Source organism: Cryptomeria japonica, chromosome 9, assembly GCF_030272615.1.
Source record: "Cryptomeria japonica chromosome 9, Sugi_1.0, whole genome shotgun sequence".
Lineage (NCBI taxonomy): Eukaryota > Viridiplantae > Streptophyta > Pinopsida > Cupressales > Cupressaceae > Cryptomeria > Cryptomeria japonica.
In genome coordinates, this window is record NC_081413.1 from 524,145,887 (window position 1) to 524,290,065 (window position 144,179).

The 144,179-nt window shown below is 35.5% G+C and overlaps 2 long non-coding RNA genes across 2 annotated transcripts; both read right to left on the bottom strand.

The window, feature by feature from the left end:
• Positions 1–38,856: 38,856 nt before the first annotated feature.
• On the bottom strand, positions 38,857–86,358 carry LOC131077039 (uncharacterized). Its single transcript, XR_009113520.2, has 2 exons — positions 85,627–86,358; positions 38,857–39,308 (listed from the first exon to the last, which is right to left on the bottom strand). It is a non-coding gene; the product is annotated as an uncharacterized LOC131077039 (long non-coding RNA).
• Positions 86,359–109,848: 23,490 nt separating this feature from the next.
• On the bottom strand, positions 109,849–119,074 carry LOC131077040 (uncharacterized). The gene is made up of 2 exons (XR_009113521.2): positions 118,248–119,074; positions 109,849–110,226 (listed from the first exon to the last, which is right to left on the bottom strand). It is a non-coding gene; the product is annotated as an uncharacterized LOC131077040 (long non-coding RNA).
• Positions 119,075–144,179: the final 25,105 nt, after the last annotated feature.

Consider the following 144,179-nt stretch of genomic DNA (forward strand, 5'->3'; position numbering starts at 1 on the left):
CCCTTTACATAGCCAAAAGGCTATAAAAAATTAAACAAAATCCCAAAGGCAACAAACAAACCAAGAAAGGGTACAAACCCCAAACAAACAAAGTTAGACAAGCCAAACAATATGTCAAACCTACAACAACCCAACCCATATCAAGAGGGGGGAGAAATTCCCAAAACTTGATGAAGGGGGGGTTGGGAAAGGGGGGCATATTTTCCCTTCCGCCTGCAACAAACAACCGTCTAGGCAACACTGTCAAAAGGAACATTCAAAGAAAAATCAGTCAGGGAGGACCCTACAGAGTTACTACCAGGCTGCTGTAGAACAATAATAGATTGTTGTTGTAGAACAACAAGAAGAGCAAAATCGCTAGGAGAAGAGCGAAGCTGTGGAACATGAGAAATAGATGTAAGAGCCAAAGGGGTAGAAGAGTCCACGATAGCAGTAACATCAGAAAAGGATTCATTAGCAGTAAGCGACACCTCATCTTGGGAGGATACATCATCCTTGAAAGAAGAGTCAAAAGAAACATACTTAGAAGCATTAATTGTCAAGTGATCTTCAGTAGCATTCTTCCACCAAGTAGCAACACCTCTACCGTGGGAGAGAGAACAATTCGAAGCTAAGTGACTTGTTGAGAAGCATCTTCGGTAGTGAAAGGGGAGGCCCTCATAATCCAACGATTGAGTCCATGGCTTATCCCCAACCATCAGAACCACATCCCTAGGGAGGGGCAGAGATGTGCTAATATCAATTAGCTGATGGGCAAAGGTTGAAAGACCCATGGAAGTCATGGCATCATCAACCTTCAAGAAGATGCCAATGGAGTTATCGATGGCCTCAAAATAAGAAGGCTCCCATAAATGGAGGAGAAGATTAGGAAGGTGGACCTAGAACGGACGAACAATAAGAGGTTCAATAAGGGGGTTGAAGGACGCTGTCCATGGCTTAATAGAAAGAGAATGATCTCCCCAAGCCCACAACTTACCCAAAACCAAATTGTGATCAAGAGTAGAAGTAAAGGAAGCAATGAAAAAGCCTCTAGCACAAGGAAAAATATCAATGCCATGAGCAACTAAAGGTTTCCAGGAATCACTCACCCAACAATGAAGGTCCAGAAGAGAAGACCATAACCCAGTAAATCTGCAAACCAAAGCGCAACGTTGGTAAACCTCAAAAATTTTCCACAACCTCCTGGCCACCGACCACAACATGGGAAGTCTTGGCACAAGGAAGATGACGAATTCCCTTGTGGAGATTAGTAGCAACTCTGGCCATGCGGGCAAAGCTATGTCTAGGAGCAAAAGGAGGAGGTTTGGGAGAAACAACAACAGAGGAAGGAGCTTCACCAATAATAGAAGGACGACCCCCCAGACCATCAACATCACCAACAAGAGCTGCAAGTATGAGGAGTTGAAGTAGCTGTAGCTCCAACGGGAAGGGTTTCCATGGAGGAGGGGGAACTGTCTATAGAATGGGGAGTGGCAAAAACCACCCAACCCACAACAGGAGCATCACTCCCATAATGCAGAACACACACGAAGCCAGGCGCCAAAGGCAAGGAGGGGTTTGCAACGGTCAACACACAGTGACCGGGAGAAGGCATTTCGAAAATCCTTTTACTCTAGGGTCAAAATTATACTTTATTGCTACTCTTTGGGACAATTTTCTTAAAAATAGAAAAACATAAACATGAGATATATGTGATGCCATCTTCTTATAGAAAAACATTTTAACTTGCACCTTCATTTCATCTATTTTGCATGGAACCATTAATCTCCAAGTGATTTTTTCTTGTCATTAATTTACTTCACCTATTTCAAGTACAACTTAGGTTTTGGGCCTATAAAAGATAAAATATTTGAATATATATAATTAAAAAAAAATGATAATATTAATATATTTATTTATATTAGCTTACTGTTTACAATAATTTAATTTTTATTGACATTTCTATTTATAGTGATTTAATATGATAAGAGAATATTTTTGTAAAGAATTACTCGCAAAATTAAATATAAATACAAATCTAAAAGTACCACTTAAGCTCATACTATTATAGGTAATACAAGTCTAAATTAATAATAACCATTCTAGCTTTTTAGGAATATGTACTCTTTTTTCATATATATTTCAAGCATAGTATTAGTCTAAAAAAGGGTTATACATCCATTTTTGTTCTAAATAATATATGAAAATGAATATTAAGATTCTAATCTACATATACGATTAGTGTCTAGAGCATCTCTAGACAAGGTATGTAGATCTCGTTGTCTTCAAATGGCAATCATTCTTTTGATTACAAAACCAAAGAATCTCACTCTTCATTTGTTTCTTGTAATACAACTTTAATTCTTATTTCATATCTTGTCATCCAATTTATTCCACTTTGTCTACTCAACTTTTTACACTTAATTCTTAGACTAATTTATATTTAATTATGTTTATTTACTTATTAACCTAAGAAAGATTCATTTTTACTTTTCAATAAGAAATAATGTATAAATAAATTTACATAGTGAAAAATAATTAATATTTTAGTAAAATAGTAATTTGTTAAAATTCAATTATATCAAACAGTCTTTATATAAAATTAAGAGATTTAAAACATAAATTACATTTACTTTTTTATTTATTTTTGTGTTATAAAAGATTTGAACTCAAGATCATCTACATGACTACAACATACACTTTTCCATTAAACCAAATATCATCTGACAAAAAATACATATATTTGTTTAAAATTCTATAAAATTAATACTTTAAAACTTTATAAAATTAATAATTTCATGTTAATAAATCCCTTGCATTTTTTCTCAAACTGATTTAATTATAAAGCAGTTCAATATTCATCCTTATAGTTAAAATTATACCACTCAGAATTGCTTTGTTAACTTTCACCTCCACACAAGAGAGACAACCTCCATCAAAATAAAATCAAATAATCTTCCTGATAAACTAATTCACAATATCAGGATTGAAATTATATAAATTACCCCCCCCAAAAAAATTCAAAACTACCTGGTTGATAAAACAAAATAAATGAAAGAATCTGTAAAAGACACAACTTAAACAAAGTAGTAGTAAGATCATTTGACAATGAATCGAATTCAATTATTTATATTATCCTGAACTAATTGAGAACAATGCTCTGATACATACCATTTTATCAGAGATGTCACTGAAACTCACAAATTAGAAAACCCAATAACAACAACAACAACAACAACAACAACAACAACAACAACAACAACAACAACAACAACAACAACAACAACAACAACAACAACAACAACAACAACAACAACAACAACAACAACAACAACAACAACAACAACAACAACAACAACAACAACAACAACAACAACAACAACAACAACAACAACAACAACAACAACAGACGAGGATGGTGTATCGAAGTAGTGTGGCCAAAACTGATACGCCTTGTTAGAGAGAGTAATTTAGCAGAGACGCAAAATTTGGTCCTCACTATTGAATTCTTCAGACATATCATAAAAAGCACAGAATTCACAGCCTTCTTGAATAGACAATTCCCCACACTTTTGAATATCTTCTTCTTTATCTGCCCACGCTATGGTGTAAGTCTCACCACCTTGTTATTGCTATTGCTTGGGGTGTTGGGCACCATCACCATCTCATTCATTGTCCTCATCTTTCTCACCTTACATTAACCAATCAATAAGCCAACATGTATACAAATACAAATAGAAGGTTTTGTGAATGAATTATCTTCACTCACAAGGTTGGCATTTGGGCATACAAAATTTTCTTGGTTATTTCCACACAAGGGATCATATGCTCCCTGAAAAAAAAAGATAGAGAAATAAGCATTGCATTTGTCATCAACTTTTTCTCTGGTCCACAACTGGGTATTCACTGTGATTCATTGAATTAGGAGGCATCTTAGATGTAAATTTGATTTGATTGGTTTAGCACATCAGGATGGCAAGATTAGTGCTATTGTCAGAATAATACTTTTGGGGTTAATATTTAATGCTATTGATAGAATAGCATCATGGATGACATAGATTAGCAGTATTGTGCTAATAGTGCTTTTAGAGTTAGGATTTAGCGTTGCTAATGGAGTAACACATTTGGATGCTTAGATCAGTGCTATCAATGTGGTAGTACTTTTGAGATTAGGGATTGACACTTTTACACAAATAAAATATTGATGATTAGGGTTTTTAGAAGCATTGATGATAATACTATGACATGTAGGTGGTTTTGTTGATACTTCAGCCACAAGAGAGGTGGCCACCTATGATGACATTACATGCATGACTATCAGATGTGGATGAGATGGTGTCAACTGTAGTGGGCTTGGATGAAGTTGGTCAATGACAAAGGATTCATGCCCATCAAACTATGATGGCAACTCTAGTTGAGCGATGGGATTCTAATAGTAGTACTTTAGCTACCAATGAATGAGATGATTATCACCTTGTAGGAGGTGTCGAGGATTTTATACATCCCTATTAGAGGTGAGTTGGCTGAGTAGGACATTGGGATCAGATAGGGATACTTAGAGTAGGTGTTTATGACTACTAACCTACCTATTCAATGAGTATAGATGGATTTTGCAATTGGGATGGATAAATTGTACCTATATTACCTTGGTACTTTGTAGGACTTATTGTTGGTATTTTAGGACTTATTGATCCGAGAAATTTTTGATTAGATGGGGTTGAGTGATCTACCAGATGGTTTAAGAGGGGACTATATATGGATGGGGTTGTTGCATCATGGCTCACCTATATCAGGAGATGCATCACATGGTGTAAAGGAAGAGACAAAGCATTGGATGCCTATCAGATGGCTTCAAGGGGGATTGCATATGGATGGGGTTGTTGTGTCATGGCTCATCTGTATTACAAGATATATCACGTGGTGTGCAAAAAGAGACAAAGAATTGGATGCAGTGTGACTCCGCTACACATTTGGGCATGGGAGCATATTGCAATATTCAAATCAATATTGACAGGGAAATTTTTAGTAGGGAGACTATATTTTTTTGTATGTTGATTCCATCCATCAGATGCATGTAGGTGATTTAAGATACTGGCACCATGTGTTGATAATATTTTTTAGGTCTCTTAGTGACCATGGTGACTATGTGAGACATGGGAGGATGATGCAGATCTTTTCATTTGTGCGACTAACCTATTACCTCATTGGTTGGACTATTATCAAGCAATTATCTCATTTACATTTTTGCAATAGTTTGGTTTATAATAGAAATGGTAGCTAGATGAGGTATGTTTTTCCAAAGTCACTTGGGAGATTTGAGAGGAGCGTGCATTTTTAGATCTAGCTTATGAGAGGTATACTTGGTTGCAGATGTGACCAAATGACTAGGTATCACTTGATGTTGAGGATGTAGGGTGTACTAATGATTACATTATATGGCGGTCTCACTATCAGCTTCTACTATTGATATTGAGGGTTGTGAGAGTAGGATGAACATGTGGAGTAGCATGTTCCCAATAGGTGGTGGTTGAGAGAAAGTGGTAGAGGAGGAGGGGGAAAGGATTGATGTAGATGAACTGACTAAGAGGGGCCAAAAATTTGAGGGGATGATAATATGGGGGATGATGGAGACAAGGACGAGGATGACATTTGGGTGCACCTAGCTACTCTTATGTTAGAGCTAGATGGGTGTTAACATTAGAGGGATCAACTATAGATGGAATTAGTACCAAGACTATGGAGTAAGGTATCCTCTAGGATTAAGTTATGAGGATGATGACATAATAAGGACTAAGGATGGATGTAGGGAAGCTGGAACAAGTGAGGGTAGAGAAAGACCAAGTTGTGATAGCCCAAGATATGGCACACACATAGAGAGAGATACCTATAGAGTGGAGAAGGATATTACCTTAGAAAAGAGGAACACAAGTATATATAAGAGAGATGCAACTAGGATCCTACAATAGATGAGTTCAATGCAAAGGTGGTATGCTTGCATCAAGAGAGGGATGTTGCTAGAGGATATGATATAATTTGACTTTAAGATAATAAGTCTTAATGGATTATACTAGTATTGCACATGAAGAAATACCAAGCACATAAGCAACATAAGAAAAATCCTACATTATGTAGGAAGGTGTTTTATTCCTCATGGACTCACAAGGTTAACAGTCATCTCCTCTCTAAGTGAAAGGAAACATTTTTCCTCTTAGTTCCATATTACCACATGAAATGGATAGCTGAACAATGCAATGTTAGGTACCACCTTACACTGCTTACCTTGGAGAACTAGATTTGTCCAAATTAGATTCTATCTCACCACATGGAGACATAATGTGAGCAATTCCTCCCTAGTAGTGGTGAACCGCTTGGAATAATGGTCAATGGGATTAAAGGATTCTCATAACAAGATTTATAGTGGTATTTGTGAATAGTGAACACATTTGTAAAATTTAGACATTAGGGGGATCTCCCCATTCTTTTCACCAAACAAGTCTTAGCAGACTAAGGGTCTTGCAACTCAAATTTGAACAACACTAGGCACACTTTGAGGTACATCTTTCACTCCCCCCCTTTATATTCCCTACTAGAAAACATGGTTAAGGTTGACCTTAAGGTTCAATGAAATCTACGAGAAAGCCTCCTAATAAGGAAAGACTACAATAGGTGTTTTTGATCACCCCAAATCACATGAAGCACAAAGGGAGAACACACACACAAACTAGTATGCTTTGGGTAACACAAATATACTCTAAACAAATGAGATGCAATTTTTTTGTCATCCAAGATTGAACTAGATGTAAGGAGAGATCATACATCTAGACAAGCTCCATGATGAATACTAAGAGGGGGGGGTGAATTAGTATGCCAAAAATCTTTGCACTTAAACACTTTGCAAGACTAATAGTAAACTGGTAAAACAATTTAGCAGACAAAACAGTTAACACACATGCAAACCAAATAGCTAATAATGCATTCACCCACAGAAGCAAAAACACCATAACACAAGAGATTTTGACGTGGAAAACCAAATGGGAAAAACCACGATGAGATGGAACTCACAAGTAACTATCTGCAGAATAGGAACCAGACCGGTTAAGGTTAGACTGGTTAAGGTCTTACAATGTTCTTTACTAGAACAGATCCTGTTAGGAATCTCAATCTCTGTTAGGAGATAAGTCCAATTAAAGACTACCTTGCTAGAGGATTTTAGATCCATAGATGTGAATCACCTTGTTAGAGGATTTACAAATGGATTTTGGGCCTACTCGGTTAAGGGCTACAAACTTGTCAAAGATGTGAGTAATCAACAAGTGTTTGATCTAGCTAATAACACAGATTGCTCGGTTAGATCCTTGATAGCTCATTCCTAATGCACTCTAGCATTACTTTAGTCTTCTACACATTCATATTCTTTCCAACTCCTTAACCACCTTAAACCCTATCAACAACATAAACTTTCGCTACAACCACATCAACAACCTAAAACCCTAGACATGATGTCCTTATAAAGGAATCTGATTTCATGTCGGTCCAATAGGATTACATAACAATTTCCTAGGTTCAATGAACCTGGACATACTTGGTAACACGACACAAAAAGCACCATTAATGTGTCGGCACCGTCAAACAATCTGTGGATGGTAACTCATCACAAAATGTCGGTTGGTAACTCATCACAGAGTATTACCGGTTCATACAAAATGCCGGTTGCCGGTTTGACAAAAATGAAGACTGGTAAAAATGTGTTATGCCACTTTAATCCCTCGTATCGCTTGGGATCCACGAACTGCTTGGGGTCAACATGCCGCTTCAGACCGGGAAACACATTCTGCAAAACATCAATAGTCTAAAGACTATAATACAACATACTGGTTGGAACAAATACCGGTTGTGCTTTAACTCATACATATAAAGAGGATCTCAATGCAAGTGTGTGTCCATCAATGACAATCACAACATAAACATAAAAAATGCCAACACTCCAAAACATCAAAAACAAGTTCATTAACTAGCTAAACTAAATTTAGTGCCTAGGTTAGTCAGAAAAATATTTCTCGAACCAATGAAACTTGCATCAAACCATTTGTATTTGAAAGATATTGATATTTGATAGGCATAAACAACTATACCACTTCATTAGTCAACTAAACAACCATGTTAGCTCAAAAAGTCCCTATAAAAGTGGAATCTAAAATATAAGTGCCTTAATACACGATAGAGGCTCAATTACATGTAGCAAAAGCGCCACTTTTGAGAACACAAGCACAACTATGTGAAACAAAGGTGAAATTCTATTAAAAAAGGGTCTTGAAAATGCAACGGAAAACATAAGCGTATCCTATTAAAGTAAGGACACCTTTAATTGAAACAAAGTTGCCTCATATTGAAAAAGAGGCATCTTTATATGCTACAAAGATAGTTTCAAGGAAAACCTTGAAAATGACTATTATACCTTGAAAAATAGTGCTTTGGAGACCCAAAAATATTGTTCATATTAGAGGAGCTTCTGATATAGTTAGGGAAAATTCAAATCCTTCAAAATAAAGTCACTATACATACCCAAGAGGCTACAAGATAGCTAAAAATATCAATTTGTTAGAAAAGACAAAAACGTAATTTTTGTAATAAACAAGTAAAGGGACCTACAAAATAAATGTTAGGAGGGCCTATGATCAATTAACAAGCTAAAAAGGTCACCATACAATTGTAAATCTAACCCTATTTAAGAAACCTACAAAGAAAGCCTAGTTTAAAGAAGACCCGAAAACCCTAAGAAAGTCTTTTTTACTCAATAACTCAAATAGCCTACAAAACCAAAATGTTAGAGAGATGATGATTTTGATCCTAGTTGCAACATCATCTCAAAAAGGGGGAAAAATGTAGACACCTAAAACTGTTCTTTGTCTAACAACACTTAATTTTAGCCTACCTAGCCCATTAATTAGTTAAATATTTATTATTAATTTAATTAATCTCTTTTTCACTCTAATAAGTTCTAATACTCTAATACTCTAATACCATAAGAGGGTTTTTAGTATGTTGTCTATAGATGGTTCATTCCCATTTGCAGAGGTCTTCATGATGATTTGATTGAGTTATGAGATCTGGTTTTGAGGATGTTATGCAGTTGTTCGTGTTATTCAATATTCTGGTTTGTGCTCCGTATTGATTTAGAATTGGTATATCTTTGGTTGTGGATGTTTGGGATGTGTTCTGGATGTTGATGTGTGTTCTCAATTCATTTCGTTCATGATTTGGAGGTCCGCAAGCAAATCTTTTAGTTTGACAGTCAGTCATGTTGATGTTCTTGTGCTCCGGTAGAGAAATGATGATGATTCTGGCAATCCGAGTTGTTGCGGTTGTTGTGATGCAATTCACATTGCTTGTGAATGTCTCTAGATCATGTTATATGCATACTGGTGGTCCACATTGATTATTATGTGAGTTATTGAAGATTTTCCTTGTCTGGTGATGTTCTTCGTGTTATGCGACATTCTTGGTGATTGTATTGTGTTGTGGATGATCGAGGCATAATTCTTGGAGGTGTTTCATATTTGCAGTATTGTTTTGGGTCGAGACTATGTCTTAGCTGACATTGTTTTGGTTTGCATTTATTGTTGTAGCGTGTGAGGATATTATTTTGTAATTTGTATTGAGTGTTTGGCTGACCTTGAAATATGGATTGAGGGTTTGTATAAATATATGTAATAATCATGTAAGATGCATGTTTGCAAGTGTTTGTGTTGTATATGCGAGTGTATGATCGAGTTGGATGTGTGAAAAAGTGATTTGATCTTTTCTGAAGTGTGAAAGAGAAGAGAAGTGTTGTAGAGCAGACTGTGTACTTAACCGGAACCGTGCTCGAGCATATGGAGATGCTATTTTCATAGTTCATGTAATCTAGATTGTAAGTCAGTGAGATTTCTTGTAAGGCAGCGAGCCTTCCCTTAAGGTTGTAGCCTTTCTGGGTTTCTTATTTTGAGTAGTGAGCTTTAGGCAGTGTGCTTGCATGTGCATTTCCATTGTAATATTCACATTTACTCCTAACATGGTATTATCTCATTGTGGGTAGGTTCCCACCGTGGTTTTTTCCTTAATTGGGTTTTCCACATAAAAAATATTGGTGTTATGTGTGTTATTGATGTGGCGTTGTTTCATGCTTTAACTGTTAATTATCTGATCTGTTTTGTGTTTAAGTTTTTAGAGCAAACTAATTCACCCTCCCCTCTCAGTTTGCTTCATTGTTGCCAACATATTCTACCTTACTCTTGTTTATTGATTATTTGATTACTGAGGCTCTTGATTTATATTATGTTGGCATTATGACACTGGGCTATTGTTTCATATCTACATGCCTATGTGTATTTTATGTGAACGATATTTGTGAATTATATATTGGTATGAGTCTCCTTGTTGTTGTTATTGTTATGTGCTTGCCCTAAGGTATTGGAGCATGGTTAGGGGGAGTGGGCTTCCATGTGATGACTGAGGTCATGAGAGAACAGGTTGTCAAGAGGTTCCTTGTAAGAATGCTTGAAGTCTAGACCACCTCTGACACATTGGAAGATTTCCTTGATTAAATAAGTGATAACCATAATAATTTAATTAGTTGGGCTGGGTAATTAGGTCTCACCTAAATAAGATAATTAAATGATTTTGGTGCCTCGCCTCATAGCCATTGAGTGGAGACTTGGGATGAGCTTGGGAAGACCATGGCGATGATAAACCAAACTCCCTTGATTCTCTCATAGGTTGAGACGGTTCCACATGTCAATCAAGGGGATGAGTGGAGATCCCATAGTGTCAGGTGGAGATCCTGATGTATTTATTATTATTCCCTTCTTTGTGAGGATAACATGTGATGACAATCTTCCCTACATGTATCCTTATTCCTTATGCCATGGTTGTTGATATGCCTCTGGGAGTTTTATGTTGTTTTAGCCTCGTGATATGGTAATGATTATTGTTCATGTGGATGTTTTCAGTTATGGTTGTTGTTGAATTTCCTTTGGTTGTTAGGTGTTAGCCTTGGTCTAGAGTGTGTGTGGGACCTCGTGTCATCTCCTAGCATGGGGGGTGGTTCCTTAATGGTTCCACATGGTCATGTGGTTTGATGCCTTCTTCCATTGGGATGTTCTTTTTTGGATGCTTTTGCGTGAGGATGTGGATTCTTTATCTCTTCAGCCTATGGATGGATTCTAGTAGCACATTGTTGCATACATTTATCTAATGTAAACCAATGTTATAATAGTGATTGATGTGGCATTTATATTAGTAGGATAGGAAATATTGTATCATGAGATTGTTGTATCCATAAATGGAGACTATGTATCTTGATGTTAAAGGATCTTGTACTCTTATGTAATGGAAATTGATGCAGTAGTTTGTGCATAATGTTCTTGTAGTAGTATATATTGTTGTGTAATCCTTGATGTATTCTATGATGTATCTTGGATATTCATTACTCATGTAATTAGGGTTTAGATTCATGGTTAAATTAAAGGGTTTCTATTGGCTTGGTGATATGGATGCTTTATGATGTAGTTTAAGGATATTGGATTAGTCTTGAATAGTTTAGAGTATGTCCTTAGTTGTAAATGAAGTTACTCCTTAATGCCCTTGTCTCTTGAATGTGGTTGTGTATGAGTATTATGTTGGATATATATGATTATTCTTAATAATGGAAATGAACTAGACATGTTGTAGGAGATGGTTTAGTAATAGGTAATGCTGGCATATTGAATGATTAAGATAATGGAATATGAGATGTTATCAGGTAGTATTCATGTATTTGTATGAAATTGAAATAAGGATTATATCCTAGTCATGTGCGATGCATTAAGATATGGAGATAATAATGATTAGGCTTGAAAAGGGATATTTAGGGAATGTTAATTGATGAGTTGATATTTATTCTGCTTGCATATTGTATTCATATGATTATGATAATGTTGATCATGTGTATGTTTAGTAGATGTTTGATCAATTGAATATGTGTATTTGAGTTATAAGTGTTGCATTACTTAATTATTTAAAAGAAAATGATTATCTCTATTTGGTTAAGTTCTCTAGGGTATTTTGGCAGGCATTACATTACCTCTTATAAAGACGGTCCTTGAATACAAAGAAAGTCAAATGATCAACAAAGAAAATTCTAAATAGCCACCAAAGAAGACAAATGAGGAAAAATTGACAAGTTATGTTGATGCCCTCAAAAATCCCATCAAAGGTGAAAGCAATAAGAAAAGAGTCAAGTTACATACACGAGGGCTTCACTAGATAGGCAATATTATATCACATAATATCCCAGAAATGAGGGTGCAATATATCGCCTATCGATGAAAATACGAGGGATTTTAATTCCGGCTATGAAAAAATACAATATTTGGTTAAAATAGGGGGGCTTTTAATTCAGGCTATATATTGGGAGGGGGTGACAAAAATAGAATTTAGGACAATATTTTTTGAAAATAGGGGGATTCTTTAGTATTCCATGAACGCATGTGCTATAACCTAGGTTCACTAAGTGAAGCCCCCGTGGCTACATAGAAAACAAGCACTCCTCCAAAATTTAATAAGAACAAGTTCAAAAAGTTTTGTTCTCCAAGGAAAACACACATGACTTGGTTTCAACATTCCTTTTATGGTTATTGTTTTTTTGTGTAATCACTTTGGTCATAAAGAAATAAATTGTAGGACATGAGAAAGAAATTTTGGTTGGAACAAGAGTAGAAGTCCTTATGGGTTCACAAGTAAGAACTATAATTCCATTTCTCTTTTAGTGAGTTATAATTTTATATGCTCTGTGCAACAATTATGGATGTATATACCATGCTTTTGTAGAAATATTTTTGTGAAACCATCTAGACAAAAACAAAGGGATACCATGACCAAACAAAAGGAGGAAAATTAACAAAAGTATGGAAAAAGAACAAAGAGAAAGAGAAAGATAAATCTATGCTTGTGTAACATGCATTTTATACACAAGACGTATTACTCAGTTCATAAGGAGAAAAACAAATTCAGGGGGAGATAATTAGAGAAGACGATTTAGAGACAGATCAAATGATGCATTCTCTATATGAGGATAATGAGCATTTCATTTTCATTGATTTCAGAGAAGGGTAGAGTTATTAGAAAAGCCCAAAAATGATGTCATTGATGTCAAGAGGAAGTATTACAAATAGGGAGAAGATTTCTTTGTGAAAGTACTAAATTTTCATTTGTCATTAATGTCAATGGGGAGAGATAAAGTAAGAGAGAGCAGTATAGAAAGAGATTCAAATTATGTTCATACTATATTCACAAATGGTTTAATTGCAAGATTGACATCAACGACAAATGGGGAGATCGTTGGAATTATTGTAGTCATATTGTTATCGTTGATACCAAGAAGGAATGACACATTGTTGTCATTGATGTTAGGTGGAAACTGTTGGTCCAAGAAAGAAATTGTTAATCTAAGAACCAAATCACATAAAGGCCAAAGGGCACTAATTGATCTCTCCATTACAGTGCTCAAACTTATGTTATTTTCTTATATATATAATCCAAGTTTAACATGCCATACATATCATTTTATAAAGAGCATATTATGAAAAAATATGAAGAGAATATTATAAAGAGTAGCAATTATATTATGTTACAATGATTCTATTGTGAAGAGAAGCAATTAAATCATTAAAAGACATTGATTCATTAATATGCAATTATCCTTAAAGAAAGAGTAGTTTAAGGCAATGATCATATCTTAACAAAAGGTCATATCTTTTAGAAAAAAATATCACTCTACAAAAGGATGTGTCTCTTCATAAAGACAACCCAAGTATAAATGGAATGAGAACATGTGGAGAGAGTGTGGAATGAATAAGCCATATCATATATACACAAGAAAATTTGTGAAGAAAATATGTGTTTTATGTAAAGATCCATTCTTGAAATACAAGGAAATTGATGAGGAGGGAAAAATAATTATTCAAGGTAGATTTAGTAACTAATTTTATATGAGTATCATTCATTAAAGGATAAGTATTCAAGAAGGCACATAAGATTAAGATAAAGGATATTGAATTGTCCATCATTCATTGAAGGAGAAAATACAAGAAGGCAAAATACTTTATTTTAGAGATTAGTGCCTCTCCATAGAAGAGTTTGGTGTCTCTTACTAAGTGCCAACTTAGTAATGGGGTTTGGTGTCTCCAATAGGTTGGTGCCTACAAATTGAAGAGATTTGTGTCTCTTGTTGAGTTGGTTCTCAATAGTTGGGATTGGTTTCTCCAAGGTGCCTACAAATTTTGTAAGAAGTTTAATATAAGCAATATTTACATCATGGTTTTCTCTTGAAAGGGTTTCACATAATTCTTATTTTTTTAGTTCTTTTTATTGTTGATTTTGTGCAATTGATATTATTGTGGTTGTTAATTTAAAAAAGTTAATTTTTTTTCTTATATTGATTCACCCCCCTCTGAGTAGAAGCGTGTGCTCATCATAATCCATATAATAGATAATATCAAGGATTAGATTATTTAAAAGAATTTTGATTCTTTCACATAGCCAAAAAATAATGATGTTAGTGATGATGGGACTCTTAAGAATACAAAATATAGTTGGAACTTGGCTTTGAAAGAATCACTTATTAGTAGAGTCATAATTCAAAATCAAGCCAGGAATATAACCACTTTTCATTGTTTTAGCATCCCATATTAATTATTTTAGGAATAATTAATTCGTGATTGAGAAAAATCTTCAAGACAAAGGATATCATCACACTACATGCAATCGAAGTGGGTTGGGTGAATATTCTTGGTGGTAGATCATAGATACAGGGTCAATACTAATGAACTACCTCTGCACATGTTAGGTTTGTCTTGAATGTAGTTGAGCTAAATGAAGCAATTATAACTTGATCACCATTGTCTTGGTCAAATATCAATGGTGTTAAAATTTAAAGAAATTATTGCTAGTAGTAGTTCTCTCTAAAGATCAAAACCTAGATAATCAATCATGAGTTCAATCTTGGTAATTGGATCCCCTTTCTCATGTTTATTGATGGAATCAATGAGGCTATGCATAAATAAAAGTATAAACCATGTAGTTCAATTTATTGAAACATAGAATAGGTGTCACCATTTTCTACCATTGATTATTATCTTACAACAATAGAGGAGAATGGTGAAGATGGTTTTAATGTAATCTAGGGTGGCAATAAAGGTTACTATAGGGTCAAAATACTTTATTGCTATCCTTTGTGACAATCTTCTTAAAATAGAAAAACATAAACACAAGATATATGTGGTGTCATCTTCTTAATAGAAAAATATTTTAATTTGCATCTTCATTTCATCTATTTTGCATGGAACCATTAATCCCCAAGAAATGTTTTCTTGTCATTAATTTACTTCACTAGTTTCAAGTACAACTTAGGTGTTGGGCCTATAAGAGATAAAATATTTGAATATATATATTTTTTTAAATGATAATATTTTAATATATTAGCTTTTTTCTTTTTTGCTTTTTGCTCAGTAAAAAGGCCTAAGCCCTATTTTATTAATAAAAAGTGTTACAATCTCCGCTCAGTGCGGGCGCCGGTAGGAAAGAGCGGAGAGGAGAAAACCTCTGGCCTTGCCTGGTACCATAGGTCCAGTCAGTCTAATAATATTTAATTTACATATGACCTTTTACATGTTCTGCATTCTCGCTTATCAAAAATCCTTTCATAGGTAGCCTCTTTGATTTATATGGGATATTGTATTTCTGCCAAACTTTCCAAGTTCACTGTTTCCATATTTGTCACCTTCTGCTTATCTTGCAAAACATATTTTCAAGACATTCTTCTGCAAAACCACTTTGTTAACTGTTAGTGCCAAGAGAAGAATAAAAGCCAATATTATTTCTGTATACTCACCCTTGTTGTTATTATAGACTAGGTTTCATTCAAATTAAGTCAACATAAAAAATCATTGGCTATATTTTGAAAGATTACCCAGTCTACAATAATATCGGAAGTGTAAACACTGGCCAACAAAGGATTGATACTAACACAACCTATCTAGCCTGTACTTTTAGACTCTTACTATGATATTCAAAATTTATATCTATTTAAGTATAAATGCTGAAGTAAACCAATATGCTAGAACCTTTAAAGTACTCCCTATTATTGTACTTTAGTTTATGGCTACTTCATAAAACATCCTCATTCTAAACTTCACTTAATTAGTATAACTATATATTTTGATATTTTCATACAGTGAATATCTTGTCCTTGCCTATGTATGCTATATCAAAGGAAATTAACAGTTCACTATGTACCATGTTCTAACTGCAGTTCCTATATCTCTATGCATAAGATTCGTTATAATAGTAATAGCAAACAAAAATTATGTAATTGAAGCTTAAAACTTCTTCCTTGTCATCTGCAGCTTCCATATCAGAGGCCTGTGATTCAGTGGGGTTATCAGCCTAAAACGGGGTCCATTCCTCTTCTACCATATAACTCACCCACCATTCCACTTTTGGTTCTTTTACCACTCTAAGCCATTGCTTAAGAAATACAGTGCTTCTTACAATCTCTGTTTGTCTTTGATGACATAGTTTATGATCTTTATTACTTAGAATGAGCATTTTGAACTCTACATTGAGCACCTCATCCTTATCTATAGCTTCCACCACTTTGGAGTAGTCTTCCAGGTAGGGAATTTGGAGATTATCATCCACACATTTTATCGCCATTTCTAGGTTGCCCAAGTATTCTTCTTTGAAGATCAACCTGCATAATGTGACTGTGGCTACTTTCCCTTCTCCCATGGTGAGTAATATTACTGCAAACCCTGCTGGGATGTTGCTATTAACTCTCTTCCTATGTTCTGAGAGGATAATCTCATCATTGGTCGCATGTATGACCAAATCATCTTCCATTTTCAGGATAACCGACCATCGTTTGTTAGAGATTTCTCCGATGAAGGACATTTCACTCTTCTCGGGGTAGAGACAAATGCTGAAATCCATTTTTAGGCAGAGCGAAGTGGTGTATGTGTATGCGAAGATATACTAGTAATGTCAACTGGTAGTGTCGGTTCTACAAATTGTGACCCCGGTTGTGCCAGGCTAGTCTCATGATGTTAACCTATCTGCCTTTCAGTATGCAATATGATTGCTTGCTGATAATTCTGACACATTTGCCTTCCCAAAATGCCCTGCTGTATGACTGTGGGAGTGATGACTACTTTTTTCATGATTGTTGGTTCGCCTGAATCTCTTGCCTTATCCGTGCATGATTACTCAAGCAATCGTGCAATATCTTCATGATGATTTCTGGTTGATGATGTTTAATCATTGTTATATACTATATTGACACACACACACACACACACACACACACACACACACACACACACACACACACACACACACACACACACACACACACACACACACACACACACACACACACACACACATATGTGGGCATTTATACCTATATTTCTATGTAGGTATATATTTGCTCTATTAAATTCTGTCCAAGTACGTGTCTGCATATATGTATATGTCTTTATGCATATATGTATATATGTAGATTTATGTATACATATATGCACTAATATGCATATATCAATAAATATACATATATGGATATCAAAGATTTTTTTAGTGGCGAATTGTCGCCAATTGGCGAATTTCGCGTGAATAGTCGGGGGCAAAATCGTGGTCAAATCGCCTGGAATTTCGAGGTTAATGTACACTATAGAATCTGGCTTCGCCATTGACCACACACCATCAACGTGCATGCCCGTAATATTCGCTTGGAATCACTTGGACGTGGGTATTAGATCACCTCCATTATTCGCCAGCAATAGTAAAACGACCACGTACCTAGGACCTAATTCGCCAATGGTAAATTACATGTTCATTGCACGCGTCAGCCAAATTCGCCAATATCAATTAAAACATTATAAGCATTCGAGGACCCATTTTGCCCCGCTTAAATTAAATGTTAATTGCACGCCCGTGCAATTCGCCAAAAATGCAATTAAATTAAATGTTTATTGGCAATTGCGACGCCCGGGCCCCGCACAATTCGCCAAAAATGCAATCATGGATTGCTATAAATACACTCTTTCTTACAATTTGTTCATGTCTGATTAGTAAATTGGGAGCTCTCAAGTCTCGATTCGCATTCCGCAAATTGAGTTGGAAAGTTGAAGTTCATTCACATTGTAGGGCGGAGGGCCAAAGTTACAATCCTGCAACACAGGCCCAAACATTCCTGATTCCTGATTCAGATAATTGAGAAGGCATAAAGGTGAGTAATCATTTCTTTATACTTGATAGTATTAGTTTTAACTTTTAATTCGTAGTGAGAGGTCAAGACTCAAGATGTCACAGTCAGACATGGGTGAGACTCCTCAGGGTGGTGAAGGGATTGAGATGTCACACAAGGGTGAGACTAAGACTCCTTAGGGTGGTGAAGGGATTGGGATGTCAGACAAGGGTAAGAATCCTCAGGGTGGTGAAACTGAAGGGATTGAGAGGCCATCAAAACATCCAAAACTTACACTTAAAGATACTACCATAAAGTCTTTCTTTGGAATTGGCAAAATTTCTGGTCCATCAACTTCTGCAGTTGTAGAAGCCATTCAAAGTAGCTCACCACCACCACAAGGTGGGATTTTCATTGAGTTAAATGCATCAAATGAGAATGACAATACCGACATGACATAAGATGTTGTAAGAGATACACACAATGAGATAATTCACTCGGATGCAAATGCTAGTACTGAAGATGATGTTGGTAGGAAGAAAAGAAAAAGGAAAGTAAAACTGGGGTGAGAGTGGGAGATGACAAGGAATTTTAAGATTGATTGGGTGGAAAAGTACCCATTCTTTGAACTGGTCCCAAACAATGATGAACAACCAACAAAATGCAGGTGTAAGATTTGTAGCTGGAAAACTAAAAGAGAGAAGAAGATGCAACTAAAGCTTGACACCATAGAAAAGCATATTGGTAAGGTTTATGAAAAAATGATCATAGACGGAAAGGAAACATGAGTAGTAAGATGGAAATCAAAGGAAGAATGTCTTCATGTTAAGTATGCCGTGGAATATGAAGAGCATAACCACAAAATGACACTGATTGGTAATAGTGGATTTAGAAATACAATCAAGGTTGGGCTTGAACATGTAGCGAAAGATGCAAACTTGGCAAAGACTGTTAAGATGAGTGTTGTTTTTCATATTATGTTGAGAGGGCGTCCTATGAAAGATTTCCCAGAATTTAGTAATTTATTATCTTTTTTGAATGTTCCTCACTATCCTATGTCACATTGGTCAATAAACGTTAGATGGGAAATGGCAAACTATCTCACTGAGGTGGAAAAACAAAATTTACAAGAGAGTGTAAAAGAGTCAAATTTCATTTCATTATCCATAGATGAAGTTACTGTGGTAGATAACACTGCTTGGGTTTGTATGCATGTGTATACCGTAAAAGAACACGTCCGCTGAGCTCATCTACTCTATGTTCGTAAAATGAGGAGCAATTCATCAACATAAAAATTATATTTGGAAGCTAAGAAAGATTTGAGTGAAATTGCTGGTATGGATGACTTGACAATTGCCAAGAAGTTGGTGTGTGTTGGAGCTGATGGAGCTACAATAATGCAAGGTCAAAGGACCAGTCTTTGCGCAAGATTACAAACTAGTATTGCACCATACATGGTTGGCATTCACTGCATGACCCATCAAATGAATTTAGCATATAGAATTGTAAGAAATTTCCCTACAGTGTCAAAAGTTGAAGATCTGGTCCATGAGCTCCACTCATACTTCTGCCAAAGTCCTAAACGTTTTGCAGAATTTCAGATTTTTGCTAAGGGAGTAACAGGAGGAAACAAGCTTCTTAGGGACGTTGAGACCGGATGGATCTCCTTGCATGCACTAGCGGAATGAGTTCTAATAGAATATCAATCCTTGATCAAACTAATGTATGAGCAACACCTCATAGTAGACAAATCTCCCGATCTATTACATAATTTAAGTGATATAGAGACTTTGTTAACTTTAGCTAGTCTTCTCCCCATGCTGGATTCAATGAAAAAACTTGTTAAGAAAGCCCAAGACAGAACTATGTATATCAATGAGTATAACACTCTACGTAAAATGACATGCTTGAGCCTGGATGGTCTATATTTAGATCTAACAGGGCGAAGCCCAAATTTTTTTAGGTGGCAGATAATTACAGATTTGAATAATGTTGAATTTTTTTTACATTTTAATACAAAAAATGAGTTATGTGTCTTTGTAAAATGATTTCAGATACTAATGCACCAATCTAAGATGGGCAAGCGAGGCAGAGCACTACTAGTTAAAAATGAAGATTTTGATAGGATTGTTAAATCTTTTAGTGATAATTTGAAGTCTATTGCATATGAACTTTCAACTGAGATTCGTGAAAGATTCCCTCGAGAAGAAATACTTGAAGCCATGGGCTGTGTGTATCCTCAATTTTGGCATTCAATTGGAGATAATCCAAATGATGTAAAGATGTATCATAAAAAACTAGAGGAATTAATATTGACTTTTTCAAAAGATGCATATTGGAATGGACAACTAATAGAAGGAATTTTAAATTCAGATCATCTTAGAAAACAATGTAAACAATTTACATTGGTTATGAAACAACAGTTGGTTAACTTGGAGAATCCATTTGAACCTGGATCAATCACAAGGCTTTGGAAAAGGATAGATCAAAGTGAAGTATTGCGTATTGCAATACCAGAATATTTGAAACTTGTTGATTTATGTCAAACAATGATATTGGGGTCAGTGGAAGATGAGAGAGTTTTCAGTGCATTAGGGCTTTTGAAATCAAAGATCAGAAACAAATTAGACAAGAATTTGGAAACTTGCTTGAGGTTGATTGTAACCCAATATAATGTTAGAGATTTTCCATATGATAGGGCACTGGCAATCTGGAATTCCATGCGTGAAAGACAAGGGGTGTGCAACACTTTAAAAGCTGGTGGTGCTACTGCTAGTGCTAGTGCTGAGATAAATGAATATGATGGATCACAGAATCAGAGTCAGTATGAAGACGAAGACATTTTTGAATACCTGACTCAGAATGAAGATGCACCTGTTAGTACTAGTCAGTTTTCGGATCTTGAGTCCATTTGGGATATAGAAGCCTCGGAGTCACTGAAGTGAATTAGCAGTCAGTTTATAGGTATTTATAATTATACTACAGTTCTTGAGTCATATTACAATTTCAATTTGCAAAATTGCAATACTATAGTTGTCATTGATGATTTTTGATATTGTATTTCAATCAGAACAGATACTTATTTCATATTTTTAATTGTGAATTTGAATTATTAGTAAACAATTGAATTATTAGTAAATTGGTATTTGGTTCTAGTTTCCACATTATGTTGAACATGAAATGCAACAATTTGTGTCACAAGATCCATAAAATTATTCATATTGCATAACTGTTACTGCTAGAACCTTTCTACTGTTCTATATTAAATGCTTAACATGATGTTCATGGCGATTAGGGTTTTGTGTTTTTTTTTTTTTTTTTTTGTCTTAGTTGGCTAGTAAACTGAAGTTGTCGTGCATTGAAAATCTGAGTTGTCCTCTCTTTATTTGTCCATGTCAATGTCAAGTGTGGTCAAACGGCTGGTCAGACATGTCTAATGTTTCATCTCTAACTCGCAGATAAATTTCATGTTTAACAATTTAATTGGTGACTTAGCGAGTGTTGGTTTGGGTTTGAATCATGAGGTCTCTAGTTTTTTGAGTGTTAGCATTTTATGTTAGCGAGCTGAAGATTGTTAATGAAATTTCTTTGGTCGTGAGGTCTCGAATTGGTTTGATGCCATGCATTATAGCCACGAGAGTTAGCGAGTAAGTACTAAGTCATTAATGGTTTGTGTGCCACTACTCGCGCCTGTTTATGATGGTAAATTAACATAAAACATCATTTTTTGTTGGTACTCGCTGGGTCGCTGTGGTCAAGAGATAAAAAGTTTTGAGATTTTATGGTTATCGCTAGCTTGTAGGTCCTTTATCATCAAGTCAGTTTAAGTCGCGAGCTTGCGAGTACTTATGAGATTTTAGTTGTCGCTACCTCGCAAGATGTTTTGCACTTGACCATTTTATGTTGCGAGGTTGCGACTGGGTGTGATTTTATGTTGTCATAAGGTCGTGAGGTGTTTGTGGTTAAGTCATTTTAATTTGCGATCATGCGATATGGTTGGTATTGCAGCTTAGTTGGTTTCGTCGCTTGCTCGCAGGTTTTGAAGTTGTTTAGCATTTTAAGTTGCGATCTAGCGACAAGGAATTTTTGGTCTGATTTTGTGGTCATTGCATCCTTGCGGGTTTGTAAGTCTTAAGTCAAAAAGTGTTGCGAGCATGTGACGACAGTTAAGTGCCTTGTTGTCGTGGGATCACAAGGGTTTAAGTCAAGTTAAGTTTCTAGTTGCGAGCTTGCGATGAAATAAGTTATTTTGTTAGATTTGTAGTGGTCGCCAGCTCGCAGGTAAAGAAAGAATATTACAAAAGTTGCGACTGAAGGGCTTGATGAAGATCAACAGCTGTCACTCACTCGCCAACTTCTTTGAGGATTTGTAAAAGGGGTTGCGAGCTTGCGATGAAGAGGATTTGGTAGCATTGTCGCTAACTCGCCGGTTCCTTTCCAAATTGTTATAACCGGTTGCGAGTGTGAGATTAAAGATGGGGATTGACACGTGGACTTGTTTGCCGGGTTCTGTAAAAGTTTTGAATGGCAATCACCAATCAAATGCCACAGTAGCTACTGCTAGTTCATGTAGGTGTGGCAATTAATATTAATGAGACTTGAGAGAAGTGACGATGCCCAAATACCATAAATTGCATGATCGAGCTGAGATTTTGACATTTGTATAATTGCATTAATGCCACACTAGCTAGTTCATGCAAGACTCAGGTGTGGTAAATGGAAATTAATGAGACTTGAGAGAAGTGACACTGATGGCGCCCAAATAGCACCATTTTATGTTGCGAGGTTGCGACTGGGTGTGATTTTATGTTATCACAAGGTCATGAGGTGTTCGCGGTTAAGTCATTTTAATTTGTGATCATGCGATGTGGTTGGTATCACAACTTAGTTGGTTTCATCGCTTGCTCGCAGGTTTTGAAGTTATTAAGCATTTTAAGTTGCGATCTGGCGACATGTAAGTTTTGGTCTGATTTTGTGGTCATCACATGCTCGTGGGTTTGTAAGTCTTAAGTCAAAAAGTGTTGCAAGCCTGCGACAACGGTTAAGTGTCTTGTTGTTGCGGGATCGCAAGGGTTTAAGTCAAATTAAGTTTCTAGTTGCAAGCTTGCGATGAAATAAGTTGTTTTGTTAGATTTGCAGTGGTCGCCAACTTGTAGGTAAAGAAAGAATATTACAAATGTTGTTGCGAGGTTGCGACTGAAGGGCTTGATGAAGATCAACGGCTGTCGCTCACTCACGAGATTTCTTGAGGATTCGTAAAAGGGGTTGTGAGCTTGTGATTAAGAGGATTTGTTAGCATTATCGCTAACTCGCTAACACATGGACTTGTTTGTCGGGTTCTGTAAAATTTTTGAATGACAATCGCCAATCAAATAGAAGGGCATGAATTCAAATTTCACTCGAGTACTTCAGCTATGAAGTTTGAAATTTGAATTAATGCCACAATAGCTAGTTCATGCAAGTGTGGCAATTAATGAGACTTGAGACTTGAGAGAAGTGACGACACCCAAATACCATAAATTGCATGATCGAGCCAAGATTTTTTATAATTGCATTAATGCACTCTATCTTCGAGGTAATCCAGTGAATTGAGCTCTGCAACAACGTTGGAGAATTCTAAGTGTTGGGTGTGGGAAAATTTTAGAAAATTGGTTAAGTTTTTCTCCTGTAGTTAAAATGAGCCAGGCGACGAGTGGAACTGGAGCTTCCAAGCCCAAGCCCAAGCCCAAGCCCAGGGCCACGACAAGTGGAGCAGGAGGACCTGGAGGTTCCAAGGCTAGTGCTACTGAGGAAAAGATGGTTAAGAAATACAAAGAAGAATTTGTAGATTTGATGCCAGGGACTTTCGTTGCTTTGAGTACAAATGATTTGGCATGGAGAGATTTATGGAGCCAATGAAGAAACCCTACCACACTTAATATGATTGGTTTTTCTCTATTTCATTATTTCTGGAATAATAGGGTTAAGGGTGTCCCGATGTCAAAACCTTGGGATTTAAATATGGCAAAGTTAATTGTGCCAGATGTGTATGTTGATGTGGATTTGATCAAAGAGTTGGCCAATATCTATTGCCTAGTATCTAGGGTAATCAGAAGAAAGAACCAGTCTGCCCTAGTTTCAATTAACAGAGCTAGCTTTGTTGAAGCATTCCAGATCACTTGTGTTGCATGTACAGATATAGATTTGGAGTGGATTTCAGAGGATTATAACAAATACAGAGGTGTTATCAAGAAGAATGCAATGCCCAGATACATGCCTAGGGTGAATAGGAAGCCGATTATTATTATAGAGATTATCGAACCACCATTTGACATCACACCTTTCTACCATTATATGCATTGTACAATCTATGGATTATGCAGAGTGTTGGGTTTTGATGGAGATTCAACAGTGTCAGCTGAATTATTGACGATGGCTATGGACATTCAACACCCAGATGTTAACAAAGATTACAATTATGTGGGCTATGTGGTTGAACACATTCATAATGCTCTAGTTGAAATTCAGAGTGGTGCACCCAACCCTACATTCAAGCATTATTCATTGCTGATGCATTTAATCTTGTTCTATAATGTTGAGTTCATGGATAAAGAATTGGAGCTTTTCAAAGAAGAATTGGGTGTCTTAATGCCAATACAAAGATGGACCCAGGTTTGGGACAGTAGTTCTCCCCATTCTTCTTTCCTTTTCTTTGAAAATTGGATTGTTTCGCCAATTATGGAAATGCTAGGAATAAATAGGGAACGATTGTCAATTAATGTTAGGAGAGTTTTGAGACCTTACCAGTATGTTCCAAACTAGTCTATTTCACATAACTGGGGGGACTTTTATTTTTTTGATAACTTTACTGTGATGAGAGTCTATGGGTGTCCTCAGCCTCCCCATATTTTACCAAAATTTGTTCCAATGAGGATTGCTTTTATGGAGTTTATTTGGCAATTGACCCTAGTTGAAAAAGAATACCTTGAAAAACACAAGAAGGGTTCTCTTCTTCCTAGGCTTTGGGTTGCATCTGATTTTACCATTGGTAGGAGTTCCTTTGATGAAGTAAACAATTTACTTAAACAATATAGGTTGGTTAATGCTGTGTCTAGATTCTGTGATCCTGAACAATTTATTAAAGTTGCATTGCCAAAAATGACACCTTGGGCCACAATAAAGGACCATGAACCATTGGATGATGAAGATGTGGTTAGAAATTTGCTAAGAAAAGATGAAGTACAAGAAAGGAGAAGAAAATGGACAAAAATGATGAGAGTTGAAGCAAAATTGAAGGTTGCTGACCCTAGTTTCTCAGGTTTTTGCCTTGATAGCCCCATACTTGGAGAGGATTAACAAAACGCTGAGTTTATATGAAACTCTGATGGAACAAATGCCTCAAATTCCATAAGTGGCTTCTCAGCAGCAAGACCCCCAAGATGGACATTCTTCACATGGCAAGAGGCCACTTATTGTGTATGCTAAAGATGTAGAGAGTGGGGATGAAGTTCAATCTACCCGAGTGCCAGCTACAAAGAAACAAAAAACCTAAGAGGTCAGTACAATTGTGAGGAGAGACCCTGCTAGAGCAATTGTTACAGAACAAGGACAATACTTTCATCAAATAAGGACACATATCAGAGAAGCAGGGCAGAATGAAGAACATGGAGAAACAAACGAAGCCCTTACTCAAGGCTTTGATGAGCATGTGATGTTGTCAGATGAGTTCATGAAAGAGGATGCCTATATTAAGTCAGAAGAATTTAAGTTTTTTGACAAGGTTAAAACAAAGACAATTAAGACAAAATATGATCATAGAGGAAGCAAATGAAGAAAAGAAATAGGAGATCATCAACACACTGTAGGAATATGATCCTACCAGGGAGCAAATATCTATGGAAAAGGCAAGACAATTGATTAAGAGTACTAGTATGATTATGATGCCTGACTGGGATATCCAGTCTACTTTTATTATTGATCAGATTAGGAAGCAAGAGGACCCAATGTTAAAACTGAATTTGAAATTGGAGATGTAATAAGAGGATCGGGATTTAATCCTAAGTCAAAGACACTTGCTACTTGGTCTTTGGCCCCTTCCACTCAAAAGACCCACCTTCTAAATATCCAAGTAGAAAAGAAAGCTGATAGAATGATTTGGAACTTGCAGAACACAACTGACACGAAGATTGCCTCATTTTTGACTCAAGTTTCTTTCATGAATTTATCAAAAATAGAGGATTTTTCAAGAAGATACATAGAAACATCTACCCAATTGATTGCATTGTCTAAAAAATATGAAGAGACACTGATGAAGAAGGGTGCTCTGGAGGAAGAGTTAGTGGAGTTGAAAGAAAAAATTGCAAATGAGCCCCCTCCAATATAGATTACAGAACAAGTACAAGAAATACCAGTTGATGTGACAACAAAAATGGAGGAATACACAGGGAAAATTGAAAAGATTGAAAAGGAACAAAATGTCAAGGCTATCTCTATTGTGTCAAGAATTATGAAACACAGGATTAATGTATTGAAAGGAAAATTGATGGTAGTGCATGATTTGCACATTTCTTTGAAAGAGGCAAGTAAAACATCCTCTGAGGTTGTCGCTTTTCTTGGACCTTTGTTCAATGTTTGGTCAGGAAGAAGCAGATTAATGGATAAGCTAGATACTTCAATGATGTATGTGACGAGTTCCCTCCCAAGATCAGTGACACTAAAGACATGGTGGAGGTAATGAATGCAACTTATGCATTTTTCACAGGGAAGGATGTGCTTATAAGTGAAAAATTGCAGACATTTGGGGAAGGTTATAGTAAATTGGTGCCTTCAATTTAAGGTAGTAATGGAGATTTGAAATCAGTTTCTGATTGGACCAGCAAATTTGATTTGATTCTGGAGCAAGAAGAAATAATCAAGCATGTAAATGAACATGTTGATGCTAATTTCCTTAACGATATGCTTGATTCACTGTTCAAGGTTGAGGTTGACCATGGAAATTTTACTGTTGAGTCTAGGGCAGTTACAAATGCCAGATGGACATATTCAGTTGCAAAGTTGGAAGAGGTAAAGGCATTCAGTTGGCCAATAGACAAAGAGGTAGACAGGTGGCAAGCCAAAGAAGAAATCTCAGGTTGAGGTTGCTACCCAATTTTCCTCACAGTAATCCTAAGCTTGTTGAATCCTCATCTTATAAAAGGATTCCAAGATTAATTTTAGAGGGATGACCACTTTTTCTTTTTGATCGGTAGAGAGGGATGGCCAGTTGGCCACTTTTATTGATGTTGAACTTGAAAGACTCTTATATAGTTATAATAGCTCAACTGTTCAAGAATTTGATGTGCATAGTTGAATCACATTGTGAATTTACTTTGTGATATCATTATGAATATAATATCAATATCATTTGCAGTTTGAGATCTTGACATAATTGTCTGTGTTGAATTTATGTTTGCACTCTTAATTGAATGGTCAAGGATTTTTCAGTTTACATATGAGTATGGGTTGTGTATGTAATTGCATTATTCATAATTTCATTCCTATTTATCTGCAAATGAATCTTATTGAAGTTTATTATCAGGTTGTCTTTGAATTGTAAGTGACTCTATGCCCTAGGATAAGGCACTGGTTTGTTGTCTTGATGTTTTACTAATTATGTTGTATTCCTATCTATTGTGGTGTTTAATACTTTCATTCTTAATACTCTTATGATTTTATATGCTATGGATGTTTATGTAATATATATGGAGGTGTTCTAACTTCTATGACTATGTCTATAATCCACCCACCGATTACAATGAGGTGAACCCTTAATATGATTCCAGACTAACAAAAATTTTGCATTCCTGGGCATAATAGGATTAGGAAGCATTAAATGAAAAATTACATACACCATAACAATGCAACAAATGAAAAAAGTTAAATCTCATGATTCTGATCATTTGACAGAGATAGAATTATACACAAAATAAATTTATATATAGCTCCTTCAAGAACTTGCAGAAAGCTTGACACTAAATGTTTTTCATTTGCTCTGTAAATGACTATATAGTATACAACTTGCTCCCTTCTCCTAGAGTCTAGAATCACTACTGGAACTAGAAAAGAAACCCCAATGACTATACAACTTGCAAAACTACTCGAGCCATGCCATTATCACCCTGATGTCTTCAGATGGAATGTGAGATGTTACGTTCTATCCAACAGATCATTTCCAAATAGAGGAGGAAGCCTTCATGCCCAGGAACAGAGACAATGGAAAGAGGAGCCTGAGCCTTCATGCCCACAATCAGGGAAAGTGGAAACAAGAGCTTTAGGGTAAATGTAATATGTTGGGGAGGGGTTGCAGCTTCCATGTCATCACAAAGATGACTGGCTACCACTCCCCACCCGAACACATCCTTCTTTCATTCCTCTGCGGGTTCCTTCTTCAAACCCCTTGCCATCCTATGACAAAGTAGAAGCAGAAGATGTGCCATGCTTGGCCTTTCTTGACAAGAAAAGATTTTCACACCCCCTCTGGCAATCCTTCTCACTTTCGCAACCCCTCTGACAATAAACAATCTCACACAGAAGAAAACAAAAAAATACCCATTTGGTATCACAGAGCACACAACAACTCTATGCAATCCTGCTCAAACATCATCTTCCTTTCTGAGGAAAAAGCCACTCTCAGAAAATGAAAAAGGTTTCTTTTATGAGTTTCTCTTCTACCAATTAAGTCACCACTCCATTGTATTTATAACATTTTCACACTTCATTTGGTGATGCTCATTCACATGAAAAATCATCATTTTGGTGTTTTTCAACATGACTGTAGACTCTAGAAGTCATGCCTATCAAATCCACTGCATCTTGCTAAGGCTCATCTATTATGAATGATTTTGTTCTGATTTTATTCCTCCTTGATTTGACAAATTCTGCTTCAGAATCCCTGACAACAAGCAACCCGAGCTCTTATTTCTCAGAGAAATACATGATCTCCCATCTCTAACTTAGAAGCTATCAAATCCTTTTATGCCTCTGAAACCGTCGTCCTTGCTTGTCTAATCAACTTTGACTCAAGAGAAACCTTCAAACTAGTCCCTCAGGAATGAGTCAGCATCCAAGCCTTAAAAATTTGAGGTTGTGAGCTAGCGACCAGATAGTTTGTGGTTAAGTTTTATGGTTATCGCCAGCTTGCGAGGTAAAATATCTGAAGACGTGATCAAGCCGCGATCTGGCGACAAGTTGGTTTGGGTTTACATCGCGAGGTCTCTAGCTTTTTGGGTGTTAGCGTTTTATGTTACCGAGTTGGAGATTGTTAGTGAAATTGCTTTGGTCGCAAGGTCTTAAGTTGGTCTGATGTCATACATTATAGCCGCGAGAGTTAGCGAGTAACTCATTTCATACAGTTTTTGCTAGCTCTCATGTTTGTTTAATGTTATCATTTTTTAGGTCATGAGCTAGCAACTAGACAGTTTGTGGTTAGGTTTAATGGTTATTGCCGTCTAGCGAAGTTAAATGTCTGAAGACCTGATCAAGCCGCGAGCTTGTGAGTGAAGTGCTAGTGGTTAAGAGATAAATAGTTTTATGTTGGCAAGTACGCGACAAGGGTTAAAGTTACCACTATCTCCAAGTCGTTGCGGTGACGAAGGCTTACCATTTGTGGTTGAGAATTGGCGAATGCCAGTTCAGTTTCTCTCAGTCGCTAGATCTCGAGGTTATGAAGGCTTAGCATTTTCAGCTTGCGAGTTGGAGATAGAGAGAGTTGTAAGGGCTTGTCGCTAGGTCGCGAGATTTCTAATGGGCAGTCTTCCAGGCAGAGAGTTGACGACTGTGTGCCACGTGTTTTAATTACTTAAAGTTAATATCTTGAAATCGCCAATATTTTTTTTTATGGTTTGAAAATAGCTTGAAATCGCCAATATTTTATTTTTGTGGTTTGAAAATAGGTTGAAATCGCCAATATTTTTTTTTAATGGTTTGAAAATAGGTTGAAATCGCTAATGCAAATATTTTTTTGGTTTTAAAAACATTACAATTCGCCCATGCAATTATTTTTTGGGTTTTAAAAACAGTACAATTCACCAGGATTTTTCACAAACTTTGAGCGATCACGACTAATTCACCAATGGAGATTATTATTTTTCTTCATAAACCGCAAAAATTTGCCAATAAAATTAAAATTTTCTTTGGAATTATACAACTTTCGCCAGGTTTTTACACCTTGTCCAAGGGAGGGGTTTCTTAAAGTTTTCCCTGATGGATATACATATATGTGCTTATATGCATATATATCTATATACATACTTATATATCTATATATATATGCATATATATGTAAGTAAATATAGCTTTGGATATTTAAACCTGTTATATGTGTCCAAATGAGCATGTGTGTATCTGTCACATCTGCGGAGGTGTCATCCCAATTCTGTCACGTCGTATCAATTCGAGATTGTTGATCGCTCTGTCATTTATTCTCTATTTGTCTTATATCCTAGTGTCTCCAATTTGCTAAGAGTTCAAGCCGTGTTTTGCATATTTCAGCTTCTGAGTCTATATATGTCTATATATATAGGAATTTATGTATATCTCTATCTGAGTGTGGATGTGTATCTGTCTGTGTATGTATTGTATATAGTTTTTGTCATATTCTTGTCTATAATTAACCTTGTCTATATCTGTCTGTGTATGTATTGTATTCATTTGCATCTATAGAAGGGAGTAGTCTCTGCTCTCAGGATATTATTGATAAGTATATATGTGATTACATGCGCTTATAACTATATATATGTTTGTATATACCTGTATATATAGTTATATATGTATATGTGCATCTATATATGTCTCTTCTATCATATATATGCATGTGTACACATATAATAATATAAATACAACTGTATACATACATATATATCTCTATCTACACATGTACATATGTATACCTTCCAATATACATGTGAATGTGCTGTGAATATACTGTTTCTAGGATTATGTTTCAATTTCTATCTACGTATGAGTATCCAGTTTTCAATGCCTGTGTGTTGATGATGTAGTTCTATTTGTTCCATCTGCCCCTAAATTGGTTAGCTTATCTGCCAATGTGTTAGCTTCCCTATAGATGTGATTGATGATGTATTTTGAGGAGCTTCCCATTAGCAAGAGGGCTCTATCCAATAAACTTTTGAGCTCCCAGTTCGACATTGTTTTGGTCCTTATTGCATTAATAATAATGGCCGAGCCCCCTTCTATTTCTAATTTGGATCTTTTTAATTGTTTGCATAGGTTTAAACCTTCTATTAGGCTCAACAGTTCTACCTTATTGTTAGTGCAATGCCCTAGATATCGTTAACTCGATCCAATACATAACCCTTCATGTGAGTGAATTATACATCCTGCCCCTGCCTCCCCTGGATTGCCTCTAGATGCTCCATCAAAATTGAGTTTTCACCATCTAGTCTGAGGGCACCCATTTGCATGCTTTTCTATCCTCGATCTTATCTTTGTTCCCCTTCCCAAAGAAAGGAGGGATTTTAATCCCCTTCCACTGTTTTTTGATATAGTTATCCCACTATGTAAATGTCTTATCATGTTGTGGAATGGTCATATTCCTATTATTGGAGGTTTCTGTGATGGAGGCTTTTATTTTTGCTATCAAGTTTTCTACCTTCATTTCTGTTTCCTGAAAGATTCTCTTGTTCCTCTCCTTCCAAACCTCCCAAATTACTATTGCTAGACTGCATATCCATAGATTGTGGAAGATGCTATTCCTTTTGATGATTGGCCAATTTCTGAGCCAATCCTTTAGGTAAGGGATGATGGTACCTAACCATCCTAATTATGCCATTAGCCAATACTAGCATCTCTGTGTATAGTTACAGGTTGTGAATATGTGGTCATTTGTTTCCTCATCTTTCTTGCATAAGACACAAATTGAGGGTCATTCGAAACCTCTAAGTTTAAATTTCTCCACAATTAGGACCTTCCCATGAAATGCCGCCCAAGCAAAGAAGCCAACTTTTGGGAGACCGAATTTGTCCCAATAAATTGTGTTAGGGGTGTAGTCTTTGATAATGTTTGCCTCATCATATATGGTTCTAAAACCATCTTTGTAGTTGTATTGACCATCCTTTGACTTTGACCATATAAGCTCATCTGGCCCAGGTCTGAGTGTTATTATTCTACCCTCAAGAATTTGCAGCAATTCTTGGTCTTTGTTGTGCACTAAGAATGGGAGCATGTTTTTCCATTTCCATCACATTGTTGATTCGAGTGCCAATGTCATATAATCCTTTACATGGCTCCCCCGTAAAGATTTCATTTGGTTTTTAATGCCTACTGTGTTCATTAGACTGTCTATTGAGGGGTAACCACCCTAGGAATCGTCCCAGGACAAGGTTGTTCTACCATCGTGAATATCTTAGGATAGGTGGTTCACTAGGAGTGATCGACTTTCTCTTATAAAGTTCCAGATTCTAGATCCATTGGGTGGGTTTGATTCCCTAAATATTGCCTCTCTCTGGTTTTGTGTTATGTATTTTCTCCTAAGGATTCTGACCCATTTTGCTTATGAGGATGTATATATTCTCCATGCCAATTTTGCCCCTAAAGCCATATTTTGCCACAATAATTTTCTTATTCCCATGCCTCTATCACTCTTTTCTCGACATATCTTTTCCCATGATATCAGTTTCATTTTGTTTTTATCTTCTGCACCATTCCAATAGAAGTCCCTCATTATTTGAGATGGTTTTTTATAGGTCCCTTTTGGAAGTGGTATACAAGATAGAAGATAGACAGACATTGTTGCTAATACTATTTTTATGAGGGTTAATCTTCCTGCCCCTGTCAGCCATAAGGCTTTCCAGGATGACAACTTCTTCCTCACTTTTTCAATCAAGGGATCTCAAAGTTTATTCATTTTGATACCTTTGTCTAGAGGCATCCCTAAATACGTGATTGGTAGATGCCCTATTTTGTAGCCTAGATACAAAGCTATCCTGTATTCCTCATGTGCTTCCATTTTAAAGAAGAATATTTATGATTTCTCTTTGTTTACCATCTCTCCTGAGGCCAGCCCATAAGACTGTAATATGTTCTTAATTTCCTTAGCTTCCTTTAACTATCCTTTTCCCAAAATTATTGTGTCGTGAACAAACTATTGATGGGTGCATGGTTCTACTCCACCCGTGATCTGAATTCCTGTCAGTCTGCTGGACCTCTGTGATGCATCCAGGCTTCTACCTAAGGCTTCAGACATATTTATAAATAAGAATGGGGATAAAGGATCCCCCTATCTGAGTCCTCTGGAAACTTCAAAGAAGTCTTCCGGTTTCTGATTTAGTAAGATAAAGAACCTAAGGTTTGATATGCAGAAGTAAACCCAATTTCTCCATTGTTTGTTAAAGCCAAATGCCTTCATGCAGCTGCAGAGGAAGTACCAATCCACTTTGTCATAAGCCTTTTTTATGTCTAATTTTAGCAGCATGTTAGGTTGTCCTTGGATCTGACAGGAGTGGATGGCTTCCTAGACAATAATGATTCCATCTAAAATTGATCTATTGGGTATAAAGCCTGTTTGTTCTTCTGATATTATGGCAGGCAGTAATTTTTTTAATCTATTAGCCATGACTTTAGCTAGTAGCTTATAGATCATGTTACATAGAGAACTGGGTCTGAACTCATCCCATTTTGAGGGGTTCTCCTTCTTTGGAATTAAGGCCAAAAATGTGTTATTAATTTCTTTTAGGAATCTCGCTGCATTGAGGGCGGATTTCAAGGCATTAGAAACCTCATCCCCTAAGATGTGCCAACATTTCTGAGAAAAATAGTAGGGAAGCCATCCAGTCCAGGGGCTTTGTCTTCGTGAAATTGTGCCAGAGCTGTTTTAACTTCTTCATGAGTGATTTTAGAGTTACATTTTATTATCATCCTCTGTTATCAGTCTGAGTATGTTATTTGTTAAGCTTCTATTGTTAGGGAGGTCTGAGTGTTCCCAGTTGTTAAGGATATTTTCAAAATACTTAATTGCATCTTTTACAATCAGATCTTGATCCATTATGATCTGATCACTGTCATTGGTGATTTGGGTAATTTTGTTTGTTGCCCTTTTAATTTTGACACTGTTGTGAAAAAAATTGATGTTTCGATCACCATCTTCTAACCATGTCTCTTGAGATTTCTGTTTCTAGTATATCTCTCGTCTGGCCAAAATGCCTTCATATTCACATAAAAGCATTTTCTCAGCTTCATATGTTTCAGAGGTCATCCCGTTTTACATCACATCAGTTTTTATTGTCTCCATCTCATTCTCAATTCTTGACTTTTCCTCAAAGATGTTTTTAAATTTCTCTTTGTTCCAATTTAATAGCCTGTGCTTGATCTCTTTCATCTTAGAGACCAGACAGTACATTTTTGATCCTACAAAGATATTATCCTTCCACCATTTTTGTATGTTGGGGAGGAAGTCTTCATGTGTAAACCACATTCTTTCGAACTTGAAGGGATACCCTATTTTATTTGTTTCCACCACAAGTTCTAAGTGTACCGAGTAGTGATCAGAGCCTGACCAAGGTAATACTGTAGTTTTTAGTTTTGTATGGAGTTCGGTTAGATCTCCTTTAAAGAAGAATCTATTGAGTGTTTCTGCAATGTTGTAAAAATATTTTCTTTTGTTATTCCATGTGTGAAAACCTGTCTCTGTTTTGATTTCGAGTAAGCTATTGTTATTTATCCAGTCTACGAAGTCTCTTTGTGATTGTTTAATGGTTGTTATACCACTTCTTTTATCAGATGAGTATAAGATGGTGTTGAAGTCACCACCTATGATGATGTGTTTTTCATCCCGAGTATTTAAGTAGTGTTCTATTTCCTGCCACACTAATTTCTTTTTGTCTATTGGAATTGGGCCATAAACATTAATGATTATAAACTCAAGATTTAGATTAAGGGCTCTAACTCTGCCAACCATCCAATTTTGCATTTTGGTTTGACATGTGAATGCAACTGCATTTTTTCTCCACATTATACCTAGTCCCCCCTATGCCCTTGTAGACTCCACAGCTTCCATCTGCCATTGGGTGAATTTTCTGCTAAAATTATTTATATCAGTCTTGCCTAGTTCTGTTTCTTGTATCATAACTATATCCATAGCATATTTAAGTATGCTTCTTTTAATCAGTCTCTGTTTGTTAGGTGCTCCCAAACCCCTAACATTCCAAGTAAGTATGTTTATGTCTCTTTGAGGGGATGGGGATATTTTCCTTGCCCCGACAGTGTTGTAATTTTGGCCCACCCCTTCGCATCCCCATCCATCTTCCTTTTGTCTAAAAAAGACTTCCTACCTCTTTTGTTGCTCATAGATTTACCATAGTCAGGAGTTGATTTCTCACCTCTCGTTTGGACAATACCTTTGTTTTGTGGATTGGTAGATCTGTTGTCTAATATTGTGTTATTTTTCGTTACCTGCATATTGATTAGTTCCTTGATAATGAAATCTCTTTCCTCATTTGCATTCAACCCTTCCACAATAGGGGATTCCTCCAGAGTGGTATAGGTTGTGATTGTATCTTGTTGGGCCACCTTAGTCAGGCTGATGATTAGTAGGGGTGTTTTGGGGGGGATTGAACCTGTTCTATAATGGGGATGTTAACATTCTCTGCCCAATTTGTCGGAGTATCAATGAGTATTTGTTCGACAATTTCTTTAGCTATTTTCCCCATTAGGTTATCTATAACATTGTTCAATTATGCTTGGATCTGTTCCTCATTATTATTAACCTTAGTTTATAAGGTTCTGTCAGGACTGTTACCCAAGAGTGAGATAGGAGGTGGAGTTGGGGTAGTATCAATCTCTTGCTGACCAATGTTTATAATAAAGCCACCCCTATCATCATTAAATTGTATGTTTATTTTCTCATTTGAAGCTTCATTTTTATCCAATACTATCACTTGGGGCTTTTGCAAATTAGGACTTGACCTCTTGTAGAAAGCTAAATCTTCTGCTATTGGTCCATTATACCATACCGGTTTTCGACTATATATGCCATCTATTGTTTCTAAGATTATATTTTTTAGGACTCCCTTGCTTTTGTTTATTTCTATTAGCATTTTTATATCTGAGTGATCCGGCCAATTTTTTTCTACAACTATGAATTTGCCCAGACTATCCCCAATTTTTATAAGGATTTTAGCATGCATTAATTCTATAGGAACATTGTGGATTTCTATCCATTTTGATTTCATTTCAAATTCATATCCATTAGCATCAAATTTCAGTTGCCAATCAATGAAATTAAAATTTGTGCCTTTGTAAAAAAATATAATCTTCATGCAATAGTTTAACCTTTAGAGATTTATCATGGCATTCAATGTATAGAAAGTTATTTGCTAGGTTTGTTATACTTACTTGGTCGTGGAATTTTGTTTTCCATCATTCCACAATTTCGTCGAGTGGCTAGTTGTTCCCTCCTCATTTTGCAAAGAGTCCGTGCCTTCTACAATAATTACTTAAATCCTTTACTTCTCTAGGGTTCGTGATTTTGATGGGCTTTGGGTCGGTTTTTGTCACTGCTAGGGAATCCTCTTTTCTTGTGACATGATGTGTTGGGTTTCCCATCTTCAAGACCGGAAATGGTTTTGCGAATTTAGGGCCATGAAATGACAGTGCCCTTCCTCCATCCTTAGCAGTCTAACATAACCCTCCCCTTTGTTGGTAAGTGGGTGTGTATTCTGTTGTGGCTTTCGGAGGGGTTGTCCAAGGCCTAAGTAATTTGCTCGAAAACCTAGCAATATCTTGTTTGCTTTGGTGGTGTAGTTGGGGATTTAAGAGGTGATGGGAATCAACCACATTTTTGTTTGTTCTGGCACCCTAACTTCCCTCTTCTCTGCCCTAGCTTCTTTCTTGCCCACTACCACTTGCCACGAGTGGTTATGTGATGAGAATTCCCTGCCATATGGAGGTTTTCCAGCCATTTCAAAGTTCCTACCCTGGTATGGGCGATGGTCGCCGGGATAGCAATATGCAGAGTCTACGACCACCCTAGCAGCCCATCTCCTCTCTACCCTAATGGTGCGCTTTCTCTTCACAATATCCCAAGGTTGCTCTTGCAGAGGGGGAACCCTACCGGATGTTGAAGCAACCCCAGCGCATCTCCGCCCACCATCGACAACGCAGTCGTTCGCATGATCAAAAAATTGCAGAGCCATTCTCTGGCTATTGTTTTTTTTTTTTAGCTTTTGCGTCTTTAGAATTTTCAATTGTTTATATTAGCTTATTATTTACAATAATCTAATTTTTATTGACATTTCTATTTATGGTGATTTTATATGATAAAATAATCTTTTTGTAAAGAATTACTCACAAAGTTAAATAAAAATACAAATTTGGAAGTACCACTTAAGCTCATACTATTATAGGTAATACAAGTCTAAATTAATAATAACCAATCTAGCTTTTTAGGAATATGTACTTTTTTTAATATATATTTCAAGCATAGTATTAGTGTAGATTATTTGGAATTATGTAAAGAAATGGTTCTTGTTTATTTAGAATGAAACTCTCTTTAGTCTCAAAAAGGGTCATACATTGATATTATTCTAAATAATATATGAATATGAGTACTGTGATTCTAATCTATGTATACAATTAGTGTCTAGAGCATTTCTAGACAAGGCATGTAAATGTCATTGTCTTCAAATGACAATCATTCTTTGATTACAAAGCCAAGGAATCCCACCCTTCATTTATTACTTGTAATACAACTTTAATTCTTATTTTATATCTTGTCATCTAATTTATTCCATTCCTCTAATCAACACTTTACACTTAATTCTTAGACTAATTTATCTTTAATAATGTTTATTTACTTATTAACCTAAGAAAAGTTCATTTTTATTTTTCAATAAGGAATAATGTATAAATTATTTACACTAAATAAAATAAAATATTTTATTAATATATTAACTTATGTATAACTTATTTTGTTGGGTTCTAGATCCTGGTAAAATCTTTTGGGTTTCGGGTCCCTTCAAAACCCGTTGTATGGGGTTTTTGGTTCCCTTAAAACCCGTTTTCCCTTATTCAAAAACTTATTAAAATTCAATTATATAATTCCTAATTAATCATTTTCAATTACATCAAATCGTCTTTATCTAAAATTAAAAAAATTAAAACATAAACTATAGGCAACTTTTACTTTTTTTGATGTATTATAGAAGATTTGAACTTAGCACCATCTAGATGCATATAACATAGACTTTGTCATTAAACCAAATATCCTTTGACATAAATTACAAATACTTATACATTTTTTCTCAACCTGATTTAATTGTAAAATAGTTCAATTGTCATCCTTATGATTAGAACTATACTAGTCAGAATTGCTTTGTTAACTTTCACCTCCACACTGGCGAGACAACCTTCATCAAAGTAAAATAAGCTAATTCACAATATCAGGATTGAAATTATATAAGTTACCCAACAAAATAAATTCAAAACTACCTCGCTGATAAAACAGAATAAATGAAAGAATCTGTAAAAGACAACTTAAACAAAGTTGTTTTAAGATCAGTTGAGAATGAACTGAATTCCATTATTTATATTGTTCTGAACTCATGGAGAACAATGCTCTGATACATACTATTCTATCAGAGATGCCATTGAAACTAATAAAAAACTAAATATATATTTTAAATTCAAAAGCGTTGTTATAACGCTGATAATCTTCAATCTATTTTCAATTCAAAAGCGTTGTTATTACGCTGACAATCTTCCTTAACATACATAACAATAACAAAAATAAACCATATTTATCAAAGTAGATGAGAAGGGTGTGTAGAAGTAGTGTGGCCAAAACTGAAACGCCTTGTTAAAGATTGGAGTAATTTGGCAGAGATGCAGAATTTGTTCTTCACCATTGAATTCTTCAGACGTATCATAAAACGCACAGAATTCACAGCCTTCTTGAATAGACAATGCCCCACACTTTTGAATATCTTCTTCTTTATCTGCCCTCGCTGTGGTGGAAGTTTCACCACCTTGTTATTGCTATTGCTTGGGGTGTGGGGCACCATCACCATCTCATTCATTGTCCTCATCTTTCTCACCTTACCTTAACCAATCAATAAGCCAACATATATATAAATAATCTTCATTCACAAGGTTGGCATTTGGGCATACAGAATTTTCTTGGTTATTTCCACACAAGGGATCATATGCTCCCTGAAAAAAAAGATAAAGAAATAAGCATTGCATTTGTCATCGACTTTTTCTGTGGTCCACAACTGGGTATTCATGGTGATTCATTGAAATAGGAGGCATCTTAGATGTAAATTTGATTTGATTGTACTTAAAAGCTTTGAATTTTGGCAAATGACATAATCAGGGAAATGTTATTATCGTCAGCTTTGGATGATGATCGCTCACTTTTAGAAGAAGAAGAATAATAAATGGAATTGTGTGTAAACAGAGATAAGACAATACCCATTAATTTCTCATCGAATTATTCTTATTGACCAACCAGCGTGGGTTAAATAATTTTCCAGTTGGCATAGCATCTAACCTTTTGACTTAATCAGCATCGTTAATATTATTGGAGTCTCTTTCTCAGATGTCATTCCTTATGGACTCACAAGGTTAACATTCATCTCCTCTCTACGTGATTGGAAACATTTTTTCTCTTAGTTCCATATTGCCACATGAAATGGATAGCTGAACAACGCAATGTCAGGTACCACCTTACACGGCTTACCTTGGAGAACTAGCTTTGTCCAAATTAGATTCTATCTCACCACATGGAGACACACTTCACTTCCTCCCTAGCAGTGGTGAACCACTTGGAATAACAACCAATGGTCTCAAAGGCTTCTAATCACAAGGTTTATAGTGGTATTTGTGAATAGTGAAACCATTTGTAAAAGTTAGAGATTAGGGGTCTCCCACATTCTTCTCCTTCTCACCAAACAAGTCTTAGTAGACTAAGGTCTTGTAACTTAAATTTGAACAACACTGGATACACTTTGAGGTACATCTTTCACTCGCCTCGTTTATATACCCTACTAGAAAATATAGTTAAGGTTGACTTTGAGGTGATGAAATCTCCAAGAAAACCTCCTAATAAGGAAAGACTATAATAGGTGTTTTTGATCACCCCAAATCACATGAAGCACGAGAGGAGATCATACAGACAAACTAATATGCTTTGGGTAACACTAATCTACTATAAACAAATTAATTATGTAAATTTTTTGTCATCCAAGATTGCACTAGACATAAGGAGAGATCATACATCTACACAAGCTCCCAAACATGGAAAACAAGTTCATTAACTAGCTAAACTATTTTAGTGCCTAGGTTAGTTCATCAAACCATTTGTAGTTGAAAGATATTGATCTTTGATAGGCATAAACAACTATACCATTTCATTAGTCAACTAAACAACCAAGTTAGGGCAAAAATCCCCTAGAAAAATGGAATCTAAAACATAAGTGCCTTAATACAAGAAAGAGGCTCAATTACATGTAGCAAAAGCACTACTTTTAAGAACACAAGCACAACTTTGTGAAACAAAGGTGCAATTCTATAAAAAAGGGTCTTGAAAATGCAAAGGAAAACAAAAGTGTATCTTATTAAAGTAAAGGCACCTTTAATTGAACAAAGTCATCTCATATTGAAAAAGAGGTGCCTTTCTATGCTACAGAGACAGTTTCACAAAAAACCTTTAAATTGACTATTATACCTTCAAAAATAGTGTTTTGGGGACCCATAATTGTTGTTAATCTTAGAGGAGCTTTAGATATAGTTATGGAAAATTCAAATCCTTCAAAATAAAGTCACTAAGCATATCCAAGAGGCTCCACGATAGCTAAAAAGATTAATTTGTTGGAAAAGACAAAAACATTTTTTGTAATAAACAAGTTAAGGGACCTACAAAATAAATGTTAGGAGGGTCTATGATCAATTAACAAGCTCAAAAGGTCACTCATGTAATGATATTTTAAAAAATGTAAAAATTTCAATAACTCACAAAATATTAATGATAAAAAACCTTATTTTTAGATTGTAGCTTCAGTATTTGATCATCGTTTACTTTGGTAAAAAAAAATTATGTAAAAAACACAGCCATTTGGAAGTTCTAGGTGAATCTTCAAAATCTAAGGTTATGTCCACTTTTTCCCAATTAAGATCCACACGTATGATAAGATATCACTTGATAAGATCCATGCATATGATAATGGAATTAATATAATGTAAAAGATAGATCTAACTTAGCACAAGAGATGTTTTTGGGCCAATATGCCATAATATCTGATAAATATAGAAATATAGTAAATCATTGAGATAAGGTAACAACACACAATACTCATTATGGAAGAAGCCACTGCAGGCCATATCTCCAAGAGATTTCAAACACAATATCATACTTAACACACATCTTTTATAATGATAATAACATTACTTATATAGACCTCCTTTTTATAATACAACCAGCTTAAAGGATGTGTGTCACATCAACATCTCCATCTACCCAAATACATTACAATATCATGTCCCTAGGTATGCAACAAGTTAAGACAAAAAGTGACGTCCTATTAAAATAGTTGTGTTTTCATTAGACACATTTTTTAAGATTTATTTAAAAATATATCAAAATGGGAAAAAACCTAATCCATATATTAAATTTTTTTAAAGTTTAATACTAGATATGAGCAAGATTTTTCACATAGACTCATTTTCTACCATTTTATCAACTAAATTATATTGTCAATGTTCTAATAATAATGATAACAACAACAACAACACAAAACATAAAATATGCTATAAAATATGCATTTTATTAGTTTATATCATTTCACAATTTGAAAGATGTCACTTTTTAGATATTCAAGTTAAAAAGGTTAGATTAGTGTTGGTTGTTTGCTTTATAGAAGTGTGACACGTCTTTGAACCTTCATACACACAATCCTCTAGGCAACTCAGATTCCCCTCACATTAATATATGAGTCTACCTCGTGACAAAATGTTCAATGCAATAATCCTTCGAATAACCCCAACCAACCTTTCACATCATTTGGTTAATTCACATCCAATTCCAGTGAAACTTGAGTAGGAACTCAAATGCATTCATATTTCATATCCAACACCTTGAATCTCTCATCACAACGTCTTTTAAAGAAATAGGAACTTAGACATGTAGCATCAAAAGCACTCCCCCTGATATCCTCCCCTTGACATGGAACATTGGGTGAATCTTTATGTGAGAGGTACACTTCAACCTTTAAGAAAACTTTGCAACTCAAGTAACAATCTCAAAGGGTCCATTGAATTACCTTGAAAATATAGGACTAACAAATGTTCAATGGTTTGGGTTAGATTAGATCTACCGAATTCTCACCAAGATACCCATGCAATATTGGATGTGGAGTCAACAATTATTGCCTGTTTAATAACTAGAATAAAAAACACTAACTCAATCAAGGTATTTTACACATTATAACAAAACCAGATGATATCCAACAAATGTGGCCAATTGGATTGGTCTATTTGGAGAAAGTTCCTCAAGTAGTCTTTTAAAACTGCATTAATCTACTGAGTATTTTCATCTACTATCTCTAGATGACTCATCAACATTGATAGCTTTGTGCCCATGAAATTAAAAATCTCGATCCAAAAGTTACTTGCATATTAAAGGTCCCTAATACTTTGCAACATTCTAGAAAAAAGTATTCTATTACATCCTCTACTTTGCAAGTTACAAAAATACTATACTTGTAGAATCATTCAACCACTACCATTATGTTATTCCTACTATCCACATTTGAGAAAAAGGTTATGAAATCTATACTCACACAAGATTATGAATTCACATGGATGGGAAATGACTGCATTGGTGCTCGGATGACTACCTTGTCTTATTAGAAGGTAAGATGATTCTTAGCATAAAATCGCTCACCATTGGCCAATTGAGCCATTTTTCTATTAGTTAAGAAGTTTGCTTCTATCTCATATGCTCAACCCAAATTGAATCAAGACATTAATATAGAATCTTGTATCGTATATTTTTCTACGTGATGCACACCTTATAGTTAACATCAAGTACCCATCCTTCATGATAAACTTCCAAGTTCTTCCTACACTGACACACTTGACCAACTTGAATAAATCTTAGTAAAACACTCCGCAAGGAACCACTTCATTCTCCACACATTTTACAAATGCAAGAATAGAATTGTAAAATTTATTCATTATGCTGAAAAAATAATTATTTGATGCTAATTTATTAAGATAATACAAGATTGGTTTAAAAAAAAATGAGATATTAATATGACATTAAGAGTAAGTTATACACGAGTTTGCATGAAAATCAAGGAAGTGAACCACCATCCTATAGATTAAACATGTGATGGAAAAATAAATATAAATAAGATGGGGCATCGATTTATTTTTTTACCTTCTTGTTATTTGTAATTCCTTTTTGTCTCTTTTGATTTCTTGGAGGGAATCAGAGGAGACATTGTTCACCAAGCAGGGGAGATTATAGGAAAAGAAGAAATAATTGAGGCTTGCAACGAATAATTTATGGAAGATAGAATTTCAAATATGTATAGTGCACTTAACATGAATCACAACTTTTTAAACATGTTGACTCTTGAATCACTCATATTTTGATTTTTACACTTAGTTGATTACTTCCACTTGTTATGTAAATGTATGTGTAGACACCTATTTCTGTCCACCTGATTAAATAAATTTTATATTTATTTAATTATCCTCCATCTAGATATTAATTAAATTTATATTTAATTAATCTATCATCCATTTTCTAATTATTAATTAAATTAATATTTAATTAATTCACCATTTTCTTCTATTAATTAAATAAATTATTCAAATTATTTGATTTAATTCATCTAGCCAAATTCAGACTATTAATTAAATAAATCATATTTATTTGATTAAATTTTCTTTCCACGTTTAATTAAATTCACATTTAATTAAATCCCTCTCACATTTAAATAAATCAATATTTATTTAATATCTATTCAAAAGGCAAGTTGCACCATTATTTTAAATAAATGAATCATTTATTTAAAAAAATCCCCCCCCCCCCAACTTGCACTTTTTAGAAAATACAAGTTGCAAGTTAACCCTTAAAGTTTTTAAGCCTTTAATGGCTTCCTATAGAGACTTCCCAAGCTTTTAATGGTTTCCCTTAAAGTCTTTTAAGCCTTTAATGGCTTACTTCTGGAGTCTTATTAAGCCTTTAATGGTTTCCCTCAAAATCTTCAAACAATTAATTCTTTATCCTCCTTTTTCTCATTTAAATAAATTAAGATTTATTTAAATAAAATCCAAAATTCACATTTAAATAAATCAATATTTATTTAAATATATCAAATGCAAGTTGTAACCAATAATTGAAATAAATTAATTTTATTTTAATTAAATCCTAAAAATCCTCCCACTTGCATTCTCCTACGAAATCCACTTGCATGCCTAAACCCCTTCTAGATTCTTCTAATCACTTCCAATTTAGCATTATCCCCCTCATAATCATTTGCACATTCCTTAAGAAAAATGTCACTTCTCAAAAACTCCCAAAGTCTTCAATAACCATTAAAGGTTTTATGTCTTCAAATGGTTAACCTCTAAAGTCTACCCACCAACTTAGGAATATTTTATGCCACTTGTCAATCATTTGAATTTTAGAGAGAAAATTAAATTTATTTACTTGCTCAAGATCATAAATCCGTCAAAACGGAATCTACTTTTTTAAGCTTATGATTATTGTTGTAGTTGAGAAGAGCTAAATTAATGATATCAAGTTTCCATGATCCATAAAGAACTTCTGGATTAGATTGTGTAAATATTTTTTTGCATCAATGTTTTGGATCACACTCTATGATCCGTCATCAAGATGTAAATTAACAAATATTGTTGTGTGCATACAAAGTTGCATGCACATTGATTTCAATTTTTCAATTCAAATGGACACTAAACTTTAAATGAAAAAAAAAACTACTTATTTAAGTGTATTTGAATAGTTGCTAACATACAATTGCATTTATTTGCATGTAAATTAGCAAACTTATAATTATAGGTAAACAAAAGCAGATATACAATTATATGTGAATAAATTTTTCAGACATACGCTTCCATATGTACATTAAAAACTTAGAAATATTATTCATAAACTACAAACACATTCAATATGTAATTGTATACAACTGTGACAAAAATCTTAAAATACTGATTGTAAAAACACATAAAGAAATCACAAGTCCCAATATTAAAATACTGATTGTTACTGATTGTAAAGACATAAATCACGACTGAAGCTCTAGGGAGGGCTATCAAATCTAAGCAATCTAACAAACTCTTGGAAGGAGGGAAAATAACTAAAAAATTTGTAGTCACACATCAACAATTTGCAGATAATAACCTCTTGCTGGGTGCAACAAAGATCAAGGAAGCAACCCAGCTAAAAATGCTTCTGGAATCTTTTGGGAAGGCCTCAAGTCAAATAAACTGATGGTTTAACCTCCTCGAAACCTATATCCTCGAAACCTCCTCGAAACCTATACCCTCATCGATATCTTTTATTGATGTAGCTTCTTTTTGTCTGATCGATATTATTCTTTCGATGAAAATGCTCCTTTCGGTGGGTCCTTTTTATGTTGCACCGATAGTATTATTTCCTCTAAAACTTTTCTCGTCGATGAAGACCCTCTCTGCTTTCTTCAATATCTTTTGTCGATGAAGTTATTATCTTCGGTGAGTCCTTTCGGCGTTTCCTTCCTTCGATGGCTCTTTTATATCGATGATAATTATTATTTTTTTAAATAAAAATGATCATCGTCGGAATTACGACGAATACCAAGCTTTCGACCGACGACTTCTTTGATCGTCGGCAGAGTCCATTGGATTGTCGAATTTTCGACGGGCATGGCATCGTCGACCAATCCGACGCCGAGTTTTCGACAGTGGATTTTGTCGACACTCCATGAAAATTTGTCGAAAATCCGACAAACGGTCGTACAACATCTCCTTCTACCCAAATACATTACAATATCATGTCCCTAGGTATGCAACAAGTTAAGACAAAAAGTGATGTCCTGTTAAAATAGTTGTATTTTCATTAGACACATTTTTAAAGATTTATTTAAAAATATATCAAAATGGGAAAAAAGCTAATCCATATATTAAAGTTTATTTAAGTTCAATATTAGCTATGAGCACGATTTTTCACTTAAACTCATTTTCTACCATTTTATCAACTAAATTATATTTTCAATGTTCTAATAATAATGACAACAACAACAACAACAACAACACAAAACATAAAATATGCATTTTATTAGTTTATATCATTTCACAATTTGAAAGATGTCACTTTTTAGATATTCAAGTTAAAAAGGTTATATTAGTGTTTGTTGTTTCCTTTATAGAAGTGTGACACGTCTTTGAACCTTCATACACATATACACTTCACACAATCCTCTAGGCAACTCATATTCCCCTCACATTAATATATGGGTCTACCTCATGACAAAATTTTCAATGCAATAATCCTTCGAATAACCCCAACCAACCTTTCACATCATTTGGTTAATTCACATCCAATTCTAGTGAAACTTGAGTAGGAACTCAAATGAATTCATATTTCATATCCAACACCTTGAATCTCTCATCACAATATCTTTTAAAGAAATAGGAACTTAGACATGTAGCATCAAAAGCACTCCCCCTGATATCCTCCCCTTCACATGGAACACTGGGTGAATCTTTATGTGAGAGGTACACTTCAACCTTTAAGAAAACTTTGCAACTCAAGTAACAATCTCAAAGGGTCCATTGAATTACCTTGAAAATATAGGACTAAAAAATGTTCAATGGTTTGGGTTAGATTAGATCTACCAAATTCTCAACAAGATACCCATGCAATATTGGATGTGGAGTCAATAATTATTGCCTGTTTAATAACTAGAATAAAAAATACTAACTCAATCAAGGTATTCTACACATTATTAAAAAACCGGATGATATCCAACAAATGTGGCCAATTGGATTGGTCCATTTGGAGAAAGTTCCTCAAGTAGTCTTTTAAAACTGCATTAATCTACTGAGTATTTTCATTTACTGTCTCTAGACGACTCATCAAAATTGATAGCTTTGTGCCCATGAAATTAAAAATATCGATCCAAAAGTTACTTGCATATTAAAGGTCCCTAATACTTTGCAATATTCTAGAAAAAAAGTATTCTATTACATCCTCTACTTTGCAAGTTACAAAAATACTATACTTGTAGAATAATTCAACCACCACCATAATGTTATTCCTACCATCCACATTTGAGAAAAAGGTTATGAAATCTATACTCACACAAGATTATGAATTCACATGGATGGGAAATGACTACATTGGTGCTCAAATGACTACCTTGTCTTATTAGAAGGTAAGATGATTCTTAGCATAAAATCGCTCACCATTGGCCAATTGAGCTGCCTTTCTATTAGTTAAGAAGTTTGCTTCTATCTCATATGCTCAACCCAAATTGAATCAAGATATTACTATAGAATCTTGTATCTTATATTTTTCTACGTGATGCACACCTTATAGTTAACATCAAGTACCCATCCTTCATGATAAACTTCTAAGTTCTTCCTACACTAACGCATGATGAATATTAAGGAGGGGGGGGAGGGGGTGAATTAATATACCAAAAAATACTGTAAACAAACTCTTAAACAATTTAGCAGATAACCGATAAAACGGATTCACTAATAAACCGGTTAAGATAAATGCAAACCAAATAGAAAACAAAGCATTCACCCACAAGAGCACAATCACCATAACACAAAATATTTGACATGGAAACCCAAATGGGAAAAAACACGGTGAGCAGAAACTCACAAGTAACTATCTACAAAATAGAAACCAGACCGGTTAAGGTCAGACCGATTAAGGTCATACAATGTTCTTCACCAGAACAAATCCTGTTAGGAATCTAGATCTCTGTTAGGAGATAAGTCCTGTTAAATACTACCTTGTTAAAGGATTTCAGATCCACAGTTGTGAACCACCTTGTTAGAGGATTTACAAAGGCTTTGTTGGGCCTACCTGGTTAAGGGTTTCAGACTTGTCGAAGATATTAGTAATCAACAATTGAATGATCTAGGCAATAGCACAATATGCTTAATTAGATCCTTGACAACTCATTGTTAATGCATTTCAGCATTACTTCAGTCTTCAATATCTCCACACTTTGTTTCTTCACGCAGACCTAATCTTCTCTTCAATGATCACACATAACCTTGTCTATCACACATCTCTCTCTCTCTCTATCTCATATATGCAAACCCTAGACATGATGTCCTTATAAAGGAAACTGATTTCATGTCGGTCCAATAGGAATAGACTACAAGTTCCTAGGTTCAGTGCATCTAGACACATTTGGTAACATGGCACAAACACACCGCCAAAGTGTTAGTGGATGATAACTCATCACACATTACAGAAATATCGGTTGGTAACTCATCACAGAGTAATACCGGTTAATACAATATACCATTATTGGTTGTCAAAAATGAAGACTGGTAGATCATAGTGTTTCGAACAAAAGTTAACTACTGCTTGGGTCCTTCGTATCGCTTGTGATCCTCGAACTGCTTGAGGTCTTCATACCGCTTGAGGTCTTCAGTCAATATGTGACCGGTAAACATCTTCTGCAAAATACTGATAGTCTAAAGATTATACATTCAATAATACACAATATCGGTTGGAACAATTACCGGTTGAGCATAACTCATACATCAAGAAAGTGTGTGTCCATCATCAAGAAAGTGTGTGTCCATCAATGACAATCAAAACATCATCAAAATGCCAACAATGCACTTGACCAACTTTGTTGCTTAAGGGTCCATGTACAAAATATTCTCATATGTAATCTAATAATTTCTCTAAGACCTCAACATTGTTTTCCCCTAGGTCGAGAGCATGGAGCTTTTCAATGACCGTAAGTTCAACCTTTCTAATTAGATCTTGGTTGCAATATTCCTCTATTTGCACATCAAATTCTTATACTATGTCTGAGTTGGGCTTCATCAACAATGTTTGAATAAATCTTAGTAAAACACTCCGCAAGGAACCACTTCATTCTCCACATTTTTTACAAATGCAAGAATAGAACTGTAAAATTTATTCATTATGCTGAAAAAATAATTATTTGATGCTAATTTATTAAGATAATAGAAGATTGGTTTTTTTTTTTTAATGAGATATTAATATGACATTAAGAGTAAGTTATAAACAAGTTTGTATGAAAATCAAGGAAGTGAACCACCATCCTATAGATTCAACATGTGATGGAAAAATAAATATAAATAAGATGGGGCATCAATTTTTTTTTTACCTTCTTGTTATTTGTAATTCCTTTTTGTCTCTTTTGATTTCTTGGAGGGAATCAAAGGAGACATTGTTCACCAAGCAAGGGAGATTATAGGAAAAGAAGCAATGGAGAATTTATGGAAGATAGAATTTCAAATATGTATTGTGCACTTAAAAGGATTCACAACTTTTTAAACATGTTGACTCTTGAATCACTCAAATTTTATTGTTTACACTTAGTTGATTACTTCCACTTGTTATGTAAATTTATGTGTAGACACCTATTTCTGTCCACCTGATTAAATGAATTTTATATTTATTTAATTATCCTCCACCTAGATATTATTAAAATTTACATTTAATTAATCTATCATCCATTTTCCAATTATTAATTAAATTAATATTTAATTAATTAACCATTTTCTTCTATTAATTAAAAAAATTATTCAAATTATTTGATTTAATTCATCTAACCAAATTCAAACTATTAATTAAATAAATCATATTTATTTGATTAAATTCCCTTTCCACGTTTAATTAAATTCACATTTATTTAAATACCTCTCACATTTAAATAAATCAATATTTATTTAATATCTATTCAAAAGGCAAGTTGCACCATTATTTTAAATAAATGAATTATTTATTTAAACCCCCCACCTCCCCAACCCCCCTCCCTTGCACTTTCTAGAAAATACAAGTTGCAAGTTAACCCTTAAAGTTTTTAAGCCTTTAATGGCTTCCTATAGAGACTTCCCAAGCCTTTAATGGTTTCCCTTAAAGTCTTTTAAGCCTTTAATGGCTTACTTCTGGAGTCTTATTAAGCTTTTAATGGTTTCCCTCAAAATCTCCAAACAATTAATTTTTTATCCTCCTTTTTCTCATTTAAATAAATTAAGATTTATTTAAATAAAATCCAAAATTCACATTTAAATAAATCAATATTTATTTAAATCTATCGAATGCAAGTTACAACCAATAATTGAAATAAATTAATTTTATTTTAATTAAATCCTAAAAATCCTCCCACTTGCATTCTCCTACAAAATCCACTTGCATGCCTAAACCTCTTCTAGATTCTTCTAATCACTTCCAATTTAGCATAATCCCCCTCATAATCATTTGCACATTCCTTAAGAAAAATGACACTTCTCAAAAACTCCCAAAGTCTTCAATAACCATTAAAGGTTTTATGTCTTCAAATGGTTAACATCTAAAGTCTACCCACCAACTTAGGAATATTTTATGCCACTTGTCAATCATTTGAATTTTAGAGAGAAAATTAAATTTATTTACTTGCTCAAGATCATAAATCCGTCAAAATGGAATCTACTATTTTAAACTTATGATTATTCTTGTAGTTGAGAAGAGCTAAATTAATGATATCAAGTTTCCACAATCTATAAATAACTTCTGGATTAGATTGTGTAAAGATTTTTTGCATCAATGTTTTGGATCACACTCCGTGATCCGTCATCAAGATGTAAATTTAACAAATATTGTTGTGTGCATACAAAGCTGCATGCACATTGATTTCAATTTTTCAATTCAAATGGATACTAAACTTTAAATGAAAAAAAAACTACTTATTTAAGTGTATTTGAATAGTTGCTAACATACAATTGCATTTATTTGCATGTAAATTAGCAAACTTATAATTATAGATAAACAAAAGCAGATATATACAATTATATGTGAATAAATTTTTCAAACATAAGCTTCCATATGTTCATTAAAAACTTAGAAATATTATTCATAAACTGCAAACACATTCAATATGTAATTGCATACAATTGTGACACAAATCTTAAAATACTGATTGTAAAAACACATAAAGAAATCATAAGTCCCAATATTAAAATACTGATTGTTACTGATTGTAAAGACATAAATCATGGCCGAAGCTCTAGGGAGGGCTATCAAATCTAAACAATCTAACAACTTCTTGGAAGGAGTGAAAATAACTAAAAAATTTGTAGTCACACATCAACAATTTGCAGATGATAACCTCTTGCTGGGTGCAACAAAGATCAAGGAAGCAACCTAGCTGAAAATGCTTCTGGAATCTTTTGGGAAGGCCTCAGGTCAAATTATCAACAAAGAAAAATAATTTTTTTTCTTCTTCTCCACCCCTGCTCCCTTGGAGGTAAAGATCCAAAGAATCTTGAACTGCAAAATAGGCAATATTCCATGTATTCACTTGGGCATTCTTATCGATAGAGGATTGAGGAACTCAAAACTTTGGGATCCTCTAAAGATAAATATGGATCAAAATATCAACTCTTGGAAAGGGCAATCGCTTTCATAGGCAGGTAGACTGGTAATGCTCCAAGTAGTAATTTCTTCTCTCCCCATCTACCTTTTATCCTATTTATCCCTCACTGCTAGTGCAAATTCCTTCAACATCAAAAATATGAGAAACTTCTTCTAGCAAAACACTGAAGAAGAATAGAAAATTGCTCTAATTGCTTGGGATAAAATCATCAAACCCAAGTCCATGGGGGGTCTAGGAATCAAAAACCTTCATTTGTAGAACAAAGCCTTGGGAGCTAAACTAGTATGGAAGATCATTAAAAACCCTAAAGCAACATGGGTAAGGATGATGGAAACAAAATATCTTACAGATGGAGAACCCCAGAACCTCCTAAGATGTAATTCTCATCCAAAGGGATCTAGGACCTGGAATTTCATTGTCACATGCAAAAATTTAATTGCAAACTTCACGTCTTAGGACATCCACGATGGATCTTCTAGCCTCTTTCACAAAGACTCATGGGGAGGATATCCAATCATTGACAACTCTCTCAATATTCCAACAGCCAAGCAATAGCTTCAACATTATTGGCACTAATACATTTGGTCTAGAATTCCGACATAGAAGGTATATTGTGACCAAATTTGATTTTTTTTTGAGAAAATGCTTGAATTCGTTGGAATTCCGACGGTAATTTCGCATTTGGTTTCAACGGAGAAGGAATTAGCAATTAATTTTATTTTTTTTCAAAAAAGTGCTTGCGTTCATCGAAATTTCGACGACAACGGGCATTACTTAAAAAAAGAAAGAAAGAGGGCAAGTCATTTGTGCATTCAATCCTGCGCAGGCTTTCGCGTCGACCTCGACCCCTGGCAAGATCAAATGACACACTCACCATTCGAGGTACTTTCGCACACTCACTATTCGAGGTAGAATCTTCACCTTCATTTTGGATTTGCATAATATGAGGAATTGTTGAATCTTCACCTTCATTCATTGAATCTTTAAATTTGCATAATATTTGCATCAGGAATTTCAGATTTGCATAATATGAGGAATTGCTTTTGTAGAATCTTCACCATTTGAGGTAGCTAAATCTTCACCTTCATTCATTGATTTGCATATATGAGGAATTGCTTGCATCCCACCCATTGCTTGAGCTATCCACTGCATTTTACAACTACCCATGCTTTGTCGTTCCTAGGTCAACATCATCAGAAGTCTTTTAATGTTGCCCCCATGCCTCGGTTGTCGATGTTCAATCTTCCCCTTTCACCACCATGAATTCTATATGGCCCAGAGGGCAAATGACCTCTCTTTCTCTTTTCTCTCTCTCCCACCCTACCCCTACCATGGCACTAGGATGTATACACAACGAAGAACGAGCTAGCCGGTTAAAGGATCAACCTTTCGCGGGTAGCATTGATGAGTTTCCAGTTCTCATTAGAAGATAGAGTAGGAGAGGCCATTGTCAAACTATTTTTGTAGTTATCAACCACACCCCCTCTAACAGTGAGGTAGTTCCAGATAGTTACTTAAATCTTTCATGTTTTATGTTAAGGTTTTTAGCTGGAAAACCATCTTCCTTTTCTACTATTTTTTTTTGTCTATTGTGTTTCCTTGCACATTTACAAATGTGCGTGAGAGTCATCTTGAACCAGTTCTAGGGAGGTATCTAGCAGAGGAAGCTTCATAACATTAGAGTTTGTGTTAATATGTTCTAAACATAAATGTAAATATACCTCAATTTTGAAATGTTTGGCATGAAGTTCTACACAAGCCTTAATGTTTCTAGAACATGTTATTGTATGCTTTCATCATGGAAAAACATAATGTAGTTGATCATAACTGATGTAACAAAGTTGTATCTTTGAATGCCTTGTTCCTTGATTATAGATCTATGCTCAATTGGTTTGAATTGCTTGATTGAAAAATTGGTAGACGTGGGTTGGAGTTGATAGAGGTTTGAAATGAGAAATAGACTTGTATCTATATGCAACTTGCACCTTTTCAAATTGAACTTTTGGAAAATTCCAAATTTGGAGAGTAAATTCCTACTATTTGTGAATCCAACATTCATCTTTCAAATTTTAGGTCCAATTTCCATGAATAAGGGTTCCCAAGACCCTAGTCCTATAAAATTGAGCCATGAGGAATGTCATGAATAAGGGAATGAACCAAATTTATGGAAACATTCTCAAGCCTACGTACAATTAGGCATAAATGAGGAACAACCACTAAAGTGAGTCCAAACCTAGTGTATATTTATAAAGAGACACAACTTATGATGCAATATTTAGCCCCCTCTTAGCAAGAGTATGAAATTATGCTCATGTACTCTTGGGAAAATATGGAGAAACCAAGTATTCTTTCACCAAGATATTGAAGAGTCAAGATGACTACAAGTTTGGAAAGGTGGTAGCTCCCAAGGCTTATGATATTGTCAATCTACAATATTGAGATAAAAGGGAAGTACAAAGTGAGTAATATGAGTAACATCGGTAACACACATGGAGCATGAAAAACACAAAGTTATGATATTTAGAACTAGTAAGATTCATATATTCTCACTAGGAACCATATCAAAAAGACAAGGCATAGATATAAGACTAGTAAGATCCTTATATAGTTACTAGGAGTCAGGTCAGAGACACATAAAAGCATGATATCGAAGTTAGTAAGATCCTCTAATACTTAGTCATATATCGCATTCTAACAACAAATAGAAGGTCATTCTTGGTAACCTAACTCGTCCATGAGTAGTAGCTCAAAATGTTATCAAAGCTAGGTTAGGTTAGGAGTCCCAAGAACCTATAATGTGTCTTATAATAGGTGTTGAAAATAATCTACACTCAAGCCAACAATGGAATGATAAGAAAGGGGGTAGTAGCTCAATGGTAGAGAAATTTATTAACAAATAGAAGGCCTTAAGTTGGATTCCTAGCTATTTTATGAGTATTAGCTTAACATTTTCATGCGTAAATAACATCTACTCCCACCTCTACCATAGATCCAACTTCCACCATTTCTCTTTACACAACCTCTAGTCACCTTCATGTACCAAAGCCACTAGTGCCACACCTTTAGTACTTGCATCCTCCACTTATCATCCACCATATGGCCTATTTATCAAATTTTTTTCTTCTACATGTAAAAGCCATATGCACAAGGTGGAATGACAATTGGTAGATGTAAAATCCATATCCCACAACCTTTGCTAATATCCTTTCTGCCAGTGCCAAAATGTGAGTTTTGTAACAAGATGCAACATCCATCAAAGCATAATAGAGAGGAGATTTCTAACAAGATGGCAGATCAAACAATGTAGGAAAGCATCGATTAAAAATAAATACAAGATTGCAGTTTATAGAGTTTAGTAAAAGGGGCAATGAACAAACATAACACTACTTTGGAAGGCTGGAGAGATGGTGTGTGGCACTATATAGAGACAGGCTATGCAAGAAACAAGAATATAAAAGATGCAAGGTTGAGCCATAGAGTAGGGTATGATATCCATCAAAGCGTAAAGGATTTTGAAACTCTACCATAATTATAATTGCCATGTGTTTGATCAAATCAATAACTATCTGAAAAATTGAAACGCTACGGAGAGACATTAAATGTGAAGAGGATTGATGTGCATGGAGATTGTTAATTGCATATTTGAATAAATATTTTATTGTAATATTTATGTCAGTTCAATTTGTGTGCAAGCTTTACCCTCTTTGGAAGCTGCCATACCATTCAAATATTCATGTATTGGGACCTAATTGTGAAAGTTTGAGGTCCATTGGGAAAAAAATTATCATTTTGCCCACCATGACAACTTTTGCATTTCTTGTAGCAACTTCTTAAAAATATGGTTGGAAAGTTAGTTTATGGTGGTTTGAGGTTGTAACCCACTTGGATGGGAATAAATAGGCCTTTGGCATGCCATCCAAGAGTTTTGCTTAATGAAATTGGGGTTTTCTGTGCATTTTTTGATGTTTTGATCTGATTCTCTTCTTTTTTTATTGTGAAAATCATCATAATTTGATGGGAAGTAAATTGGATGTGGTAGAGAAGTGAGTTATCTTCATTTTATATTTTTGTGGCATTGAATTTCATTGTGTTTTAAAGAAGATATCACAGTTTTTCCAAAAAATGTCAAAACCTTGCCTAGTGTTTACCGAGAGGAGTAAATAATCTATAGTTTGGTCTCCCATGCATATAAATCCACCCAAATGTGTGGGAAGATCCGTGTTCATTCTATGTATCATATTATGTTGTGTGCAGGGCTCCAAATTAGATTTGGTACGTGCTTGGGCATGAGGACAGTCTGATATCTCTATGTATTAGACAATAAAAGGCAGTAAGAATGAAGAATTTGGTGGGAAGACCAAGCGATTGGTATTTTGAAGTGATTGATGACAGAGAGAGGAATGAGGGGACCCTATGCAACCTTAGAAAGGGTTTGTGGATCAAAACCAAATGAAATAGATTAAATTTCTATGACTGTCCTAAGGGTATTAATTGTCACAGTCATAGTTTTACTAGTGATATTGTTTTTGTTTTGACAGAGTTGTGTTTGTAAACCCAAGTGTGGACATGTAATGGAGTCATGAGATGTCTTAAGACTAAATCAATACTTAACAACAACATAGTGTTTAGGGACCTAAAATATGAAAGGACTACATATTGGAAGGAGACAATCATCCATACTTTCACAAGCTTCTTTAGCTCATGTAGACTCAAGGTGAGTTGCAAAATGACCATCAATGAGTGTGAACCCCGTCTTCACAAATTATGATCAGTTTCCATGATACTTGACCCTATCCTCATGGTGTTGGCTCAATTCATATTAGTTTTCCCAAGCCTAGAAGCCAATTAATGTATCCAAGGGTGTCTAGAAGAATGGGTTGTATGATCATTGACTTTGTATGTTGAAACCATTATACATGCCCCTACCTCTGCATCATACACATGAGTCAAGGATGATAGTGTGGTGTGAAAACATCCTATATGGATAGGACACAAGAATATGTACCAGATAGTGCTAGGTGAAATGTATTTAATATATTAGACTTATAGGGACATATGGGGAAGTTTGCACGTGTGATGATGCAATGAAAGGTCTGATATCCCTATGTATCAGACTGAGAAAACCAGTGAAAGACAAAAAAAATGCATTGAGAAGGCAAAAGGTTGAATTGCCTAATGTTTGGTGTTGAAGTGATGCGTGGGGACCCTACCAAGTCAAATACCTTGTAGTTTCAAAGGGTGAAAAAAGAATAAGCATTTTATTTACTGTCCTAATAGACCATCCATCATAACAATGATTACCAATGATGTGTGTGTTGCAAACAAAGTTCTAGAGGAAGGCTCTTTCTATTGTAATACCAAATGAGTGTTCATAGACCTTGTGTAGGGTCCTCCAAGCCTAGAGTAAGGAGTTAAAGGCCTAGATACATTGATTTGGCCTTGTGGCTATCAATGAGTGTTGACCCAATAGGAGAAGTCTTGAGACTGACAATTTTGGAAGTGTGGCATTGTTGAGAGCCAACACTTAGGTGTGAATCCCGTCTTCACGTATTATGATTAGTTGTCATGATACTTGACCCTATCCTCATGGTGTTTTCTCAATTCATATTAGTTTTCCCAAGCCTAGAAGCCAAGTAATGTATCCAAGGGTGTCTAGAAGAATGGATTGTATGATGATTGACTTTGTATGTTGAAACAATTATACATGCCCTTCCATTGAGGGTATTGAGGAAGATTGGGATCGGAATAGTGTGTTTTGTTGAAGAAAAATGATGTGAGAAGTTTGATGCAGTGGCAAGGGTAGAACTCGGTATTTCATATTAGGACAACAACCACATTGATTAGGTTGTTGGCATATGTGCAGAATATGTTGATATGATAATATTGTGTTGTCATTGATGTCAATATGCTGAAAGAGAACCGGTAATATGTTGAAGAGTGAACCAATAACATGATAAAGAATGAACAGGATTATTGAAGCTAAGCAACTGACAAAGAGAACCGAAATGATGTTGTGAACCAACATATGTGAAAAAGTGAAGCGATATGCTTGTCCAAGTGAACCGGTATGATGTTGTGAACCGGAACCGGTATGTCGGAACGAGAACCGATATATGGAATGTTTTGTATCTAGGGTTCATATGGCATAACTACCGGTTGGTAGTCTCAGCTTTAGGGTTTCCGATTGAAGTGTTTCGAGCCTGTGTGTTTCAACCGATGGCATTGTGTGATGAGTCAGCATTGTAATGGAGATTAGATCGTGTTGCCACGTCAGCCTCGTGCATGTGAAGGATCTTGCATGAAGGAGATTGATCCTATCTACCTTGGGAATATGCGAAGTCTCTGCAAATGGTGGAGAACATGTGATGGGTTATCACCTCCAAGAAGCAGCGAAGAACAAACGATGGAGAATGTCTTGAGATCTTTTCAATGGTCGGAATTGAACCGATTAAATTTCTCAACCTAAGTGTTTAGGGTTTAGGGTTTATGCTACCGACCTATCTATTTCCTATAAGGTCGATGTGGTGTTTAACGCTGAGATTGTTGGCAAATGTTGTGTGTGTATCTATGTGCAGAGATACATGATTCTTGCCAAACCAGTTGAGAGGATTGATACTTGCATAGTGTGTGTGCAGAAGGAAGGAACTAAAGCGGATCTACATTGGCATTGAGTGCTATTACCAGATCATTGTAATACCTGTTGATCTCTAATCACTTCAAGAGTTGGAAAATCCCTTAACAGGGTAGCTTTAACTAGCTTGCTGTAAATCCTTTAACAGGGTGACTCAAAGCCATTGAGTTCATAAAATCCTTTAACAAGGTAACCTCTAACGGGGTTTAACCCTTAACCGGGTGATCCCTAACAAGATCGGTTCCTAACAGAACTTGTTGTAACTATACTTAACCGGACTAGGCTTCTAACAGAGCAGACTTCTAAAGAGTTCAAAACAACTTGTGGGTATTCATCCCCACCGTGGTTATTCCTAGTTGGGTTTCCACGTGAAAAATATGTGTGTCATGTGTGATGTCCTTTTTATGTGATGCTTTGTTATTTTATGTCAAGCGGTGAATCATGTTGATCTAGCAAGTTATTATATCTCTAATGATAGATTATCTATTTATGCATAAGGACAAAGTGGAAATGAGGGAGTAGGTTGTATGAAAAGCTAAGAAGATTGACCGGTTCATGTCTTTCACAGTTGCATTGTGTTTAACTAGTAGTAATCTGTTTTGGACCAATGTTAGGGATTGCCAGTAGTTTACAGTCTGCAATCAAACCGGTTTAGGAAAAGTTTTTGTGCCTGTACTAATTCACCCCCCCTCTCAGTACCGGTTTGGTACTCACTATTCATTTATCATAGGCAAGTCAAATAAGGTCTCTCCTATGTTTAGGATACACAAGGGCAACATTAGTCATGTAAGTATGCATGAGCATGGGAATGGATAGTTACTTTCCTTTTAGACTGATTTGGACAGTATTGGGAGGATCCTATAAGGATGACTATCACCATACTCTCGATGACTTCACAAAATTATAATGAATTCACATTAGACACTCATGGATTACCCCAATTAGACATTAGTCAACTTAAGATATGATATAAGGATTTCATACCACAAAGCCATTAGCATATCACCTGCTCTAAATCACCACAAAATAAGGAGACAATTGCTAGATTGTGGTCTAACTTGAAAAGAAAAGGTGATGGAAAATGTTATTGTCCCTGCAAAATTTGTAAGGGGTTAAAGACTAGAAGACTTCTAAGCAAAATAGCTAAGAAAAATTGTAGGTTGCATGGTCACATTGAAGGGGGACATGATTATCATCCATTGGTAAGTTTTTCATTATATCATTTTAAGCATTTATATACATAAAAAATCACTTGATGATGAGATCATGATCATGGTTTATTTATGTTTCTCATTTTTATATAGGTCGAGCACCTTGGAGCACATGATATAGATCAATACAACCCGGAGAATATGGTTTTCTAAGTGGAGGAACATGGAGGTGTGAACATTGAAGCTGAAGATAATGATCCCATGGAAGATGACGATCATGAGCCACAAAACACAATTGAAGATGATGGTACAAATACATTGATCCATGACACATTTAGTACTGGCGCAACTGATCATGATGATGAAGATGACCTTGATGTTGTTCATGATTTACCTCTACTTGAGAAGGCATATGAGGTCCTTTACGAAGGCTCCCAGACAAGTCTTCTCTCCATTGTATTATTGTTGGTGAACTTGAAGGTTATGATTGGTTTATCTAGCATAACAATCTCACGTATGTTAAGGTATGTAATATATGTCATTATAGTTAATAAATGTTGAATTATGTACCATTAATATTCTTTATATTAACAATTTAGATTTTTTTTGCTGTAGATTGATAGGTGAGTTTTTGTTACCACCATCAAATATTCTACCTTGCTCATAGTGAGAATTATCTGCCATTATGAAAGATATTGGAATGGAGTATCAAACAATAGATGCTTGTTCCAATGATCATATTATATATCACAAACAACATGAATTTCGAACTGAATGCCCTTAATGTCATATCAGTAGATATCGAACATATCAAATAACAAAAAAGGTGTCTCGCAAGGTTCTTCGTTATATTCCCATTATTCCACGTATGCAACGATTATTCAAGTGCACTAGCTTGGCACAATTTATGGATTACCATGCATGCAATAGAAGTCAAGATGACATTATTCGAATGCCTATGAATGGTTCAACATTTATGGACATAGAGGAAAAGTGGCCACACTTTAAAGAAGAACCTCGTAATCTTAGGTTTTCATTGGCAGTGGACAGTGTCAATCCATTTGGAGAGCCGAGATCTGTTTACTTAGTGTGGCCTATTTTTGTTATCAACAATAGCATTCTTCCATGAATTTCAATAAAGAGGGAGCACATAATGTTGGCAATGATTGTTCCAGGTATTTTATCATTTAATAGTCGTCTATAGTTAATTATAAATATTGCAGTAAAATGGTCATAATAATTATGTAATCTTTTTGTTCATTCGATTAGGTAAGTACCAAGTTAAAGATATGAATGTATATATTGAGCCTCTTATCGACGAGTTTTTGGAGTTATGTAATGGTGTCACTATGTATGACATCTCTAGACCAATAGGACAAAGACAATTTCAACTCCATGTGATGCTTGTATGGACAACACATGATGCCTCTAGACTAACACATTTTTGTGGTATGTTATAGTGTTCAAGTTGCACATGATAATTATAATTAAAAAAATTAACATATTTAATCCACTTATACATTATCTTGTAGGTCTTCAAACAAAGGGAAAATTTTTATGTCCAGTTTGTGGTCCAAAGGTGAAATAATGTCATTCAACAAGTTTAAGAAAGCAGGTGTTTGATGAGTATAGGCACTTTCTCCACAAAAACCATAAGTATCGAAATAATGAAAAACATCTTTTCAATGGGAAAGAAGAGAATACATCAAAGCCACGAAGAATGACACCTCACCCATGGAAGTTGGAATATAATAGAATTAATTGTCAAGGTCCATTCCATCTAATGGTTTATGTCATAAAACATATTTTCTATTGTGTTTTGTTTATCAATGATGTGATTGATGATCGTGAAGATCGTCAAGGCATTAATGACCACCTTCCTAGGGGACTAAAAAGTTATCCCCGACAATTTAGTAGGTTGCCCTACTATGAGCAATTACAAATTGTGCATTTGTTTGATACTATGCATATTGGAAAGAATATAACAGAGACATTATGGAAACTATTGGATGGAAGACGTGACAAAGAAAAAATTGTCAAAATTTGTAGTGACATTCAGGAATCCAATCACGCAATGAAAAATGTCATTCAATCAAATAGCCATGGAGACTAGATTAATATAAGTGACCTTCGTTGTTTATTAACGGACTAGCAAAGCAATGCTATAAAAGAAGTCATATGAAAAAATTCGATTTCCCACAGGATTTTCTATGAACATAAACAATCTCATATCAAAGAAAAGTGAATTTAGGTCAGGGATGAAAACACATGATTGGTATTCCTTCATTAAGGTAATTCATGTTCTTGTGTATTTTCTATATATTTGTATACTGCACATGTACTTTTCATTGTATTATGTTAGAAAAAAATGAAAAGATAATTGTATAATTGTTGCAGTACGTTCTACATCTATCTCTCCCAGACCACTTCGACAATAATATCAAGCAAGTCATATATGATCTTGGAATATACATGAGGTAAGTAGTGATATTTGTTCAGTTTGTTGTATAGATATTATATTTGCGATTTGTTTTACTTGTTATGTAATATATATTTTTGTGTCTTGAATATCTTTTAGGTGGTTGTCATGTAAATAAATCCATAAATAAGATATTAAATATTGGAAGAGAAAAATTTCCCATCTAATGTGTGAAATGCAAAAGTGTCTACCTTCATCTTTTTTCAATGCACAAGAACACTACCTCATACACCAAGTTGAGGAGATTGGATTGTGTAGACCTGTACACACTAGGTCAATGTGGATGGTTGAGAGACACTTGAAATTTTTAAAGGCTTTGGTTCGATAAAGAGCACATCCTAAGGGTTCTATGGTGGAGGGATATATGATATACCAGAATATGGTGTACATTTCTGAATATCTTCTTAAGTTTGCAACAAAGATTCACATGGATCGCATTTGGGATCTCAACCCCATTAACAAATTCGAAGGGGAGTAATTGACGAGGAAAGGTAGATTGAGGAAAGCGAGAGGTAATTATAAGATGTTATTGTAGTTAATTAATTCTTAATCTTCAAAATAAATCAGTTGTAAGACGTTTATTTATTTTTTGTACAATTGGTCGAGAGTGAGATGCACTACATTTGTATATTGCAAACAGTCTTGATTGGATGACGGTATGGATTGAATGTTGTCAACATTATGGTTGCACATTAACATGGGAAGGTGTGACTTCATTGGTTAAAGAAGCTCATCGTAATGGAGATTTCAATGTTACGCAAAGGGAAATTGATTTAGTATATGATTTAAGAGATAAATAAGTGCGTATAAATTTATTAATCACCCATATGTTTATCAACTCACGATACAATAATTTTTACATGTTTGTCATATTGCAGGTCAAACACCACAATGCAATGTGCTGCAATGGTCATAAATTTTGCATCAAAAAGTTGGATGACACGAAAAAAACTCGTGATTCTAGGATAACTGCAGTCTTTGAGGTGACAAATATTTCATCAAGAAATGACATACATCCTCAACAGTCTCAAAATCGCTACTATGGCATTTTGGATAATGTACTTGAGTGTGACTTTAATTCTTTCAAATTAGTTTTGTTCGTTGTCAAATGGTACAAGCTACGATTGAATAAAAATGATCTTGATAGAACTGTTATTGAACATGATAATGGTTTTACAATGGTTAATACAAAGTCGTTTGAACCAATTGGGGATAAGCCCTATGTTCTTCCAAGCCAATGTGAACAGGTATTTTACTCAGAGGTTCCACAAACCGGGTTGGTCATTTATTGTTAGACATGATCCAAGAGGAAGACCAATAAAGTATAATGTGATGGAAGAAAAAGATACCGAAGAAGTAGAAGATGATGTAGAAGATGATCATGATCGACAGTTACTCGATGATGATGAAGAAGAAGCAGCTGCTGATGATGATGATGATGGTGATGGTGATGGTGATGGTGATGGTGATGGTGATGGTGATGGTGATGATGACGATGACGAAGATGGTGGTGGTGATGATGATGATGATGATCATGATGATCATGACGACGATGATGATCATGATGATGAGTTGGATGAAGAAGAAGATCAATGACATGAATGAAATGTATGAGGTATGCGATTAGTATATTATCTATTTATTATTGATTTCTTGATAGAAATTTATTTGACTTATATGGTTACATAATTAATTCATTATGTTTTAAATTCTAATATCATTACATAATTAATTCATGTTGCACTTTTTAATGTTTTTAATTCTTGTTCCACCTGTAGCAGGTCCTAATAGTAGAACTATGCCACCCCGAGGACAGGGAGACAGGGAGAGTGACTATTTATGTGACATTTTTAAACTTTGTGTTTATTTATGGAATTTAGATTGTTTATTAGCTATGTGATGGATGTTGATTTAAAATACATATGTGATGGATTACATGTTTATGATGATACATGTGACATTTTTCGAACTTTGTGTTTATTTATAAAATGTGGATTGTTTATTACCTATGTGATGGATGGTGATTTATGATACATACGTGATGGATAACATGTTTATGATGACACATATGTGATGCTTATGATACATATGTATTTATTGTTTATAAACTTACAAATGTAATTCTTATGATGCTTAATTGATGGTGTCGATTTCATGTATATATTTTGTGTGATGTTGTCACCCTTGGTGGGAACAAGTCATTGACTACAGCCATTGTCAACCCTTTAGTTGAGGATCCTGCATAGTCTACATAAAGTGAAGGTAAGGAATTAAAATTTTTACAATGATTATGATGACAACATATTTTTTTTATTTAATACTCTTTTTGTCTACAAAGTTCATGTTGTTCATGTTGTGTACTATGTAATTTTTAGCTAACATAAGATAATTGAATTACACGTGCAAGAACATGAAGCCCTTTGATGAAGATCCTGCACAGTCTCATGGATCGACAGGTATAAGTCAATACACCCTCTAGAAACAGTTTATTTTTTAAAAATTACTTGGAAAACAAACTTCCTCAATTTTTCAAACCTCGACATTAGCAGCAAATCTAATACAATTATCAACACTTGAGGCCCCAGTTGGACTTATTCAAATTTTAATCTAAACATCAACTTTAGGGCCGACTTCTTCATCAACATTACCCTCATTTGCAAAATATCTCTCATTACCAACTAACTCTCTCATTTGATAGAGTGCAGGTACCACCAAATAGGTATTTGCCAGATGTGTCTTCCTCGAGCCAGGAAAATGCAGGAATAGAAAATGAAAGTGAGACATGTAGTAGGTCTACAATAGGGAGATCAACTAGAGGTCAAAAAACTAGAAGAAAATTCAATAAACGCATGAAATTTTTCCTTAAGGGGGTCATGTTCTTATGATGATGAGACCAAATGTGACATTGAGGTGCCCTTGAGGTACAAACATCTACAGAAACAATGGGTACCCAAGGAACTTCCTCCAATAAACACTGATATTTTTATTAACGATAGGATATATCGCATAGCACCTTCATTGTTACATGGTTTGGGCCTATTTTCTATGGACGACATAAAGATCTGTTACAACAAATTTGCTGAATTGATGGACTTTGTCGGACCTTGTTACAATTACAATAATTGGATGCAGATTGTTTGATAAAAAAAAATTATGCTTAGGTATGCATTGTCAGCAAATTATATACAATAGAAAGATAATGATCAAAGTAAACGAGTGGCTGTATAAATTAATGGAAGGCCAAAAGCAACAGAGAATATTGCAGGTTTTATAAATAGTATGCGACCTGGGTCAACTAATAAACAACCCAATTGCATATTTGAGGTGCACGAGGGAAATCATGTATTCGTATGTGTGATAAAATCAATAAGTGTATGGGAAGAGCAACTAATCGATTACAATTTGAATCATATAGATACAAACAAAGTTACTATCATGGGGGTGGTACGTACTACATACCATTTAAATTAACCAACCTCCAATTAATGACTCTAATATACCATTTTATTATGAAGTTTTTTTGTTAAGTCTATTGGTTTCATTTCGCTGACGTTTTTATATTTTTTCTTTGTCACAGGGTGACATGGATCCATCACATAGTACATACAGGGATGTAGATCATGACACTTCTACCGAGCAGGTAAACCTCATTGTAATTGTACAAATTAGATAGAAGCAAATTGTTACATTATTATGTTCTTTCTAGAGTGTTTTAGAGTAATTTTGTAATTGTTAATGATATTCTTGTCACGGATGGATGTTTGAGGAAAGGGAAAGGGAGCTACAGTACCTGAGAACCTCTCTAGGGATGTGGACTCAACAAGATTAAGTGATGATGACATCACAAATTCCACAAACCCTATAGAATTGATAAAAAAAGTCTATTAGAAAAATTATTAGAGAGATTGTTGCTTTGGCATCCGTGGAGCCTCAAACTAATAAGATACGAGAGAGGGTGCAAAAATTGATGCGAACAACAAAAAACTTGCAAGTAGTAATGAAAGCTTTAATTATAATAAAAGTTCAATAATGGTTTATATTTTATACTCTTTTATGTCATTAACTAGAATATGTATGTGTTGTTTTTACAACAATTTATGCTTCCTCATCAACCTAGTGGCCATGATCAGGGTATTGTAGGTAGTTCAGGTGATGACGATTTTCTTGACTTATCACTTGCTTGGCATATCACTTTGAGTACCCAAAATACATCATACTTGATACTGTCAATGTTCATAATAAAGGTTCATCATTGTTTACAAATCTTGCACTTTTCATATATTTAATGTATTATTCTTCAGGTGTTGTCAATCTTCCTGTGAAAATGTCATTGGCACCTCATCAGAAGTTAGCTCCACTTGTATTTCTGACTGCAATGTCGACAACACGCAACATGTAGACATCCTCTATTGCACGTCATATTGGCCCGCCCATTGTTGGTAGATCCCTCTTTTTGTCTATCTTTTGTTATGTGTTTATTTCCCTTCAAGCGTTTTTTCTTGGAGGCATTTCATAGTAGATTCATTTTCTACAATAGGAGATGCACATGAGGATGCACCAGAGGTGACTACTGCTGATAACATACCATCATTTCTTGGATGTTCTCGTATTGCTAGTACGGGAACGTTGCAAGCTACATTGGTGGTGAGCGACGAAGAAATGATTCTCTTAAAGATACAGAAGGTTCTAGGTACTTTAAAATTATTATTATATATAGTCCAATTATAATTTACTTTCTGATCACTCATTTTAGACTAATGATCCCATGAATTTCTTGCAGGAAATGATATTTTTTATAAAAATCTTAATGACATTGCATTGCAAATATTTGGGCCCACCATATGTAGAAGGTGGAACATCATATGTGAACTAACCCTAATCACTATTTTGATTTCATATCATTGCTAGAATAGTTTTTCTTTGATCCATTTCTTGAAATATAATAAATGTAGCTTCAATTCATTTCTAAATCTAACAGGTTTGTTTTTGCTTTAAAAAGTGGAATGACCAAGAAAAAAGGTTAAAAGATGAATTGACAAACCGTATGGTTGAGTTGTTTGGAAATGACACATTCGACAAAACCAAGCTCCTTGAAAAAGCTGGCACATATTTATAGTATGTGAGGGACCAATACAAAACCCATTTAGAGAAGAACGTAAAGTACGAGCGTCCCCCCATGATTCCAGAGAGGGAGTGGAAGGACTTGATTTTGGATGCCAAGGAGAGAATTGAAAAGAAAAAAAGAAATACACCACCAGACGTCATAGACTGAGTGACACGTCAAAGGAAACCAAGGCAAGACAAGAAAAGCATGGGCAACACAAACTCGGCTCTAATGGTTATATGAAACTTGCCGCACGAATTGTAAGTATCAATAAATGAAATATCGCATCAAAATATTTATAAATTGCAAATGATTTTTTTTTATATCAAACAATGCAAACAAAATTCACAATACCAAGCAAAAATTCAGGGCTCTAAATTCAATAGAGCACCCACAGAAGATGACAAGAGAATTGCCTACCAGCAAGGCTATACAACTGTGGCTGAACAGCTACAAGAATTGAGTGGGCAAACACAAGATTCTGGTACATCCGTCACACAAGTAAATAAGCTAAATAAAATTTGTTTCAAATTGAATACTTTACCAATAATCTAATTGATGTTGAGTTCCAACATAAAGTCACTATATCTATTTTAAATAAGCAAGCAATGATAACAATGTGCATGACATTGGAATGCAACCTGCTAATCGTGAAACACCACCTGCACATGAAGGTCCGGATGTGCATCCCAGTAGTGGAAGTATTCATTTGCTATTCAAATTTATTTATGCAATTATTAATACAATTAAACATCTTAATTTGTAATTAGAGTAGTAATTAATGTATCCCTTTTTGTTAATATTTTAAAGCATGTAGTCAGTGGTGACCAAGTGGAGCATGATCTGGGTACACAACATCATGAACGTGATGTTCCCCAATCAGGTAAAGAGGACCAATGTTAATCCTTTAAACAAATTTAATTGCAATTGGTGTTCAACATTAATGTAACCTTTAGTATTTCAACTCCAGAGGATCTAGAGGGTGTTCAGCATGTTGAGGTTGAGGCTAGGCAAAATGATGTGGCCCCATCAAGTAAAGAGCACAATAGTTATGTTCTTTAAATAAATGAAATACTTGTAAAAATAATAATTTTTTTTTTAAATTTAACCCATTTATTTGTTATTGCAGAGGACCCCCTTCGCTTCAATGTCCTCGTCCTCAGTATAGGAATAGGCATACATCGAGATCACGAGCAGAGGGCAGAACAACTGAAGAAGGGGGAAATGATGAAGGAAACGTTGCTCCACTTATTCTTTTCATAGCTTCAAAGAAAATAAAAAATAAAAAATGATTGTAATCTACCTTATTTGATAATGATTAATTTTTATGTGTTAATGAATGTAATTATGTGCTAATGAATGGTTATGAATGATGTGTTAATTAATATTGATGAATATTGTGTGTTAATTAATGTTAATCAATGTTATGTGTTAATGAACGTTATGTGATATTAATGAATGAATGCTATATTTTATTAATGGTAGAAAGAATGAATGAATGCTAGATGTTAAGGAGGAATTTAGAGTGATGATAGGGGGGGAGGGGCCAAATGAGCTTCCACCTTCACGTGGTTGGCCTTGCTAAATAGAGAATATTAAACTATTCTCGAAACCAAGCAAAGCTTAATAAGATAACACACTTTTCAATATTTCATCATGTTACACAGTTAATCTTATTGAATAATGTATATTGAATCTTAATTGCAGGGTCCAACAGAGCCAACACGAACAACAACACCACAAGTTGTTGGGTATAATGAACTCCCATATTGTCTTGTATGTACACTAACAATATGAGTTGCTTCTAGTGTTGATATCCATGGCGAGACTACAAAAGTTATGAATATGCCTCATCTTTGTAAGTTTTTCTATTAGTTGACATTTTCTTTAGCATTTTAAAATTTTCCTTATCATTTTAAGTCTAACCACTTTTATATGAAATTTATTGTTCTAGTTTTTACTATCTGCCAAACATTATTAATACAAGGACTTGCATTGCATCCATTTTTTCAATTAGGTATTATAAAGGGTAGGTTGTATTTGTAAATGTCTCTTTGAGTTCATCCAAATTTTATAACAGTTACCTCACATCTCGTTATTGCTTCATATCTCTATGTTCTATGAGGAGAACAACTATGTTTTTCTTTGCCAATTCTCTAAGACAGTTTATGACTACTAATAACTGTATATTTTGATCATTTTATATTGTCTCAGACCCATGATAATAGTGATAATGTATCAATAGAATAGATGGATATAAAGTTCTTATCCTGTTATAACTGTACATTGGACAATGTTCTTTGACTCTATGGTTGCTCTGTGTGAGGATTATTATGACTATATGTTTCTATTACTTGTTGATTCATATGGACTATTATTTGGGCATTCTCCTTATCATAGTTGTATGATCTGCATGGTTGCTATCTTTTTTTTGTCAACCAATCTTAGATTTTCCCTCAATCATGATGTATTTTCTTGCTACTTGTATTCCCCATAATTTGAGTCTTTCTCATCGCCTAGACTAATGCATAAAGTTCTATCATAAGCTAGATAGTCCCTCATTGTTGAAAAGAAAACCTTTGAATAGTAGCTGTGACTGTGAACCAATAATTAAGCAAACCTTTGGCTATCCTAAGTTAACAGTGACTGTGACTGTCTTAGCAAAACCAGTGAGACAACAATTTCTTGTTTGCCAAATAGGGTGTAATGGAAAGTTCAGTGGTTGGAGTTTTGGGAAGGTTAGTACGTGGACCCTATAAAGTCCTAAAAGCCTTTTGGAGGCACTAAGGAGAGGGGAGGAATGCCATGTTCATTATTGTCCCAAGCCTACATGTCTGGAACAAAAGGACAACAGTGTAAAAGTAAGACTTCCTTTGTACTTTGGTTGGTTGGTTGATTTTATAATATATATAATAAGTGCCTTATCTAGATCAAAGACTAACTTAGTAAGCCCTTTGCTAGCCCATAGAGGCAGGGCCCATCCACTGTAGAGAGTTCTAACTAATTGCATTTACAAGTATTATTTGTTCTTTGTAATGTTCCTAATGTGCAGCCTTTTCTTGCAAGTACTACTTATAACTAAGAGAAACATCATGAGACATGCCAAGTTCGCTCTTCTTAAAATCAACGGAGACATTACAAGTTCTCCCTTCTCAAAATCAATGGAGTGTTGGATGTTCAAATATCTTTGGCTCCTCCAAAGTAGCATTCTCTGTAGATGGGTTTCTTTAGTGGGTACGTTGAGTATTCTATGATTATTTTGTCCCTCAATTTATTCTCTCATATGTCAATGATGGCATTTGGAACCAATATAAGTTTCTCCTCATCATCCAAGGGTAGTAGATCAATTAAGGATGCAATATTTTAGCCAGGTACCTTTTTGGGGCAAGACACATGAAAACATTGTGGAGCTGACTACTTGTGGGAAACTTTAACTCATAAGCCATTTCATGAACCCTTTCAAAAAATTTATATGGTCCATAAAACAAGCTTTGAGCTTTTCAAATCCACTTCACTTTATAGCAGTTTTCTCATAAGGCTATAGGAGTTGAAAAAACACATCTCCCACATTTAATGATCTCTTGGTATGGAGTTGATCTGTGTACAACTTTTGTTGAATGACTTTTAAGTGACCTCAAAATGTCTTGGTTATCTTTCACCAAATCATTGCTACTCATACCCTGTTGTTAGTAAAATTAGTAGATGATTTCCTTCGTTTATTTTCATGCATTGCTTTGTAAACAATTTAAATATTTTGCACCTAATTCTTGATGGTAATTCTCATGCCTACATATTGCGAAAGTCACTATTCATTGAATACTCATGATTGTTATTCTGAAATTCAATGTTTATTCAATATTTATTTAGTATGGCATTTCACTTCTAATTTACTATTGATGTTCTATTGTGTTTTATAACTTAAAACTTAACAACCACTAAAAGCTTTGTATTGTAGTAGGTTTTAGGTTAATCTTTAAAATATCTATTTTATTATTGATGTGTTATTGTGCTTTATGAGTTAAAATTTACAATCAATAAAAGCTTTGTATTGTAGTAGGTCTTAGGTTGATAAATGTAGCTTTAAATGCAACTATTGTGTCTTAACATATAATTGTGTGTATGTGCTTGAACGTATCCAATTTGTGTGTGCTTGCATTGTTAGGAGTGTTTAATCTTAGGATTTATTTGCAATAAAAAAAGCATAGAATTCTTTGTCTCGTGTTGAAAGAGCATCTCAACCTTTTACCTAGGCAAACCCAAAAAGACTCATTTTAAAGTTTTTTAAAGTTTATATAGCTTGACATGCGATCCGTAGAATGACATTGTAAATTGCAAGTACATATTGTTCATAGCAAGTTAATATTTTATTGTACAGGAGCTTCCCTTTCTAATTGGAAGAGCAGTTAACATCAACACCATTAGCTATTCCCCACAAATTCATGTTCATCAATTGTATTTGGTTTTTTACTTTCTAGGTGTGGAAGTTGAGTTCAAAATATTTTTCTAATGGAATTTTCGTTCCTAGACCATAGAAAATAAGGCTCTTCCACAAAAATCAAAATTTCCTAAAAATTTCACACTTTGGAAGATTATTTGAAAGATTCCTTTACAAAATTTGTAGCTCAAAAAAATTATTGAATGTAGTTGATCTTTAGCATTCGCCCAAACTTTTCACAAACTATTCTCCCAATAAAACCTGCCAATATACTTTTAACATAATCCCTAGTGAGTGGATTCCCTATGCTTTCTCTCTTTACGATGTGCCTAACTAACCTATTGTCATGGTTCCTACTTCACTACCAACTTCTACCATTTCCTCCACAAGTAATGTTAAGACAATCATTCTGAAGTGAGGTACCAATAGAGTTGTTGATTGTTAAGGCCTCCAAGCTGAATTTATCAAATATGATCCAGATTCCTTGGCCTCCCCTTCGACAAAGAATTTCAACAGAGTTGTTTGTTCAAGGTTTCCCCGATCTTGGTCTTAACATAAATTCATTCTCTTCATGGCTCTAGCAATCTCTCCAATCCTAGCAACTATAGGACTATAATGATTGGTCAAACATTTGTTAGACTTTTTGCCACAATGTTAGACATGCAATTTTTTTTATGAGTAACTAGAGAAAGGTAATGTTTGAGCTTGTGGGAAAGCTAGCTTCAAGGGAGATTATCAAACCATTGACCACATATTTACACTCTAGGCTATTGTTGAGAAGGCTCACCACCGCTCTTCCATAGTCTTTTGTTGTTTATAGACTTTTCGAAGGACTTTGACTCAATTGGGAGACACTTGCTTTTCCAACAAAAACATGATGTCGACATTTTGGATTCTCTCATTAGCATTGCTTGTAGGCTTTATGAAATTTATTGGGCAACTTCATGCTTACAATATCTTCAACTTGATGAGGAGAATAATTGGGGTCAAACAAGGGTGTCCTATCTCCAACCCTCTGTAACATCTACATTGACAAGTTGGTAGAGCTTCTTTGATTACATACTCATATGGATGATAGTTGCAATTTTACATGAGGGGTTATTGCTAATCTACTTGTTGATGATATTATTCTTCTCTCTCATTCTGCCAAATGTTTGCAACATTACTTCTTTTTCACTCATCTCGTCATTGGTACTTTAGAGTTGAACATGCCATCATCGATCCCTTTCGCCAACCCCTATACCTTCAAACCACATTCCTATCATTTTTTATTACCCCTCTCAACCTACTACCCTTGGCATTATGAATACCATTAATGACTACATTAATTTGTAGCCTCCTTGTGCCCCTTCAAATGCTTAATGGCCAAAGATAATTTTTGTAGATAGATCATCCACTTCACATGCCACACATTTTCCAATTTACTTTGTGTGTAGTAATTGAAGTGGGCGAGGATCAATTGAATGGTAGTCTCTTTGTTAAGAATATAGTGGCACCATTGTTTGATGACTTGTATGAGGGTGCAAGGCTCCTTTTCATAAGTTGAATAGTGCCACAAGGTATCATTAATAGAGTTTGAGTGATGGGCAATAGGTTGGTCGTGCTAAATTAGCATGATGCCTAGTACATAATCAAATGCATCAATCTAAATATCAAATGATTTTGCAATATTCACTAGAGTAAATGCTAGCACAAAGTAGAGGTGTTGTTTGAGGCCATTAAAGGCACCTTTTTTGTTGAGTCCATAGCAATGTTGCCCTGGTGCATATAACCTTGTTGAGTGATCAAGGAACATGTGAAAATCCAAGGACTAACCTTTTATAGAAGTTCTCAAGTTTGAAAAAGTTGTGCAATTATTTGAGTTTGCATGGGCATGCTAGTATCATGTCACCTTGATTTTTTCAAGATCAACTTGAATGAGAGAGTGGTTGATAATGTAACTAAATTTGCATGGTGCCAAAATTTCATTTGTTGAGGTTGGTTTGCAACTTGTGTTGGCATAGCATATGTGGTACATGTGCAATGTGTAACATATGTTCTTCCAATGTTGTATGAGATAGGCTAGTATTTAATCACCTTGATTTTCTCTGGATCAACATGAATGCAAGTGTGGTTGATTATGTAACCAAGGTGTTAATTTTGTGTGGTGCCAAAATGCATTTATCAAGGTTAGCTTGCAACTTGTGCTGATGTAGTGTATTTAGTACTTGTGCAACATGTAGCATGTATTCTTTTAAGATCTTGTTAAAGATTAGGATGCCATCCATGTAGACAATGATAACATTTTTTTATCAAGCACAAGTGTCACAAGAGCATTAGAAACTATCAAAAGGCATAGCCATCCATTCATAGAGTCCTCACATTTTGAATATAGTTTTTCAAAAAACAAATTATTGTATCGAAACTTGATGATATGTTGATTTGGTTTAGTGTGCCTAGAGATGACCCAAGTGATTGTTGATGTGTAGAAAGAGATACATGTTCTTCATTGAGATCTTGTTGAGACATAAGAGTCAATGTAGAGTCACCATGTGTCGTCTTTCTTGGGTGCAAGCATAATCAAACTATCACAAGGATGAACTTGACTTGATACTTTTTGAATTTACTAATTTTTGGACTTTGTGTTGATTTTGTTCTCCTAAAATGATGTATTTGGAATACGAGATTTGAGAATCAAGTCAATTTTGTATTGTATGAAGTAGTGCATAGGAAGTCTTATCGATAAAATATCAATGTGGCTTCATGTAGGATTCCAAATGGCATTGAAATTCATCCTAGTATACTTGAAATTGAACTACTTGGGTCCATCTAGTAGGACATGCTAAAAGGGAACCAACAAGCACCATTGTAATTGCCATGTGTGTTATTTAAAAAAAAAAAAAAAACACCATCCAAATTCCGACATCGTCCCAACTTTGTATCGACGACCAAACCGTCGGACAAACAACATCCTCATCAGTGCATAGTTCTTGGCAAGCGTCGGAATTTCGACACCAATTGAAGAAACATCTGACGAGTATGTTGTATGTCCGATGACACTTTATTGTAAGATGCTCGTCGTAATCATCATCGCTGCAAGTTCCTGGTAGGCGTCGGAATTCTGATGTCCATCCGACAAGGATGCTTTACGCCCGACGACATTCTTTGGCCGGATGAGCAATCATGGCCGTTGTTAGAAGAGTTCAGGATGTCGTCGAAATTCCGATGTTAGATGGCACCGTCGGAATTATCGACGACAAGTTTTCGACGACTGCATTTGTCAACAGTCCGACGAAAAATAGTCGAAATTCCGACGATAGGTTGTCATAAATCAGCCCCAAATGTACTAGTGTGGGGAACTCAAGTCAATGATTACTTGGTTTTAGACAGTGCTACTAGCATGCAAGGTTGGAGCTGGAAGCAATTGGAGGGATTACTTATTCCCATTGATGAAATTAACTAGCTATTAGACCTCATTAGAGAAAGAAATATAAATCCCAGAAAAAGGGAAAGATTCTCTTATATGGGCTTTTTCTAAACAGGACAATATAACGCTAAAGATGGTTATAGGGTTCTATCAAACTTTGGGAATCAAGAGGAACAAGATATCCCGCTAAAACTCTTTTGGAGCAACCAGAATTTCCCAAAAGCAGGTATCTTGCATGGTTGGCTTTCAAAAAGAGGATCCTCACAACAAAAAGATTCACTAAAATGGGCTATGAAGGGCCCTCAAGATGCATCTTGTGCAAAGCTCAAGCAACTTAAACAATGGATCATCTCCTTTTAAATTGCCCATTTGCTTCAAAATGTTGGCGATGGCTATGTGCAAAACTTGGTTGGATAATAGCTCTCCCTAATGATATAGTCACGCTCTTTCAATGTTGGCCACTACCTTCCAAGGAAAGCACCTTAAGTCAAATTCTGGAAATATCTTCTTCTTACCTTGTTTGGGAAAACTGGAAAGAAAGGAATCAAAGATTTTTTGATGACAAAGCAAGAAGATTTGAATCAATCTTATCCTCAATTGAATCATCAATTGTCGAGACAGTAAACTGCAAAACTAGCCTTTTCAACAAACTCTAGCAAAATGTTTTCTTCTTGGGATGAAAGTATAAGAAACAATTGGCATGGAATCAAGATTCTCCTTCCTTTAGGGAAAAGTCTAGTGCAAGAAAGGATGCTATATGGTCTCCTCCAAGGCAGGGTTGGTTCAAGTTAAACTTTGATGGAGCCTTGAAAGGAAACACAGGTGCTTCAGGTTTAGGATATGTGACAGAGTTCAAAGCCTTGCTTCTAGGCTTAATTGATTGCCACAAACATGGGATAAGAAATCTCATAGTAGAGGGAGACTCAGAGATAGCAATTAATGCAATTAAATCAAGAAGAATCCCAAACTAGCGACTACAAGAAATACTGGATAGCATAATAGGGATTTTGATCAAGCTAGAACAATATGAGGCTAGGCATGTCTACAGAGAGACTAACACAGAAGCAGAGTCTCTCTCAAAAACTGCAACAGAAGACATTTCTCTACATTCGTGGGAGAAGGACAACAATAATCATGGTTTAGGTTACGAAGAGTAAATCATCATTTCTCAACAATGGATTTTGGTTTCCACACGTCAAATGTAGTCCGCTCCAATGCAATTGAACAAGTTCTCAGTCTCAACGGTTTTCTTTTCAATTTCAAATCTTTTCCGCCAACTTTTTAAAAAAATGAGCTTATCATATCACCAATGACATCATTTGGGGTTGGCCTTTCTAAAAGCAAAATTTCCCTCTTCCATCTTGAAAAGACAACCCGCGGACCGCCGTCATTGCAAGTATGAGGCATGCGTTGTCCATTGGGATTGGGATGAGCTCATAATTTCCATCCTCAAGATTTGGCACGATGCAAGATATACATTCCTCTCCACCTTTGCAGGTGAGTTTAATGCAAGGCATTTTGCATTAAATGCACGTTGAAGCCAACACTTAATAGCTTTTATTTGGCTTCCTTCTCAAGACTATCAATTCGGCTTCTCTCTGCAACCCTCTTCACATAAGCTTAAGCTACCTTATAGGTTTTAAGCAATGTTTGGGGAGGAGCCTTTTGAGCTTATAATGAGTGTTTTCCCCAGACCAATTTCATGCTTTGGAGCGGATACCCCCATCTCACTCTCTGCCTCAACCCGTCAAGTCTCTTTTAGACAAATCACGGACCTGGGATTGAAGAGGCTCCTCTAGTTCCAGAGCCAACAGTCATCGTGGTCGTTAAGCTCATTCTAGGGAGTGGGCGAAGAGGCTCCTCTAGTTCCAGAGCCAACAGTCATCATGGCCGTTAAGCTCATTCTAGGGAGTGGGCATATTAGCAGAGATGAATACCCTCAAGACAATACGAATATTTCGTCTCGATTTGTTGCCTCCCTAATGGACTTCAAGCTTGAAAAATAGAGAGTTTGGAACCTTACCAGACGACTCTTCCCAACAGACATCTTGCTTGAATTGCAAAAAATTCTAAACAAAGCACGATATGATTCTGGTGCTCCGCATCCAAGTGAGAATTATTTTCAATGTCTCGAGAGAGCTGATAAAATTTTATCGTTTTTTGCTAGACCTGATGGGAAAGGACCTTCAAAAACACAAATCTTTTGCCGCCATGGCCCTAAGGGTTCTAAAATGGAGGTTTCTGGGTGACAATTTGGAGGACACGAGCAAAGAAGAAGAATTCTTGAACTTTGCTAGACTCAATGGTGTTCTTCCACCCAAAATAGTAGCAGAGAAATTCCCATGCGGAGCAAAAAGAAGTTGAGGTGGTAGACCCTACGGTCATGCTATTGAAAGAGGTCATGCCCCAATGCCTCCTCTCATGCCTCGAGGAGAGGATTACAAAGCAACAAAGGTTTCAGTTAGTATGTTTGTTTTTGAGGTCGTTACAGAGCACATAGTTGGCTCTTCTTTTGATTTTCTCTGTTAATTTTAAATCTTCTAAATGAAACTATAACGGTGTCTCAAACTTATAAATTTTGATAAAGCTTTTATAGATTTCATCTGAAAAGGATAAATGGTTTGAAATCAGCAGCTAATCCCACTCTGAATTTAGATAAATTTAGGGCTATGGATATACATAATTATATATCCACAGTTTTTAAGCCTGATTGGGTCATTGTAGAAATCTGTAATTTCTTTTTGTAAATTTTCTTTAAAATCAATATATTTTCCTGGCTCTGCCTATTATCGACCAAAAAAAACGACACATAAATCACAAGTCCCCAAGAACAATGGTAATACACTAACAACATACACTAACAACATACAAATTATAATTGCATATAGCTAAGTTCACATTAACAACACCCTCATTGTGATCATACTCACAATCTCTTCAGCGTAGTTATTATCATCATGAGGAAAACATGAATCTCTGACCTACATGAATCTAGAGCAACAGTAGACCCTCCACACATTTTCCATTATAAATAATATATAGGAGAATTCATAACGTTCATTGTTAGTGTAAGGGTGCATGTTCTACGATATCCATCACCCACAACAGCACCCACAACAACACATAATTAACGAATTCATAATCTTCATTGTTAGTGTAAGGGTGAATTGTTGTGATTTGATGCTCTGCAACTCAAATCACAATAAACTCCACGATTTAATTTCGTCAGTTTTCTCCAGTTGTTCTGAACATCAAAACCAGTTGTTCTGAACAAGTTGGAAAACTAAACTAATCTACCACAATCTCTAAAACTTCAGTGAAAATTTTAGAAGTCTTCATACGAGATGTTGTTCTGAACAAGTTGGAGAACTAAACCACAAATTAATCTACCACTATCTCTAAAACTTCAGTGAAATTTTTTTGTCTTCATATGAGCTGGTGTTTTGATTGTTGATATACTGATGTGTTGATGTGAAGCATGACAATTATATGGTGGTGTTGTGCTGCATGGACTTCCAATGTCTCAATTGATAGGAAAGGGTGTGTTTGATCAATCTTCAAATGAAGATAGCAAGTGTTGCAGAGTCAATTACTTATATAGGTCGACATCAAATTGATGTTCATACTGCATGAACAAGTACATCGATTAAAGGCCGATGTATGACTGAGGAACACTCACACCAAAACAATAATGTCAGGGTATTTGCTAAGGTGACAATGACACATGAAATAGTAGGCATCAACTTAATTGCTTGAGAGTGTTAATTGCTCCCATCCTTTGGATCAAAGAAGTTTGTTGATAAATAAACAAATATTTAATATATGTCTATTTATGTTGGAATTTGTTTCTATCAATTTTACTTCGTGTAGCATATGCTAAAGCTTTGGGTGAAAAGTTCCTACAACATATTTCTCTTCAAATATCTAATCATTTCCTTCCTGACCTTGATCAGAGTATGCAATGTTCACATTCTAACCTTACAATAACAATCGACCACAAATTACACTGAAAGCATGCGACCATAAGATCCAGACCACAATCTAAACACATGCCTTAATACAACAATGCCAACGGAAGCTACCAGTAGCAAAAACAATCATAATAAAAGTAGCATGACCATAATACTTCTAAATTCCCACATATTGATTAAATAAGACAAAAAAAATCCAGCAAAATCAAAAAATAGATGATCAGATATTGGAAATGTTAATTTTCTGTAAAAGTCCAGCAACCTGGACCATAAATGTCCCGAAGCCCCTTCATCAGAGAGAAGACCTTGACCATATAATTGTCAAGAGCCCTAGAGGTTCATAGTCAAGCTCTCCTGTGTATGATTTCTTTCCAGAATCATGAGAAATGGCATAACGACCTTATGTTGAGCAGCTTTAAATACAATTTGCAAATTATGGCAGGAGAGTCAGGTAAGCTTATCCTAATGGAAAGATTGGCACCTTCACTAATTTTAGAGTGACAGACAACCTATAGATAGAAAAAGTTTCATTAGATGAATCCTGCACAAAAGTGCCTCATCAAGAGAAGAGCCTTTGAATCCTTGACCTAAAAATTGAGCGCAAAAACCTCATCAAGTGCCCCAAAGGCCTCATCATTGACCTAAAAATTGAGTGCAAAAGTGCCCTCACATCGGGCATGTGCCTGGAAGCCCTTTATCCTAATGGAAAGATTGGCACCTTCACTAATTTTAGAGTGACAGACAACCTATAGATAGAAAAAGTTTCATTAGATGAATCCTGCACAAAAGTGCCTCATCAAGAGAAGAGCCTTTGAATCCTTGACCTAAAAATTGAGCGCAAAAACCTCATCAAGTGCCCCAAAGGCCTCATCATTGACCTAAAAATTGAGTGCAAAAGTGCCCTCACATTGGGCATGTGCCTGGAAGCCCTCCTCCCCTCTCAGTATATCCATCTCTTTAAAAGCCCTAAAAACCCTTCCTCGAACAAGGGAAGAGGGCGACCTGAGGCTCTAATTGATTGAGAGAATAAATTCCCCAACAACCCTTCGTTGGAAGAGCGCCTCTTACAGATGCCTAAAGGCCTTCGAACTATTGACTGAGAGCATAAATGTCGTAAAAAGCTTTCCACCCTAAAGGCCCTAAATGTCTTCTCCAAACAAAACCACTGGGCCAACTTGACTTTCAATATAAAATCAAGGGGATGGAATGATAAACTTAAAGTTGAGCAACTTTAATTTTTTAAATGGAAGTTGCAAATTATGCCAGAAGAGGTTAAGATGAGTTTGTCCTAATGGAAAGATGGGCACCTTCAGTGTTTTTTAGAGTAACAGACAAGCTATAAAGACAATCACATTCCTGCTAAAACAGTGTGACTGACAAAAAGACTTGGCCATAAGTTATTCATACACACACAAAGCGTAACCCTTTCTACATAAAGAACATCCACAGTCAAATATTCAAAACTACGTAATACACAGCCACTTATGGATTTTAGACGAGATTTTCCAACAGTCTGAGTAGCATATGGTGGGCATCCACCACTCTGTCACTCTCCTCCCCAAGGGCTCTAAAGATCATACCAACAGAATCTATAGCCCGTCTTATTGATGAGCTGGTTTTATGAGTCCTTGCAAAATCTTTTCATTGGTTGGATTGCTTTTAAATATTTGTACAACTATTTCCAATAATCTGCCAATGCAAACTAATTATTTTTACAGATGGCGTGCAACCCTGGAAATGTTTGCTACAATTCCAAGTTTGCTACAAGTAGAATAGGCGTTCCTATCAATCTGTCATTCTGTCATTCTACCACTGGACAAAAAATGCTTGGAAAGTAGAAAGATATAAGTGACATTCTGAGTTGTTCAGCCTGAGTTGGCCTAATGGTGGAGAACTTGTGCTCTTGAAAGACATGTCAGAAGTTCAAATCCCATAGGGAGTAGGGTATGTACATCTTATTGGCTTCGGCCTATTACCAATAAAAAAAATTCAACATTCTGAGATACGAAGAAGAAATACCAAACTAATTGCTTTTAGAAAAATCTCCAATGACAAATGTAACATAAATTCAAATAACCAAAAGCTGAACCAGACCTTAAAGAAAGAGAAAAGTCCACAATAGAGCTGACAGAGGCAAACTAGCAGGATCCAAACAAAGCTACCGCTTTGTAAGTGGAACCATATGAATACACAAAGAATGTGGGATAGACGATAATTATAAACTACAAAGAGAACTTTTAAAAAGTATAAAAACCACTATCTTGTCATCCAAGAAACCATTGCATGTGTCTCTCGTGCGAGTTGGCAATAGATGAGGGATAAAACTATGTCATTTTTTTATTTCTATCTAAATGTCATTAAAATTGGCTGTAGATTCTCTTTCGCCTGCCATTATGTGGTTGGCCTGCAGGATGAAAGCTTGAAGTTTGTGTCTATCTTATAAATAGAACATATTAAATTCTAATCCATGAAGTATTTAATATTTCAGTTGGAGTTTAAATTTTGTGAGGCAATTTTTTTTTTTTACAGAAATGGAACTCGTCTTGTTATATTTGTGAAAGAATTATACTTACCAACATTCATTAAAATAGAAAATTATTCAAAAAAAGAGAGGAAAAACTTGAACATAACATACTTACCAAACAGGTTACGAGAAAGTGAAATATCTAGTACAAAGAAATATGCCCAACAGTGCTTTATAACCAATTTTCCTAAAACAGAAACAATATACAATATTGTAAAAAATTCTGAAACCATTAGGGTTCCCACCATATTTTCCTGTTATTAACTTCTTGCTAGATTTTGAGTGGGGCAAGCCCAGTCACACACAAACAAAGGTTTTTCATGTCATTAGCATCTTAACTGTATACAAATGACCAAGAAATACTTCGCCAATAATTTTGTATGGAAAATGCTTTCTACATATTCCTTGGTCATACCATACACATTTGTCTCTATACCAATTAGAACACACATTTTAGAGATCTTGCTTTTAGGAAACAAACAAGAAACTTAGAAAAACAAATACCTTGTTATTTACAAACATCAAAGCAAACAGTATGCTAAAAGACCTGTTCAACTAGACATTACAGATATCACATTTGTCTCTATACCAATTAGAACACACATTTTAGAGATCTTGCTTTTATGAAACAAACAAGAAACTTATAAACACCAGATACCTTGTTATTTACAAACATCCCTGTACGGATTCTACATCCTAAAAGCAAACAGTAGATATGCTAAAAGACCTGTTCAGCTAGACATTACAGATATCATACACATTTGTCTCTATACCAATTAGAACACACATTTTAGAGATCTTGCTTTTGTGAAACAAACATTAAACTTAAAAATAACAAATACCTTGTTATTTACAAACATCCCTGTACGGATTCTACATCCTAAAAGCAAACAGTAGATATGCTAAAAGACCTGTTCAACTAGACATTGCAGATATTACAGTCAGCGAAAGAAATTCCATGATCACTCTCCTACCTATTTTAACTGTCTCATATCATTAACAAGGCAAGAGAAAAATATCTTTCCTTGTAAATATCAGAGCATTTTTTAACAAAACCAGAGCATTTATTTTAATGAGAGAAGTTTTCTGAAAGAATTCCTATTTAATATTTGTTCAAAGGGTGACTGTCTCATATCATTAACAAGGCAAGAGAAAAATATCTTTCCTTGTAAATATCAGAGCATTTTTTAACAAAACCAGAGCATTTATTTTAATGAGAGAAGTTTTCTGAAAGAATTCCTATTTAATATTTGTTCAAAGGGTGACTGTAATTATATGAATGAAAAATGCTTCATTCTTATAATTATAAGAAATATCTTTCCTTGTAAATCAGAGCATTTATTAACAAAACCGGAGCAATTATTTTGATGAGAAAGAAGTTTTCTGAAAAGGTTCCCATTTGATATTTTGTTCAAGTAATTATAAGAAATACTTCGCCAATAATTTTGTATGGAAAATGCTTTCTACATATTCCTTAGTCATACCATACACATTTGTCTCTATACCAATTAGAACACACATTTTAGAGATCTTGCTTTTATGAAACAAACAAGAAACTTGAAAAAACCAAATACCTTGTTATTTACAAACATCCCTGTACCGACTCTACATCCTAAAAGCAAACGGTAGATATGCTAAAAGACCTGTTCAACTAGACATTACAAATATTCCATGATCACTCTCCTACCTATTTTAACTGTCTCATATCATGATCACTCTCCTTGTAAACCGGAGCATTTATTTTAATGAGAAAGAAGTTTTCTGAAAAAAATCCCATTTAATATTTGTTCAAAGGGTGACTGTAATTATAATAATGAAAAAAGCATCTGATATTCCTACGATCTTGGTTTAATAAGGAAAAACAAACATTAAGATAAGTTCCAATCTGATATACTGAGACAAGTTCCATTTCCAACAACTAAATTAGATGATCATATAAGGAACTTTATTTTTAGGGCGTTCAATTGTAAAGGCAATAAGAGAAAATTGTGAGACTGTTGAAAAGGAACATTTATTGCACCAAAGATTGGCTTGGTGACCAATGAAATAGTAATGACCATCAGTTGCCAGAAGTAAACACACTTGGTGAATAATATGAACCAGAAGTTTAGACTATGAACAGCTTATTGATAAACATGCAAGTCCTCGGAAGAAGTGAGATTTGAAATCCCTTAGAAGCAAGAGCTAGAGGCTAAAGCATAGTACACATCAATCAAAATTGCTAGAAACAATGTTTACTACTTTTACTTCTTCAATGATGGCTTAGAGAGTAAGTTTTTTATAACTTGCACGAAATTGTACATCACCTCCAATTAATAGTTAGTGATATTTTGGCTACTTACTACAGATAATGGCTTAATGTTGTCTCAGCTAATGATTTCTTCCACAAACTTGGATAGAAAGCTTTGACAACACAAGCTACAAGTGATTTCTTCCACAAAATTGGATAGAAAGCTTTGACAACACAAGCTACAAGTGCATACAGTACTGTAGAAGAGTTGAAAAGGAGCATCTCCAATGACAAAGATGATAAACAAACAATTCCCAACTCCTTAGAAATTCCTACTGCTACACAGTGATGCCCAAAACAAAATTTAAAAACAAAGGGGAAAACAAAAGAAATGGAACCCAAAAAGCAAAGCAAGCAACAAGGACATAATGAATTGTCAGAAACTCTTCAAGGCTCACTTTATTCTTTGGGCATCTGTCTTTCATTATCTTTTCATTACACTGAGTATGCAAAACTGTGTTATCTAATAAATCAAGAAAAATCATTGGATCTCATTATCATCTGTGTTCAGATTTCCATGTGTTTAATTGACTGAATTTAGTACAATAACCCGGATATTTTATATGTTTAACATTTTCAATTCAATAATATTCTAGTTTCTCAGAATATTTTTTTATTTATGCAAATTTTAGTATTTATGAATATATATGTTGTTTCCCTGTTTATTGAAAGAGATGTTTCCATTTCAAGAACTGTTTATATGTTTCAGACGCAACAACCAAGCATCCCAATAAGCAGTTGGCATATGACAATAATAGGCATATCCCAATTAAGAGTTCATTATTCATTTCAAATAATAGTAATCTAAAAGGAATCGCAGGAATTATTCATGCAACATTTTGAAATATTCAATCCCGGTCTACTATCAGTTTGTATCCTTTTATGTTCAAAATATCCCAGCCTTCTTTTTAAATTTTTAAAACCTAAGTTTATATACTAAAAGACCTAAGTTTCTAAAGTTTAAGCCCTCACTCTGGTATGTACCATTGTCCTTGCGTATGAATAAAATGGAACAAACATTAGCATCTACATATTAAGCTGTTTCAGAGTTTGCACTGAATTCTTCAGAGCTAGAATTAGATCAAGATGTACAGCCTCGTATAAACATTAAATAACTGCTAGTAAATAGGGTTTAGGACATATAGACATTTCAATATTTCTATCAAAAGTATCACAAAATCCATTCCTCCTTCCAGCTTACCAACATCCATGAGTTTTCTATATAATCTTTTCAACATTAAATTCCACTGTACCCATCATAGTACTCAAATAAATGACCTAACACTGAAATGAGCGATAACTGGTGTTTCTATGAGTTTTTTGAAGTGGGGAACAGGGTTTTAGGGATGACAAAATATTTCAGACTCTGGGATCAGCAATGCAGAGAATCAACCATATCAGGTGGAGGAGGTTGTATATGACCTCAGTAATAACTTTGTTTATATTCAGTCAAGCCTAAAATAAGATTAAGTATTTACTGTATGATAGAATAACCAGCAGCAGAGAATCAACCAAATTAAATTTTCTAAAGATAATCTAGAAGAAAAATTGATCATCATAGTTAAAAACATTTACACAGTGGTATATTATGTTTGATTGCAAAAAACCAAAAATATGGGAAAAACAAAATACAAAAATGTAATGGCATGCGATTGGTAATAAAGGAAGGTCGACCAACATAGAGATAAAAGATGCTGACACACAGAAAAGTGAGGGCTTATTCCGATGAAGATGACAAAAATGTTCAAAATTAGGAAAACAGAAACAACAAAAATACCTTGTGGCAGTACGCCGGAAAGATTAGCACCAGCAATGTCCAAGTACTCGAGCTCTGGCGGAACCTAGCCTGAATAAGAGTTATAGCCGATCTCCATATGCTATAAAGGACTCTGTAAACGCCTCCCAAGCTCTGGCAGAATAGGTTCCGTGATCGATTACCTCCTTGCATATTAGAGCAAATGCAACTGCAAATATAATGAATGTATAGCTCTGCCCTCCTCAGTGCCCCATTCTAAATTCACCATCCACAAATACCATGAAAATTAAAAAAGAAAAAAATCCAAACACAAAACTGAATAAAAGTATAAGAGAATCACACGCAAACAAAAAGACAAATAGAATAGGGAACAGTCTGAATAAAATGGAAAAACATTACAAACACAGGCAAACCAAAAAAAAATAGAATGGGGAACACTCTACCCCTTCTATAAATAGAAGAGGTGAGGTGCTATTTCAAACGGTAACATGGAAAAATTAACGGCCATTTCATCCAGGTCGTCGATCTCCTCTCATCTCAGGGCTATAATTTGAGTGCCTCGGTTGAGGCATCTAGAGTACCGTTGAGACATTCTAGAAGAAAATCCAGAGTTCCGTTGAGACATTCTAGAAGAAAATTCAGAAGAAAAAAACCCAGAGTTCCGTTGAGACATTCTAGAACAAAATCCAGAATACCGTTGAGGCACTGCCGCTCCGTTCTTGAGAGTACCTTGAATCCCTCTTTGTTTTTAGATTGTTGTATAAGTCATGAGTGTAGAATTGATTAAGTTTTTTTTTTTTTTTTTTTAGTTTTTTTGTGTGCTATAGATTGGAACTTCAAATTTTTTGTTTATGTTTTTTTATTATTCGTTCTTAGAGACAATTAAAGAATACTTTATTTCAAATTGTATGGCATATTTGTATATTAAGAAATAGTCACGAGAACATTATATAGATCAATCTAAGATTGTCATGAGAGGAGAATCTACATTATTGGACAAAAATTGATGTGTTAGATTGTCTTGGATCGAATGGTAAGAATTTTAATGTCTTGAATTTCTAATGTTAGCATTAATTAAGGAGACCTGCAATTAAATGTTTCATTTTATTTCTTTGTAGTTTTACAAAATATTATATGTGGTTTGGTTAAATCAAGTTGAAGTATCTTAGAGAGATTTTTACATTTTACGAGGTTTGTCAGATTTTACTTTAGGTTTTAATTCATTTTGAAATTCTTTATCTTCTTTAAATTATATAAAAATTGGACAAAAACATTTTTTAATTTAGTTTAGTCAAATTTTATTTTACAAAATATTTTTAGAAAATTTCTCTGTAGAGGAAAGTCATTTAAAGAGTTAATGGATTTAAAATTGGATTATAAATCTAACTAATATTCACTTTAGTCAAATTGGAATCATATTCCAAAATCTAGGTTTGGAACTATGCTAATGATCCAATTGAAAATCACTTTCAAAACCTAGGTTATTCTTTAGTTTAATCAATCTTCATTCCAAGGATCCTTGTCATTAATTAATTTAATTTGGTTAATATGTGTTAAGCTTGGCATGGTATTTTGTGAAATGAGGTTTGATGAGCTTCTACTAAAGTGCTAGTAGGCATAATTACATCGTGTGGACTATAGAAAGGTGTGAGATGGTGACATACATCTTTCTTAGATGTCGAATTCATTTGGTTGGCATGATGAATCATGCTTAATTCATCTCATGCATCATACCCCATTTATTGCTTATGTTGTTAATATTTGGTACTGGACAAGTAAGCGGGTGCAAAGAGCATGAGTCTTAATTAATTGATTGCTGTCATGTATCCTTCCAATCGATGTGGAATCATGCAGATTTACTAGTGTTTAAAATACCAAAGTCCAACAATAGAAAATATATAAGTGAGCTAAGTGTGAGTTCTATAGTTGTCTACAATTTCTAACTACCTAGATTTGGAATCAAGATAAACTAGTTTGGAAAAGACTTCATATCAAAAATTCATCCAAAATAAATTTAAGGTAGCAAATTGTGAAAGTCAAACCTAAAGACAAATGGGTTTGAAATGAAATTAAACTTATTTAATGATCCTTCTTTATCCAAGTACCATGGCATACATTCTTAGCCAAGTTTGGTTGTATACAAAATTAACAACAAAAAGAAATAGAAGAAAAATTTGTGCTATTTTAAAAAATGTGTTATAACAAATTGTAAATCTATTTAAACCAAAACATAATGCCTTTCACATCTAGAATGCCTCAAAGGAAAATAAAGGAGAAATATAATACTTTATATTATTTTTGTAGTGTCATTTCAAAAGACCAACCTTCTAATAGAATACACATTCTAGTTACAAGTACCCAAATTTATATCTTTCATTTGAGAAGTTATTAAAGTACCCAAATTTATATCTTTCATTCGAGAAGTTATTAAAGTAGAAGGGTCTTGCTAAAGACAATTACTATTCTCATGATGCATGTGAGATAAAATTTTATTCTAATATATCATTTAGACAAACTACAATTCATATGCAGGTCCAATATAATAATAACCAATAGAACTTATTACCAATAATAAAATGGTGGCTTGTTATATTTTAAGAGAGGTAAATTTATCAATGTAAGAAACATGAAAATTTGGGTGAATTTTTTGAAGAGGTCCAAAGTACAAATTTGTAAGCCACCCCACTAGTGTGTTGCACCACCTAATAAAGAATCTAAAAATGTGGACTCAAATTATGACCCACCTTTTTATTCAAGGATGTATGCTAGTAAGGATAAAGTTGTAAAATTATACAATCATTTACTTGAATTGTATGCTCTATCCTATGTTGATCCATTGGCTATTTTATTTAGTTCTATGCTTCCATCATATTGTCCTTAAAGACCTTGAGAACTTCCTCCCATTTGGCAAGGGAATTTTCACCTAGTTTGATCTTGGAAGAATTGGAATATAAGTAGCCAAAGGTAGGGGATGACCATAGAGGGTTTCATTTGGGGATCACCTTTGAGGCATTGTGATAAATGGTATTATACTACCATTCAACAAAAGGCAATCTCCTAGAGTACATTGTCTTTATTACTTAGACATAATATAATGTAGCTAAGTTTCAATGAGTTTTTTGATAACCTCTAGAGTACATTGTCTTTATTACTTAGACATAATATAATGTAGCTAAGTTTCAAGGAGTTTGTTGATAACCTCAATTTGACCATTACTCTTTGAATGATGGGACAAATTGAAATTTAATTTAGTGCCTTGTAAATTAAAAAATTCTTACTAGAATTTGCTAGTGAAATCAAGATCATGATTAACAAGGCAAGTTCTTAAACTTAGAGATTGAATCGATGAATTGTTGAGCTCCAACAATAATTGTGTTATGATGAGGCAAGACATAAAACTGAGCATTCTTAAATGACATGTTTAGAACCATATCTACCTAAGACATGTCAATAATAGGAAGGTGTTGTAGAGACCTGGATGATTTACTCGTTTCACCTTATTGCATTGAAATGCATCACCTAATCCTATAAAGTTTATAGCATCCTTCTTAAAGCCATCTCAAAATTAATCTATTTGATATGCTCTTGTATCTCAAAAAACATAAGCAACCCATATTAGATTCCTTGGTAATCATAATGCGTTGCTTCACCTCAATATTTATGAATAGAAGAAAGGTATGTTGGAATCCTTCTTACACCCATCTACTTAAAGATGGTCCATTAAAATATCCATACATGTCAAAATGTTGGTTAATATCACAATGCAACCTCCCTTTTACATGCTCTTACATACCATAGAATCTATCACACATAACACCATGTATGATTATTTGATGCAAACCACAAGATGCTAGAACATGGTCAAACCATTCCACCTCAAATTTGGACACCTACCTCCTAAATAGGACACCAACTTCTCCACGTGAAGACAAAATCACTAGAAGATGGATTAGTAGGTGCACACAAAATGTATTAAATAAGCATTAGGAATGTAGGTTGAGACCATCCCCCCGCACCCCCCCCCCCCACCCCCCCCCCCCCCCCCCCCAACAAAAAAAAAAAAAATCCAAGCTACGAATAATGGAACATATATGTTTAAGTGTTTTTTTGTTTTGTGAAAAGAGTCTCTTATACTACCCCCCTTTTTTTTATCTATAATAATTATAAAACGATGATATATTCACCTACTATAGAACCCCTACAAGTTCAATAATCAATAGGTTATCAATTGTCTTTGTAATTACAAAAAATATAGTCATGTGTGTAATTTGTATATAAATTTTATATTTTATTTTATTTTATTACACCAAAAAATGGTTACAATCCTGAATTATTTTCACTTAAGTCATATTCAATACTAATTTGCATAAATTTTAATAAATTAAACCCAAAAAATACTAATTGGAAAATATAAATATAATTATGATATTAAACAACATAATTCTCAATACACTACTTTGAAAGAAAAGTAAGCAATGAACTACCTATTTTTCTCTCAACCTCAATTTTATATAAAAATTAAGCAATGAGCTACATGTTTGTCTATTAAATGGTTGCTCTAACTAACTAGCTATATTCATCTCAACAAGTAATGTTAAAACAATATGAAACAAATTAAATATATTGATAACACTTTTTTAAGAGAAACTATTTAAATGGTAAGTCTTAACATCATGAATGAGATAAATAGAAAAGGCCAAAATATATACTTGTGAAAAAAAAAGTGGGAATGTGATTGTTGGAAGGATTTTTAATGAATGGGACATGTGAGTTTGAATCATTGGAGTTGAATTGAGAGCATAGGGATCCTATGGATAAATTCCATCAAGTGGATACACATAAGAAGGTGGTCCTCCTTTCCCTAGAAGTGCATAGGTAGGGAACCGAGGAACTTGATAACTAGTGTGGTTCTATGGAAGAATGCATGTTTTATGATGAGAACTATTGAAGTTATAACACCATTATCCCTGGAAGTGCATAGGTAGGGAATCGAGGAACTTGATAACTAGTGTGATTCTATGGAAGAATGCATGTTTTATGATGAGAACTATTGAAGTTATAACACCATTATCAAGTCAAGGGAGTGAATAATCAATCCTATCCTAACTCTTAATTTAAATAAAGGTTGTCCATTATGAGTGAGCCTCAAGGGCCAAATTGGACAAAATTCCATGTGGACGTTTAGAATTAATGCAGGGGAGGAATCATCTTATAGAGTGAAAGATGTGAAATTTTATCTTGTAAGAATGATTCTAGGATTAAATTGAGGTGATTTCTCTATTAATGTTCCTAATATTATTATGGATAATGGGGTCTCTAAAATGGAAATTTCACTAATTAGAAAATTTATGGGACTTTGTCCAAACATTAAGATGCCTCAACCATGAAACACTAATAAATGACATTCCAAAGGGAAATTGAATGTTGTAGCTATGTCGAAAGTATTTTTTCTTTCTCATTTGCTTGTAAAAAGAATCTAAGAAATGTTCTTTTAGGGGATCATTATTTCCTAGGGAAATCTTCGCACTTAGAAGATATAATATTATCTTGAACCCATCACAAGACATGTACTTAATGCAACTCCTCTATTAGTTTAGATATTAGCAATTCTTATGAAAATATTTGATGAATAATTGTTGAGGGAAAAAAACATGTTTAGTTAAGGATGCATGTGTATTGATCAAGAAATGACGAGACCTTCCTACCCCTATCATTTTTTCCCTTAATTTTTTAGTTTGGGTTGTTTGACATTTTATTAAACAATTGGCATGTATTCATCTTGAAGTATGATTTTCTGAGTTTAGTGTTTGATTGATATTGATTTTTCCAATCATAATGACCACAACACAAATATACATAACAACATATACTAATTGAGGAAAATCGTTCAACTCATAAATGATATAATAATGTTCTAAAGAACCTTAGGACAAATCTGAAAATGACAATGGCTTCTCTAATCTTAGCTTCACTTCAATCTTATTGTGTTTACAAGTAGTTTCAAACAAACCAGATGAGCTACAATGCTAGAATGAAGGATCTCAATCTTACATCAACAATACATTTCTTAGAATTTGACATCAAATCTTCTATCCTTGTTCAATCAATTACAATGAAACAACATACCATGCATCACTACTCCAATCAAGATGTCGAGCTTTAAGTGCATTAATAGCAATATTGTCCCTTCAAAACCCTTGATGTCTCACCCAAGCAGGCTTCCATATGATGTACAACACCTTCCAAGCTTGTACGATACTCGCTAGATGGATGCAGACTTGTACGACCCCTATACTTGTTCAATCAATTACAATGAAACAACATACCATGCATCACTGATCCAATCAAGATGTCGAGCTCTAAGTGCATTAATAGCAATATTGTCCCTTCAAAACCCTTGATGTCTCACCCAAGGAGGCTTCCATATGTTGTACAACACCTTCCAAGCTTGTACGACACTCCCTAGATAGATGTTGACTTGTACGACCCCCCACTTAACATTTTCACACATGTACGACTTGTTGTAAATTATTTCTAGACTGGTTCGACTCTGTCCTAGGCATTCACAGAATTGTACTGCACCCATAAACTCACCCAAATAGATATACCAATATTACCAGCACAGGTAGTTTGTGTTAGGATAACCTCTGAACAACTGAGAGGGGGAGGGTTGAATCAGTTGTTAACATATTATAACTTTTAATCCACAATACAACCTTAAACAAATCAAATATCGGTATAAACAGATGTCAGTAGGAACAGATACCAGTAAACAATAATTAACAAGATAATCAATGCAAAGAAATCATACCACATAACAACATGATTTGTACGTGGAAAACCTGGAAAGGGAAAAACCACGGTGGGAAGCCTACCCACAGTTAAATGATACTTCTGCAGAAAGTATGTGTTACAATGAGGGGCCTGCGCTTGCAGGAAGGCACATTGCCTAGAGCGTACTTCTCATTACAAAAGAGTCTCACTGACTACAGAGAGGCTACAAACTTCTCAAGATAAATGGACAACAATCCAATAGAGTGAACTGTTGGAAATAGCATCTACTATGCCTGATTACAGTCTCAGTTAGGCTCAATGTCGGAGGACTAAATCCTCTTCTGAAACCAATCCGATCACCAATGATCAATCAACTCCTCTGTCTGAATGGTATTACAATATTCACACATTACATTCCTTGACCATGACCTTTTTCAATAACCATGATACTTTACAAAGAGTTTCTACCTCTTATTTATACAAACCCTAAGGCCTAAACCAATTAGGTTAGTCACCTAAAGATATTAAAATAATATCATTACATAATTCCTTATTATAATGATATGCCATGTCGGCTTAAGACCAAAACAATAAAAACATCTCGAATCATCTAGGTAACGTGTAGAGTACACGCTAGCATGATACTGGTCCGTAAGTTAGATAGGTACTGAACCTATTCTGGGTCTACCACGCCAAAGCAATATCTTCAAGCAATTGAAGCACGATCAACGAACATCTTCAACATCCTAAAATCCTCGAAGAAGCTACACCAACACCAATTGTGCATCTTGTCATGATTCCTCAATGAAAGCTCTACCGGTAAAGCCTTAAACTAGTGTCGGTAAGGGTTTACTAGTGTGTATGATAACATCCAATTATCAAGCCAATACCAACTGACCAAAACATACTTATGGAGCATATAACACATGAAATCCAATATACTTTACTGATCCAAACATGCCGGAAGTGCCAACCAGATAATCTCTTCTGCCGATAACACTAGATCTTATACCAGCGACTTGTCTGCCAGTAACCATCCATATCAGTCAGTGTAAATCTGTCTGCCGGTAACAGCTAGTGTTGACATCAATGCCCCACATATACATAGTGCCAACAATCTCCCCCTTTGACATTGATGGCAACACTAGATGTGAAAAACATCTAAGTACCAAAAAATGCCAAACAAGTCTCCCCCTGTGAAAGACAACTAACAATTAGTAGCTCTCCCCTAGTGAATGATCTCTGGAAGGTTCTGAACAAATCTCTCTCCCCAATGTATACAACTTTTCTTTTATTTTCACATCAATATCTCTCCCCCTTTGACATCAATGCCAGAAACCTGACAAAAATATCAAAGCAATGATATAAACCTATGAATTTCAAAGTTGACTACTCCCCCTGAGTGGTAGCACCATTCATCAGTGTTGGAATGGATAATGTTCCTGATAATGCATACCAGAATGATGACAAACTTCATCAATCAAGTCTCTATCGGAGGGGCATAAACCCCTAACCTGTCTCTCAAGTATTCAAATGATTCCTTAGACAGTGGTTTAGTGAATATGTCTGCATTCTGTTCTTTAGTGTTCACATAAACCAATTTGACTTCCTTTGCTTCTACCTTGTCCTTTAGAAAGTTATACTTTATTGAAATATGCTTAGTCTTAGAGTGAAATACCAGATTCTTGGACATGTCAATAGCTGTAGATTTATCACAGTAGATAACTACCGGTTCCCTATAATTTACCCTGATATCCTTCAACATTTGCTTCATCCACAAAACTTGAGTGCAATTAATTGCTACTGCAACATACTCAGCTTCTGCAGTAGATAAAGAAATGCATGACTGTTTTTTGCTTATCCATGAAACTAGTTTCTTTCCAAGAAAGAAAGCTCCACCATAAATGCTTTTCATGTCATCAGTATCACCTGCCCAATCTGAGTCAGTAGATGCACATAAAGTGAAATCGTCATTTTTGGAATACCATAAGCCATATTATGTTGTTCCTTGCAAATACCAGAATATCCTTTTTATTGCACATCCATGATTTTCTTTAGGATTACTTTGATATCTTGATACAATACTTACTACATTCATAATATTAGGTCTAGTCTGAGTTAGATATAACATACCACCAATCATAGATTTATACCTTGTCAGATTTACCGGTGAAGAAGTATCCTTGATAGATGATTTCTCACTTGTAGCCATAGGAGTACTTACCGGTTTGGAATTCTCAATACCAAACTTCTTTAACAATTCCCTTAGATACTTAGTTTGACAGATAAAAATGCCTTTGTTAGTTTGAGTAATCTGTAAACCTAAGAAAAATTTCATCTCACCAATCATGGACATTTCAAATTCATTTTTCATGTTGTTAGCAAATTCCATGCACAATTTATCTTCTCCTCCAAAAATGATATCATCAACAAAAACTTCAATAATCAGAATATCATTATTAGTGATCTTATAATATAGATTACTATCAACACTGTCTTTATTAAAACCAAGCTTCAAAAGATATTTATCCAACCTTGCATACCAAGCTCTAGGAGCCTGTTTCAAACCATATAAAGCTTTCTTCAATTTGCAAACCACGTCTTTGTCATCTGTCAGTGTAAATTCATCAGGTTGCTCAATGTAAACTTCTTCCTCAAGCTCACCATTCAAAAATGTACATTTGACATCCATTTGATAAATCTATAGTTCTTATAAGCTGCATAGGCAAGAAATAGTCTAACAGCTTCAACTCTGGCTATAGGTGCAAATGTCTCACCATAATCAATTCTTTTCATTTGATAATACCCTTTACCAACCAATCTAACCTTGTTCCTTATAACTTGACCATCCTCATTCAGTTTGTTTTTAAAAACCCATTTAGTTCCAATAACATTCTTATTTTTAGGACGAGAAACTAAAGACCAAGTTTCATTTTTCTCTATTTGATCTAATTCATCTTCCATAGCCTTTAACCAATGTTTATCCTTACAAGCTTCAATAAAAGTTACCAGTTCAACTTGAGAAATAAGACACACCTCTTCATTTACCAGTTTTCTTCTTGTCAATACTCCCTTGTTCCTATCTCCAATAATTTGATCTTCGGAATGATTTAATCTTACATACCTTGGAGTCTTTTGAACTTCAGGTTCACCACTCTAATCATCAGTCACAATTGAATTTTTTGATTGTGTCGGTGTAACTGTTTTAGCTTCCTATACCAGTTGAGGCATTCTTGGTTCAGTTATGATCATTTTCACTATCGGTTCCTTGTCATATGATATAGAATGATTTATGTACTGTTCATCCACTTTCACATTAACACTTTCCACAATTTTCTGAAATCTTTTGTTATAACATCTGTATGCTTTGCTCTGAATTGAATAACCAAGAAATATCCCTTCATCACATTTAGGATCAAACTTTCCAATTGAATCATCTCTTTTGATATAGCATTTACTTCCAAATTTTTTGAAATACTTAACAGTAGGTGTATGTCCAAACCATAGTTCATAAGGGGTCTTACTGGTTTCACCTTTAATGTGAACTCTGTTCAGTGTGTAGACTATTGTACTCATTGCTTCTCTCTAGTAGATATGAGCCAATTTGACTTCCATCATCATAGATTTAGCTGCATCGAAAATGGTTATGTTCTTTCTTTCAACTACTCCATTTTGCTGAGGAGTCCTAGGTATAGATAGTTGTCTCCTAATTTCATTTGTCTCACAATAACTGTTAAATTCATGAGAAGTGAACTCACTGCCATGATCTGATCTTAGACATTTGATTTTCAGTCCAGTTTCTATTTCAACATTCTCTTTAAAGATCTTGAATTTCTCAAAAGCTTCAGACTTCTCCCTCAAAAAAGTCACCCGCATCATTCTAGAATAGTCATCAATAATCAACATGAAATACCTATCACCTTAAAAGCTTCTAGTTCTTGTTGGACCAAATTAAGTTAGTGTGAATCAAATCAAGTACACCATTAGATTTATCCTGTATGCTTTTAAAAGAACTTCTGACTTGCTTACCCAATTGACATTCCTTACATACTGGATTATGAGGCTTCATAATCTTAGGCATATCTCTGATTGCCTTAGTTGAACTGATCTTAACAATACAATCAAAATTAACATGACACAACCTCTTATGTCATAACCAACTCTCATCAATATGAGCAATCAAACATGTCTTATTACCAGTGTTCAAGTGAAAGATATTACTTCCTATCTGAATACCAGTTGCAATCTCCAAACCAGTTTTGTTAATGATTTTGCATTTTCTATCCTTAAATTGGAGTTGAAAACCCTTATCAACTAATTGACCAATACTCAAAAGATTATTCCTTAAACCTTCTACATAACAGACATTATTAGTGTTATGCTTGTCATCCAAAGAAATAATACCTCTACCTTTGATCATACATGCCTTGTCATCTCCATATTTGACTTGACCACCACTATATTCTTGCAGGGACATAAATTTCATTTTATCTCCAATCATATGATGTGAGCATCCACTATCAATTACCCATTCATCCTTATCTTCAACTTTTGCTGCCAGGGCCTTCTCTTCATTTTTGATAGCCGGTTCTGGTTCATCTTCCTTCAAAGCATAGAACACCCATTCCTTTCCATTTCCAGATCCACTAGTTGAGTCTTTTATCGGTTCATCTCCAGAGTCATCAGTTACTCCTTTCTAATCTGCTATGTAGCAATGTTTGTTTTTCTTGAATCTATATCTATTTGGGTTAGGCTTAAAAGTTTTCTTAACTCTTTCCTCAAACCTTGCATTCTTTTCAGGGACATCTAGATGCAAAATGACCAATCTTATTACATGCAAAACATTTAAAAGGTATTTTTCCTTCATACTTACTTCCAGTTGAACCTTTAGGTACTCTACCAGCAAATAAGGCTTCAAGTTTCTCAAGCTCTTCATCTTCTCTCCTCATGTCTTCCAATTCTTTTGCATATAGGGCTCCCCAATCACTTTTGTCGGTAGATGTTGATGATGATGCATGAAAAGTAAGTTCAGAATTTACAACTCCAGAAGATCCAAATTCTTCAAACTCAAAAGTAGATAATTTTCCAATCAGAATGTCTCTGTTGACTGAAGTAAATGCCATTGTTCTTAACTCATTAATTGCAGTTGCCTTCATCTTGTAAGCCGGTGGAAGAGCTCTCAAGACTTGGGAAACTATTTCATCTTCACTTAGAAATCCTCCACAACATTGAATTCCCATAACAATCTCATTTACTCTTTCCATAAACATAACAATTCTTTCATTTTCTTCCATTTTCAAGTTTTCATACCTTATTCGATAACCGTCAAGTTTAGCAATTTTGACAGGGTCACCTTCATTCAGATTTTGCAATTTGTCCCATATAACCTTAGCCAATGATTTGTCAGTTAATCACATGACTTGTTGATCAGTAAGTGCACACAAGAGGGCTTCTCTAGCTTTGCAATCATTTTCAATATTCTTGCCCAGGTCTGCAGGAGAAGGATTGTCGGATGTCGGATCATAAGGTGTGTATCCTTTCTTAGTGATCTCCCAAATATCTTTGCCAAAACATTTAAGATGAGTCTCCATTCAAATTTTTCATATCTCATAATTTGTTCCATCAAACTTAGGGATTTCTCTTCTGAAAATTGTTGTTGGTGGATTAGAAGTGTTAGCTGCCATAGGATCTACCTCAAGCAGTTAAGCTTCTGCAAAAGAGGACCAAATATCTGATACCAATTGTTAGGATAACCGGTGAACAACTGAGAGGGGGGGTGAATCAGTTGTTAACAGATTATAACTTTTAATCCACAATACAACCTTAAACAAATCAAGTACGGTACAAACAGATGTCGGTAGGAACAGATACCAATAAACAATAATTAACAAGATAATCAATGCAAAGCAATCATACCACATAACACCATGATTTGTACGTGGAAAACCCGAAAAGGAAAAAACTACGATGGGAAGCCTACCCATAGTAAGATGATACTTCTGCAGAAAGTATGTGTTACAATGAGGGGCCTGCACTTGCAGGAAGGCACACTGCCTAGAGCGTACTTCTCATTACAAAAGAGTCTCACTAACTACAAAGAGGCTACAACCTTCTCAAGATAAATGGACAACAATCCAATAGAGTGAACTGCTGAAAATAACATCTACTATGCCTGATTACAATCTCGATTAAGCTCAATGTTGGAGGACTAAATCCTCTTCTGAAACCAATCCGATCACCAATGATCGATCAACTCCTCTGTCTGAATAATATTACAATATTCACACATTACATTCCTTGACCATGACCTTTTCCAATAACCATGATACTTTACAGAGAGTTTCTACCTCTTATTTATACAAACCCTAAGGCCTAAACCAATTAGGTCGGCCACCTAAAGATATTACAATAATATCATTACATAATTCCTTATTACAATGATATGCCATGTCGGCTTAAGACCAAAACAATAAAAACATCTCGAATCATCCAGGTAACGTGTAGAGTACACGCTAGCATGATACCAGTCCATAACCTAGATAGTTACTGGACCTATTCTAGGTCTACCACGCCAAAGCAATATCTTCAAGCAATTGAAGCACGATCAACGAACATCTTCAACATCCTGAAATCCTTGAAGAAGCTGCACCAACACCAATTGTGCATGCTGTCATGATTCTTCAATGAAAGCTCAGTCGGTAAAGCCTTAAACCAGTGCCAGTAAGGGTTTACCAGTGTGTATGATAACATCCAATTATCAAGCCAATACCAACTGACCAAAACATGCTTATGGAGCATATAACCCATGAAATCCAATATACTTTACTAATCCAAACATGTTGGAAGTGCCAACCAGATAATCTCTTCTGTCGATAACACTAGATCTTATACCTGTGACCCGTCTGTCGGTAACCATCTATATCAGCCAGTGTAAATCTGTCTATCGGTAACAGCTAGTCTTGACATCAATGCAACATATATCCATAGTGCCAACAGTTTGATGCATAGAAATTTAGTTACAAATACAATCTTCAACCCCTTCAATTCGAACTCAAAAATGAATAGTGGAATGATGCAATCAGATTTAACTTAGGACAAACACCAAACTAAACATCCAGACTTACAATAGTAGTACCTTCATTTTCCAAATTGTGAAACACGAGTGAGATACTTGAATGATATCTCTAACTGACAACATGTGTTTTTGTCCAGTGCCTCTAGGCTCGAGGGTTTCCATCCTCAAACTTGTCGAAAGCCAAACCTTCTAAATTCTCCAAGAGAAAATAATAAACCAAGCATGAGAAATGAACTCCACTAAGTTGCTTTTAAAACATTCTCAAGAGGCTCCACTCTCTTTGTAACGCCCCACTAAGGAACCCCAGAGGACAATACTACAATTACTACCCTCAAGAAGGCAAACATTTTTTTTAAGAGAAATACATTAAATCCATTAAACTATGATGAAGAATATCATACTTATCAATTGATGAGCTAAAGGGGCTCTACAATGAATGGTTCATAAAATGAATAGTTCATAAGGCACAACACTTGCTGAAGGTTTTGCAAATGGGGTTGCAAGCTGGGTGGGCTTAACTTTGGAGGAAACTCCATGGTTAAGTGCACTCAAGTTGGAGTAGTACTGGGATGGGTGACCTCCTGGGAAGTCCCAATGCTTCAACTTTATGAGCATCACCTAGATGCAATGAGTGCTAAGTGTACCATTCATTCTCATGAGAGATGGGTTCTTGTGAACCACTACTCATGAATCATGGATCAATGAGTTTGACTCAAAAATCTACACAATTGAATCCTGATACCAACATCATAATTTGACTTGTGACAAAATATCTCCTACTTATCACTTAATGAGCTAAAGGGGCTCTACAATGAATGGTTCATAAGGCACAACACTTGCTAAAGGTTTTGCAAACGGGGTTGCAAGCCGAGTGGGTTTAACCTTGGAGGAAACCCCATGGTTAAGCGTGCTCAAGTTGGAGTACTAGGATGGGTGACCTCTCGAGAAGTCCCAATGTTTCACTCTGGGAGCATCACCTAGATGCAATGAGTGCTAAGTGTATCATTCATTCTCATGAGAGATGGGTTCTTGTGAACCACTACTCATGAATCATGGGTCAATGAGTTTGACTCAAAAAACTACACAGTTGAATCCTCATAACAATATATAACAATATCATAATTTGACTTGGTGTTGAAAAATATCTCTTGCTCACCACTTGATGAGCTAAAGGGGTTCTACAATGAATGGTTCATAAGGCACAAAAATTGATGAAGGTTTTGCAAATGGGGTTGCAAGATGAGTGAGCTTAACCTTGGAGGAAACTCCATGGTTAAGCACACTCAAGTTGTAGTAGTACTGGGATGGGTGACCTCCCAAGAAGTCCCAATGTTGAATTCACCTCTAAAAGCATCACCTAGATGCAATGAGTGCTAAGTATACCATTCATTCTCATGAGAGATGGGTCCTTGTGAACCACTACTCATGAATCATGTGTTAATGAGTTTGACTCAAAAAACTACACAGTTGAATCCTGATAGCAATATCATAATTTGACTTGTTGTGGAAAAATATCTCCTACTTATCACTTGATGAGCTAAAGGGGTTCTACAATGAATGGTTCATAAGGCACAACACTTGTTGAAGGTTTTGCAAATGGGGTTGCAAGCTGAATGGGCTTAACCTTGGAGGAAACTCCATGGTTAAGCATGCTCAAGTTGGAGTAGTATTGGGATGGGTGACCTCCCACGAAGTCCCAATGCTTCACCTCTATGAGCATCACCTAGATGCAATGAGTGCTAAGTGTACCATTCATTTTCATGAGAGATGGGTTCTTGTGAACTACTACTCATTTATCATGGGTCAATGAATTTGACTCAAAAAACTAAACAGTTGAATTCTGATAGTAATATCATAAAGAATATCATGATAAAAAATATTAGAACAATTTATTTAAGCACAAGTGAAAACATTTAGAAACATTAACACCTATGTCCTCTAAGGTTCCCTAATGTCGCTACAAGGCAACACTATCACCTACTAAAGCATAAGAATCAAATCTAATCTAACCATAGCATAACATATTACTTAAACATGGACAAATGAAACTTAACTTAGAAATGACATTATATAAGAGCTAAGCAACAATATTACTTCTCCTGAACTATGTTCATTTTAAAACCCAAATCCAAATGTTCCTAAGATTGCTTTCACATTTCATATAACCATAACAACTAAGCTTAATAATAATGCAATGCTCATGAAATAACATTTAATGTATTTACAATTTACATCTTGTTAATTAAGCATCTAAACATCCATATAGGATAGGTGGTACCAACACCATACTATCTAAACCTACATCACATTCATAAAGCTAACATCATTATGTCAATTAAGCATTGCATCCTCCTCTCAATGAGAGTGTTCTTATACATAATGACCATAAAAAAGTAATCTAATCTAAGAACATGAATAATACATTATATAAGTGATTACTTCAACATCCTAAATATAAACCTTTAGCAACTGAGGAAGACATAATCCATCCATGAAGTTCACAAGCATAGTATCAAACTATATAAAGTGTGACACCTCATGTAACTTCAATTTTAGCATTTTATCAGCAACTAAATTATAGTGTTTACTTTATAAGAAAGTATATTCAAATAATTTTTTAAATTTTTTAAAAATTTACAAACATAAAATACAAAAAAAAATATACATTTTATTAGTTTACATCATTCCAAAATTAAAAACATATATTTCCCTTTTTATTGATTGAATTTAAAAAGTTAGAATCAACATTGGTCATTTCCTTTATAAAAGTATGACACAACTTTGTGCTTTTATCCAAATCTATGGGCTACAATATCTAGGATAAAACCTTAGACTTCGAGTAAAAAATCTTGGGATATGATGGTTGAAAAAGCTAATGGCCTCTTAAGGATCTATTTAAAAGACTTTGTTCTATTAATATCCATGAAGAGAAGATTACAAAAGATCTTTTGAAGAAGCTTGGAGATATTTATAAGGCTAAATCCCTAGGAAACAAGATTTTCTTTAAAAAAAAGATGCATTCTCTAAAGATGGAAGATGGAGGATTCATTGTAGATCATCTCAATACATTCAGCATGATCATTGCTCAATTGGGTTTTGTTGGTGACAAGATCAAGGAGGAAGATCATTACATGATATTACTTTATAAAGAGGTGAAAAGTAAGATTTCTAAGTCAACTAAGGAGGTTCTTGTGGCTTGTGGTAGATCAACAAACAAATGCAAGAAGGACAAGAAAGATGAAAGAGGTAAATCCAATCCCATGGGAGATCCAAGTTTCTTGGAAAGTCCAAGAACAAATGTTGGAACAATGACAAAACTGGACACTTCCAAAAAGAATGTAAGGATGATAAAAAAAAGAGACCCTTTGATTTAGATTTAGGCAAATTCTCTCAGGATGATAGTGAAGCATTTGTCATAGCCTTAGCAAAACATGCATTAGAAGAAGTGTGATAGATTTGGGTGCATCTTTCCTTGTGACCTCACATTTGGGTTGATTTTCAAAGTATGAAGACTATGATAGTGGGAAAGTTTATCTCAGTGATAAATCTTATCTAAATATTAGTGGCCATGGAAGATTCCATATTAGATTCCCTAATGGTAGAGTGAAGGGGATCAATTGTGTAATGCATATCCCAAGTTTGGTACAAAATCTACTCTTTGTAAGAAAAATTGGCGATGTGGGTTTGAAGGTAGCTTTATCATTTAAGAAGGATGTAAAATGGCTAGAGGTTAAACAGTCCTTGCTTAGGGTGTTCAAATAGGTACCTTATATAAGCCAGATACATGTACAATTTAGTTCAATAGTGCTTCAATGGAATATAAGAAGAGGGATTTGATTCTTCATCCTCACTATCAGATTGGGTTTTGAAGAGGATTGTTGCTTCTATATTTGATGGTCATGATTTTTGGGTACCTAAGGGCACCAATAGTTTGAAGACAAAACTCCTAACAGAGAAGATAATGTTATGGAACCAAAGATAGTCACATTGGTGAGAAGGGTCTCAAAACCCTAAAAAATAAATGCTTCATTGAGGGGCTTGATGATTGTAATCTTGAGTTCATTTTTTCCAAATAATATATTTATGGTAAACAAAACCATTTTTCAGTTTTACCATAATAAATTTTTAGGCTTGATACAATTTGATGTTTTTGGTCCTATTAATGATCCTTCAATTTTAAAATTTGTATATTTCATTTCATTCATTGATGACTATAGTAGAAGGATGTTTTTTTAATTTTAACAGAAGTAAATCCAAAAATTAATTGGTTTAAGGAGCTTAAGGCTCTTGTTGAGAATCGGACTAGTAGAAAAATTTGAGGACTAACAATGGTGGTGAGTTTGGCTTGGTTGATTTCATTAAGTTCTATAATAACCATGGGATTGAGAAGCATAAGATAACTTCACACACCCCTTGTACAAATGAAGCTACAAAGAGGATTAACATGATATTAATAGAAAGGGCTAGGAGAATGCTTCGTGATGCTAAAGGTTTTGCAAATGGAGTTGCAAGCTAAGTTGGTTTAACCTTGGAGGAAACCCCATGGTTAAGCGCGCTCAAGTTGGAGTAGTGCTGGGATGGGTGACCTCCCGAGAAGTCCCAATGTTTCATTTTGTGAGCAACACCTAGATGCAATGACTGCTAAGTGTATCATTCATTCTCATGAGAGATGGGTTCTTGTGAACCACTACTCATGAATCATGGGTCAATGAGTTTGACTCAAAAAACTACACAGTTGAATCCTGATAACAATATATAACAATATCATAATTTGACTTGCTGTGGAAAAATATCTCTTGCTTACCACTTGACGAGCTAAAGGGGCTCTACAATGAATGGTTCATAAGGCACAAAAATTGATGAAGGTTTTGCAAATGGGGTTGCAAGATGAGTGGGCTTAACCTTGGAGGAAACTCCATGGTTAAGCACACTCAAGTTGTAGTAGTACTGGGATGGGTGACCTCCCAAGAAGTCCCAATGTTGAATTCACCTCTAAAAACATCACCTAGATGCAATGAGTGCTAAGTGTACTATTCATTCTCATGAGAGATGGGTTATTGTGAACCACTACTCATGAATCATGTGTCAATGAGTTTGACTCAAAAAACTACACAGTTGAATCTTGATAGCAATATCATAATTTGACTTCTTGTGGAAAAATATCTCCTAATTATCACTTGATGAGCTAAAGGGACTCTACAATGAATGGTTCATAAGGCACAACACTTGCTAAAGGTTTTGCAAATGGGGTTGCAAGTTGAACGAGCTTAACCTTGGAGGAAACTCCATGGTTAAGCATGCTCAAGTTGGAGTAGTATTGGGATGGGTGACCTCCCACGAAGTCCCAATGCTTCACCTCTATGAGCATCACCTAGATGCAATGAGTGCTAAGTGTACCATTCATTTTCATGAGAGATGGGTTCTTGTGAACTACTACTCATTTATCATGTGTCAATGAATTTGACTCAAAAAACTAAACAATTGAATTCTGATGGCAATATCATAAAGAATATCATGATAAGAAATATCAGAACAATTTATCTAAGTACAAGCGAAAACATTTTAGAAACATTAACACCTATGTCCTCTAAGGTTCCCTAACATTGCTACAAAGCAACACTATCACCTACTAAAGCATAAGAATCAAATCTAATCTAATCTAACTATAGCATAACGTATTACTTAAACATGGGCAAATGAAACTTAACTTAGAAATGACATTATATAAGAGCTAAGCAACACTATTACTTCTCCTGAACTATGTTCATTTTAAAACCCAAATCCAAATGTTCCTAAGATTGCTTTCACATTTCATATAACCATAACAACTAAGCTTAATAATAATGCAATGCTCATGAAATAACATTTAATGTATTTATAATTTACATCTTGTTAATTAAGCATCTAAACATCCATATAGGATAGATGGTACCAACACCATACTATCTAAACCTACATAACATTCATAAAGCTAACATCATTACGTCAATTAAGTATTGCATCCTCCTCTCAATGAGAGTGTTCTTATACATAATGACCATAAAAAAGTAATCTAATCTAAGAACATGAATAATACATTATATAAGTGATTACTTCAACATCCTAAATATAAACCTTTAGCAACTGAGGAAGACATAATCCATCCATGAAGTTCACAAACATACAATTGCATTTATTTGCATGTAAATTGGCAGACTTATAATTATAGGTAAAAAAAAGTAGATATACAATTATATGTGAGTAAATTTTTTTGACATACGCTTGCATATGTACATTAAAAGCTTAGAAATATTATTCATAAACTGCAAACACATTCAATATGTAATTGTACACAACTGTGACACAGATCTTAAAATACTGATTGTTACTGATTGCAAAGACACATATATCACAAGTCCCCAAGAACAGTGGTAATACACTAACAACATACAAATTATAATTGCATATAGCTAAGTTCGCAAACTCTTAGTTCAAACTGTAACAACACATTAATAAAAAGGAAGTTGAAGGGAATGAATACATTTCCAACGCCCTCATAATGATCATACTCACAATCTTTTCATCGTAGTTATCATCACGAGGAAAATATGAATCTCTGACCTACATGAATCTAGAGCAACAACAGACCCTCCGCACATTTTCCATTATAAATAATATATAGGAGAATTCATAATGTTCATTGTTAGTGTAAGGGAGCATGCTATACGATATCCATCACCCACAACAACACATGGTTAACAAATTCATAATGTTCATTGTTACTGTAAGGGTGAATTGTTTAGATTTGATGCTCTACAGCTCAAATCACAATACACTCCACGATTTAATGTTGTCAGTTTTCTCCAATTATATGCAGCGTTACATCAAAGCCAATTGTTCTGAACAAGTTGGAGAACTAAACCAATTTAATATAACACAATCTCTAAAACTTCAGTGAAAATTTTATGTCTTCATACGAGATGGTGTTTTGATTGTTGATATACTGATGTGTTGATGTGTTGCATGACAATTATATGGCGGCGTTGTGCTGCATGGACTTCCCATCTCTCAATTGATAGGAAAGGGTGTGTTTGATCAATCTTCAAATGAAGATAGCAAGTGTTGCAGAGTCAATTACTTGCCACACAGTTTGCATGTTGCATCAAGGAGATGTCCTATATAGTTTGAAATCAAATTGATGTTCATACTGCATGAACAAGTACATCGATTAAAGGCCGATGTTTGACTGAGGAACACTCACACCAGAACAATAATGTCAAGGGATTGCTAAGGTGACAATGACACAGGAAATAGTAGGCATCAACTTAATTGCTTGAGAGTGTTGATTGCTCCCACCCTTTGGATCAAAGAAGTATGTTGAGAAATAAAAAAATATTTAATATATGTATATTTATGTTGGAATTTGTTTCTATCAATTTTACTTCGTGTAGCATATGCTAAAGCTTTGGGTGAAAAGTTCCTACAACAAATTTCTCTTCAAATATCTAATCATTTCCTTCCTGACCTTGGTCAGAGTCTGCAATGTTCACATTCTGACTCTTTTTGGTTCTTTTTCAATTGAAATAGTGTTTCTGTGTTACTTTCTATGTTACAATTTCGGTTCTATTGGTTGTTGGCACTGACAGACCTATAGCACAAGTAAAAACCTTACAATAACAACCAACCACAAATTACACTGAAAGCATGCGGCCATCCAGATCACAATCTGAAAACATACCTTAGTACAACAATGCCAATGGAAGCTACCAGTAGCAAAAACAATCATAACAAAATTAGCATGAACATAATACTTCTAAATTCTCACATATTAATTTAATAAGACAAAAAATCCAGCAAATTCAAAAAATAGATTATCAGATATTGGAAATGTTAATTTTCTGTAAAAATCCAGCAACCTGGACCATAAATGTCCTGAAGCCCCTTCATCAGATTGAAGACCTTGACCATATAATTGTCAAGAGCCCTAGAGCTTCCCAATCAAGCTCTCCTGTGTATGATTTCTTTGCAGAATCATGAGAAATGGCATAACGACCTTATGTTGAGTAGCTTTAAATAAAATTTGCAAGTTGTGACAGCAGAGAGTAAGGCAAGCTTATCCTAATGGAAAGATTGGCACCTTCACTCATTTTAGAGTGACAGACAACTTATAGATAGAAAAAGTTTCATTAGATGAATCCTGCACAAAATCAAATGCCTCATCAGGAGAAGATCCTTTGAATCCTTGACCTTCTCTTGCTGATCAAGTGCCCCAAAGACCTCACATTGACCTAAAAATTGAGTGCAAAAATGCCCTCACATCGGGCAAGTGCCTGGAAGCCCTCTGCCTGTAAGTCCTCCATCTCAGTATATCCATCAAGAGTATAAAAGCCCTAAAGGCCCTTCCTCAGACAAGGGAAGAGGGTGACCTGAGGCTCTAATTGATCGAGAGAATAAATTCCCCAACTACCCTTCGTTGGAAGAGTGCCTCTTACAGGTGCCTAAAGGCCTTCGATCTATTGAGTGAGAGAATTGATGTCGTAAAAATCTCTCCACCCTAAAGGCCCTTATAATATAAGGCCATAAATGTCTTCTCCAAACAAAACCACTGGGCCAACTTGACTTTCAATATAAAATCAAGGGGATGGGATGATGAACTTAAGTTGAGCAGCTTTAATTTTTTAAATGGAAGTTGCAATTATGCCAGAAGAGGTTATGGTGAATTTGTCCTAATGGAAAGATGGGCACCTTCAGTGTTTTTTAGAGCAACAGACAAGCCATATAGACAATCACATTCCTGCTAAAACAATGTGACTGACAGAAAGACTTGGCCATAAGTTATTCATACACACACAAAGCGTAACCCTTTCTACAGAAAGAACATCCACAGTCAAATATTCAGAACTACTTAATACACAATGTCACTTATGGATTTCAGTTGAGATTTTCCAGTAGTCTGAGTAGCATATGGGGTTATACTTTGCATTCATATGGTGGGAATCCACCACTCTGTCACTCTCCTCCCCAAGGGCTCTAAATATCATACCAACAGAATCTATAGCCCATCTTATTGATGAGCTAGTTTTATGAGTCCTCACAAAATCTTTTCATTGGTTGGATTGTTTTTAAAAATTTGTACAACTATTTCCAATAATCTGCCAATGCAAACTATTCATTTGTACAGATGGCGTGCAACCCTGGAAATGTTTGCTACAAGTAGAATAGGCGTTCCTCTAACAATCTATCATTCTAGTAGATCCCATCACTGGACAAAAATTGCTTGGAAAGTAGAAAGATATAAGTGAGAGATCTCTGCATAAAAAGGCAAGGAAACCTACCAAGCTCCAAGAAGTGCTCTTAAGTTTCAAATTAAAATCAACATTCTGAGATACGAAGAAGAAATACCAGATTAATTGCTTTTAGAACAATTTCCAACGACAAATGTAACAAAAATTCAAATAACCAGAAGCTGAACGAGACCTTAAACTTCAACCACTATGGATAGCAAAATAACACATAGAAGGCAACCACAAAATAATTAAGGAAAGAGAAAAGCCCACAATGAAGCAGCTAAGGCATATCCAATAGAGCTGACAGAGCCAAACTAGCAGGATCTACCAATACAAAAGCATATATAGGCAGAGCCATCAACAAATGAACTGGAGAATCAAAACAAGTAACAAGGAAACCAAACAAAGTTACTGCTTTGTAAGTGGGATAGAACGTTAAGGCGGAACAATCTGAATACACAGAATGTGGGATAGACGATAATTATAAACTACAAAGAGCACTTTTAAAAAGTATACAAAGCATGGCCATTTCTATGTTACAATAAAAATCACTATCTTGTCATCCAAGAAACCATTGCATGTGTAACTCATGCGAGTTGGCAATAGATGAGGGATAAACTATGTCATTTTTTATTTCTATCTAAATGCCATTAAAGTTGGCTGTAGATTCTCTTTCGCCTACCATTATGTGGTTGGCCTGAAGGATGAAAGGTTGACATTTGTGTCTATCTTATAAATAGAACATATTAAATTCTAATCCATGAAGTAGAAAACATTTTGGGACAATTGACAAACATTTTGGTGGGAGTCTAAATTTTGTGAGGCAATTTTTCTTTTTTACAGAAATGGAACTCGTCTTGTTATATTTGTGAAAGAATTATACTTACCCACATTCATAAAAATAGAAAAATAATTCAAAAAAAGAGAGGAAAAACTTGAACGTAACATTTACATATTAAATTTTATTTAATATAATATAAGTATAGAAATGGAACTTGTCTTGGTATATCAGTCAAAGAACTATACTTACCAAACAGGTTACAAGAGAGTGAAATATCTAGTACAAAGAAAGATGCCCAACAATGCTTTATAACAAATTTTCCTAAAACAGCAACAATATACAATATTGTAAGAAATTCTGAAACCATTAGGGTTCCACCATATTTTCCTGTTATTAACTTCTTGCTAGATTTTGAGTGGGGCAAACCCAGTCACACACAAACAAAGTTTTTTCTTGTCATTAGCATCTTAACTGTATGCAAAAGACAGGAAATGGCCAACAAATACTTCGCCAATAATTTTGAATGGAAAATACTTTCTCCATATTCCTTAGTCATACCATACACATTTGTCTATATACCAATTAGAACACACATTTTAGAGATCTTGCTTTTATGAAACAAACAAGAAACTTGAAAAAAACAAATACCTTGTTATTTACAAACATGCCTGTACGGATTCTACATCCTAAAAGCATACAGTAGATATGCTAAAAGACCTGTTCAACTAGACATTACAGATATTATAGTCAGCGAAAGAAATTCCATCATCACACTCCTACCTATTTTAACTATCTTATATCATTAACAAGGTAAGAGAAAAATATCTCTTTGTTGTGCAAGCGAAAGCAAAAACCCCAGATAACTAAATATTGTAGAACAAGTTAGATGCAAAGAAATTTTGAAGAAAATAAATGAACATCAAAACAACACACAAGACATGATTTTACGTGGTAAAACCTTGACAAAATGCGGAAACATCCACGGGGCAAGGGTATTAGTATTCTTATTGCTCGAGAAAATTAATTACAAACTTCTCACTTGCTACTCTCTTGCAGTCTGAATTTGCAAAACACAACAACAATTACATCACCTTTGCCTTCATAGGTAACATACATATATATAGAAATTCTTCTAAATGCAACTGCCACCAACATAGAAATATCCCGCTCAACTTCTTAAAAGAAAGTAGGAACTTTCTCACAAAGAAGAACTCCTTAAAAATAAGTAGAAACTTTCTCACAAAGAAGAAGTGATATTTTGAAAGTGAGAAGAAATTAGGAATTTCTCATTTCTATTGTTTCTGTTGGAAATATGCCTTGAATTCTCTTGACCAGTGTTCGGGTTGATCAGTGTAACTTACCCCAATGGAACAACTTGTGGGAAGGTATCGAGTTGTGGACTTTTCCTATCAGTGTAACTCTGGCCAATGAACATGTTGCGGACAAGTATCGGGTTAGGTCTACCCGATGTATCCTCCTTGTTTGGTTATCAGGAAGTAGTGTTCGGATCCGCTTTTGTGGTCATCGGGTTAACATCGCCTATCGAGTTAGCCATATTGAAGTCCTGTCGATGTAGCCTATTGGATGTTGTCCCAATCACCCAATGAAGTCGCCTTCATGTGCTTCATCTATCGGAGGAGCACTGTTGGAGTCTGGCCGATGACCAGATGAAGTTGCCTTTGCCGATTAGGTTGTCATCGGATGTCGGTGGAACAAGTTGGAAGCTACATCAATGTCCGATGAGTTTGACTTCTTCTGACTTGGAGTGCATTGCTCATTGGGGAAACAGTTCAGGGTATGTGCCGATGACCCAATGAAGCTGCTTTAGGTGATCGGGGTAACTTTGCACAACTGTTGCCGATGGCCGATAGGGCTGATCTGTCTGGAACTGTTTTGATGAAGTCGTCTATTGGTTTATCGGGGATCGGGATTGCTTGTTTGTAGTTATGCTGATGGCTGATGGAACCTTCTTCCTGTGATCGATTAACGGGCGAGCAAGTCCGGGACGATCGAACGATTGTCGCTATACTGCTATGGCGAGATGCACAAAGGTTATCCATCGTGCCTTGGTGACTAAATGGTGGGACCCGGCAAGAGAGAAGCTCGGGCAAGTTAACAAGTGAGCAAGTCCGGGATGATCAGACGATTGTCGCTATACCGCTATGGCGAGATGCACGAAGTTTATTCCCTGCGACTTGGTGACCATGGTGGGACCTAGTGACAAAGAAGAGCTTCATTCTGGGCGATTAGTGAGGTCGTGCTAAGGTGGTAGGACAGGGACCCCAGAGCCAATCAGGGGGTGCCATGTGGTGGAGCGCAGAAAGAGATCAAGGAAGATTGGACGATCAAGATAGCTATTTGGTTGTCTTCCTGATGACCTGATGGAATTGCCTTCGGTGATTGGGGTATCATCGAAGATCGGGAGAATTGGTTGTTTGCTACATTGATACCCGATGAGGTCACCTTCGGCGATCGGGTTGACTAGATGAAAGTTACGCCGAAGTCCGATGAAGTCGTTTACTGCTGATGTGCTGGTTCCGATGGCTGATGGGAAAGTATCTGACTGCGGATGGTCGCCCGGACCGAAGTCCAAAAGACTAGTAGGCGAACACTTGGAATGTTTTTGTCGGTGTATTTGAATATGAACCGACCCGACTTCCGGATGAATGTGGGATAATATGTTTTCCACGAGTTCATGAATGGATAGGCTGTTACTCGACGGTTACGTTCCAAGGCCGTTGTACAAACTGACAAAGGAATGTTTGGTTGGACAGATAGTGGTTGCTAGAGTGAAGAAGGCTGTGTGGAGGTGATGGTTTAATAAGTAGCCAAGTTGATGTGTCTGCATGTGGTGAGAACAGAGATCTGAGATCAGAGTCCGGAATAGAGGATCTGATAACTTTATTGTAATCGTGTTGTTTACTGAATAAAGTGATCTCTCTTTGGTGGTGGGGTTTTTACCCGTAAGGGTTTTCCCACATATATCTAGTGTCTTTCCCTGGTGCTATTCTGTCTAGTTCATCTTAATCTTCTGTCTGTGTTTATTTTAATGTACTGCAACCTGAAATTGAAATACTTCCTTGCTTGCTAATCCCCTTAGAATTGACGATGGGAGAGCGTTTTCTGCACATGGCTTTCCTTACAGTTTCCATGTTTCTAATTGTTGTCACTATCCAACACTTTCCTTGTAAATCAGAGCATTTATTAACAAAACCAGAGCATTTATTTTAATGAGAAAGAAGTTTTTTGAAAAAATTCCCATTTAGTTTTTAGATGGAAGCACTCTTCTGATGCCCTCCTGGATGGTCAGAGGTGGATAGGCAAGAGTTGGCTCAGATTCTTGTTGCTCGTGCCTGCAATGCTTTGGTGGGCCATGATGTTTTGGCTTGGGTTGGTAATGATTTGTCTAGGAAGTACTCTGTTTCTGTTGGATATGAGCAACTTGGCAGGTAGATGTTTGGGGACACTGAGGTCCCTTGGTTGAAACATGTTTGGCACAATTTTTCGTGGCCCAAGTGCAAATTCTTCATGTGATTGGTACGTGGGATGATTTGTGCAAGCATGGTTTTCAGGGCCCCTCCATGTGTGTGTTGTGCCATAATAGTGAGAAGAGTGTTTCTCATCTCTTTTTTCAATGTTCTTTTTCTAGGGAGATTTGGCATTTTTGGTGGGAGGTGTGGAACAAAGCCTGTTGGCATGTCTCTTCTTTGGTTGAGTTCTTTGATTGGTGGGGTAAGGCCCCTGTTACAACCTCATTTCTTCAAGTTGTTTGGGCTCTTGGCCCCTCTTTTATAATCTGAAATATTTGGTTGGCAAGGAATCGTCGGATTTTTCAAGATGTGATGTTGATGGCTTCTCGATTGTGGTGGAAAATTCTTCATTCTTTGGGAGAAAAAAGTTTTGACAAAATGTGATTTGACAGAAACAGTGGATCCTCGTGACGTTGATTGTAGCAATCGTCTTCATCTTTCCCCTCAGCAAGGTCAGGTCATGAGAAATAGATATCGACATCTTCTTCGGAAGATAAATAGGGAGGGGCATTGGTCTCCCCCTCTCCAAGGAGTTTTGAAACTCAACACGGATGGTTATTCTTGTGGGAACCCTGGTCATGCTGATATTGGTGGAGTTGGTAGGGATAGTTCTGGCACTGTTCAGTTTATCTTTTTTGTTTATAAGGGTCTTCATTCTAACAACATGATGGAGGCTCTGGCCATTTTCTATGTTGTGGAGCGTGGTTGTCAGCTTGGGTGGAGAAGGTTTATTTGTGAGTTTGATTCCCAAGTGGTGGTGAATTTGTTGAATAGGCAGACTTTTGAGGATGTTAGTTGGCACTTAGCTTTAATTGTTAAGCAAATTCTTAATCTGGGAGCTTCTTTGGATTCTATTACTTTCACTCATATTCCTAGAGAATGGAACGACGTTGCGGATTGTTTGGCCAAATGGGCCTCTGATCATGTGCAAAATTGGAACATTGTGGATAGGGGTAATTACCTTTGGATTTGTTGAACCACTTAGTGGTGCTTGATAGGGTTGTGTAAAGCCCTTGCTTTGTATTTCTTCTGGTTTGAATATGTTTTACCCCTCTTTTAGTTAAAAAAAAATTATTTAAGAATGAACAAATCATTTGATATTCCTACAATCTTGGATTAATAAAGACGAACAAACATTAAGACAAGTTCCAATCTGATATACCAAGACAAGTTCCATTTCCAACAGCAAAATTAGATGATCATATAAAGAACTATGTTTTTAGGGCTTTCAATTGTAAAGGCAATGAGAGAAAATTGTGAGACTATTGAAAAGGAACATTTATTGCACCAAAGATTGGCTTGGTGACCACAAAAATAGTAATGACCATCAATTGCAAGAACACTAGTGCCAAATGTAAACATTAACCACACTTGGTGAATAATATGAACCAGAAGTTTAGACTATGAACAACTTATTGATAAACATGCAAGTCCTCGAAAGAAGTGGGATTTAAAATCCCTTAGAAGCAAGAGCTAGAGGCTAAAGCATAGTACACATCAATCAAAATTGCTTTTAGAAACAATGTTTACTACTTTTACTTCTTCAATGATGGCTTAGAGAGTAAGTTTTATAACTTGCACGAAATTGTACTTCACCTCCAATTAATAGTTAGTGATATTTTGGCTACTTACTACAAATAATGGCTTAATGTTGTCTCAGCTAATGATTTCTTCCACAAACTTGGATAGAAAGCTTTGACACCACCAGCTACAAGTGCATATAGTACCGTAGAAGAGTTGAGAAGCAGCATCTCCAATGACAAAGATGATACAAAAACAATTCCCAACTCCTTAGAAATTCCTACTGCTACACGGTGATGCCCAAAACAAAATTTAAAAACAAAGGGGAAAACAAAAGAAATGGAACCCAAAAAGCAAAGCAAACAGCAAGGACATTGTTAATTGTCAGAAACGCTTATAGGCTCACTTTATTCTTTAGGCATCTGTCTTCCATTATCTTTTCATTACACTGAGCATGCAAAATTGTGTTATCTAATAGATGAAGAAAATGTTAATATCTCTTCACGGGTTTAGTTCTCTTCACGGGCTTAGTTTTATTTAGATTAATTTTTCATTAGTTTATTTATTAGGTTTTTCTATTCCGGCAGTTTTGTATAACAGTTTACAATTGTTTTTGCCTCCTCTTTATATCTGCTTGTTTATTTTACTTTGAATGTACAGTTTTTTTATTGGAATACAAATTATATTCAAATTGCCATTCTTTACATTCTTTTTTCTATCTGCTGCTAACAGAGATTCCAAATTGTTATTTTCTGCTAGGCTAACAGTGGTATCAGAGCTTTGGAGTTTGGAGTATATTTTTATGTGAATCATTTGAAGATTGCAGCTTTCTACAAAATCAAAATACGGAAACAAAAATTGATTCAGGTGAAATCAATTTATTTATTTGTACAAGAATTTTATATCTTGTTATATCTGGTAAAGTTTGGCAACAGAGATATTGCCTCCTTGACGTCGTGAAAGTTTTTTTCAATGTTGTTTCCTTGTACTTTACCGGAAGTATGAGCGTACGCTTATACTCCCGCTAAAGTGGGGGCTAAATGTAGCGTCCTAAAATTGCGACACTTGCAATTTCGACTGCATTTGGGTCTTCACGATGGCGATGCAACACGGAACCTGAATGGAGACCCCGAAACTTGTTCATGACACCAAAAACTGCATTTTTCAGCACCCTAGCCTGATCCTCCTTGCACCCCGTTGTCCCTGGAGGTGGGACCATGGCGCCCAGCGCCCTGGTCCCTGGCCCTATTTTGGGCCCGGTCTCTTTTGGGGCTTCGGGTCTTTAAGTTTGCAAATTGGAAAATAGTATTTCCTGGTCGGCCTAAGGTCGGGAAAAATTAGTCTATCAACTCTAATTGACAAGTATATAAACTACATTTCCTCTCCCATTTTGAGGAGGAAGGACATATGTGTACAAGACGCAGAAACGATATTCAAACATTCAAGCATTCAAGCATTCAAGCATTTCCTTCAAGCAATTGATCATTCTAAGTCTCCATTCAAGGCTAAGTGTTGCATTCAAGACAAGGATTCAACCATTGAAGAGGAGATCACATACCACATACAACATACAACATACAACAACATCTACACCTTCGCATGTAAGAATACAAACATTCTTACAACAAGGTACTAGTACTTGTTTTACATTACAATCATTTACATTTACAGCATTCTCATTTCTTGGTTAATTCCAAAACCGGGGTTTGACCTAAAGGCAAACCCCTCATCCCTAACCCCCAATCGTCCTCTCTTTTCTGTGTGTAGGTTGCAGGTACGCGGCTGTAATTGAAGATCTGGAATCCTTGTGCAGAGACGAACAGATCCCCCTTCGTTTCGCGGATTTTTCGGAGGACCGTGTGCACGCCGGGCGCCATCGTCCCGTCAACTTTCGCTCAAATTTGCAGAACAGCACCGTCTCGACATTTTACTGCTAATTCCAGGTCCGCAGCTTCATCCGATATCCCTATCTCTGTTTATAAGCGAATCTTTCCTACTTTACATGCATTCCTAGTTCAATCTTCCTATCTACATTCTTTACAAAAGAGGGTATCCTTGCTATCTTACCCCCTGAAACTCATATAGAATCCAATCTTGCATTGCGTGGGATTGGATCTTGTGGGTTTCAACCCCTCTTTTGAATGTAAAGTCTCCCCTAAGTGAAAACCATCAACCCTAGTGACTCTCCCTTCTCTCTCCTTCGAGTTGGGGAGGGGAGAACGACTAGGGTTCGATTTTTCCGCTTTACACATCTGTGTTCAGCTTTCCATGTGTTTAATTGAGTGAATTTTAGTACAATAACTCTGATATTTTATATGTTTAACGTTTTCAATTCAATAATATTCTAGTTTCTCAGAATATTTTTTTATTTATGCAAATTTTAGTATCCAAGAATATATATTGTGTTTCCCTGTTTATTGAAAGTGATGTTTCCATTTCAAGAACTGTTTATATGTTTCAGATGCAACAACTAGCATAGTTTAAAAGGACCAAAACACCAAAACAGACCAAAATGAACACTTTATCTAATCACAGCAATCTCTAGAACCATACTTACCACCTGATTTAATTACACAACCAACCATACTTAGCCACAAGCCATTCCAAGGTAAAAATATGAACCCAACCAAGCATCCCAATAAGCAGTTGGCATATGACAATAATAGGCATATCCCAATCAAGAGTTTATTATTCATTTCAAATAATGGTAATCTAAAAGGAATCCCAGGAGTTATTCATGCAACATTTTGAAATATTCAATCCCGGTCTACTATCAGTTTGTATCCTTTTATGTTCAAAATATCCCAGCCTTCTTTTTTAAAATTTAAAACCTAAGACCTAAGATTCTAAAGTTTAAGCCCTCACTCTAGTATGTACCATTGTCCTTGAGTATGAATAAAATGGAACAAACATTAGCATCTACATATTAAGCTGTTTCAGAGTTTGCACTGAATTCTTCAGAGCTAGAGTTAGATCAAGATGTACAGCCTTGTATAAAAATTAAATAACTGCTAGCAAATATGGTTTAGAAAATATATACATTTCACTATTTCAACATTAAATTCCTCCTTCTAGCTTACCAACATCAATGAGTTTTCTATATAATCTTTTCAACATTAAATTCCACTGTACCCATCATAGTACTCAAATAAATGACCTAACACTGAAATGAACGATAACAGGTGTTTCTCTGAGTTTTTTGAAGTGGGGAACAGGGTTTTAGGGATGACAAAATATTTCAGACTCTGGGAACAGCAATGCAATTGTTATTAATTAAAATTGAACATCCATGCCCTTTACGACAGATTAAGAAACTCATATTAGGTGGAGGAGGTGGTATATGACCTCAGTAATAACTTTGTCTATATTCAATCAAGCCTAAAATAAGATTAAGTAGTGTATGACAGAATAACCAGCAGTAGAGAGTCAATCAAATTAAATTTTCTAAAGATAAATCTAGAAGAAAAATTGATCATCATAGTCAAAAACATTTACACAGTGGTATATTAGTTTGATTGCAAAAATCCAAAAATATGGGAAAAACAAAATACTTAAAGGTAATGGCATGTGATGGTATTAAAGGAAGCTTGACCAACATAGAGACCAAAGATGCTGACACACAGAAAGGTGAGGGCTTATTCCGATGAAGATGACAAAAATGTTCAAATTTAGGAAAACAGAAACAACAAAAATACCTTGTGGCAGTACGACAGAAAGATTAGCACCAGCAATGTCCAAGTACTCGAGCTCTGGCGGAATAGGTCCCGTGATCGAATACCTCCTTGCATATTAGAGGAAATGCAACTACAAATATAATGGATGTATAGCTCTGCCCTCCTCAGTGCCCCGTTCAAAATTCACCATCCACAAATACCATGAAAATTGAGAAAGAAAAATATCCAAACACAAAAACTGAATAAAAACATAAGAGGATCACACACAAACCAAAAAACAAATAGAATAGGGAACAATCCAAATAAAATCCAGAAACATGACAATCACAGGCAAACCCGAAAAATAGAATGGGGAACACTCCGCCCCTGCTTTTCAAATGAATTGTCTATAAATAGAAGAGGTGAATGGTGCTAATCAAACGGTATCATGAAAAAATTAACGGCCATTTCATCCATGTTGTCGATTTATAGAAAAAAATCTAAGTCTTGTAGAGTACAGTTGCAGAATAGAGATTAAACATTATAGAAAAAAATCTAGAATCTTCTAGCGTCAACTGTATTCTGGATTTTATTCTAAAATATCTCAACAATACTCTAGATTCAAGAGAGCTGAACAGAGACTGCCTCAGTACTTGAATTATAGCCCTGAGATGGGAGGAAATCAGATATCCCAGTCCTAATCTGAGGTATTCTTCATTCTTCATGGGATATACCTCGGGAATACCATGGGGGATACCTTCTGTCACCCCCGGAGAGGGATCCGTGTGCTTCCTGGGACAGCTGGATTTCTCCCCCGCCGCCTTGATGCTATGGAATCTGGGAAGTCATGTTTTTCAATGTTTTCTTTTTTTAAAATCTTTTCAAGTAGGATTATTTTTATATGTCTTATGATTTATATATTTTTAAAAAAAACTGAAAATATAATTATGTTAATTTTATGATATATGTATATATATAAATGAAAATTTTAGTAGTATAAAAGTTAAATAATCATAATAAGATGAAAATTATTAAAATAATGTCGCGTAGTGGCAAATACTTGTCTTATAGTATTATAATAAAAATATTTGTTGTAATTCTTAATTATTGTAATTTGAGCTATTATTATTTTTTATATTTTTTTAATTATATTTGTGTAATATTTTACTATATAACTCTATCTTTAATAAAATAATATAAATAATTACTAGCAATTGCACCTTGGTGTGCAATAGTTATGTCGAACAGGTGTGGAAGGTCAATTAGGGAAAAAAAATGGTCTATTTTTTTGTATAAAATTGTCTAGTACATGAGATCAATTGGTAGGTCATTTAGAAAATTATGTTGTTTGTACAACAAAGGTCTCAATGGAGAAGTGATAGCTTCAAATCAATTATGCATCTCGTTACAAGGATCCAATCACTATTGAAATAAAACCTTTGAATCAAGAAAAAAATCAAGCTCCATTACCTACAAGTTTGTGTTATATTTGCAATAGGTTGGGAAGGACAAAGATGTAGACATAGGTAAAGAAAGAGGGCGAGATAGAGCGAGGAAGAGCTAGAGGGAGAGAAGGGTGAAAAAATAGAGATGGGGATGTAGATGGAGATGGAGATGGAGATGGAGAGGAGAAAGAAGTGGAGAGATGAAAAGAGGGGATAAAAGAATAAAGATGAAAGAAGAAATATGGAGATATAGATATAGAGAGAAAATTAGATACAAATATAAAAGTCTAAAAAGAGGAAAAGGAAGAGGGAGAGAGAGGGAGAGAGATAGATGAATAGATAGAAACATGTCTATGGATAGAGGTGGATAGATGAAGATAGAGGTAGAGATGAAGATAGAGTGAGAGAGGAAGAGGGGGAAAATAGATAGAGAGATGAAGGGATGTAGAGGGAGAAATAAAGAGAGAAATATAGGGAGATAAAGAGCATGAGATAAAAAGGAAGAGATAGAGAGATCTATAAAGGAGGAGGGAGAGACAGAGAGATATAGATTGTAAGACATAGTGATAGAGAGATAATGCGATATATAGAGAAGGGGAGAGGGAAAAAGGTAAAGAGATAGACAAACAAAGAGAAATAGAGATAAACAAAATAGAGAGAGAGAGAGAGAGAGAGAGAGAGAGAGAGAGAGGGAAATATAGGGAAATATCAGTCATTGCAGTTCAAAGGTATATCTTTCCATAATTTTATTTCAAGTATTTGCAATACTTCATTCAAGGTTAATTCCTTAACTGGGGTTTGATTTAGGCAAACCCCTATTCCCAACCTATTTCCCTTCTCTAGTGTACATAGGAACAGGTATAGAGTTGTGATCTTTAGAATAAACTTTATTTATAGAGACGAATCAATCCCCAATTGGAGTCTGAAAAGTGTAGAGGACTAGAGCGACCACCATACCAATCCCAAAAATCAGGAGTTCCTTCCGAGAATAGGTTTGAATCCTCTTACCATCTTTAGATCTAGGTTTGTGGCTCAATTTGACGAATGTAGGTCATTGTATGCACATTATTACATCAATTCCAGCCCATTTGCCCTAATTTCAACATCTTCAACAACAATTCAACTCAAGGGAAAGAAGAGGCTCATCCAACACCCTTGGAATTTGATCAATATTTAGACCTCTTAGGTTTAGATCTATCAAATTCCTATCTTTAGCTAATGTAATTGGTCCCTAAGAAAAATTAGTGATTTTCATCCTTCTTGTGGCACAGACCCTAATTTTCAAAAAATTACATTTTGGTGAACCCCATGACTTACATCTTTAATTCTGATTTATGTTCTCATATCTGAGTTTTTATTCAATTTAAAATTCAAATTTACATATTCAAGTTTAATTTCCAATTGAATTTTAAATTTTAGAGGTTAATTTCACAAAAACCCTAATTTTTAATTCTAAAATCGAGCTTGTAGGTTGTCTAATTTGGATTAATTGTTTCAGATCTGATTCAGAAACATTTCAATTATTAATTTTACATTCATAGATCTCATTTTAATCAAGTTACATAATTTTAGAAGTTTAATACATAAAACCCCAATTTATTTTGGTTAATTTGATTTGTGGGTCGCTTCATTTTTCAAATTAATTTTCAGATCTGATTTTAAAAATTAATAATGACACTTAACAAATATGATTTATTTTCTATTTTGCATATGATTACTTTTCTTTTCACTTATATTTATCATAATCATGTGTTGGATAATGGCTTCTTTCATTTCACATTGCTTCTTTTCATCTGTAGCATTTTGGCATATTGCATTTTTAGAATTTCCAAATTTCTTTGTTTCAACAATTAGATCTCAAATCTTTCATTTATAGTGCATGTTGTTTTATTGTGATATTTTTAGGTAAATGCATTGCATATGTAGATCAAAACAAATCTTTTGTAGATCCCAATCATAGAGATGTTAATGGAAAACCCAATACTTGTACCTCTCCTAGGGTATCTAATGTGAATGAAGAACAAGCTAATTTACTCCTATCAATGATCTCTCTAATGGAGAGAAATAATTGAAGAGAAACATGGCACTTGTTAATAAGATGAGAGGGGTGGGGGGAGGTGAATCATACAAACTTAATCTTCAATATATTCAATAGATTTAACCTCGGTAACCTTATCAAAAACTGTAAAACATGCAAACTCATAAACAGATAACACCACAAAACATATAACACCAGATTTAACGTGGAAACCCAAATAGGGAAAAACCACTGTGGGATTTTGGACCCACTAAGAAATATACTCTTCTAGAGTATGCTCGGTTAAAAGCAAATCCTGTTAAAGATTACAAACACATTGCTAGATGTGACCCGGTTAAGGGATTTCCCTCAGATCTGTTAGGATCTTCACCTTGTTAGAGGTGACCTTGTTAAAGGGTTTCAAACTCTCAATCAGAATGTCACCTTGCTAGAGGATTTACAAATAAGACTGTTAAGTCCACTCGGTTAAGAGATTTTCTATCACTTACAAATAAACAACAGTAATGAGTATGTCTGCAACTTTGCATCTAAAATGCTAAAGCGGATTCTTATTTGCTCAATACAATCTAGTCATAGGACTTATCTTGTCCCTCTGCTGGGCTCCTTACTCTGTTATTCAAATAGGTCTTCAAGCTTCTGTGCTCGGTAATCACTATGTAGTATCCCTGTGCTTACACTCGCCCGCATACATTGTTTATCAACAGTTCCTTATTTATAAATACTTTGCTAACCGCTTAATCTCCTTGGTCACATTTCCCATGATCAATCATAGCCATCAGATCTTCAATCTTGACTAGGTTCAATGCATCCTTCGATCTGAAAACGTATACCTCGCCTTGGAACTTGCATCCATTTCTTAGAACTTGTGCTAGGGTATTGCGGTTCAATCTGAGCTATAGATCTTCCTGTCGATCTTCCATTGTCATAGATCCTTAACAAACTTCATACACGTTGTATCAATCATTTAATCATATCCAGCTCATCAGTTTCTTTCATTAAATAACGCATGTATTCATCCAATACATTCTATTATTACTCGGTTGCAACTCGGTAAATACTAAACTTCACTTAGTAGACATTCCGCCTTCATTAACCGATAGCAATAACCTTAGGATTTAACGACTAGGTTCCTTAGGGTTTACCGACTAGGTTTTTTGCTCGGTAACATAGTATAGTATTAACCTTACAAACAATAGCATATGTAGGATATCAAAACAATCTAAACATCATGATCTTATCATTGTCCAACTCGGTAATAGTTGCCCATTGAATAACTTATTCCACCCCTTATTCATCACATTCTTTCTGTGTCTTTTACCGACATCTTAATTCTTTTCAAATCAGTCTTCTCAAGATATGGCAACATCATACTGAATCAGAAAATCAATTTCTTGACATCAATGACAAAATAATATTGTTAAGATAGTAAACATCCTTAATCAGTTATATCCATAATTATCAACAACCTTCTCAATATCCTTATTGAAATGCCAACAATCTCTTATTGTAATTTGAATGCCAACAATCCCCCCTTGTCTATTATAATGTTATAATGCCAACAACACCATCTTCTTCTCATGCACATACCCTAGCGCAAGGGGGGTAAGATCAAAATATTGATGTTTCCATCTCTCTAGATCCTTCTTATTCTCCTAGAGCCTATCTTAGTCATCAAAACATTTGTAGAGAAGATGATGTTATCTATTTTATTCACGATCTATCTCCCAACATAACATTAATAAAAGATGAGGCCTTAAATGATAAGGATCTTCCTTCCCCATCTACCAAAGAGGATATGCACGATTAAAAAAAGGAAAATCATCCTCTACAAGATATCCCTTCTTCATCTACTTCTCCCTTTGTTCCTTCTAAACACACACTACAAATTTCAAAGAAATTCATTATAGTGTTCCTCCTCCTTTTCAATTAAGAGATTCTTATAGGAGTGGCTTTAGCATAATATCAAACACAAGGTTCTAGAGGATGAGGACTTGTAAAATTTGAACAAGGAATTAGAGTCCCTATAGACCCTATTGCACAAGCTAGCACAGAATGCCAAAGAAATGATCATAATTCTCCTATCGATGAGCTCCACAGTTGGAGCTTTATAATGGTAAGGGTGATCCTCTAACACATGTTAAGACCTTTTAAACAATATGTACCGATTTTGCTTATGACCAAAGGTTGCTTGCAAAATTGTTTACTAGAACATTAAGAGATAAAGCCCTACAATGGTATTGCTCATTGCCTTCTTATTCTATTACTTCTTTCGAACAACTTGCAAATGCTTTTATTCAACAATTTCAAAACAATATAAGTCCTAAAGTTACTTTGATTGATTTAATGCATTGTAAACAAGGTGTTAAAGAAAAAGTGACTGATTTCATTGGTAGATATAAGCATTTGTATGCTCAAATTTCTTTTCCAGTACTTGACAATGATATTCAAAGAATCTTTATTTCTAACTTACAAAAAGATATTATAGAAAAACTTCTGTTTTCTGAGTTTACTTCTTTCCAATAGTTGTGCGCAACTCTTCACAATTATCAACTGACTGTGAGTCAAATGGAACAAGCAAATCCTATGGCTCCGAGTGATAAGGGTGATAGTAGTCAACAACCATTTGGGAAGTTTAAACCAAATAGAGAGTTCATTAAGTTCAATGAAAACATCATCAACAACAATGTGAATGCAGCATCAGGTGTGCCTCCTATTTCTAAGTTTTTCAAGAAAGAAAGAAAGTTTACTCCTTTGAATGAATCATTGCATAGTATTATGAATAAGTTATTGGAACAAAATGTGCTCACTCTTCCTCCTATAAAGCAAATAGATCCTACAAAGATTAATTCACCCTATTTTGAGAACAAATATTTTTGTCAATTTCATCGTCAACCTGGCCATGATACTGAAAAATGTTTTGCTTTAAAGGGTAAAATTCAAGATTTGATTGATAATAATACTATCTCTGTTTCTGGTGTGAATGATAAAGGCAACACATCTGTAGCTCCTCCTAACCAAAATCTTAAGATTTTTACTGATCCATTACCTTCTCATACCTCTAATGTGATTGAGACTAATGATTCCTCTTTCTCACCTGATAGTCTTGTGTCTATGACTCCGAATGTGATTAACTTTGTGGAGCAACAGAAAATCTCTAAAGAGCCTTCCATCACATTTGATTCCAGTGAAACTATCAGGGCACCTGATGGTCCTTTATATATAGTTGCAAAAGTCAAGAATACACCTTGGCGTGGAGTGCTTATTGATCCTTCTTGCATGGTTAATGTCATTACTGAAGAATTTCTTTTTACTTTGCAATTGAATCAAGTGATCTATGACAAAACAAATGTGGTTGTGAAACTATTTGATGCATTTTCTTCTCTTGCAATTGGTTCTATTACATTACCTATTGAGGTCCATAACAAACCCCTTGATGTGGACTTTGCTATTATTCCATCATCCGAACAATTTCGTGTGAAGCTAAGCTATCCTTGGTTATCTTCCATGAAAGCTTTTGCTTCTCCTATTCACAAGTGTTTGAAATTTCCCCATAATGGTGAAGTTGTTACTGTCAATCATAGTCTCTTTAAACCAGCTGAAAGAACTTCTAGCGTTCTTATTGATTATTTTTGGCCTAAACAATTCCAGTCTCTTCCACCACGGAGTGATCATCTTTTCAAATCTTATCAAAAGTGGAAAAAAGATATGATCCTATCTCTAAGTGAACCTAGAACACCCAAACTTGATATTCCTATCATTCTTGAGAAGGAAGTTCTTCCTTTGAAAGATAAAACTAATGTCTTTCCTCAAGAAGATCCCCAACCCATCCCTATGAATGTGATTATACCTATATCTAATAAACTTTCTAAAAGTAGACCTATACCTCCTCGTCATGATGGACTTGGTCTCCTTCCTAAACCAAATATTCCCCCCTTATATGGAGCAGTTCCTCCTCCTTCCTCTTATGGAGAGAAGAGACCTTCCTCTTCTCCTATTATTCAACCTAAGAGACCACAACCTAAACACCCAAGTGATAAGGATGAGAACATTCCTCCTCCTCAATCTTCTCAATTTCTGGCTAAGACTAGACGAAATCGTTCTGCATGTGAACGCCGACGAAAGCGTCGTCTTAGAGCTCAGGCAGCTACTTCTCAAACTTTGCAATCCCCAAAAACACCTTCAGCTAGTATTATTCCATTTTCTCCTCAGCCGAAAATTAAGCCAAAATCTCCTAAACATAAGATGCATGATGGTCTTGATCCTATGCGAGTTAAAGATCCCATTTTTATAAATCTTGATGATGATATAGATGAAAATGTTATTCATGATGAAAATGTTACTCCTCTTTCTTCTGATAGTGAATATGAATATGTTGATGTTGATAACCATTTATCTAACGAATTTTCTAAAGCACTTATCCTAGCTCCTAGACAAGAACAACGTGGCGTGGAACATGAACATATCCCTTATTTGGATCTTGTGATAGCTCCATCTGCTGTGTTGGATGTTCCTCCTCTAGCGTGTTTCCTGCCTTCCCGAAATATTGATCAGCAAGATCGGGGGGTGGATGACGTGCTAGACTAGTTCATTAGCATAGCAGACTCTCTCCTCCTCTCTTGATCTCTTTTGTTACTTCTTCTATGTGTTATTCTCATTCTTCTATTTGTTGTCCTTAGTGTTGTCTACTTGAGGACAATGCAAAGCATTGAGATCTCTCTTGGTCTCTCTCATGTTGACTCAAAAGACACATGTGTTCCCTTCTTCTAGGTGACCTTCCTTGATTGGGGAATGAAGAACAATTATGCATACATACATATGATATACATGAATTATCATACAACATACTGACCCCGAGGAAAGTGAAGTCACCTTGTGCTTTGTGTTTTGTGTCTATTATCCTTGGGCTTATCTCACACTTGGGGGCTAAATCCTTGTGATAACGTGCTCCTTTCTCTTCTCATTTCCTATATGTATCACTACCTTAAAGCAATCACCCCCGATGAGGCGTGTGCGATCGCTTTAACGTAGGGGGGCATACACCCCGTTCATATCTCTTCAAGATACTTGAAAATTTCTTAGCGAACTTAGCTTTGCCTTGAAAATTTTTGATATTTTTCTTGCATGACTCATAGTGAGGGAACCTTACTACTGACAGTCATGGTTCTCCCTCGTGATCTTCCCTTTTACTTTTTCAATCGAAGTCGTAAGATCCTTAGTCCACTGGGGGCTTGGTGTATCTTCCCTCCTTGATGTGGTGAAAGTTTTTCAATGTTGTTTCCTTGTACTTTACCAGAAGTATGGGTGTACGCTTATACTCCCGTTAAAGTGGGGGCTAAATGTAGCGTCCTAAAATTGCAACACTTGCAATTTCGACTGCATTTGGGTCTTCACGATGGCGGTGCAACATTGAACCTGAATGGAGACCTCGAAACCTATTTACGACATCAAAAACTGCATATTTCTGCACCTTGGCCTGATCCTCCTTGCACCCTGCTGTCCCAGGAGGTGGGACCATGGCGCCCAACACCCTGGTCCCTGGCCCTATTTTGGGCCCGGTCTCTTGTTGGGCATCGGGTCTTTAAGTTTACAAATTGGAAAATAATGTTTCTAGGTCGGCCTAAGGTCGGAAAAATCAGTCTCCTAACCCTAATTGACAAGTATATAAACTACATTTCCCCTCCCAGAAAAAGGGGAGAAAACATATGTGTGCAAGAGGCGGAAGCGATATTCAAACATTCAAACATTCAAGCATTCAAGCATTCCTTCAAGCAATTTAGTATTCTATGTCTCCATTCAAGGCTAGGTGTTGCATTCAAAGATAAGGATTCAACCATTGAAGAGGAGATCACTTACAACATACAACATCATTACACCTTCTCATGTAAGAATACAAACATTCTTACAACAAGGTATCAGTACTTGTTGACATTACAAACATTTACATTTACAACATTCTCATTTCTTGGTTAATTCCAAAACCGGGGTTTGACCTAAAGGCAAACCCCTAATGCCTAACCCCCCAATCGTCCTCTCTTTTCTGGGTGTAGGTTGCAGGTACGTGGCTATAATTGAAGATCTGGAATCCTTGTGCAGAGACGAACAGATCCCCCTTCATTTCGCGGATTTTTCGGAGGACCGTGTGCACTCCGGGTGCCATCGTCCCGTCAACTTTCGCTCAAATTTGCAGGACAGCATCGTCTCGACATTTTACTGCTAATTTCAGGTCTGCAGCTTCATCCCGTATCCCTATCTTTGTTTATAAGGGAATCTTTCCTACTTTAAATGCATTCCTAGTTCAATCATTCTATCTACATTCTTTACAAAAGAGGGTATCCTTGATGTCTCAACCCTTGAAACTCATTGTGTGGGAGAAAAAGTGACACTAAGCAAACATGCCCTAATCTCACTTTCAACCACACACTTGTGGAATACGAAAGAGCCTAGAGGTATCACACAATTGGCTACTTCTTTTTGTGGAAGAGAGAGCCACGGGCTACCTATTAGGATTTCTATTCCTTTGTTGTAATTGAAAGATAAAATGATGCAAGTTCAATCCCTAACCCCAAAGTGCAAGTATGAACTAATAACAAGATTGCAGAATTGAACTTAAATAATGGAAAGCTGTAAACACAAGGACAAGATAAGAATGTAAATGCGTACCCGGTGTTAAAATATGAATGAAAATGTTTGGGATGGGGGCGCGGGCGCCACTGTCCTGATTCTGCCCCTGAAACTGCTGTTTTGCAACCTGAAAAGCTGTCAGAAACTTGCTGAAAGTTGCTGTCTGACAGAAGGACCAGGGCGCCCAGCGCCCCTGTCCCAGGGACCAGGGTGCCCAGCGCCCCTATCCTGGCAGGACCAGGGCGCCCCACACCCCTGTCCTGGTCTTTTGCTCTGAAATTTGGTGGGAAGGTCGGTCTCAGTCTGCTTCTCCCGGATCTGCAACCTGCGGCGTCGTCCGAGTCCCAAAACCTGCACTTATATCTGAAAAGGTGTTGTGGGCTGCTATATAGGGTTTTGCCTTAGTCAAAACCCCGCTTCGGTGATTTCCACCTCCACAAATAGCCAAGTTGTATTGTAAAATGTATTGTGTGTGCAGACCTAGTGTGTGTGCAAGGTCCTTAAATGCAAGAAAGCAAACTAGAGAAACCTAGAAAGTAAACCCTAATTGCTTGTAAATGATAATGTAAATGCTCTAAATCAAGATGCAAAGTGATCTAAAGAATGAATAAAGGATATATTGAAGCTTATGCAAAGACATGAAAACAACATGAAATCATACCCAACCCTCAAGGGAGGAGTACAAGCCAATCTTCAGTCGGTAATCTCCTATTGTTCTTCAATGTCTTCCAAGCCCTAAATGGATGAATGAAATTGATAAATGCTTGATAGAAGGATGTTGAATGTTGTTGAAGTCTTCAAAGATCTGCTCTTTCACTGCATATGAGGTCCTGAAAACCAAAAATCCGGATCCTTTCAAATGAAGAAAGAGAGCTCTTATGTATGAAACCCTAGGTCATAATTTCAACTTTTGGCTGACCTAGAGATTGAATATCCCGCCAATTTCTTGGGGTTAAGCTTTATTTTATGATTGGATCGCGCTCCTAAAATTTCGGGAAAAATGTCCGGGACCATGTTGCACTCCGGGCGCCATGGTCCCGACAACTTTTCACCAAATTTTCAGGACTGTCGGATATGATGATTTTAGAGAGAATCCCAAAGTTACAGGTGATTTCGAGATGTTTTGACCCCCGAAATCAAGCCCCCAAGTTCAAAATAAGACCTAATTAGGGTTTTTGATTAAATGATGTATTGGAGGAATAAAATGAAAAGGGCACACTTTAATGAAAGGGCCCAACTTTATGAGATAAAATAGGACCTTAGACCTAATTAATTTAATTAATTAAGTGCTAAAGGGGAAATGCAATTCAAAATACAAAATGCGCCAAGGCGAGTGCTAAACTAGGTGTGAAATTGTACCACCCTAGCAAGTGCGTACAATTTACGATGCTACATTTAGCCCCCACTTTAGCGGTCATATGAACACTACGTGCATATGCAAGCTAAAGTACAAAAAAGTAAACATTATTTGAAAAAGGATATATCCATAAGTCTGTCGAACGAAGCCCCCAGCGGTATCTGCAGTACACAGTTAGGAACCGCACCCTACAAAACACACGTTAGATCACAAAATCACCTAATGCTTACTAAGGAAGGTGATGAAAATTCGAGGGTAGCTATATGCCCCCCCCTGTTTCGGCTTGCTAATTTTAGTGAGTTGAAACAGGGTATCATGTTTACCACTTCGAATTGTTAAAGAAATATTGATGACAAATGCTCACAAGAAGATTTGATATGAGATCACAAAGTAATGGAGAATCATTTGGTAAGAAAGAGGACTAAATCTCAATTCCAACACAACAAAGAGTGTGAGGATTTGAGAGTTCTCTAACACAAGATGAAGGATGTAAATGGAAACAAAATGCAAAGAGAAGAAAAGAAAGGAAAAAAGCATGAATACACACATTGGTGATCTATGAGAAGAATAGTGAGAGAGAAAACATGGACTTCTCGCCCCTAGATCTTGTCTAGGTGATCCATGGGAAAAAGGACATGGAAAACTAGCCCCCAGAGTCTGTCTAGGTGATCCATGTAAGGGAGGAGAGTGAGAAAGTCTAGCCTTATGCCGCTAGTTCCACTCAACCTCGTGCATGTGTGTGTAAGGGAGGTTAGAAGCACCTCATAGGAGTCTATGCCCGAGTATGCTACAACCTGTATATGTATAGTACAAAAACGTGTCATCTCGCTCTAAGAGTCTGTGCTCTGGTTCCGAGAATAATCAGCTTGCATAAAAGAAAAATGGAGACATCTCGCTCTAAGAGTCTGTGCTCTGGTTCCGAGAATGACCCATTGCTCAAAAAGTGTAATGTTTATGTCATAAGAAAAGTAGAACAAGGATACCTACCTTCATCACAAAAGAAGATACCCCAAAAAATGCAACAATGTCATAGATCCAAGCAAGGGAGTTTTTGCACTCTTTAAGCAAGGATAAGATAGTTGAAAAGGGATATCTTGTAGTATGTGTAAAGGAGATCCTTAGAGGAGAAGAGACCTTTGTACAAAAGACACCTATCCCAAAGAGGAATTGTCTTAGACAAATATAACATCTTCTAGAATAAGACAAAGAAGAGAATAAGAATGCAATACTTCCTTCTTTTGCGAGGTGAAAGTGATTCTTAATGAAGGATGACGCTCTTTTTAACCCAATTGGGAGAGTGAATTCATTATGGATGTAGTTTACCAAGTGCAAAAGAGGTTGTAGTCAAGGACTTACACCTCTTGTAAGAGAGAATCCTTGAACAAACAACAACAAATGCATACAAGGAATAACATCAAGTAATAAATTTCACACCATCCACGAAATAGGAAAAAGTGGATCCTTAGATAAAAATAAGGAAAGATCATTGCCTCAATGAGGACTTACACAATCTTCTAGGAAGAGATTTGGACATAAGAAAAAGAAGAGATGTATGAAATCACTCTTGTCCCCATAGGAACAAGAGATAACATAGAAAATTAGGCTATTATGTTGCTTCAAAAATATGATTGCACTTGAAATTGTACCATCATGAATGGCAATGAGCCCCCAGTAAATGAGCTACCAATGTCACATAATGATGAGCAACATAATAGCCATTAATGTTATTTAAAGACATGATGGATTGAATGAGGTATTTGAATATGACATGCTAAATGCTCAACTATAAGTGAGATCAAAAACATGTGTAAAATGATAAAAATTGAACAAGAAAAGTCACAAGAAATCTTAGGAGAGGGATGAGTGTAATTTATTAGAGCCTTATCCTTGGAGGAAAGGACTTTATGATGAATAGGAAATAAAGATTCATAAGTGGATTTAGAAATTTGAGGGGAGTCATAAAGAGATTTGTTCATCGCCAAGATTTCCTTATGAGGGGAATGAGAGTTGATAGAAGTAGAAGATGATTTAGTTGAAGTGAGATCATCATCACTACTAAATATAGCATTCATATTAAGAGATGGTCTTTTAGATGCTTTAGTGTGTTTGCAGGGATTATAGCCAAGTCCAAAGGCATAATTGTGAAAATTAGTCTCTAGAGGAACTTTTATCCCTTGTTCATGAGCACCACAACCATTTCGATGATACCCATGCTTAGCAAAAATGCGAAAACCACGACCATAACGATCAGCCATTTCAGGAAGAGAGGGTGGTTTTTCATAAGACAAAGAATCAAACTCTTCATAATTAGAGGTGTGAGGAGAAGAAGTTTGAGAGGTGGCCACAAAATTATTTCTCATAGGTTCAGGTAAGACTGCTTGATCTCTAGTTTCTTCCTTCTCTTTAACTTTAAGCACTCTAGGAGGAACCCTATACTCACCTACAAAGGTGGGATTAAAGTCAAGAGATCCCCAATCGTCTTCTGCGAGAACCTTCTTAGGATCAAAAGCCTTTTCATGTGTAGATTCAAGTCGAGAAGAATCTTCTTCAGGAGCTCCAGACTCATCCAAAGAATTTTGATTATCACAGGGTAATGATTTGTTCATAGGTATCTTGTTTAAAGAGTCATCATTAGAAGAGGAAGATTTAGAAGAACTCCCTTTGGAAGTAGATGTTTGCAAACAAGCCTGAAGATTAGTATCACCTATCAAGGTATATGTCTTATTGTTATAAATAAATTTAACTTGTCTATGCAATGTAGAGGGGACAGCTTGCATACTGTGAATCCAAGGTCTCCCTAATAACAAGTTGTATGTTAGATTCCCTGACATAACATGGATAGGAGTAGGCAAAGTAACAGGTCCCACTGTGATTGGTAAGGTGATAATACCTAATGAAGACTTAGCCACATTATCAAAGCCTCGAATGGGATGAGAGTCAGGCTCAATAAGAGATGTATCCACATTCATCTTATGCAATAGATTAATGCTACACACATTAAGGCCAAAACCATTATCTACCAGTGTTCGTCTTATAGCAGTGTCATTTATGATAACCACAATCATCAAGGGATCATATTGATGTTGAATTTCACTAGTAGGCAACTCATCTTGTGTGAACACAATTTGAGCTTTAGGATTCATCACAGAGTTAACCAAAGATACTATATTACTAGATGTATTAGGTGGAGGAACATTCAAATCTTTCAAGGCATCTTGTAACATTCCATGATGGGCGGAAGAAGTTTGGATCAAATCCCAAAGGGATATCTTAGCAGGGGTAGCTTTAAGTTGTTCTATGAGATCATATTCCTTACCGAGAACTTGTGAAATACGTGGAGCTTGCGGAAGAATAGGTTGGGAAGGAGGAAGCGAAGTGGGGATAACTGGAGGAGGATTAGGTTGCCTATTGTTTCTTGTGTTATAGGTATGAGAAACCACATGATAACTCTCTCTAGTCAGTTGCTTAGCATACTCATAAGGGCTCTTAGTAGAGTAACCTCCTTGCACAATAATAATAGGTTTCTTAGGAGTGCAAAAAGAATCATTAGCATAACCACCTTGAACCACTAAGATAGGCTTATTTAAAGGTTGAGAATTTTGAGAAGGACAAGCACCTTGGACAGTGAAGAGAGGTTTGTTAGGTGTCTCATTCACATGTATCAAATTGATTGAGGATGGTTTAGAGGAATGAACAAAAGTGTTGGAAGAATTATTGATAGTCTTCTCTTGCACTAAAATCTTATCATGGATTAAATCAATTTTAGGAGAGAGACAAGGAATAGGCATTGATGTTCTAGTAGGGAGAGTAATACTAGGAAAGGTCATATCATCCTCTATCATCAAAGGATCTACATGGGGAATAAACTCTCTAGGAGAAGGGTCAACATTACTCTCTAAAGTCTCACTTTTGAGAGGGAGATCTTTGAAAGAGATATTAACCATCTTGCTTTGAACTAGGGTTTCCTTATGAGTAGAACCAAGTTGAGGAGAGGGAGATGCTTTATTTTTAGAGGGAGAATAATTGAGATTCAAGGAAGGTGAGAAACTATCAAGGGAGTTTTCAATCTTGATTTCATCCCCTTTGGCTAGGGTTCTCTCACGGGGTAGAGAATAATCTACACCTTCTTCTAATGGTTCATCCCAAATAGTGAGGTTGTTGAAAGGAATGTTTGAAGTATTGTCAATTTCGGGAGAGGAGATAACATTGTTTATTAATTCCTCATCCTTAGGAGGGAGAGCATCAATAGATGTGTTAAAATCATCCTCTTTCCTCAAAATATGTTCAATATGATCTTTAGGGGAGAGAGAATTAAGGAAATTGCTTATTATTTCATCTTCTTTCTCTAAGGGATGCTTATGGGTAAGACAAACTTTAGGAGAAGGGTAAGCATTTATCATTAATTCATCATCTCTAGTGGGAATTTTGTTGGAAAAGGAAATGCCATCACTAGGAAATGTAGGGATAATATCATCTTCTTGCACAAAAGGATCCTCATGAAGGGAGTGTTTTTTAGGAGGAACATGAACATATTTCTCCAAAGATTCATGCTTAGGAAGGAGATCTTTGAAAGAAGTGTTCATAACCTCTTGTTGCACTAACATGCCCCCATTGGAAGGACCAACTTTAGGAGAAAATAATTCAATGTCCATCAATACCTTTTCACTTAGAGAGGCATCATGGAGGGAAGGTGAAGTAACATTAAGAAAGGTGTTTATGATATCATTCTCTTCCTCTAGGATAGCTAAATAGGAAGGGCACATTTTAGGAGAATTATCAAGATCACTCTTAAAGACTTCATCCTTAGAGCATGGGAGAGTCTCAAAGGGATTGGTAGAAATTATTTTAGGCACTAAAATGTTGTTATAGATGGGGGGAGGTTCTTTAGGAGGAGGAAAAATTGAAACAAGGGAAGCTAACCCATTATCACATCTATGAAATGAATGCATCATGACAATAATTTTCCTCTTTCAAATGATAACACATGCAAAATAGAAGGAAATGTTTAATGCAAGCGCTTAGAATGTATATTTAGAAAAATGAAATTTATGATTCAAATGAGTTCCTAAATCAGATTTGAAATTATTGATCCCAATTAAGCTATCCACAAGTTCAACTTTGAATTGAAAAATTAGGGTTTTAGCAAAAATTTCCTCTAGATTTTTGAATCTTGCAAGAAATTAAGACTTGTAAATATAAATTTGAATTTGAAATAGCATAAACACTCAAATTTGAAAACATAAATCAGAATTAGAGAAGATTGGAGTTCACGTCGGGTTCACCAAAAATGTGTAGGAGAAAAAGTGACACTAAGCAAACATGCCCTAATCTCACTTTCAACCACACACTTGTGGAATACGAAAGAGCCTAGAGGTATCACACAATTGGCTACTTCTTTTTGTGGAAGAGAGAGCCATGGGCTACCTATTAGGATTTCTATTCCTTTGTTGTAATTGAAAGATAAAATGATGCAAGTTCAATCCCTAACCCCAAAGTGCAAGTATGAACTAATAACAAGATTGCAGAATTGAACTTAAATAATGGAAAGCTGTAAACACAAGGACAAGATAAGAATGTAAATGCGTACCCGGTGTTAAAATATGAATGAAAATGTTTGGGATGGGGGCGCAGGCGCCACTGTCCTGATTCTGCCCCTGAAACTGCTGTTTTGCAACCTGAAAAGCTGTCAGAAACTTGCTGAAAGTTGCTGTCTGACAGAAGGACCAGGGCGCCCAGCGCCCCTGTCCCAAGGACCAGGGTGCCTAGCGCCCCTATCCTGGCAGGACCAGGGCGCCCCACGCCCCTGTCCTGGTCTTTTGCTCTGAAATTTGGTGGGAAGGTCGGTCTCAGTCTGCTTCTCCCGGATCTGCAACCTGCGGCATCGTCCAAGTCCCGAAACCTGCACTTATATCTAAAAAGGTGTTGTGGGCTGCTATATAGGGTTTTGCCTTAGTCAAACCCCCGCTTCGGTGATTTCCACCTCCACGAATAGCCAAGTTGTATTGTAAAATGTATTGTGTGTGCAGACCTAGTGTGTGTGCAAGGTCCTTAAATGCAAGAAAGCAAACTAGAGAAACCTAGAAAGTAAACCCTAATTGCTTGTAAATGATAATGTAAATGCTCTAAATCAAGATGCAAAGTGATCTAAAGCATGAATAAAGGATATATTGAAGCTTATGCAAAGACATGAAAACAACATGAAATCATACCCAACCCTCAAGGGAGGAGTACAAGCCAATCTTCAGTCGGTAATCTCCTATTGTTCTTCAATGTCCTCCAAGCCCTAAATGGATGAATGAAATTGATAAATGCTTGATAGAAGGATGTTGAATGTTGTTGAAGTCTTCAAAGATCTGCTCTTTCACTGCATATGAGGTCCTGAAAACCAAAAATCTGGATCCTTTCAAATGAAGAAAGAGAGCTCTTATGTATGAAACCCTAGGTCATAATTTCAACTTTTGGCCAACCTAGAGATTGAATATCCTGCCAATTTCTTGGGGTTAAGCTTTATTTTATGATTGGATCGCGCTCCTAAAATTTCGGGAAAAAATGTCCTGGACCATGTTGCACTCCGGGCGCCATGGTCCCGACAACTTTTCACCAAATTTTCAGGACTATCGGATATGATGATTTTAGAGAGAATCCCGAAGTTACAGGTGATTTCGAGATGTTTTGACCCCCGAAATCAAGCCCCCAAGTTCAAAATAAGACCTAATTAGGGTTTTTGATTAAATGATGTATTGGAGGAATAAAATGAAAAGGGCACACTTTAATGAAAGGGCCCAACTTTATGAGATAAAATAGGACCTTAGACCTAATTAATTTAATTAATTAAGTGCTAAAGGGGAAATGCAATTCAAAATACAAAATGCGCCAAGGCGGGTGCTAAACTAGGTGTGAAATTGTACCACCCTAGCAAGTGCGTACAATTTACGACGCTACACTCATTTAGAATCCAGTCTTGCATTGGGTGGGATTGGATCTTGTGGGTTTCAACCCCTCTTTTGAATGTAAAGTCTCTCCTAAGTGAAAACCGTCAATCCTAGTGACCCTCCTTTCTCTCTCCTTGGAGTGGAGGGGGGAACCCTTAAGGTTTGATTTTTTCGCTTTACACTTTCTATCATTGTAATCATCAGATTCATCAAGATGAAAAGAACTAAATGCAGACTCAACTTTATTTGCCAAAGACCCACTGTTATCAAAGTTACTTAACTCAAATGCATGTAGCTTACCAATAGTAGCATCTAAAGAAATTGGCATATTGGGTACAGACCTCAATTCATTGATTGCAGAGACTCGGATTGCATAAGAGGGTAGAGGGGTTCTTAATAACTTACTTGTGACATCCTTCTCTTCAATGGTTCCTCCTGCTCCTTTGATTTGATTGACAATCTCCTTTAACCTTGTACTGTACTGGGTTATGTTCTCACCTTCATTCATTCTCATAGATTCAAGTTGTCCTCTTAGACTATCCAATTTTGCTCTTTGAACATGTTCATCACCACCATACACAGATATGAGCTTGTCCCACATTGCCTTGGCATCATTGTAGCCTTCTAGATCATTAAACTCTGAGTCAGTCAATGCAGATGTTATTTCAATCATTGCTTGAATATGTTCTTGCTTTACTTTTATCTCTTCTATTGTCAATGGATAGGTGCTAGGTGTAATGAAATCATTCTCCAGATAATATACAACATATTCTCCAATTCATGATAGGTGCAGCTTCATCCTTTTCTACCATGTAGAAAACCTTGACTTGTTCAACTTCGGTGCATCCCTCTTATACATCTTTGGATCTTTGCCTAAAGTACCTTTAAACTTTTATTCTGGAGTCCAAAGCTCTGATACCAATTGTTAATAAGATGAGAGGGGGGGGCGGGGGAGGGGGGGGGGGGGGTGGGGGTGAATCATACAAACTTAATCTTCAATATATTCAATAGATTCAACCTTAGTAACCTTATCAAAAACTGTAAAACATGCAAACTCATAAACAGATAACACCACAAAACATATAACACTAGATTTGACGTGGAAAACCAAATAGGAAAAAACCACTGTGGGATTTCGGACCCACTAAGAAATATACTCTTCTAGAGTATGCTCGGTTAAAAGCAAATCCTGTTAAAGATTACAAACACATTGCTAGATGTGACCCGGTTAAGGGATTTCCTTCAAATCTGTTAGGATCTTCACCTTGTTAGAGGTGACCTTGTTAAAGGGTTTCAAACTCTCAATCAGAATGTCACCTTGCTAGAGGATTTACAAATAAGACTGTTAAGTCCACTCAGTTAAGAGATTTTCTATCACTTACAAATAAACAACAGTAATGAGTATGTCTGCAAATTTGCATCTAAAATGCTAAAGCGGATTCTTATTTGCTCAATACAATCTAGTCATAGGACTTATCTTGTCCCTCTGTTGGGCTCCTTACTCTATTATTCAAATAGGTCTTCAAGCTTCTGTGCTCAATAATCACTATGTAATATCCCTGTGCTTACGCTTGCCCGCATACATTGTTTATCAACAGTTCCTTATTTATAAATACTTTGCTAACCGCTTAATCTCCTTGATCACATTTCCCATGATCAATCATAGCCATCAGATCTTCAATCTTGACCAGCTTCAATGCATCCTTCGATCTAAAAATGTTTTACCTCACCTTGGAACTTGCATACATTTCTTGGAACTTGTGCTAGGGTATTGTGGTTCAATTTGAGCTGTAGATCTTCCTGTCGATCTTCCATTGCCATAAATCCTTAACAAACTTCATACACATTGTATCAATCATTTAATCATATCCAGATCGTCAGCTTCCTTCATTAAATAACACGTATTCATCCAATGCATTCTGTTATTACTCGGTTGCAACTCGGTAAATACTAAACTTCACTCGGTAGACATTCTGCCTTCATTAACCGATAGCGATAACCTTAAGGTTTACCGACTAGGTTCCTTAGGGTTTACTGACTAGGTTCTTTGCTCGGTAACATAGTATAGTATTAACCTTACAAACAATAGCATATGTAGGATATCAAAACAATCTAAGCATCATGATCTCATCATTGTCTAACTCGGTAATAGTTGCCCATTGAATAACTTATTCCACCCCTTATTCATCACATTCTTTCTGTGTCTTTTACCGACATCTTAATTCTTTTCAAATCAATCTTCTCAAGATATGGCAACATCATACTGAATCAGAAAATCAATTTCTTGACATCAATGACAAAATAATATTGTTAAGACAGTAAACATCCTTAATCAGTTATATCCATAATTATCAACAACCTTCTCAATATCCTTATTGAAATGCCAACAATCTCTTATTGTAATTTGAATGCCAAAAATCTCCCCTTGTCTGTTATAATGTTATAATGCCAACAACACCATCTTCTTCTCATGCACATACCCTAGCGCAAGGGGGGTAAGATCAAAATATTGATGTTTTCGTCTCTCTAGATCCTTCTTATTCTCCTAGAGCCTATCTTAGTCATCAAAACATTTGTAGAGAAGATGATGTTATCTATTTTATTCACGATCTATCTCCCAACATAACATTAATAAAAGATGAGGCCTTAAATGATAAGGATCTTCCTTCCCCATCTACCAAAGAGGATATGCACGATTAAAAAAAGGAAAATCATCCTCTACAAGATATCCCTTCTTCATATACTTCTCCCTTTGTTCCTTCTAAACACACACTACAAATTTCAAAGAAATTCATTATAGTGTTCCTCCTCCTTTTCAATTAAGAGATTCTTATAGGAGTGGCTTTAGCATAATATCAAACACAAGGTTCTAGAGGATGAGGACTTGTAAATTTTGAACAAGGAATTAGAGTCCCTATAGACCCTCTTGCACAAGCTAGCACAGAATGCCAAAGAAATTATCATAATTCTCCTATCGATGAGCTCCTTAGGATTCAAGACTTCAAAGACCATCTTGCCACACAACAAACCTATTGCTCATCCAAAGGTGAGCAATTCTTCCTCAAAAACTCCTTTTTGCTCATATCACCAAACTAATGATCAAACTACCAATGATTGTCTTGATTTTAAAAATGAAATGCAAGGATTCATTGATAGAGGCATAGTTAAAATCATAGATAATAATCCTTCTTCTTCTAACAATCCTTGTCCTACATCACAAGAGAGAAGGCCTAATCCTATTGATGATAACAAAACATTAGCAATTATAATATTTTGGAAGTTAAAGTATGATAAGAATGTTATTTTTCCTTTCGTAAAGTTTAGCAAAAATCATAAAGAAGCTAGTGAGAATTGTATTGCCACTCTTGGAAAATGCAAAGCATTTGAGGAATTTCTTCAAGAACAATTTGATAAGGCTCAAATAAATCTTTCAATTGATATTGCTCTTTTTCTTGGTGATAAAGTAGTGCCTTAACACTCTACTCACCCTTTATGTTGCTCCTCACCCTATGACACAAGTAGTTAATGTAATTGGGGTCTTTTTGTCATAACATGTGATGCTTTTTCAATATCAAACATCTTGGGGTAGCAAAGTGGTTCATTCTTGCCTCTATACTTAGTGGGGGCAAGAGCCTTGTCATTTTCTTTCTCTCTAAAATTGTCATTATTCCCTTTAGGGGCTGTATTTTTCATGTTGTGATATCCTTTCTTGCATGAAATGGTATGTCTTTTATGATCAATATTTCTCTTTAGTGGAACATGTGATCCTTTATTTTAATTTTCCCTCTCTCTCTTTGAAAATTACCTCTTCTTTAGAGTTGCATTTTACATATATAAATGTCTTTCTTGCATTGGATATTTATTCATGTCAATACATTGTGCATTTTCTTATGTTTACTCTCTCCTTAGAGGTTGTGTAATTCTTCTCATTGACCTTACACTTGGGGGGCAATGATTTCTCTCTCTTGTTCTTTCTAAGGATCCACTTTTTTCTTTGTTGAGTAGTGTTTTCTTATGATTTGATGCCATTCCTTGTGTGAAGCTATTGTTTGTTCAAGTATTCTCTTTAATGCAAGAGGTGTATGTCCTTGGGTACAACCTCTTTCACTTGGCAATGCATATCTATTATAAACTTACCCCTCACATTGGGTCAAAAGTGTGGCATCCTTCATCAAGAATCGCTTTCACCTAGCAATAGGAGGGAGGTATGCATTCTTGTTCTCCTTCCCTTCTCTTGGTAGAATATATTATGTTTGTTCAAGAAACTCTTCTTGGAGGTAGATCTATTTTTAGAAAAGATCTCTTCTCCTCCAAGGATCCTCTTTACACTTATTGCAAGATACCTCTTTTTCAACTATCTTATCCTTTCTTATAAAATTATTCCCTCTCCAACTTGGATTTATAACATTGTTATCTAAAGGATATAAACTTGGAGTTGAAGGTGGGTATCCTTGTTTTTAGGTTCCTTAAGACATCAACATAGGGCTATGTTGACATCTTAAGGGGGCGCACCCATATTGCCCTCTTTGTATCATATTGTACCATATCCTTAGATGTCTTAAATGAGGTATTCAAACTCAGAAACAAAGAAAAAAAAACTCTTATACAAGATGCTTCATGCCAAAAACCAGACGCAACATTTTATATATGTCTTAGATGGGGTACACATCACTAAAACTAGAGAAAAAAAACTCTTACACGGGATGTCCTCGAAACTAGGCATGTATTTATCTTGTGTGGGGCTACACATTCTCGAAACTAGAGAAAACAAACTCTTAAATGAGATATTCCTGCAACTAGAATTTCATTCAAGGTTAATTCCTAAATTGGGATTGACTTAGGAAAACCCCTATTCCCAACCTTTTCCCTTCTCTAGTGTGTGCAAGAATAGGTACGAAGTTGCAGTCTTCAGAATAAGCTTTACTTACAAAGATAAATCAATCCCCCATTAGAGTGTGAAAAGTGTGGAGGACCAAAGTGACCACCATACCGGTCCCAACAAATCAAAAGCTCCTTTTGGGAACAAATCTGAATCCTCTTACCATCTTTAGATCTAGGTTCGTGGCTTGATCCGATAACTCTAGCTCAATGTATGCGCATAATTACATCAATTCCAATCAATTTGCCCTAATTTTAGCATCTTCAACAACTTAATTCAACTCAATGGAAAGAAGAGCTTCATCCAACACCCTTGGAACCTAATCAACATTTAGACCTCTTTGGTTTAGATCTATCAAATTCCTATCTTTCCCCAATGTAATTGGTCCCTAAGCAAAATTAGTTGTTTTCATCCTTCTTGTGGTGGAAACCCTAATTTTCGCCACATTAAAGATCCATATTATCTTGGAAGATTATGTAAATGATCTACTTGGAAAATCAAAGACAAGGATAGGCCACTTATATGTCTTGGAACACATCTTCAACAGGTTACCAAAATAGATCAACTTCGACTAAATCCTAAGAAATGTGTTTTTGGTGTTACCTCAGGCAAGTTGCTTGGCTTCATTGTTTCTAGGAGAGGCATTAAGGTAGACCCAAAAAAGGTAAAAGATATCATGGACATGCCTCCTTGTAATATCAAATAGTTAAAGAGTTTACAAGGCAAACTTCTATCTATTCATCGCTTCATAACAGAACTGGCAGATATGTGTTGACCATTTACTCATCTACTTCACAAAGAATCTATCTTCAAGTGGAGCCCTGATTTTCGACAAGGCTTTGAAAAGATCAAGTAATACCTAGCTAACCTGTCTATCTTAATGCTCCTCATTCTAGGCAAGCTGCTTATTTTGTACATTTTAGCTACTACAGTGGCACTGTGGGCACTTTTAGCACAACTAGATGAGAATGGTAAAGAGTGAGCAGTCTACTACATCAGTTGCACATTGGTTGGCTATGAGCTTAATTATACTCCTATGGAAAAGGCATGTCTCATCATGATCTTTTTCTCCCCAAAACTCAGGCACTATATGCTCAAGTATATAATTAAGCTCATCTAAAAAAATAGATCCCCTTAAGTACCTTATTTCCAGAACCATACTCACAGGACATATGGCTAAATGGGTTATGTTTCTCAATGACTTCAACATTCATTTTGTATACCAAAAAGCAATCAAGGGTCGAGTCATTGCAGATCAATTAGTTGAAGTCCCATTAACAGATGCACAAACACTAGTCACCAAGTTTCTTGATGAACACCTTTGCAATGTTACTGAATAACCAAGTTGGAAAATATACTTCAATAGGTCTTTTACAACACATGGTCCATTAGGAGCGGAAATATTATTTGTCACTCCTCAAGGAGACTATATCCCTAAAGATTTTAAATTAGCATTTCCTTGCATCAATAACATTGTTGAATATGAAGCCGTTCTCATGAGACTTAGGATGGCCTTACGATGAAATATCATAATTTTACATGTCTTTGGTGATTCCCAACTCATTATCAAGTAGGTTAATGATGGTTTTCAAACAAAATATTATAAGTTTCTCCCCTACAAATGAATGGTGGATGATTTCAAAAAATATCTTCAATCCATCTAGTTTGATAAATTCTCAAGTTTACAGAATAAATCAGTTGATGTCATGGCCACTATATTATGAATTCTTAGTTGAACATATTGATAAACCTTCTTATCAAGGTCTTGAAACGGTAATGGTGTGCGACATTATTGGTCCTCAATCTCCTTGGTACCATGACATCTATTCTTACCTTAAAGATGGTATCATTTCCCCCACCTTACATGAAATTAATGCCAAAATATTATGTGTCATGCCTCTTGCTTCATTATCCTAGGAAATACTTTATATTGTTGAGGTTATCACGATGTCCTCTCTATATGTTTAGACATTATGGAGTCAACGATATGATCCGGGGGAAAGTTTCTAGGAAGCAATGATATGATCCAGGAGAAAGTTCTACAAGAGTATCTAGATATGAGAAAGAGATGAAAGGTAAGAAATATGAAGAAAGAGAACTTGAGGATCTTGAAGGACTTATTGCCAGAATATTACCTCAAGGTGTCGATAAGTATAACAGTAAGTTGCCTCTTAAATGCTTTTCATGTAATAAGATAGGATATTTTGCATCAAGGTGTCCGAAAAGAGATAGAAATCCTAAGAAGCCATTTAAGCCATATAAGCCAAAATATCAGAAGAAGTGTTATTATGTTGCTCATGAAGGTGTGACAGATGATGTGTTGGATAAGGAAAATTTAGGAGATGAATTTGTATTCATTGCTATCAAGGAAGATGATCCTGTAATTATAGATTCTATAAGCCACATCAATGAGGAGAAAGATTTAGCTGCTAAAGTAGAAGAGAAAGATGAATGGGTAATTGATAGTGGTTTCTCTCATCACATGACATGTGATAAGATTAAATTTGTGAACTTTGAAAAGTATGATGGTGGTTTAGTAAGATTTGGTGATAATAAAGCTTGAATAATTTATGGTAGAGGTTCTATTTCTCTTGATGGTAAGAAAAATAATGATGATGTGTTGTATGTTGAAGGATTAAAGCTTAATATTTTGAGTGTAGGCTATATGATTGATAAGTGATGTAACTTGCAATTCAAGAATG